Source organism: Biomphalaria glabrata, chromosome 6 (genome assembly GCF_947242115.1).
Source record: "Biomphalaria glabrata chromosome 6, xgBioGlab47.1, whole genome shotgun sequence".
In the NCBI taxonomy this organism is placed as follows: Eukaryota; Metazoa; Mollusca; class Gastropoda; family Planorbidae; genus Biomphalaria; species Biomphalaria glabrata.
Genome location: NC_074716.1, coordinates 40,001,513 through 40,145,691, shown reverse-complemented (window position 1 = coordinate 40,145,691; position 144,179 = coordinate 40,001,513). Strand labels below are relative to the sequence as shown.

At 37.4% G+C, this 144,179-nt stretch overlaps 3 protein-coding genes across 3 annotated transcripts; 2 read left to right on the top strand and 1 right to left on the bottom strand.

The window, feature by feature from the left end:
- Nucleotides 1-14,254: 14,254 nt before the first annotated feature.
- On the top strand, nt 14,255-19,237 carry LOC129926879 (uncharacterized). The gene has a single exon (XM_056033351.1). It carries the CDS (start codon nt 14,255-14,257, stop codon nt 19,235-19,237), a length of 4,983 nt encoding a protein of 1,660 aa, XP_055889326.1.
- Nucleotides 19,238-19,495: 258 nt separating this feature from the next.
- On the top strand, nt 19,496-20,788 carry LOC129926878 (ATP-dependent DNA helicase PIF1-like). The gene is made up of 2 exons (XM_056033350.1): nt 19,496-20,105; nt 20,745-20,788. The coding sequence occupies exons 1-2, from the start codon at nt 19,496-19,498 to the stop codon at nt 20,786-20,788; spliced, it is 654 nt and encodes a 217-aa protein (XP_055889325.1).
- A 48,932-nt stretch (nt 20,789-69,720) lies between these two features.
- LOC106056447 (nuclear receptor subfamily 2 group E member 1-like) lies at nt 69,721-143,454 on the bottom strand. Its single transcript, XM_013213193.2, has 10 exons — nt 142,765-143,454; nt 105,547-105,628; nt 101,754-101,772; nt 89,719-89,854; nt 78,541-78,649; nt 78,169-78,295; nt 77,073-77,304; nt 76,154-76,303; nt 74,630-74,756; nt 69,721-72,655 (listed from the first exon to the last, which is right to left on the bottom strand). Exons 1-10 carry the CDS (start codon nt 142,787-142,789, stop codon nt 72,514-72,516), a joined length of 1,149 nt encoding a protein of 382 aa, XP_013068647.2. The 5' UTR covers nt 142,790-143,454; the 3' UTR covers nt 69,721-72,513.
- Between the last annotated feature and the right edge of the window lie 725 nt (nt 143,455-144,179).

Below are 144,179 nucleotides of genomic sequence, written 5' to 3'. Positions count from 1 at the left end.
TGAAACACCTCTCCCCCCCCCCTACTTCTCTCCACTCCACAATCTTTCGTCGCACGGGTGTTAATTTGCGGCAACTTCTTAACTTTCGCATCGGCCCGTAACTCCAGGCGTTGCTGTCGCTGTGTTTGCACAGCCGGGCAAGTAAATAATCAAGTAAGGGGAAATGTCGTCATGGGAGAATCGTAGAGAGAGAGAGAGAGAGAGTCCATGGTAGAGAGATACAGTGTAAAAAAAGAGTATTGGAGCAGGGGTGGGCGAGTCCAAGAAACGGGTGAACAGGTAGGGTTACTGATGTATTGTATGATGAAGCATCTAGATTTATACAGGTGCGTGGCATATAACTTAGGAATCTCCAGGTTTTACCACAAGGAAATAAGCCCCTTCATCATCCTCTACGCATTTATTTGTGTGTGAGAAAGCGAGAGAGAGAGAAAAGAGAGAGACAGAAAGAGCGTGAGAAAGAGAAACAGATAGAGTGGCGTAAGAAAGTCAACATTCCTTTTCTCTGGTATTCAAATGTGCACAACTTCCTTAATTGGTATGAAGACAAATGTGTGAATGTCAGATGACAAGTCAAATGCACAAGTACTTCTAACTCAATACATGTGAATACGTGTTAAAAATAGGTGGTGAAATACAAATTGGATGATCAAGCTTTCGGAAAGTTGCTTTTTAGTTTAAAGATAAAGCTCACAAAATTTTCCTAACGTAAATCTCAAGCACCGAGAAACAATGTATTTTGACTAAAATGACAGACAAGATCTCGAATTAGGAACTGTGGTAAAGAACAAAGCAGCAGCCAATTGAAGATATCTTTCAGCGACGCTGGCGCTAGATAGGCAAACCTGAATCCAACATCACAAGACAAATCCTCAATTGGAACCCCCCAAAGGTAGAAGAAGAGAGGTTAGCCCAGAAATTTATGGCGCTGAGATTTGGAAGCAGATGAGCAGTACATGGGGACAGTTGTAGAAACACGCCTAGGGCCGAGAATCCTGGAGATACCTAGCCGGTGGCCCATGCTCCTGACGGGACCCCAGGCAAAGATGATGATGATGATTATCATGTTAAAAAGGAGCTCTAGTCTGACCAGGTGAGTATATTTTCTATCGAATGAGATCAGCAGATTACCCTGAACTTTAATTTAACCAAAAGTTGCTCACTCTGTGTATCTCTATTTCTTTCAACAGTCTTTATTGAATTCATGCGCAAATTCTCACTGACTGCAATATATAGACCAAATTTAATTTTATTTTGGAAAACTCGCTAATAATTGTTTTCCCAAAGTACCTAACCTAACCCTATATTAGGTCAAATTTCAACGAAAATCGTGAGAGCCCTTTTCGAGATCCGTAACCACATATGACGAATTTGCAAGCTAATAAGAGCAATTATGTCAATATAATTTTTAAAAACTCAAAAAAAAAAATCTTTTATTTAAAAAAATGACGAAATCCTGTTGAAGTTTTAAATGACGTGTAGATCTGAAGATGGTAGAAACAAGGACAATGTTGATGTTGAATGTTATGTTAATAAGAATACAGTACATCACTGGGTTTGTATGAAATTGATTTTATTTAGCTGTCACATAGTTAGAGATCGCATATTTAGAAACCACATATTTAAAGGTCACATATTTAGAGGTCACATATTTAGAGGTCGTATTCGTATACACTAATTGTCAATTTATAACCTACTCTAAGATTCGCTTCCTGCATTTCGACTACATTTTTTTTTCTTTTCAGAGTGCCACCAGGACGCAACTTTGTGAGTATTTGGGCCAAGTGGTGTTTGTAGAGATGGAAAGGTGGGGGGGGGGTCGGATGAAAAAACTAAAGCCTATGACCACTTAGCGTTGCGCCTGTAGACTATCTCAACGTGTTCTGCGTCTGCTTAGAATGTTTGGTTCGACACCATCTTTTTTATTGTACCTAAGGATTTAGGGCTGTTAACTCTAGTGTGGGAGGGGGGAGGGGAAGATGTTGGGGCGATTCAATAGGTTCCAACCTCCCAACCTTCTTTTAGTTCGTGGCTGAGAAAACGGTGGGGTGGGGGGAGAAAGGAGTTAACAACTTGGACACCTGCGCAAACAAGACCATTGACGACAAGATGAGGTAGACACCTTCGATGTCACGGGAAGAATAGTCAGGAGACTGTGCACAATGTCATCTTCATCATAATTCTCTCACTCAATCTCTCGTTCTCTCTCTCTCTCTCTTTGTCTCTCTCTGTTTCTCTCTCTGTCTCTTTTCTCTGTCTCTCTCTCGTTCTCTCTCTCGCTGTGTCTGTCTCTCTGCCTCTCTCTTTCTCTGTCTCTCCCTCTCTATGTCTTTCTCTCTCTCTTTGACTCTCCACCCTTTTCTCTTTTTTCTCCCCTCTCCCCTCTCTCTTTTATCTCTTTCGTTTCTCTCTCTCTCTCTCTCACTATCTTTCTTTCCTCTCAATTTTCCCAAGAACGTTTTGCATGAATGATTATTTCCCCAAAAGGTGTCAAGTAAGACGTAGGCGGATGTCAGAAAAAAAAATCCGAGAAGGTAGATCGCTGGCTATGTCCCGGGCACCTTTTTAATTGCATCGTCAGGGGGAGGAGGGTGCGGGCAGCCCTAATTGAAATTCGAGTTAGGAAATCAGACAAGACACGTTGGAGTGAAAACTCGGCAGTTTGATGTTTCTTTCAACAAGTCTGACTCTGGAGGCCACCGCGGGCTTCCAGCGGGTCACAAGAGGAAGCATTTCCCTCCAGAGAGTCTCGGTCAACAGAGAAACGAGGTGGGGGCTCGCCCTGAAGTGCTTGCTGAGCCAACATTTGCTGTCACTCCAATACACCGAAATCTGCCTTCATTATGAACGACACCCTACCAGCCCACCCAGCCAACCAAACTAAATCTTTCCTTAATACGTCGCCACCCCTCCCCCTTTTAAAACTTTAAACTTTTGGTCTTACTTTTCTATCTGTAAATGAAGAAGATCAGGACATAAATAATATATATATATATAAAAACAGCAACCCACACACGCTGACCCAGAAGTACTGAAAGTCAACCGGAGAAATTGACTTCAGAGAAAAAAAAATGCCGTGATAGAAGCTTTGTTTGAGTTAGATTTAACTAGGCTTACTTTCAACCAGACTTTCACTCTCTCTATATAAATATTATATTCTAGTGAAGAGTTTACATATAGCACCATAGTTTCAGATTAAAATTGACTCAGAAAAGAAGAAAGGAATGTCCTGAAGTAAAACATAAAACAAGAAATGTAGAAACAAGAGTTAACTCTTTCTCCTAACTGATGATACCAGCGTTGATTCCATCAGAATGTGGTAAATAATTACGGAGAGAAAGAGTTTAAAGTTCAATATTCGAATGATTTTAAGTTTAAGTCTTTTTTTTTTTAAAGTTAACCCTAACCCACTGACCGAGTCCGTTGATTTGTTGACTGGCTATGTATTGTTTATTTTGCCATGTACGAACTCCAATTTTTCCTTACTTATACTAATATATTGGAACACACCTCCTTTTTTTTTACTTTTAACAATAAAATATTTCAAAGTTAAAGCCTCCCCTCCCCCTTTTATATTCATTTGGACAGCTAATTTTAGTATATATTACGTGAAATTGAACCAGCCCGTAAATTCGAGTTTCACGTCTCTCCCCCTTCCTCCTAACTCTCCTACGTAACAAATAGGCTCTAGTATATCCTAGTATATTATTTTGGCCTTGGCGGTCCTGGGCTCTTTTATTCTTATTACATCCTGTAAATGCTTACAAAATACTTTAGACATACCTCGATCCTTAGTTTTATTATATTTTTTTTGCATTTATTTTCTTGCCCGCATTTCAACAACCCCCTTCCTTGGCATGTGTATTCTAATATAGGTTAGGGTTACATGAAACGGCCCTCTTTAAACCGCCCTCCCGAAACACACTCAATTCTGACCTGTTGAAGTCTATTTCACTTTTCTCTACCCCTTCCCACCCCCCACCCTTTTTATTTTGTTTCGTACTGTCCTTTAAACACTTGAATTGTAGTGTCTGTTCCATCTAATTGGCACGGCACGCTTTGTAACGCTACCCTTTCCCAAACACGTCGTTTTTAGCCGGAGAATTCGATGACTTTTTTTAAGTTTCATTGTCTACAATCATTCATTCTCTATGAGAACAGAATACCCTTCCTTTCTTTCAATATTATTTACTTTTGGACGCATTTTTAGGTGCATTTATATTAAAAATTGAAGAGAGTATCTATCTATCTATCTATCTATCTATCTATCTATCTATCTATCTATCTATCTATCTATCTATCTATCTATCTATCTATCTATCTATCTATCTATCTATCTATCTATCTATCTATCTATCTATCTATCTATACATATATATATATATATATATATGTCTGTTTATCTATCTTTCTATCTTTCTATCTATCTATCTATCTATCTATCTATCTATCTATCTATCTATCTATCTATCTATCTATCTAGCTAGCTAGCTAGCTAGCTAGCTAGCTAGCTCTTGTGTTTTATAGTGCACTGTGAGAAGACAAAGGATCGAATAGCAAGGCGTCAAGGGACTGTGCGAGATACATTTTGAGCATCAGTTCCTTTAAAGGTATTCACCAAACTTTATACATTAACCGGTACAAGTGGAGGAATTTGGATACGCCAACTGTCCACCAACTGTCGTAACAGCCCTACGACAAACTTCAAGGGACAGACGAAATGAGAGAAATTAACAAAAAGTCTTGAAGACAGACTTCCGACAGACTTCAACATGTTAACTTCTCTGCATATTTCGACTTTACTTGCGACAACGTCATGCGATGACGTAGATCTTTGTATCAGTCGAAATTCTCTGTTTGCACAAGCATGCGCTGTAATTATCTTTCAATACAATTAATTCACAAGTGCATTCTTTTGTAACTGCCATGAGTGGATTTCAGTGTGTGTGTGTGTGTGATTGTGTGAGAGTGTGTGGGGGGAGAGGGGGGATGCACAGAAAGTCATAATCACATGCGCGTGCGTGGTCACCACATGCAACCTCTTCCTCCTTCCTTTATTTACATAACCTTTCTTCTTTTACCTCTCACAAGTGTTTCTGTTCAGCTTAATTGATATCTTTACTTTAAGTCAATCATTTGAATAGAAACTTTAACCTGCGCAAAATTAAGCCCCCAAGTCTCGTCAGGGGCGTTACCTTGACGACAGTAAACAAACCCCCAACGCGGCTATAATTAAAATAAACTCGCAGTTACGCAGTTGCGCGCAATTATTTCGTGCTGGTTCCCTTACAATTTAAAAAAAAAATGTCGGTCAAAGTCGCCAGAAAATGTTCAGTTCCATCCCAGTGCTGAGAAGTTGACCTCAGAAAGACAATATCTGCCTCCTTTCAGCCTTGGCCCCTTGTCTCTTCTGTCAGGAGCACCCTGGCTTAGCTACACGCTTAGATTTAGACAATACCCGCTAGCCAGGCCGTTAATGACTTCGATCTTGTTTTTAAAAAAAAAAAGTCCGTGTCAGAGGGCCCAGCTCCCATGGGATGTTGCGCGATTGTTACCTCTATTTCACCTTTTCAGTTCGTGAGCTTCCGCGTCTTAAAAAGTACCATCGTTTCACGTCTTTTTTTTTTTTTTTTGAGGGGGGGGGGGAGGAAGGGGTAAAGTAACCGTTAAAGAGAGATAGAAAAAAGATGTATATAGAGTGAAGGGGCACGGATAGAGAGAGAGAGAGAGAGAAAGAGAGAGAGAGAAGGAAGAGAGAGATCAAGGGGGGGGGCGGAGGGTAGAGAGCGATCCCCGCGCCTTAGAGAATCGGTTCCGTTGAGATCTGCCTTTCCCGCACCGTTTCCTTTTGTCTGTCGTCTGCTTGCATTGATTGAGCCGATGGCTGCAGTTTCCGCCAGACTGTTGTACGTGGTATTGATTGTGTTCTGATGCCAGGTCGTTGTCTGAAAGTGTGAACACAATTTTTGACTACGTGTCAATAGATCACCACCAACCACGACGCCCATGTAGATTCACATGCCCAGTTACAAGGAAAACACAAAAAAAAAATGTAGTATTTTCTCTTTTTCTTTTTTAAAGATTGAAACAAGCAAAATACAAAAAATAATACTTTCTAAAAAATATAGTGTATATTAAGTGTATCAATTAGTTTGGATCAGTCATATAAATAAATTTGTAATAGATCTAGACTAATAATAAAAAAAATATGTGCGATTAGAAATATTTTTTTTACCAATTGTTTTTGTTTAGCGTAATCTCAAGCTTTTAGCGTTCTTAATAAGCTATAATTCAATCACTTGTCTGGACCAGGGGATAGGGGGAGGAAACACAAGGTATCTGGGTGATCGCTTTTTAAATGTGTTTATTTGTTTTTTGAAAAAAAGGGAACAACCTGAATTCACATTTTGGGCTAAAGCCTTTTCAGGCTTCTCGAGCTAACACGGTAACCACTCTGCTAGCTAAGAGTCTATGAAAATGGAAGATTTTATAATTATCTATTGTTTCTATTTCATGTTTGCGTTCACTCAGACGACAAGCTAAAATACCTTATACCACCACTTCAGTCTAGTATTATTTCTTTTCCTTATTTGAGATAGCAAACAAAATAATAAGTTACCAATAGTTAATTAACTAATTGTTTTTTTTTAATATTGATTCCTGTGTTGTCAGATAAAAGAAATAGATTTTGCACAATTTCAGCTCCTTCAGAGATTAGGTGACAGAGAAATAAAGTATATACTCTTTTGGCCAGACAGACAGACAGACAGACAGACAGATATACAGACAGAGCTAAGCTTTAAGTTATGTAACTACCAAGCACAATCGCAGTGTTAAGATTTGAGCTATATCAGAATTAAAGTCAGTCTTTGTTCTCTTTCCACAATGTTTTCAGTCAATTAAACCAAGAATCTTAAGCTATAATAAGTGATCTATCACATCGTATCATCAGTCTGGCTGTCTGGTCGTGTGGTATTCGCTTCAAGCGATCATAAGCAAGGGTTTTAAGTTCGAACCCTGCCGTCTTGCAAGAGGTTTTCGAATGAATGTTGGAAATTTAATAAGTAGAACAGTCACTTAACAAACCTGCGGTACTTTGGAGTTTAGATAAATTATTGTTACACTTATATCTAGTTCAATTATGGAGCTTTTAGTTTTCTTTACTATAATCGCTATTTATCAAAGACCAAAACTATATTTTCCCTGCTTTAAAATAAATATCATTTTAATGATTTAAGTTTTGAAAACAATGATAAAATCGTATTAATAAGACCTAGAATTATTTTTTTCCTCATTTAATTAAATTGCTATAAAATAGTAAAGGTTATTTTTTAGTAACTATTATTTTTCAACATTTCTCAAATAAAATTCAACGTACATTGTCCCAAATTACATACGAGTTTGTTCCACATCTTCTGTCAGATTTAGTTGAAATGTTGCACAATTATTCCTTTTACCTGCCGAAATATTAGTAAACAATTGTTAAGAGAGGAGATGAAATGTATTAGGCAGTAGAGAGCGGACGTGCGAAATGTTGGTAGGGTTGTCTCTGGATATACTGTGCTCATACTCGGATTCTATTTTTTTGTAACTTGCTTATGGTCAGAGGCATAAAGCTGAATATCATTATGTTTGATTATTCATGTTCAATATAGCTAGTCTTCTAGAATGCCATTTAGTATGCTACTTTTAAAAATAATGTCCTGTTCAATATAAGTAATCTGAAATTCACGTGAGTCTGGTGTGAAAGTATATTCTGGTTTTCTATACTTTATATTGTTTATTTGGTATAATGCTCAAATTGTAAGATAGATTTCCTTATGGATAATAAGAATTATTATTATTGTTAGAAACGAACGAGTATTCATTCTCTAAAACCGTTTGCATTAATGTGTTACAAATGTGGTAAATAATTACCTCCCATACTAAATAGCCTCCGGTGTTTGTTACTATTAATAGTGAATAGTTGTAAAAATGGTGTATTTTTTGTGAAAAAAAACAACTGCTAGCATAGTTGATTTTAAAAATTAAATATTTTGCTTTCAGAAAAGAAAAAAAGTGGCAGTTGCATCAGAACTTTGAAATGTCTAAAATATCATGATTTCGGATTTTCAATATCTTTTCTAGTTTGCTAGATCTAAACCGGACGGACGGACAGGCAGACCACATAAAACTAATAGCGTCTATTCCCCTTTCAGGAGGCCGCTAAAAATGAGAAATCCAAACAAATGCTTCACATTAATGTAATCTATTTTTAGACTACATTTCTAAATACCAGTGCTTACCATAATACAACTAGAGATCTATTTCACATGCGTCTCACTCATGCGCAATGCAACCTTTTCACCGGACAGAACAGAGACAATGCTCGGCTCGATGGATCGCCACTGGGCTGATTGATCCGTCATGGATAAAAGCGTCAGACGGTCGGCTTATGTCGTGACTTGTTGACTACTCCCCGAGATTCGCCCCGAAGGCTATCCCGGCACCGTACGGCTGATTCCGAAGAGCGCTGCCGGAAACGCCTTGCAGCTTCAGCTGGCTTTTATTATTACTTTAAATTATTATTTTTCATTTGTATTCTACATTGAAAAGAAGGTTTTTTGTTGAGGTTTTTTTTTTAAGTTAAAAAATTGGCGGTGGAGTCACCACAGAGCCTTGTTCCGGATCTACGATTTGCGAGGATATTTGCAGACATGGAAAAACAATTCCAAAAAATTGCTTGCGTCAATATCCAATAATTTTAGCGCATGGGGAGTAATGGTTCTTGGAAAGCCAACGTTCTGGCTGAGCCAGTTGAAATCAATCCTTAGGATTCATACTGTCACCGTTCAAATCCGGCATTTGTGATTGGAACAAATGGATGTAGCTTTGCAGCGGGTTGATAACTGGTCTCCCGTATTAATTCTGGTTATGGGACTTGATTGCTGACTAGTTAACGACTCAAACATTGTGCTGCAAAGTAAGAAAATGTATTTATTCAGTAGGCCAATGGTGGATTGATTTAAAAAACAAATGCTTTACTTTATGTTACAACAATGTCGGGTAACCATAGCAACCTGATGAATTTATGGACGCCGTAAAAAATCTTAGACTTCAAAGGGATTTGAACTCCAATCTCATTGGTTAGAAAGTTATGCGATGTCATTTAGTTATTACATTTTTTTTGCATGAATATACATAGACTCTGATTCAGTCATTTATTACCTATATATTTTGAGGTGTTTTCTTTTTTTTTTTTTTTTCACGTTTCGGCTTTTTTTCGCCCTAAATATTTTTGTCCGAACATTAGTGTGCTACTTTTCTTAATGCTTAAAGTACCATTTTTTTTTTAATTCATTTTTTTAGTTTGTCACTGTTCCTCAATGAAAGATCAAAGCACAAGAGCATAAACATTATGCATTTGATATCTATTTTATCTCAGCTAAATGTTTTGTGCAACATTTGATATGGTTGTAAACGTTAATTAAACAAAAGACCTGTACAGACTTGTATAAAATGTGTTTATTTCATTAGTGTACAGCGTTCCTTCAGTAATGAAGATCAAAAAGTCCTAGCAAAAATCTCCGGACGACAGCGGTTGTTAGTTGTCATGGTAGGAATTTGGGTGTATCGGAAAGCTCACAACCAGGCAACCCTTTCATAGTAAATGTGTGCGAAAGAGCGAGAGAGAGAGAGAGAGAGACAGACAGACAGACAGACAGAGAGGCAAAGAGAGACAGAGACAGAAAATGGGAGAGAGGACAATTTACAAGATTAAAAAAAAAAAAGAGATTACCCCCTTCAGACCTTGCGATGATGATACAAAGGCCATCTGTTTCTCCAGTCAACGGTTGACGAGAGTGTCATGTAGCAAGCACAATTACCATTCGCTTTACTTTCCCCAACCAATGCCACGCACCCATTAGAGTTGGATGGACCCATGGGCGTAAAATAAGTCACGAAATTCAAAATCCCAAATCTTCACCGAGATTCGAACCCGAAACCACTCGGTTCGGAAGCCAAGCGCTTTATGCATAAATATAAAACATTATCTCCAAGTATCGTATAAAACGAGAAGATGGCCAAGTAGTTCTCTCTGTACTAAATAACCTATTCTCAAGTGGCGACCTCTGCTGACAGAAACCATCAACAATTCGTGTTGATTTAGGCGAGATGTAGAAGTATGACACAGTAGAAGTTAAACATATAAGTCGCTTTAAAAAAAATGTGTTTGCCAGGATATGAGTTAGCTATGAAAGAATACATACAACGAATTTCGAAGTTGTGGCTTTACTTGAATGAACTCAATGCAGAGATTGCCATCGGAGTTGATTGTGTTGACATTGAAAAAATGTATAGCCCCTAAGGGAGATTTTTTTTCTTCTTCTCTGTGTAGAGTTAAGGTGTTCATATCTTGGTATAGATGTTGGTGCGTTCAAATCATTTGCCTATAGCCCCCACCCCCATTTCTTTTTTTTTCTCTCTTTTCTATCGTTCTGACAATAGGGCCGGTTTTAAAACTTGTGCGTGAAGAAGTTCCACGGCGAGGCCTCTCCCCCACATAACTCTTGTAGCGGCTCCGCTAAAGAATCGCAATCACTTTAAGGAGGGATAATAGAGGTTGGAGAGACTTCGCTCCAAAGGCAAACGCCGGGGGGCAACAATTTCCCAAAGGCGAAGGTGTCAAGATGCTGTAGGGGGAGGGGATTACCATGCTCGGGCTTTTCACATCAAGATTTTAAAAAAATATAGTTGAAAAAAAACAATGAAGTAAAAAAAAAAGAAAGAGGATCATGGCTGTGTTCTTGCACCTGCTGGCCTGACAGACATTCCTGTTCACTTCCCCCATCTCCGCCATCTTCTTATGCCTTCTTCACCTTTTTTCTTTCAAAAATACGGTCCGGGGAAACTGTTTTATTTACCTCCCCTGTTGAAGAGCACTTGGCCCGTGTCAGATGAGATTCATTCAGACGCTAGCAGTAAGTAGTCTTGAAGCTTCGGAGGGGCAATTGGTTGATTCAGGGTATCCTCTCCACAAAACAGCCCCCTTTTTTCTTATTCCCCCTCCCCTTTCCCTTCCAGAGCGATTATTTATTTTTTTTTTTTTACATTTTTGAAGGGGTGAGGGGCAGGGATGGTCTCTTCCATTTTGCCTTTTCTATTGGCTCTTCGTGGACGTAACAAAGTCTGAGTCTATACAAAATTAAATATTCTTTTTCCTTTTTTTTAAGAGCGGGTGTCTGTGTAAAACGATGAAGGGACATCAGTCAATGAAGATGTGCGTCGTTAGCGGCCCTTTTACACTCGACTAAATTGAATTTGATTGTGAACAAGTCGTAAAGGTGCAAATTCTATTCAGACACGACTGAATCAATGTTTACATTCGGGCAAGAAGCTATTGAGAAGAACGGGGCAGAGTCGAACAGCTGACCCCCCCTCCCCACCGCCCCCCCCCTCCACCACACGCAGCTCTACCCTTCTCCCACACCAGCAAGCCAACAGCTTGAGCCAGCTTTGTCAAGCAGTCAATTTTTTTTTAAATATATCCAGTTAAAAAAAAATAGTTCGTTCCAAAAATGTGAAATACTTTTCCTTTTTTTACCGACACCATTTTCTTAAAAGAACAAGATATTTTGTTAACTATAGTAATTGAAATAGTGTAATCTTGACATCTATTCATTTTAACGATATGTAGGCAGTTGTTGTTGAAATTCGAACTTTATACCTTTTTTTTTTTCCCCCGGCTCTTCTTTTTGGAGTCTTCCAGTCAATGAACGAAATTCAATCAACGCAAATTTCGAAAGACTTTTATTGGGAGCTGTCACCACCGGCTGTATTGAACACGTGCAATGGTGTCGAGGCTATTTCAGAACTGCCGCTAGTGTGACACTGAGATGTCATGGGGCGGCGAGATCAAATTAGACAAAAGTGTTGCGCGTCAAACGAACAGTTCATTATTACAGAGGGAGGTATCATCGTTTCGCTGCGGCTAGAGAGTTGATAATTTGACTACTTCCTCCCCCCCCCCCTTCCCATAAAAATTAAAAGATGAACATAAAATATTTCTCAGCTAAATAAAGTGTCGCTTTTGGAACAAATAAACTTCCATATCTAGACTTAATACGTCATATTGTGGCTGGTGGTTTTCAGTTTTAAAGTAAGAGGAGATCATTTTGGTGAAGTCAAGAAACAAGTATTTGTTTTCGAGGTACTTGCAAGACCAACAAAACTTCTTCCTGCCCAATTTGACGTTAAAGGGTTCATTTAACTAGTCTTATATCCGAGATGATTTGCGCAGTAGTTTCCGGATCGGGCAGATCTCCACAAAGAGGTCTTAGGCCACTGCAACCTATTTGGCCGCAGTGGGCCCCGCACTTTCACAGGCTCGCACTAATTCTGGGTGTACATTATTAAATTAAACTAGCATAACGGGAAATCTCCTGAAATTATTAAAATCTATTGAAAAACTAGACTAAATATGGATGACATTTGACCAACGGTAGAGACTAACTATGGAAGACATTTGTCCAACGGTAGTGACTAAATATGGATGAAATTTGACCCAAGGGTAATATTAGATCCAGGGCTAATGTGGGTGACATTTAATGAACAAATAACTTAGGTGACGATTCAAATTCTAGGCTTTCAGTTGAAAAGCAAAGCCTTTCACACTATAACACAAGAGATATTTAAATGTATTTTAAGGTAAGCTAAAATAAGATTTAATTGGTCCAAACAAATGGAAATTCAGTTTGACTTCAATTGTTAGTTACACTATAGCTTCTATAACAATAACAATGACGCAAATATAAACAAGTAAAACACACACATGCACACACACACACATGCAAACACATATGCACATAGACACACATCCTATACTCTTAAGCGAGCAATTCTTGTATGTATGTATGTATGTATGTATATATATTTATATTTATATATATATATAAATTTTATTTCGAAAACGGCTCTAACGATTTTCTTTAAAATTTCAAGGTATGTGCATAATAGTGAGAAAAAAATTCTCAACTCATTGGCCACATCGGGAAAACTCAAGGTCGACCGTTATATCGGTTTGAAAATGCCTCATTATCGAAAAATTAATTTTGGCTAGAATGTTTTATGAATGAAAATTTTCTATATGACGTCAATGGGAAAAAAACTTGACACCGCTTACGTCACTAGGCTCACAGCAGAAAAGAAAAAAAAACTTTACACCTCCTACGTCACTGGCTTACAGCCGTTCACTAAAGCATTTCTTTGCTACAAGTTTTATCGCGTTTCAATGAATAAAAAGACACAACATTTTGCGCACCGTAGTTGAAGGTTTAGAACAGTGTTTGCGTTCATTTTTAACTGAACATCAATTGATCAAGCACGTGGTTATCTGAAGACGCCCAAGTGTTTACAAGTGTTTCTACAAATTAAACATTTCATCCCTGTTAAATAAGGTAAGTGAAAAGAAGAATTTGATTTATGTGCATAACTTTAATTAGCTAGAATGTAGGCCGAAAGGAATAGATATGGTCCTTATGGATTTTGATTCTGGAATCTACGTCTAAATCTAGATCTTGATTCAAGACAGCTAGATTCCCAGGGGATGCAACTGCTATGTTGCTCGCCATTATTCTTGCACAATAGATGGAGGTTTACGACGTAGGCTAATAAGATTTCTAGAGGATGGTGACTTATCCCTAAGCAGCAACATGATACTTTTCTTTTGTTTGTTGGGAATGGTTATAAAACATCTCATCTAGCTATTGGCCACAAAACAGCTCATCTAGCTATTGGCCACAAAACAGCTCATCTAGCTATTGGCCACAAAACAGCTCATCTAGCTATTGGCCACAAAACAGCTCATCTAGCTATTGGCCACAAAACAGATCATCCAGCTATTGGCCACAAAACAACAAATCTAGATCTAGCTATTGGCCACTAAACAGTTAAATCCAATGAGTCAATACAATCCATCTATGGGGTAGAAATGTTCACATGCAATTGTGGAGTGGAATTGGTGTGAACGTCCATTTCATTTGCCATAGCTCTAATGTTTTTTTTTTAATATAATGCACACATTTTAATACTATTATTACTAATACTATTATTTATGTAAGCATTATTATTTATTATTTTATTAATTGTTATTATGAAGTTAATATTTATTGATATAACGTTATTATTCGGAATTTTAATATTCAGTAGTGTAATATAGTATACCAATTATATTTTTACAAAAAAAACACCAATTTAATCCATTGCTATTAGGAAGATGCCGCGGCCAAGAAAACGTCAGTTATTCAACTTCAACCAAGAATCTAGAGAAGGAAACAACAACGCTGATCCAGCTAAAGTCCCTCGCCTTTCTTTGGTTTTACATGAACGGGATTCAACTTCAATAAATTGCCAGTCTTCATTGAATCACCAGCCTTCAACTACAATAAATTGCCAGTCTTCATTGAATCATCAGCCTTCAACTTCAATAAATTGCCAGTCTCCAGTGAATCACCAGCCCTCATTTTCAATAAATTGCCAGTCTCCAGTGAATCACCAGTCTTCAACTTCAATAAATTGCCAGTCTTCAGTGAATCATCAGTCTTCAACTTCAATAAATTGCCAGTCTCCAGTGAATAACCAGTCTTCAACTTCAATGAATTGCCAGTCTCCAGTGAATCATCAGTCTTCAACTTTAATAAATTGCCAGTCTTCATTAAATCACCAGCCTTCAACTTCAATGAATTGCCAGTCTCCAGTGAATCACCAGTCTTCAACTTTAATAAATTGCCAGTCTTCATTAAATCACCAGTCTTCAACTTCAATAAATTGCCAGTCTCCAGTGAATCACCAGCCTTCAAATACGACAAATCTCAGAGAAGCTTCAACTAGAGCAAATGCAGTTATTAGAAATATCGTCAAACTAGAAAATTCTGAGAAGCGTTTAAGGAAACTTGAGGATCTGCGACTTCGAGCTTCACGACGACTTAAAGTGGAAACTTGCACACAGTATTCTCAGAGACTTGAAGATCTGCGGCAGAGAGCTTCACATCGACTTCAAGCGGAAACTTGCACACAGTATTCTCAGAGACTTGAGGATCTGCGACAGAGAGCTTCACAGCGACTTCAAGCGGAAACTTGCACACAATATTCTCAGCGACTTGAGGATTTGCGACAGAGAGCTTCACAGCGACTTCAAGCGGAAACATGCGCACAATATTCTCAGCGTCTTGAGGATCTGCGACAGACAGCTTCACAGCGACTTCAAGCAGAAACATGCGCACAATATTCTCAGCGACTTGACGACATGCGACAACGAACTTCAAGACGATATGTAAATGAAACTCCCATAGAATATTCTAAGCGACTTGACGACTTGCGACGAAGAGCTTCACAGCGACTGGAAACTGAGTCTCCAACAGAATATTCCAAACGACTTTATGACATGCAAAATCGTGCTTTACAACGAACAAATAATGAAACGCCTACTCAACGAAATGAGAGACTTGAAGAAATGCGACAGCAAGCAGCCATAAGATTATCTGAAGAAACCCACGAACAACGCATCGAGAGACTTGAAGAAATGAGACAAGGGGCAGCCATAAGATTATCTAAAGAAACCCACGAACAACGAAATGAGAGACTTGAAGAAATGCGACAGCAAGCAGCCATAAGATTATCTGAAGAAACCCACGAACAACGCATCGAGAGACTTGAAGAAATGAGACAAGGGGCAGCCATAAGATTATCTGAAGAAACCGACGAACAACGCAATGAGAGACTTGAAGAAATGAGACAGCGGGCAACACTAAGGTTATCTGCAGAAACGAAGATAAAAGAGGACCAACGTTTGGAGGAACAAAGACGGCGTGACGCAAGACGAAGAGCAGCCTTGGAGAAAACTAAAGTACAAACGTACAAGAGCGCAGTGAACTCAAGTGTTAACTATAGATCATTGGGCCCCTTTACAATTACATGCATACATTGCCAGGCGATACATTTTCCAGAGGAAAGAGTTGGCAACAAAGTTAACAGAGACTCCTTCGGGGACTGCTGTTTACATGGTCGAATTTCCCTGGAAGCTCCTATCTTTCCAAATGAATTAATTATTTTGTTTTTAGGTCAGCACCCTTTGGCACAGGAATTTCATAAGAAGATACGAAATTTAAATGCATTGGCATCATTTAATGTGGATGACGACAGGACAATTAATAGCCACGGCATTTATAGTTTCATCGCAGCAGGGATGATTTATCATAAAATAAATTTGGCTGTTCATCCAACACAAAATCCAAATGGTGACTACGAAAGACCACAATATGGTCAGCTCTACTTTCTGGATCCCGACGATGCTGTGAATGAAAGAATTCATCATCCATACAATAGTGACATCAACCAAGACTTAATGAATAGATTGGAGAAAATCATACGCGCCGTCAATTGTTTCGCTCAGGCATTTAAAATGATGAGAGAAGTGGAGACAGAAACTAGACAACTTGCATCAGCAAACGGAATAGCACCTCCACATGTTCGACTTTTGTTTACTAATCCTGATGGTTTTGATATCAGGCGCTACAATGTCCCCTCATCCAATGAAGTATGTGCTGTGCTGACACTGAATGCTGATCAAAGCATTCCAGCTAATGAAATGGTTGTACATCAGCGAGGCAAAGAAATAGTTACTTTAAAGAACACAGACAAACGAACAGAGCCCTTCACATATCCATTATTTTATCCTAAAGGCACCTTTGGATATTCTGTGGATCTAAAGCTACAACAGCCTTATCCCAGTCGGCAGCATCTAACAAGACTGGAAATGGCACAATACCGTATTGCTTATCGCAAAGGACTCACCAAAAATCTCCCACTTGAAAAAGATCGAAGCGATCTTGATCTACGTGAAACACAATTCAACGCACTACATTTTGGTGGCCGACTGTTTCAGCAGTATCTGGTTGACACATTTATTAGAGTCGAACGCGATCGCATCCAGTGGATCAAGTCCAACCAAAAGAAGATTCTGGCTGAAAAATACATAGGAGTGTCTAACTTTCTTAAAGAACTGGCTGAAAAGAAAGATGCTGTTGTTGGTGAAACCATCATTTTACCATCCTCCTTCCCAGGCTCAACACGATACTATGCTGAACAATTTGAAGACGCCATGGCTATAGTACGACGCTTCGGTTCACCAGACTTCTTTATGACCATGACATGTAATCCGGAATGGCCTGAAATAAAAGAAGCTGCCCGTATTGTTACCGAGGAAGGGTTTGTTATTCAGCAGCGAGCTCAAGATCGTCCTGATCTCGTTGCGAGAGTAGCAAAGCTGAAGTTTGAAACCATTATTGAGGAATTGTACAAGAAACAAATCTTTGGGAAAGTAGCAGCCTATGTTTATACTATTGAATTTCAAAAGCGTGGTCTCCCTCACATGCATCTTTTACTAATTATGAGATCGGAAGACAAAGTGCACAATCCTGATGAGCTAGATGATTTAATTTCTGCTGAGATCCCAGACAACACAGATCCTGAGTTGCGAGAACTGGTATTGAAATGGATGATCCATAATCCTTGCGGTGAACATGACTTATATGCGTCATGCATGAAAAACCACAATGGAAAAATTCACTGCCGTTTCGATTTCCCCAAACCTTTTCAAGAAACAACATCACTGGTTGACGACGAAAAACCAAAATTAAGACGTCGGTATGATTCCAGACTGGACCAGCAGAGCCCTGAATTTTCTCACGAACTAGCTGTCTACCGAAAAGACAAGTCTGGTAGAAGAATAACCAGAGACAACCGCCACGTGGCTCCTTACAATGCATATTTGCTGAAACTTTTCAATTGCCACATAAACGTTGAATTTGTTGGAAGCATTAGAGCAGTGAAATATTTATACAAATATATTTACAAAAGACATGACTGCGCCTATATTAAAATTGTGGAGGAGCAAAAAAGAATAAATTATAATGAACCAGACACATACATTGAAGGGCGGTGCATCACACCACCGGAGGCTTGCTGGCGTTTATCTGGAAATGAACTCCAAAAGAAGAGCCATGTAGTGCAACGTCTTGACATTCATCTTCCTGGTCACTACCGAATGTCAGACATTGTGAATGTGCAAGAAGATCTGGCGGATACTGGCATTAAGGGATCCACATTGGAGTCTTATTTCAAAACCAATGCTACCAAGAAGCAAAAAGAAGAAGCTAACCGCCTTGCTGGAAAAGATGAAGAAATTATTTACCATTTTTATTGGCAGATGCCCGAGCATTTTAAATGGATAGGAAGGCAAAGTGAATGGGTTGAGAGGCTTCGACAAATCAATGTTATTGGTCGTATCCACAGCGTTAATTTTGTTGCCCAGCCAGAGTTATACCATCTCAGGATGCTTTTGTACCACGTCAATGACGCTACAAGTTTTGACGAACTTCTTAAATTTAATGGTATCAGGCATGCCACGTTCAAGCAAGCGTGTCTGGCTCGAGGGCTTGCCTATGATGACCAACAGTGGATCGATGGTCTGCAGGAATCGGCTATGTCAAAAACGCCTAGAGCCATGAGAACACTATTTACACAGATTTTAATATTTGGATCTCCAGAAAATCCAAAAAGACTTTGGGAAATGTTCAAAGCAGATCTGGCTGAAGATTTTCTTCTAGAAATAGGACACACAGGTGGCCGAGTGGAAGACGCGATAAATCATACCTATCGAATTATCGCCTCCAAATTAAATACCGAAGCCACAGAAGGCAGAGATTTTCAGTACTGGGTCAACACCTTTGGCATGGACAACATTGACTTTGTCAATAACCATTTAAATGTGGATATGCTTAACAACGACAGCTCAATACTGGAAGGGGAACGGTTGTATGGACTCCTGAAAGGGAAACAGCTTGACATAGTGAATACCATTCTCGATGCTGTCACAAGTCATAACTCTGGACCAAGATGTTTTTTTATTGATGGACCTGGAGGTACTGGAAAAACGTTTGTGTACAAGACTATTTATCACATTCTTCGGGGTCGAAATTTCAATGTGAAATGTATGGCATTTACAGGAATAGCATCAATTCTTTTGCCTAATGGACGCACCTCACACAAAACATTTGGCCTCAGTGTGCCCCTTACACCTGAATCAGTTTCAAACATAAAGCTAGGATCAATGAAAGCTGCTCAGTTAGCGGAAGTTGATGTATTTTTAATGGATGAGGCCCCAATGCTGCCAAAATACGGACTTTCTACCATAGACTAGCTACTAAGAGCAATCGGCAATGCAAAAGAGCCTTTTGGAGGAAAAACAATAGTTTTGGGGGGCGACTTCCGGCAATGTCTTCCAATTCAGCCACGAGCTAACAGAAGTGAGCTTTTAGACGTATCCCTTAAAAAGAGTGACTTATGGAGACATTTTAAAATATCTCGATTAACCAGAAATATGAGAGTTGATGAAGAAGAGACGGATTTTGCCGAGTTTCTTTAAAGGATTGGAGACGGTGAAGTACCATTGAATGATATGGGTGAAATAGCTCTGCCACAAGATGTCATCTCAAAAACCAACATTATTGACGAAGTTTATGGGGATTGTTTGGCAGATAAAAGTTACGAAAACATGAAAGACAGGGCAATTTTGGCTCCCCTAAACAAAGATGTCAATTTAATCAATTGTGAGCTTATAGACAGATTACCTGGAGAGGAAAAAGTCTATTTTAGCTTTGATTCAATCAAGGATATGTCAGAAGGTACACTTCAATTTACCACAGAATTTTTAAATTCCATAGACATCGCTGATCTGCCTCCACACAAACTAAAACTAAAAAAAAACACAATTATCATGCTACTTAGGAACTTGGATGTTTCAGAAGGACTCTGTAATGGGACGAGGCTCATTGTCACTGAACTGTGTAACAACATAATTATTGCTAAGATTCTAACTGGCGAACATTTTGGAAAGGCAGTTCATATTCCCAGAATCACTCTAGATTCCAGTAAGGGGAAACTTGGATGCACAATGCAGCGCCATCAATTTCCTGTGACCCCTGCTTTCGCCATGACAGTCCACAAATCACAAGGTCAAACATTCCAGTTTGTTGGAGTTGATCTCAGAGTCCCAGTCTTTATGCATGGTATGCTGTATGTGGCCTTTTCAAGAGTGAAACGACAAAGTTGTTTAAAAGTCCTTCTTCCCCGAGACAACGCAAATTACACCCGGAACGTTGTGTGGAAGGAAGTGTTGAACTGAGATAAAGGAGGTTAGTATTAGGAGAGACAAATGTTAGCTACTTTACTAGGATCTAGATATATAGGTATTGTGTTATAATTATTTATAAATAACACTTTCCAATAGGTATCAAGAATAAGGCTTATAACATTTTTCTTTGAAAAACGTGGATGGGAAATAGGGATTGTATTAGCTGTAAAACGTCCATATTCTCAACTTGAGATCAACTCATTCTAATGCTGAAATATAATATGCAATTCAATGCTACGGTGGTATGGGTAAAGTCATCCCAACAGTTTGTGCACTCTGTTTGATAATAAACTTCGCTATGAATAGGCTGAACATCACAGAGTTCAAACTTTGAGTTCTAAAATTTGTTAACCATTAAAATACAACTATTTGTTAGTCGAACATCAGAATGATATATAACTTCGACCTTTTATTTTATGTCGGCAAATCAATTAAAATACAAATATAATTATTGTTTGAAATTTTATTATAAGAAAAACACAAATTAAGATTAATTTGGATATTCCTATTACAGCCTGTTTGTACCGGAGAATTGATGTACTGGATAGCAACTGGTAGTGGGAAGCAGAGATGTGAGTCCTCATTAGACATTGCTATGCTAGCACCGTGGACTCTCTATGACCAGCGTTTATCTGACTCAAGGAAGATTTGATAATGTACCTAAGGCGTGTCTAACTTCAAGATCCACTTACCTAATTGTTTATGTTTTATCTCTTTGGATATGACATACTTTTATTATAAAACAATAATAATCCACTCTAGCCACTCTAGCCCTACAATTTATGTCTGGGAGAAGTAGAGTTCTTTAGTGCTTGGATATGTTTACCAAAGAACAGTTTTATTAGATCAGATAAAAAACAAAAATATGTGTTACATTTCTACAAAATCGATGCATTGAAACAAATGGAGATCATAGAGATCAAAAGTGATCTAATGATAGTGAACATTTGGTGAAACTTCTCAAAATGTATTTTGTTCATGAATCAAATCTTTTTTGCACCAACATTATATTTTTGTATCAATTTATTTTGTTCTCTAGGAAACTCTTGGGTATTGTAGTATTTGTTTAATACTGCAGTTAAATATCCATTTTTTTTTCTAATACCATTAAATTTAAGTAACTGAGTGTTATGTACAATTAATAAATTTAGATAACCAAATATCATGCATGATCATTACATTCAAGTATCCAAGTTGTATGTATGGTCATTACATTTATGTAACCATGAAGTATGTATGGTCATTACAAGTATTATCTATTATCATTACATTGAAGTAACCAAGTATTATGTATTGTCATTACATTTAGGTAAAAATGGTTTATGTATGATTATTACATTTATTATATGTTCTTTTTAATAATGCTATGTATCTCTTTGTGCCATTAGTTCTTTTGCCTTCTTAGCCACAAAAAAATGTTATTTATGATATTTGTTTGAAAGGCATTGATCATACATTGATTGATTTTTATTAAGTAAGGGGAATGAGATAAAAGTCAAGCAATCCAGTAGATTGCTAGCATTTCTAAGTAAAGTAAAGAATTTTTTTTTAAATATAGATAAACAAAATTCTTTAGCTGTGCAAGTTCAGTTCTTTTTCTAGGCTTATATTCACTATTACTAAAGGGCTAAATTCTAAACATTGTATAAAGTAGTCAAATGTGTGAGTAATATCATTAGGACTTTTACACTAATGTTTAATGTAATTGTACTTTATAAATTGATGACTACATAGCTCACATTATATCTTGTTAGTGTGTCTGTCTCACAATGAGATGAATGTGTGTAAGCAAGTTTCTATACAAGTTTATGTCTTGAAGTGAAAGTAAAATGGTTGAAATAAAAATATTCTATTAATATTTATATTCAATATATTAAACGTTCCTCAATGAATTAAAATCATTTAAGCTTTTATACTATACAATTGCTCTTTTTTTTTTATTTTGGTTACATCTAATGTTATTTTTTTTAAATTCTTCTTTAGTAACTAAAGGTTTTCACATTATAACTGCCATTTGTTGTTTGTTTTTGGTTACACCTAATGCCATTTGAGAAAGATTGTCTTTTAATATTATTCAACAAATAATGGTGACCAAAAAGCTTCTTTTAATTGAAGTTAGAATTATTTAATTTCATTTTCCTTTTATTGCCATCAAAATGTAATTCCTAATTAAAAGAAAATCAACTTGTATAATCTTTAAATAAATATATAGCATCTGCTAACCTTGCAATTATGAGCACATGGTCCTGCTCTTCGATTGCCCACTAAATACTTTACGACAGTGTATTATATTTTAAAAAATCCATTGTATGTAGTCATGTTTTTTTCAACCAAATTTCAGTAAGTAATAAATTAAATGCATTATAGAACCGAGCTAGGATCGGTCATCCCGGTACTGCATACATAAACAGCGCTGGATGATTGGGGCTCCTGTTTACTTCTCGGCAACGAAGAATGACCTTAAAACAGCCAGACTGAAAGTGGACTCAAGTTTTTAAATCTTTCTGATGGGGCCATAATGGACAGCAGCCAGTCACATCGTCCAGTAGAGTATAGATTTTTTTTTTTTAATTTTAGAATGGGACGCTGACGTAAAAAAAAAGGGGAAGGGGGGGGACTGGTTCAGGCTCCAGGTTTTTGTGAAAATCAACAACAACATTCACCAGCTCTGCTCTAATCTTTCAAAGCAGCAATAAAGTCGAACTGCTGTCCAACACAACATTCAAGAATGCAGTTATGATTGATGATTTTAAGGGTTAATTGCGGCTTTGACTTCCCCCCTCCTGCCTACGTCTTTTCTTCCTTCCCCCCCCCACCCCCCCCCCCCCCCCCAAAAATCAAAGTAATAAAAACAACGGGGAACAATCCTGAGCGGCTTTGAAACTCTGCGTTCTTCAAATTGTCTAGACCTTACCAGGACACTCATGGCTCTCAATAAAAACACCTTGTTGGCGTTTTGTTAGCAGACGTCAGGTGTTCACAGGTTTGATCACATGCATGAAAGTAAATCTCCATACGCCCTACCTACCAGAGATGAAACTTGGCCTGTTTTCACCTCACAATCAATAACTCTTAAACTCTGTCCCTTCGTGTTACATACCACTGTAACAGCATGGATAAGATAAGATAAGATAGATAGATAGATAGATAGATAGATAGATAGATAGATAGATAGATAGATAGATAGATAGATAGATAGATAGATAGATAGATAGATAGATAGATAGATAGACAGATGGATGGATGGATAGATAGATAGATGGATGGATGGATGGATAGATACATAGATACATAGATAGATAATGGATCCCCCACTTACATTAATTAAAACATTTTACAGGTACACATAATTTAAAACATGGAAAGGTTATTCATTTTGAACTCTGATAGATTTTCATACCACAGGCCCCGCGCCTGAGAGGTGGGGGGACTGCGATCGTGGATTTCCTTGTCACCTTCTGCTTCACAATCCAAATCAGTTCTCAGTAACTAGGACTTGGGACTCAATAGTTTACAAGCCTTACCGGCATCTCTATACCGATTAACATGCTAATTCTTAACATGATATTTTTTTTATTTCAAATGCCGTTCTATTTCGGTAAAGACAGCATCTTATGACCTGTCCATTCTACGAGGCTATCATTGTTTAACAATTCACATTGGCATTATTTTTTTAAAAAGTAGCCGGAAGCGACCAATTAACATAATTTATTTTGTAAAAATGCGACATCGAATCAGATTTGAATAGGAAAACGCGTAGTGATCAAGTTTGAACCGGTTGCAGGGCTATAGTTATTTCTACATGAAGGAGTCATAGGTCATCTATATTGTAGTAACATCAATGCAACTTTTGAAAATTGTATTTTTTTTTATTGTTATAAACCTGGTGGTGGCACAGATGGGGGTAGTGGTGTGAGTGTAGTCAGCCGACGCAAATCGACCCAGGCCAGCGCTAGACGAGCGGTCAACCGTGACGAGTTACGACGGTCAGACGAGACGAGTGTCAACATGACGGTTCGGGAAGGATCGACGTCGTGAACAGAGCTCAGGAGCGTCACGAGAGTTGTAGTCGTCTGACCACCTAGAAACGTCGAGCGGCGTTCTGTCCGGTTCGAGAAGGCCAGTAGGGACCCTATATACGCGGGCACGTTGCCCTGCCTCATCGTGGCGCCCGCGTGGAAACGGCCATTTGAGGAAGTGGCTAGGCTAAATGGGTAGCAACACAGGACTCCCGTGGGGATGCCCAGGGGTAGACGAGAGTCCACTCATTGCACGGGCGGGGTTGTAACAAAGTCCCCACAAACATGTCACCAATCCATGCGCTGTTCCTCAAAGGGACCGTTACAAATGGCGGATCCCGCACAGTTAGCTTGGTACATTGAAGGAAAATGGCAGAAGTCCCCGGTGCATTCTCGGCCTTCGGCCGTGTCTCTAGCCCACGTGTCGGAGGTCAAACGCATCGGTCAACAGCAATGCCTTACATAGGCATTGTCTAGGGTCTCTCCCAAACAGAACTGTGTGTTCACACAGGTTTTTTTTTTTTACTGTTTGGCGTCCAAACAGGTTTTTTTTCAAACTTAGAGCTTGAAGAGCCTTCGGCTCAGCTCTTAGACATCAACAAGGGACCCTATATAAGAGCGGAGTTGTCGCAGTCAAGACGGTCGAGAAAAGGGGCTCAATACAGCGAGGTTCACGACAGAAGGTCCACTACAGCCCGGTTCAATACAGTCCGGTCGACTGTAGCACAGTTCAGCGGTGTGGTTCTGTACGGAGCATTACGACGCTTCAGTGCGGAGTACTGTCAAATAAAGTTGAGACGAACGGCGTCTTGATCTTGGTCTGCGATCGAGTCCGACACAACGAGCCTAGTGTGTGAAGTCAGTCCTGAAATGTTGAACCCAGTGCAAGCCCGGAACGAGACGGAGAGGCCAGTGCAAGAGTTGATACGGCGGAACGGTGTTATCGGAGAGATATTTGTACAGTGTACGTGTTGCCGATTGTACAGTATTGGCTGTTATTTATTCAACTATTAAAGTGTTACGTTACTTTGGAGTCCTGAGTTGTCAAGCTCTTTAAGTTGGTGATGTATGGTGCAGTTTGCAGAGAGCCTGGATAGTGAGATTCGTAACAATATGAATATCAATAAAGAAATATAGATCTAGTGGGTTCTTGACTTTCGTGGGGGATACGTTCTGAGACATGAAAATTTCAGCGGTGTTTCATTTTATATACGTACACTGTTATTGGATAGGAACAGTATCACAAGACATCCCCTAACACTTTCATCTCCCATTCTCTCGATAACCTTTACATGCCATCTGTTTCTGACGTCACAAAACTGTGACGGGGCAACGAGCTATTGGTCTACACTGGTTGCGACGTCGCAGGCCAGTGTTGGGGCCCCTATAACGATTGGTTACTATTGCACCAATTATAGTTATATGAAGATATGGTTCAATGAGACCCTGTGACCTAGCTGATGTTATTAAATGATTATCTAAGTTAGTTAATTAGTCTTCTAAAGGGCCATATCCTCATTCTAGACTTCAAGGAAGAAACGTAACCATGTTGTTCATTGCTATAGTGTATTATGTGTCAAGTGTTACATCCCTTGAAGTGTAGATGATACTGCTTACTATTTTGGTTCTAAATTCTATTCGACTTATGTACATACTAAATGCTGTCTTTCTCTTTTAAAATGAAAGTATTGGCTTTTTATATTTAAAAAAAAGTAAGTAGCCTTTACAACAGAAAATATTGTACCTAATAATAAGAATATTGTGGATAACATTCTTTAAAAAAGATTAAAAACGTTTTCATAAATGTGATAAAAAATACACCGAAAATATTTTTTTTTAAATTATTTTATTATAGAATGACTCCCTCCCCCTGTTGTTAGTTTCTTCTTCTATTGTTAATGAATAATTGTAAAAATGGAGTATTTTTATTTTAAAAAATGATTTCCTTGTTAATTTTACAAATTAAAATTTTCGCTTTTAGAAAAGATAAAAAAGTAGCCGTTGCCTCAGAACTTTGCAATATCTAAAATATCATGATATCTCATTTTGAATATCTTTTTTAGTTTTTGAGATCTAAACGGGAAGAGCGATGGACGGACGGACCAAGCAAATAGAAGAGAAACTATTTCCCTTTCGGGGGCTGCTATAAAAGGATTTGCTTTATGGATTTGCTTACTTTCAATCAACTTTTCTTTTTTTACAGGAACAAACTTTCAGCACTATAGAATGTCTAGATCCCTGAACACCTACACGCTCTTAACTCAGGACCTACGCCCTTGAATACATCTCTAGGTTAAAGGTAATAATATTTGCATTACTTTTTCTTTATTCTTCCAAAGTTTCATTGTTTAAGAATTGTTTGTTTCAGAAAATTTTGTTTCACCAGACTGTTGTTGTTGTTTTTGATCAAATCAAAGCGGGAAAATGAAAGAAGCATTTCCCCAATATTATTTTTGCTTTTGTTCAGAAATGATGAAGAGAACTACGAAAAGGAAACAGGTCAAAACAAAAGAACAGCAGACGATCAAATAAATAGGGAAAGAACCTATCTTTTGATAGTTACAGCTTGCTAAGACAACTTCTAACCAAAGTAAACATAGAAGCATTAGGCCAGGACTTTGACATTTCTCTTGGATCAAACATCAAAACCAATTTCTTTTGATTTGCTCTTTCTCTTTGTCTAATATTTATTGTTCATTTCTGTCGTCTAGTTCAGTGCAATTTTGGACAATTACTGCTTAGGAGATTGGGGAAGCGGGAGTCATTATAAGTGTGGTGAGGAAGTAAATGTGGTCTTACTTAAGTTCTGTCTTTCAACAAAGAATGATGGACAATCTTCAATCATTTGTTGACAACATGAAAACAACCCAAAACCATTACAATCACATTCTTTGTAAACTTCAATATATATATTTTTTTTTGGTCTTCATTCCATTATGCATTTCTATGGATAATTTTTTAAAACAATTGTATCGTAGAATAGCGGATTGGATATACGCTCACTTTCTCAAAAGTGATAGCAAAGGACAAGTTCATTGGTGTATATACTTGGTTTTGTACTCTATTCTGTTGACCTTATCAGTCACTAGAGTGATTGTAAAGGGAAAAGATCGTCTTTCGAGACATGAAATGCCACAGATATTTCTACATTAGCTATGGTTTGTTTTTTAAATTACGGAAAATAAACAACAACTAAATATTCATGTGTTGTAACAATTTTAAAATGCTCATATTAATTGAATAATATTAACACGAGCCTGTGAGCTATAAAGTGTGTGTGTGTGCGTGTGTGCGTGTTTCTGAAGTAATCATAAGTACTACTAGACCTATAATTTGGTTGTGTACGCTGAATAGATTCTGATGTAACTACGTGTGTCATGCTGAGGTTATTCAGGAATGCGGGGTGGGGGGTAAAAGCTGTCATTGAAAGAGCTCCTATCCCAGGAGGATGATAGACGGTCGAGACAGATCATGGGTTGTGCCCCAACGGTCCATCAGACTAAGGGATAGGTGATAGGGAAGAGGGTAACACAAACAAGAAAATATTTTAAAAGTACTTCAAAATAAAAGTTTATATAAAGTCAACTTGTATACATTTAGTTTGCATCAGTCGTGTAATTAAACTGGTAACAACTAATCTAGACTAACTATAAACAAGATTACAAAGAGGTGGCCCCCGTCGGAGTCGGATCCCTGTCGGATCCGCCTTTTCGCAAGGAATATTCAAGACGGGATTTAATTTTGATGGTCAAAAGAAATAATGTTTCAAAGATTCATTTGCCGTTGTAAGAATTTTTTTTCTGTTTTACTTGTTTCGGATGCTCCTTCTAAGTTAAAAATAATTAACTTCTCGCTGGACGACGGAGGATGGCAGCGAACAGGGTATGAACCCTACCTGGTCATGCAGTTTGCGCGCTGTACTGTCGTTAGGATTTATCGATGGTCCCTGGTTCAAACCCTGCCCACTTCCATCCCCCGTCGTCCTGAAGGAGGTTTGGACTAGGAAGTAAACTATTTTCAACTCTGAAGGAACATCCTAAACATGTAAAACAAACAAACAACCCGGGACCGTCGAGATAATCAGTTCAGAACGCTTACCGCACGACCAGGCATTGCTCTTAACTTAATAACTAAACTGGTTACAAACTAATAGCCTATTATTGGTACAGAGATATATTACACATTACGGCATGGCATCTATCGGATATGTGCAATATGTCAGATGAGCGATTTTAGATAATCTTTCAGCATTGATTTGTAATTGAACAAAAACAGAAGAAAAGAACAGATATATCGTGTTTGTACTTCGATGTCTCAGCATAGTTAGGCAACAGAGCTATTGGCATTTTCATTTAAACGGAACTAAAATAAAGAAGTAGATCTACATAAACTAAACTTCTGATTTAGCACTCTTAAAATCTATATCTACTAGATCTAGATCTATGGGCGTAGCCAGAATTTTTTTTCGGGGGGGGGGGATTTTGTTCTCCCCCTCCCCACCCCCCCCCCCCACGAAAAAAAATGTGTATGTATGTATGTGTGTGTGTGTGTGTACATAATCTTTATTACATTATGACCCTTCATTCATTCGGAACACGTTTATTGTGCCCTAGAATAGGTTCTTCCTGTAGTTAGTGGAAAAATTGTTGACTCCCAGCCATTGCTAGCAAGGGGGTCTGGGGGAGCGCTAGGAGCTCCCTTCAGAGCGGGGCGGAGCCCCGACGCCAAGATCACTATTTCTGGTATTGAATGCCAACAAAATGTATATTCTGAGGTATCAACAGTGCATTTTCCTGCTATTAAAAAGTCTTATTTCAAAACCTAGTGTGCTATTCTTACTGACTTAGACCCTCCCGCACCGTTCTGCGCATTTGCCACAAAAATCTGTCACTGGTAATGTCTGAAGCCTCTTCCCACCTGCTCTGAGGACCTCCATGAATGTGTGGCGCCAAGTTGTACTAGGATGTCATCCCAACTCTTATTGTGCGTAATTCATTTTGTCGGAGAACATGTCCCGCAAACCTCATGCGACGCTCTGTCACAATCTTACTAAGGGGTCGACTTCTAGTTCGGCATAGGATTTCCTTGATTTAGACCCGAACTTTATAACTGATTCCTAAAATCTGTCTTAGCCATCTTTGTTGAGCCACATTTAGTGTTTTTCAATTTCGGCAGATGACTATTCACTGCACTTTATTAATGGAGCCCCGACATTGGTAGAAATGTGTAACCTTTCTTGAATACGCTTTTGGAATTAGGTGACTGTAGTTTGCTTTAGATTTTATATCAAAAAGAAAAGTTTTATCCTCAAAATCATCTGTTAGGGGTTTTAAACTAAAAAATCTCATGAATTTTTTTTTTTTTTTTTTTATTATTCAAAACCCAATTTAGCTACGGTCATGGAATTTGGTAACTAGTTTGCTTTAGAATAATATTGAAGATAAAGGTTTCCCACCTCAAAACGCTCTGTGGGGGGATTTTAAACTCAAAACCATCTGGAGGAGAGGAGTTTAAACTCAAAACCCAACATTGGCTTGGCTACGCTCAAATAATGTTAGTGTGTAATTTGCTTTTTGTATATTGAAGAGGTATTTTTTTTAGCATCAAACCCTTCTGAAGGAGGATTTAAACTCAAAACCCCTTAGGCAACGCTCATAGCATTTTGAGTGCCTAATTTCCTTTTTTTTTTCATTAAAGATTTTTTTTTAGCTTTAAATCCCGCTGTCGGGGGATTTAAACTCAAAACCCCTTTGGCTACGCTCATAGATTTTAGAGTGTGTAAATTGCTTTTTTATTTAAGATGTATTTTTTAGCTTCAAACTCCACTGGAGTCAAAACCCATTTAGCTACGCTCATAACATTTTGAGTGCATAATTTGCTTTTTTTTCATATTGAAGAAGGGGTTTATCGTAAATTTTGGAGGGGGTTTTAAAATCAAAATTTTCCTTAACTGTGCTCTTGGAATTTGGGGATTGTCGTTTGCATTTTTTGTTTTGTTTTATAGAAGAGGGGGGATTTAACTGCAAAAATCCCTGGTAGGGGGTTTAAACTCAAAACCCCCTGTTAGAGGGTTTTAAACTCAAAACCCCCTGGTATGGGTTTTAAACTCAAAACCCCTTTGGCTACGTTCATAACATTTTGAGTGCATAATTTGCTTTTTTTATATTGAAGAGGGGGTTTATCATAAATTTTGGAGGGGTTTAAAAATCAAAATCTTCCTTAACTGTGCTCTTGGAATTAGGGGATTGTCGTTTGCATTTTTTTGTTTTGTTTTATAGAAGAGGGGGATTTAACTGCAAAAACCCCTGGTAGGGGGTTTGAAACTGAAAACCTCCTGTTAGGGGGTTTTAAAATCAAAACCCCCTTTGCTGCGCTGGGGCAAGTGATGGTTTAGTATTAAAATCTCACCTAAAATAAACAAAATCAAAGCAAAAAATCAGTAACTAAAGTCCGTCTCCCCCCCCCCCGGGGGGGATTTCATTTCGGGGGGGGGGGGGGGGGAGGGGGGGTCCGGCTACGCCCATGTGTCTTGATCTATAGTAAAAATTTGGAATAATTTATATGTAATTTAGATAAGATTTATGAAAAAAAAAATCCTAGATAATCTATTAATAGACTGAATGCAACATTAAATTTAAAGATAGTAGATTAATTTTAGTATATTAGAACATTGTAATATTGATCTAGAAGTTCGGAAATCAAAATCTACACTTTAAGTCTAGAAATTGAAATTCTATATCTTGATTTATTTTATATCAGTCTAAACTAGATCTAGAAATTCTAGATATAGACTCTAAGTGATTTTAATTAGAATGTAAATCCAGATCTAGTAAAAAATTTAGATATACTGTAAAAAAAATCTAGATTTAGTTTTAAAAATCTAGATTAGATCTAAATCTAGCTATTATGCCTTTTTAAAATACGAGCCAGATTTTGGAAAGAAAATTAAAGGTTAAATCAAATTTGTTGTTGTATTTTTTTTATATAAACATAACGGACAGACCGACCAACAGACAAAACGCACAAAAATAAGAGGCTTTTATCCTGATGGAGGCACTAAGCAAAAAATAAATAAAATCTGATTATTTTAAAAAATTAAGGAATTAGTTTTGCAATGCACCATGCCTCAACGTTACGCTACTGCACGAAAGTCGCTGCATTCTTAGCTGTTTTTAAACAAACAGAAATGTTTTCTTTTAATTTTAACAGCTAGTTGACCAGAAAAGAAACATCTTTAACTAATATTTACATTTGTTGTGAACATTTCTTGTACATTCCATTGTAGACTCCCCCATTGTGATACACAACATTCACAGATTGTTATCCTCCTTTGTAATTCTTTTAGAATTGATGTATTTCTTAGAAAACATTGCTTGCATAATTAATTTTATAAACTAAACGGTTTGCTTTTAGAAAACCAAAAGTAGCCGTTGCACCTAAACTTTTCAAGCCGCATCGCATGGTGACATTTTTTTTTCCTCTTCTAGTTTTCGAGATCTGAGTGTGACAGACCGACAGGCGGACATTTAGCACAATCCTAATAGCGGCTTTTGCCCTTTCGGGGGCCGCTAAGAAAACACTAAAAATTTAAAAAAGGGGTGAAAAACTTGAATTCGAACTCATGGTTCAAGCCTTCTCAGGTTTGTGAGCCAGCAAGGGAACAACTCTGCTAGTGCAAAGCTTTTATGAACATGGAAGTTTGTAAAGTTATCTATTAGTTTCTAGTATTTCTATAGTCTCGACCTACTATTCATGTTGTGTTCGCTAAGACTCAGACGACGACCTATAAAGGGGACTAATTCGGCTTATGCCACCACTTCAGCCAATTACAATTTCTTGGTCTTGTTCGAGATACCAAACACAATAATTTATTACCAATAGATAATTAGCTAACAGACTAATTTTTTAAAATTGATTCTTGTGTTGTCAGGTAAAAGAAATAATTATGCAAAATTTCAACTTGATCCAAGATTAGGTGTGGGAGAAATAACGATTTCAAACTTTTGACCAGACAGACAGACTGACAGAATGAGTTGATAAAAAGGCCCGTTGACTATCATACGCTCTATCGAAGGGAGCTAGGGTTTGAAAAACCGTCTTGAGCTGTGTTGTGTTTGCTGAGCAACTAAAGGCAGCACGGAAACCTTCTCCCTAATACCCCTTCACCCTACACGTCCACAACAGAGATTGGACCATAGCTAACTTCAAATGCGATAAATAAAAAACAACATTATTTAACTTAGACACAGCTACTCAGGAGGACAAAACAAACCCACAAACTAGGAACACCAAATCTCTCAGATCGATCAAGTTATAAAGCCATCCCATCCTTCAGAAAGTACAACTTTGTAAAGTTTGTGAATGACACATGTTGTTTATATCCTTCAACAAATCTAAACGCTAATGATGCAAACACCCCAAATGAGGCTAGTGACAATGGCGCTGATGTATAGCTTGACAGCACACAGCCACTTGAAGAGAACATCTAGAACTTACTTTTTGGCACGTTTACATTTGATCCTGGTGCAACAACTCTCCAATATTACACCATTTCCTTTTCAAAGCTTTATGTTTGCGATGAATAGACACCATCAGTTGTGTTTTTTGTTCTAGTGTTGTTTTTGTTTTTGTCGTTTTGTTTTGTTTCGAGTGCTACTAATTGTTCCAGCGACTCGTGAATAACATTGATCAATGGACAATTACCTGAATCCACGTGTTACTAAGTAGGACAGGAAATGGAAGGACTTTGCTGAGCGTAAAGCCAGCGACATCTTGTCGTCTGTGTTACACTGCTGGCAGCTTAGAAGCTTTTGGGGAACAAATTTGCTTCAGTTTGAGCTTTACCATGAATCCAGTGGCGTTACTAGGGTCGTCGTCACCTGGTACGGAAAATTCAGGGTGTCAACGCTCCCCAATCCCCGAAAAAAATTCTTAATAAAAAGTATCGTTAATTGTTTGTTGTTGTTGTTGTTGTTGTTGTAGTTGAACCCTATTCTTTGAGCTAAAATTATTGATTGTTATAATGAAAAATGATTTTCCATTCTTTTTAAAAAAATATGTTTGTTTTTAGATTATATCAATAGTTAATCAAAAAATTTATATTACAGAAATTAGAAACATTGAATTGAACATATTTTCTTAAAAGTTATTAATGAGCTCCTCGTGGAAAGGGTTTGGCATTAAAATAATGTATCTTGACTGCTCGCTCCTGAAGACGCAGATCAGGCACTGGAAAGATTGTCGTCCCTCGAAATTTCATCCGGCCTTAGATAGCTTCCATCGCGAATTACTCTAATTAAATGCAAGCGAACAATGTGTCACGATTTCGCAAGATCTCTACTACAAACTAAGCTGCTGTGTTAGAAATGACGATGAAATAACGGAGCTCTTCAACATCGAAACGGATTTGAGACAGAGGTGAATCCTATCCCCATTTCTCTTTCTGCTAGCCATCCACATTGTCATTAAAAAAAAAAACTGAATCAAGTTGCATTCGTTATCCCATGGCATAAACAAGCCTGAACTAGACTCTCATTGTACAGCCACGTACTCTTCGAGACGTAAAGTTCTCCTTTCAGAACTTGCGGTCCATGGGACAGATGATGTAAAGGTAATTTATTTCCAAGGTTAACGAGGGTGTCACATGACCATCACAAGCAACTGTTTTACTTTCTCTAATTAATGCCAGGTACCCATTGACTCCCTAAAGGTTGAAAAATGGCTAAACGTGAGTCAGCTGTGATTGTTGGAGAAGGATCCTTGGAATAACTTACCGACACAATATTACCAGTAGAGAAGTTCATTCTGACAAGGTAATTCGCACCTTGAAGGAAGTGGTGACGAAACTTCGTATAAAATTCGAGGGACATATCACTAGACAAAACAAAATACTTTTACTAAAAGCCATTCTTATCATGAAAGACTAAACAAGGAACGCGAAAACAAGGCCATCCACATCTAAAATTGCGTCGTATCTTTTTAGAGGACAAAAATCCGTAGGCACCATCTGATAAGAGATTGTGAAAGTTGCTTTGACCTATCTCTGTGGAGATAGCTTGCGTCCTTTGCGTGGAACGGCCCGCGAGTGCCTATGGCTAAGCGTTTCTCACATTTTACGTTGGCCACCCAGTTGGTTAGACAATAGGTTTGGGAAGCGACGCAAGATCTCCCATAGTTGTCCTCCGCGAAGCTCCAGGCGCCAAGCGTTTTTTCTGTATTTTTGAGCGCCAGAAAATCTCCGGACGTCTACAACGCATTATTTTTCTCATAATAGGAAGAAGTCAAATAGAATGAGGAAGTGTTTGGACGAGTTGATGATGCGAACTGTGAGACACGTAGCAGTGAGTGCATGTCAGTTTGTCATGAGTTTGATCGTGTCGTATTCAGCAGGTCGTCTTGGAGCGGGCCTGTTCAGTTCGAGTAAAGTACGTCAGTAGAACATTAGTCCGGTCTAACATTAGTAAAATGTGGCAGACTCTAGAATTGGGTTGGAGAAGACACAACGAAATGAACTTCTTCCAAAGAATTTTGTTGAATCCATTTTGTTACTCACGTATATCACGACAAAAAGACACCGTAAAATATTAAAACTTAAAACATGAAACGACGTCACTTAGATTGTGTAAAGGCTACTCAACTACGGAGTAACTTCAATGCAAATACAGCCAATTTTAGAAGTTTGAGAGCCTTTGTCCCCACCCCTTTTACCTTTTTTACAATACCTCTATTCAAATTACTTCATACCCGGGCCCATGACCAATAAAGGCCAGCTATGGCACTATAACAAAATTGAATTTTTCACTGCAGAAACGCATTCTCCTAACATCTACAGCTCATTATTCAGACTATTAAAATAGTCAGGTCATATTTAGTAAATAATCTAAACAATCGAGGCACAGTAGCGTAAGTATATCTCTAGTAATATTATCTTCATGTTAAGTGAGACCTTTTGTCTGTTTTGGTCCGAATTGGACAATCAAAAACACTCTAAAATATCAAGTTTTCAAGAACCTTTAGCATAATGTTTTACTTGAAAAATATTCTGATTTCAATTTATAAGTCATTACTATATTGTAATTACAAACGATTTGTTCCTTGAAACTACCCACTATGATAATAAAATCTCATACTAACTTTCAATTTCTACACTCTGAATAAGGAAAAAAATATTTGGGTTAAGAGCTCATCTCAATTGTTACTCTTATACTTAAAAATTTCTTATGCATTCTAAATTTTCCGAAACTTTCATTCTTAAAATAATTATGATAAATGTATTTGTAATTACATAGACATTGAAGACATATTTGACTATTCTGTTTTAAAACGTTATGTGTTCGTCGGAAAAGGGGAGTGCGCGAGAGCGCGGAAAGATTAATCATGTCAGAGTTCTCTCTCCCTTTTATAATTATTTCTAATTATTGCTTTTTTGGCTAGGGAGTGGGGCGATTGTGGGTGAGAATGTAATGTATAGCAAATGTAAAGTATATAAGTGACAGATTGTTTTTAGCGGCCCCCGTAAGGGGAAAAAGCCGCTATTAGGTTTGTGCAAAATGTCCGTCTGTCCGTCTGTCCGTCTGTCTGTCTGTCCGTCTGTCCGTCTGTCACACTCAGATCTCGAAAACTAGAAGAGATATGAAAAATATTATTTCATCATTAAATCCGGCTTGAAAAGTTTAGGTGCAACGGCTACTTTTGGTTTTCTAAAAGCAAACCGTTTAATTTATAAAATTAATTATGCAAGCGATTTTTTCATAAAAATACACCAATTCTAAAACAATTACGTAAATGTAAGGGAGGCAATGTTACAATATGCTAACAAAGATGGACAATTTTTGTGTATTTTCAGTATCACTAAGTCAAATATATTTTTAAAATGTACAGGAAATGTTTACAACAAATACAAATAATAGTTAAAGACGTTTTTTCTGGTCAACTAGCTGCTAAAATTAAAAGAAAACATTTCTGTTTGTTTATAAAGGCTAATAACGCACTTTGTATGTAAATATCACGCACATTTTTTTAAATGGACTCTTTATGCAGCGATTTTCGTGCAGTAGCGTAACGTCGCAACATGATCAGGTGCTAAACCAATTCCTTAAACTTTTTTTAAAAATCAGATTTTATTTATTTTTTGTTTAGTGCCCCCATCCGAATAAAAGAAGCTTATTTTTGTGCGTTTTCTCTGTTGGTCGGTCTGTCCGTCACGATTAGATTTAAAAAACTAGAACTCTAAAAGCTATTGAAAATCTGATTTACCCTTTAATGTTCCTCCCATAACATCTCAATAGTTTTAAGTATCTAAAATTGATTGTTCCGGATTTTTTTGTGCAAAACTAATCAACGCCAACAAATGTTTGTTTGCTCTTCTAACTTATATTACATTCAATTTCCATGCTTAAACGTTGCAAAAACACATTATCAATAATATGTTGTTCCGTTTTTTATGTAAATAGCATATTAATGCTAAATCATAATCTCTATACTGACTTATATTTCATTAAGTGTAAAAATGTTCCGGATATTGTTTTATAAAACATGAATTATGCCTAATGATTGTTTGAAATCGCATAAGGCTTTTAAAAAAAGTAATTTACTAGAATTGATTACTGAAAATTACTTTTTAGACATTTAATTTTCTTGTAAAACATAACATAGAAGTTTTGTAATCGATAAAGAAAGTTCCGGATTTTGTTTCTTACAAATCGTCGCCAGAAATTTCCGAATTTATTTAAAAATCTACTAACGCCAAATAATTGTTTGAACTCCCTCTTCTAATTAATAAACAAATAATCTTCTCATTTACGAAATAATGTTTTTACGGATTTTTATGAAAAATATTTTAACTCACTACTCTCTTACAGTACATTTAACTTTCTACCTAAAACATTAAAAAATCTAATTATCGTTAATATTATGTTCCGATTTTTAAGGAAAACAGAATCCAAACACCAAAGTAAGGTATGAAAATCTCTCCACGTGGCTGTAGTACATCTAATTTTTATACGAGACCATCCAAAAAATTTAATTAACGGTATTACATTTATCTGAAATTCTCTTTTTCTTTTACTATTTATACAAACATCCGGAACAATCTATTATATAAACTTTTCAATTGTGTTCATACCTAAAAATTATTGCGATGTTTTGAAACGTAAAATAAAGGTTAATCAATTTTTAATAACTTTTAGTTGTTTTTTTTTATATCAAGATAATGGACAGACCGACTGACAGACAAAACGCAAAAACAATGTGGCTTTGATCCTTTTTAAATAATATCTATTAGAACTCAGTGCACTAATGTCTATGAACCCTCGTTAAATATCTCGTGTAAATAAAGACATTTTTTTTTATGGTACCGGTACTAGCCTATTGTGAGGTAATGGAATTTTTTTTCATTGACGTCATATGAATGGACTCTTTAAATGTAATGTTAAAAGAACGCACTCGGTGCACCAATGTCTATTAACCCTCGAAAAAATTGCTTGTATTAATGAAAACATATTTTAGTCTAACTAAGCCGTGTGACGTAGTGTTTTTTTTCCTTTGACGTCACATGGAATGAATTCTTTAAATGAAATGCTAAAAGAACGCACTCGGTGCACCAATGTCTATGAACACTCGAGAAATGGCTCGTGTTGATAAAGGTGATTTTTAGTCTAGCTAGGCCTTGTGACGTAGTGTTTTTTTTTCCTTTGACGTCATATGGAATGAATTCTTTAAATGAAATGCTAAAAGAACGCACTCGGTGCACCAATGTCTATGAACACTCGATAAAAGGCTCGTAATGATGAAGGCGATTTTTAGTCTAGCTAGGCCGTGTGACGTATTTTTTTTTCCCTCTGACGTTATATGGAATTAATTCTTCAAATGAAATGAAAAAAGAACTCGGTATAGTAATGTTTATTAAGCCTCGTTATGTGACTCGCGTTTAAAAAAGGAATGATATCTTGATTTAGATCTAATCTAGATTTTTTAAACTAGATCTAGATTTTTATTACAGTATATCTAGATCTGGATTTATATTCTAATTAAAATTATTTTAGAGTCTAGATCTAGAATTTCTAGATCTAGTTTAGACTAAAATAGACTAGATTAAGATGTAGAATTTCAATTTAAAAACTTAAAGTGTAAAAAAAAAGTGTAGATTTTCATTTCCAAACGTTTTGATCAATATTGTAATGTTTTAATATACTAAAACTAATCTACTATTTTTTTATTAAATTTAAATTTAAATTTACGGCAAATGAATCTTTGAAACATTATTACTTTTGACCATCGGATGGCTGCCTGGTCGTGCGGTTTGCGCGCTGGACTGTCGTTCAGATTTATGGATGGCCCAGGGTTCAAACCCTGCCCGCTCCCATCCCCCGTCGTCCTGCGGGAGGTTTGGACTAGGAAGTAATTATCTTCAACTCTGAAGGAACATCCGAAACGTGTAAAACATTTTACATCAAAATTAAATCACCTCTTGAATATTATTTGCGAATATGCAGATCCGACAGGGATCCGACTTCGACGGGGGCCGCCTCTGAGTTTGTGTAACACAAACTCTCTTTGTAATCTTGTTTTTTTTTTTTTTTCAGGTAAAAAAAAAATTTTGTAATTTCTTAACCAAATGAAAAAGTGTTGGCCTGTCCGATATTTATATTTTACTTTTTAATTCTAATTTTTTAAGCAAACTATGGTGGTGAATTTTGTCAAAAGCTTTGGAAAAATCTCGTAAGATAGCATATGGTGTGGTAGAGTATGGTGGGACATAATGTACAAATGGGTTCACATATCAATAAGTAGCCTATATTATATAGATATTCAACTAATTTCGTTCACATTCACTGATTGACCAAAAAGAACATGGCGACGCGGTGTACTAGATAAAGCCGAGAAGACAGGAAAGAGCTGGGAAACCATTAAAAAACTAGCAAGAGACCGTAGAGAGTGGGCGTGTTTTTAATGAGACCCTATGTTCCATGAGGAATGTGTTTTTACTGAGACCCTATGTTCCATGAGGAATGTGTTTTTACTGAGACCCTATGTTCCATGAGGATCGTGTTTTACTGAGACCCTATGTTCCATGAGGAATGTGTTTTTACTGAGACCCTATGTTCCATGAGGAATGTGTTTTTACTGAGACCCTATGTTCCATGAGGAATGTGTTTTTACTGAGACCCTATCTACCATGAGGAATGTGTTTTTACTGAGACCCTATGTTCCATGAGGAATGTGTTTTTACTGAGACCCTATGTTCCATAAGAAATGTGTTTTTACTGAGACCCTATGTTCCATGAGGAATGTGTTTTTACTGAGACCCTATGTTCCATGAGGAATGTGTTTTTACTGAGACCCTATGTTCCATAAGGAATGTGTTTTTACTAAGACCCTATGTTCCATGATGAATGTGTTTTTACTGAGACCCTATGTTCCATGAGGAATGTGTTTTTACTGAGACCCTATGTTCCATAAGAAATGTGTTTTTACTGAGACCCTATGTTCCATAAGGAATGTGTTTTTACTGAGACCCTATGTTCCATGAAAAATGTGTTTTTACTGAGACCCTATGTTCCATAAGGAATGTGTTTTTACTGAGACCCTATGTTCCATGAGGAATGTGTTTTTACTGAGACCCTATGTTCCATGAGGAATGTGTTTTTACTGAGACCCTATGTTCCATGAGGAATGTGTTTTTACTGAGACCCTATGTTCCATGAGGAATGTGTTTTTACTGAGACCCTATGTTCCATGAGGAATGTGTTTTTACTGAGACCCTATGTTCCATAAGGAATGTGTTTTTACTGAGACCCTATGTTCCATGATGAATGTGTTTTTACTAAGACCCTATGTTCCATGATGAATGTGTTTTTACTGAGACCCTATGTTCCATGAGGAATGTGTTTTTACTGAGACCCTATGTTCCATAAGAAATGTGTTTTTACTGAGACCCTATGTTCCATAAGGAATGTGTTTTTACTGAGACCCTATGTTCCATGAAAAATGTGTTTTTACTGAGACCCTATGTTCCATAAGGAATGTGTTTTTACTGAGACCCTATGTTCCATGAGGAATGTGTTTTTACTGAGACCCTATGTTCCATGAGGAATGTGTTTTTACTGAGACCCTATGTTCCATGAGGAATGTGTTTTTACTGAGACCCTATGTTCCATGAGGAATGTGTTTTTACTGAGACCCTATGTTCTATGAGGAATGTGTTTTTACTGAGACCCTATGTTCCATGAGGAATGTGTTTTTACTGAGACCCTATGTTCCATGAGGAATGTGTTTTTACTGAGACCCTATGTTCCATGAGGAATGTGTTTTTACTGAGACCCTATGTTCCATGAGGAATGTGTTTTTACTGAGACCCTATGTTCCATGAGGAATGTGTTTTTACTGAGACCCTATGTTCCATGAGGAATGTGTTTTTACTGAGACCCTATGTTCCATGAGGAATGTGTTTTTACTGAGACCCTATGTTCCATAAGGAATGTGTTTTTACTGAGACCCTATGTTCCATGATGAATGTGTTTTTACTGAGACCCTATGTTCCATGAGGAATGTGTTTTTACTGAGACCCTATGTTCCATAAGGAATGTGTTTTTACTGAGACCCTATGTTCCATAAGGAATGTGTTTTTACTGAGACACTATGTTCCATGAGGAATGTGTTTTTACTGAGACCCTATGTTCCATAAGGAATGTGTTTTTACTGAGACCCTATGTTCCATGAGGAATGTGTTTTTACTGAGACCCTATGTTCCATGAGGAATGTGTTTTTACTGAGACCCTATGTTCCATGAGGAATGTGTTTTTACTGAGACCCTATGTTCCATGAGGAATGTGTTTTTACTGAGACCCTATGTTCCATGATGAATGTGTTTTTACTGAGACCCTATGTTCCATGAGGAATGTGTTTTTACTGAGACCCTATGCTCCATAAGGAATGTGTTTTTACTGAGACCCTATGTTCCATAAGGAATGTGTTTTTACTGAGACCCTATGTTCCATGAGGAATGTGTTTTTACTGAGACCCTATGTTCCATAAGGAATGTGTTTTTACTGAGACCCTATGTTCCATGAGGAATGTGTTTTTACTGAGACCCTATGTTCCATGAGGAATGTGTTTTTACTGAGACCCTATGTTCCATAAGGAATGTGTTTTTACTGAGACCCTATGTTCCATGAGGAATGTGTTTTTACTGAGACCCTATGTTCCATGAGGAATGTGTTTTTACTGAGACCCTATGTTCCATGAGGAATGTGTTTTTACTGAGACCTTATGTTCCATAAGGAATGTGTTTTTACTGAGACCCTATGTTCCATGAGGAATGTGTTTTTACTGAGACCCTATGTTCTATGAGGAATGTGTTTTTACTGAGACCCTATGTTCCATGAGGAATGTGTTTTTCTTGAGACCCTATGTTCCATGAGGAATGTGTTTTTACTGAGACCCTATGTTCTATGAGGAATGTGTTTTTACTGAGACCCTATGTTCCATGAGGAATGTGTTTTTACTGAGACCCTATGTTCTATGAGGAATGTGTTTTTACTGAGACCCATGTTCCATGAGGAATGTGTTTTTACTGAGACCCCATGTTCCATGAGGAATGTGTTTTTACTGAGACCCTATGTTCCATGAGGAATGTGTTTTTACTGAGACCCTATGTTCCATGAGGAATGTGTTTTTACTGAGACCCCATGTTCCATGAGGAATGTGTTTTTACTGAGACCCTATGTTCCATGAGGAATGTGTTTTTACTGAGACCCTATGTTCCATGAGGAATGTGTTTTTACTGAGACCCCATGTTCCATGAGGAATGTGTTTTTACTGAGACCCTATGTTCCATGAGGAATGTGTTTTTACTGAGACCCTATGTTCCATGAGGAATGTGTTTTTACTGAGACCCTATGTTCCATGAGGAATGTGTTTTTACGGAGACCCTATGTTCCATAAGGAATGTGTTTTTACTGAGACCCTATGTTCCATGAGGAATGTGTTTTTACTGAGACCCTATGTTCCATAAGGAATGTGTTTTTACTGAGACCCTATGTTCCATGAGGAATGTGTTTTTACTGAGACCCTATGTTCCATGAGGAATGTGTTTTTACTGAGACCCTATGTTCCATGAGGAATGTGTTTTTACTGAGACCCTATGTTCCATGAGGAATGTGTTTTTACTGAGACCCTATGTTCCATGAGGAATGTGTTTTTACTGAGACCCTATGTTCCATGAGGAATGTGTTTTTACTGAGGCCCTATGTTCCATGAGGAATGTGTTTTTACTGAGACCCTATGTTCCATGAGGAATGTGTTTTTACTGAGACCCTATGTTCCATGAGGAATGTGTTTTTACTGAGACCCTATGTTCCATGAGGAATGTGTTTTTACTGAGACCCTATGTTCCATGAGGAATGTGTTTTTACTGAGACCCCATGTTCCATGAGGAATGTGTTTTTACTGAGACCCTATGTTCCATGAGGAATGTGTTTTTACTGAGACCCTATGTTCCATGAGGAATGTGTTTTTACTGAGACCCCATGTTCCATGAGGAATGTGTTTTTACTGAGACCCTATGTTCCATGAGGAATGTGTTTTTACTGAGACCCTATGTTCCATGAGGAATGTGTTTTTACTGAGACCCTATGTTCCATGAGGAATGTGTTTTTACTGAGACCCTATGTTCCATAAGGAATGTGTTTTTACTGAGACCCTATGTTCCATGATGAATGTGTTTTTACTGAGACCCTATGTTCCATGAGGAATGTGTTTTTACTGAGACCCTATGTTCCATGAGGAATGTGTTTTTACTGAGACCCTATGTTCCATGAGGAATGTGTTTTTACTGAGACCCTATGTTCCATGAGGAATGTGTTTTTACTGAGACCCTATGTTCCATGAGGAATGTGTTTTTACTGAGGCCCTATGTTCCATGAGGAATGTGTTTTTACTGAGACCCTATGTTCCATGAGGAATGTGTTTTTACTGAGACCCTATGTTCCATGAGGAATGTGTTTTTACTGAGACCCCATGTTCCATGAGGAATGTGTTTTTACTGAGACCCTATGTTCCATAAGGAATGTGTTTTTACTGAGACCCTATGTTCCATGATGAATGTGTTTTTACTGAGACCCTATGTTCCATGAGGAATGTGTGTTTACTGAGACCCTATGTTCCATAAGGAATGTGTTTTTACTGAGACCCTATGTTCCATAAGGAATGTGTTTTTACTGAGACACTATGTTCCATGAGGAATGTGTTTTTACTGAGACCCTATGTTCCATAAGGAATGTGTTTTTACTGAGACCCTATGTTCCATGAGGAATGTGTTTTTACTGAGACCCTATGTTCCATGAGGAATGTGTTTTTACTGAGACCCTATGTTCCATGAGGAATGTGTTTTTACTGAGACCCTATGTTCCATGAGGAATGTGTTTTTACTGAGACCCTATGTTCCATGAGGAATGTGTTTTTACTGAGACCCTATGTTCCATGAGGAATGTGTTTTTACTGAGACCCTATGTTCCATGATGAATGTGTTTTTACTGAGACCTTATGTTCCATGAGGAATGTGTTTTTACTGAGACCCTATGCTCCATAAGGAATGTGTTTTTACTGAGACCCTATGTTCCATAAGGAATGTGTTTTTACTGAGACCCTATGTTCCATGAGGAATGTGTTTTTACTGAGACCCTATGTTCCATAAGGAATGTGTTTTTACTGAGACCCTATGTTCCATGAGGAATGTGTTTTTACTGAGACCCTATGTTCCATGAGGAATGTGTTTTTACTGAGACCCTATGTTCCATAAGGAATGTGTTTTTACTGAGACCCTATGTTCCATGAGGAATGTGTTTTTACTGAGACCCTATGTTCCATGAGGAATGTGTTTTTACTGAGACCCTATGTTCCATGAGGAATGTGTTTTTACTGAGACCTTATGTTCCATAAGGAATGTGTTTTTACTGAGACCCTATGTTCCATGAGGAATGTGTTTTTACTGAGACCCTATGTTCTATGAGGAATGTGTTTTTACTGAGACCCTATGTTCCATGAGGAATGTGTTTTTACTGAGACCCTATGTTCCATGAGGAATGTGTTTTTACTGAGACCCTATGTTCCATGAGGAATGTGTTTTTACTGAGACCCTATGTTCCATGAGGAATGTGTTTTTACTGAGACCCTATGTTCTATGAGGAATGTGTTTTTACTGAGACCCATGTTCCATGAGGAATGTGTTTTTACTGAGACCCCATGTTCCATGAGGAATGTGTTTTTACTGAGACCCTATGTTCCATGAGGAATGTGTTTTTACTGAGACCCTATGTTCCATGAGGAATGTGTTTTTACTGAGACCCCATGTTCCATGAGGAATGTGTTTTTACTGAGACCCTATGTTCCATGAGGAATGTGTTTTTACTGAGACCCTATTTTCCATGAGGAATGTGTTTTTACTGAGACCCTATGTTCCATGAGGAATGTGTTTTTACGGAGACCCTATGTTCCATAAGGAATGTGTTTTTACTGAGACCCTATGTTCTATGAGGAATGTGTTTTTACTGAGACCCTATGTTCCATAAGGAATGTGTTTTTACTGAGACCCTATGTTCCATGAGGAATGTGTTTTTACTGAGACCCTATGTTCCATGAGGAATGTGTTTTTACTGAGACCCTATGTTCCATGAGGAATGTGTTTTTACTGAGACCCTATGTTCCATGAGGAATGTGTTTTTACTGAGACCCTATGTTCCATGAGGAATGTGTTTTTACTGAGACCCTATGTTCCATGAGGAATGTGTTTTTACTGAGACCCTATGTTCCATGAGGAATGTGTTTTTACTGAGACCCTATGTTCCATGAGGAATGTGTTTTTACTGAGACCCTATGTTCCATGAGGAATGTGTTTTTACTGAGGCCCTATGTTCCATGAGGAATGTGTTTTTACTGAGACCCTATGTTCCATGAGGAATGTGTTTTTACTGAGACCCTATGTTCCATGATGAATGTGTTTTTACTGAGACCCTATGTTCCATGAGGAATGTGTTTTTACTGAGACCCTATGCTCCATAAGGAATGTGTTTTTACTGAGACCCTATGTTCCATAAGGAATGTGTTTTTACTGAGACCCTATGTTCCATGAGGAATGTGTTTTTACTGAGACCCTATGTTCCATAAGGAATGTGTTTTTACTGAGACCCTATGTTCCATGAGGAATGTGTTTTTACTGAGACCCTATGTTCCATGAGGAATGTGTTTTTACTGAGACCCTATGTTCCATAAGGAATGTGTTTTTACTGAGACCCTATGTTCCATGAGGAATGTGTTTTTACTGAGACCCTATGTTCCATGAGGAATGTGTTTTTACTGAGACCCTATGTTCCATGAGGAATGTGTTTTTACTGAGACCTTATGTTCCATAAGGAATGTGTTTTTACTGAGACCCTATGTTCCATGAGGAATGTGTTTTTACTGAGACCCTATGTTCTATGAGGAATGTGTTTTTACTGAGACCCTATGTTCCATGAGGAATGTGTTTTTACTGAGACCCTATGTTCCATGAGGAATGTGTTTTTACTGAGACCCTATGTTCCATGAGGAATGTGTTTTTACTGAGACCCTATGTTCCATGAGGAATGTGTTTTTACTGAGACCCTATGTTCTATGAGGAATGTGTTTTTACTGAGACCCATGTTCCATGAGGAATGTGTTTTTACTGAGACCCCATGTTCCATGAGGAATGTGTTTTTACTGAGACCCTATGTTCCATGAGGAATGTGTTTTTACTGAGACCCTATGTTCCATGAGGAATGTGTTTTTACTGAGACCCCATGTTCCATGAGGAATGTGTTTTTACTGAGACCCTATGTTCCATGAGGAATGTGTTTTTACTGAGACCCTATGTTCCATGAGGAATGTGTTTTTACTGAGACCCTATGTTCCATGAGGAATGTGTTTTTACGGAGACCCTATGTTCCATAAGGAATGTGTTTTTACTGAGACCCTATGTTCTATGAGGAATGTGTTTTTACTGAGACCCTATGTTCCATGAGGAATGTGTTTTTACTGAGACCCTATGTTCTATGAGGAATGTGTTTTTACTGAGACCCTATGTTCCATAAGGAATGTGTTTTTACTGAGACCCTATGTTCCATGAGGAATGTGTTTTTACTGAGACCCTATGTTCCATGAGGAATGTGTTTTTACTGAGACCCTATGTTCCATGAGGAATGTGTTTTTACTGAGACCCTATGTTCTATGAGGAATGTGTTTTTACTGAGACCCTATGTTCCATGAGGAATGTGTTTTTACTGAGACCCTATGTTCCATGAGGAATGTGTTTTTACTGAGACCCTATGTTCCATGAGGAATGTGTTTTTACTGAGACCCTATGTTCCATGAGGAATACGAAGGAAAGATGAAAATGATGGAAAAAAATAATTCTAATGGTAAGAACTTTTGAAAAAAAAACAACTGTGTTTCAAAATTTTTTAGCTTTAACTGAGACACCAACAATTAATGTCTCGTTTCCTGTTAAGTCACAATGTTTGTGTACTTCATTTTACCGAGTGTGTTAGGGTGGGGGTGGGGAGGGGTGTTAAAAAATACCGGCTACTGGAAAATATGATAAAACTGATCATTAGGTTAACAACACAATCCTCTTGTTAAAGGATGACCATTGCAATTTCATTTCTTTATCTTTTCATTGTTATTGTAACTAGGCAATTAAACAGATTAGTTCAAGTTGAAATCGTTAGATTTTATTTATTTTTTATTTTTGCTTAATGGTTGTTTTGTAGCGGTCCCCTAAGGGTTGCAATTATATGTATGCTGTCTGTCGGTTTCTTGGTCGGACATTTTACCTTTACCTTAACCTGTCTCTATGTCTGTTGAGCCGTTGGAGCACTGCACATTATGTGTCGAGTCTTTCTCCATTCCTCTCTGTCTTTTGTCTTGGATAGAACATCTTGCAATGACAAGCCCGTCCATTCTTTATTGTTGTCATCCTATCGCTTTTCCTATCGGCCTTTCTTCTTTTCCCTGATACTCTCTGGTACTCAATCCTGCTATAAGGCTTTTTTTTCAAGCCCTTATGACCTTATGGTATGGCCATAGAGTTTTAGTTTGCATTTTTAGCGGCCGCGAAAGGGAATATGACGCTATTAGTTTTGTTTGGTCCGTCCGTCTGTCCGTCCGTCCGTCCACACCGTTTAGATCTAGTAAACTAGAAAAGATATTCAAAATCCGACATCATAATATTTTAAACCATTCAAAGTTCTAATGCAACGGCTACTATTTAATTTCTAAAATCAACTATGTAAGCGTTTTTTTTTCATAAAAAAAATACACCTTTTTCGCAGCTATTCACTATTAATAGTAACAAACACAGGAGACTATTTACTAAGGAAAATGACTATTTACCATATTTTTAACACATTTATGCAAATGGTTTTAGATTTTTTAAATATTTTTTTTTCACAAAATTATATTACTAATTTCAGTCCAACAAACTACCTACATTTACACACAAAAAAAAGGTTTACTTGTATTTTTAAATAGAAAAAATATATTTAATATGCATACAAGTGGAATATAATTTTAAAAATTAATAATCAGCGTTGAATATTAATGCAAAGACCACCACAAGTATTTCGGGTTATAGTAATACATGTATATAGTTTTTGTTATTAACTAGTTCCACAGCATGGAACCAAACTTTAGATCTGAACGAATCGAGCCGAACCGAAATAGAACAGAAATCTGACGGAACCGAGACCGAACTTTAAAAATTGGGTTCGATTACCATCTATAGTACTGTTATGGATAGTACACGAGATACAAAAATAAAGAACTGCTTTTAAAAAAAAACTTGTAATAAAAATAGTTTAAGTACATCTGCATAAAATCGGTATACGTTGAAAGCCAAAAGTGTACATGTACTATTTTTAATAAAAAACTAAAAAAATATCAGTTCTTTGTAGCTCCAGAATTTAGTACAACTAAACCGACATTGGCGTCACTAGGGACGGTGTCACCAGGTGCGGTTAGCTCCATTTCCCAATAAAAACTATCGCTAGTTTTTCATTTTTGTTCAATCATAATACATTGAGCTAATCACATTCATTCATCTATTGCAGTGTTTCCCAAAGTGGGTACGCGTACCCCCAGGGGTGTGGGAAGAGTTTGTAGGGGGGTACACGTTGCAAATTATTATCTATGCTGAGTTTTGTTTTAAATACCCATTTAGTTTATAAAGTAGTGTAACATATCATAAGTTTTAAATCATTTTTATTATTTATTTCAAGTTTTTATAAACTCAAATACGGTGTTATTTGTATGTTTTAAGAAGAAGTACTACAAATATCAGGTAATGGATTGGGATGCTACAACTTCCGTCGACACGCCCACTTTTTAAATGTAAAAACATAGTGTAAAAAACTATGTTTCCCTATTTTTAGAATGCATTTGATGTGTCTCTAAAGCATGCAAAAAATAAGTCAAAAGTTTGGGAAACAATGTATATACAATGTAGAAAGTGTGTCTACTCTATTTCAAACTGTCGTTGTTTATGTCATTTTATTTATAGTAATTATATATATTGATAATGGCGAATATAGAAACAGACTTAACATCAACTAACATACTTTCTGTAGTCGACTTCAAAGGTTTATGTTTTACAACAACTTTTTTACATTCTAACAGTGTTTCTCAAACTCGTACTTGTGACGCGCAATTAGCCCCCCCCCCCCCAAAAAAAAAAAGCAACGTATGTTAGTTGTCCTCTTGCCAGCTATTGGGTATGGGAAGCGCTGAAAGCTTCTCAAGCCGGCGCCAAAAGATTTTTCTTGTATTCTGAGTTCCAGAAATGCATTTTCAGAGCTTATAACTCCAAATCTACAACCATATATCTCAATAATGCATTTCTCCCTTTTTCATAAAAAAGAAATAAACAATTACCACTAAATAATAAATTTATTGGTAAATACTGATAAGGATTCATTATTTGTCAGATATAACAAATAATTGTGCAATGTTTCAATTTGATCCGAGAAGGGGAAGTGGGAGAAATAGAGTGTGCAAAAATTGTACCAGACAGACAAAAAGACAGACAGAGTGAGTTCATATAAACTTTTTAATAAAGAAAACATCAGAAGCAACTACTCTGGACAGGTCAGGATGACGTGAAAGAAATTCGAGACGTCAAATGTTGCCCAAAACAATTGCCCTTTTTTTGGAGGGGGGTGGGGGAGGTCGGGGGAGAGACCTTGTGTCTCGACCCTAAGGACTTTGTTTCCTTAACGCCTGGAATGGTAATTATTCAACACTATTAGCTAGCCCCGTGCTGTCAATGGTTGGAATAACATATCCTTCCACAACGCTTGTCACAAAGTCGACCTGCTCCTATGGGGGCCTCCACCCGATGACAACCAAATAGAAAAATTTAGGGGGAGACAAGCCAGGAGAGGAAAGAAAAAAAAGGTAGTCTGAAATATTATATGGCGACTTAGCGGGGTGACGCGGGTTTTACAATGCTTCTTTTGTGTCTAGCGAACTCTGATCAGCGGGATACCTAAACGCCGGTTTAAAAAGAAATACCCGGATTTCAAATTAGCCCTCGCCGTGGTCTTTTTATGGAGTATTGTTTCACAAGCTTTTCAGGGTTTAGGGTGTTATTTTGTGCTATATTGTTTGTCCTTTAGGTTCGATCATCTTTATTTAAATATCTGTCCGTGAGCTAATTTCCTTTTGTTTTCACTTTTACAATGAAAAGTAAGTTATCAAAGAGTAAACTCTAAAAACAAACTCCGGACATCATTCTATATTTCCTACGAACCTTATATGTCTCTCTCTCTCTCTCCCAGTCTGTTTATATATATACACATGTACACTAGCAGTACCCACCGGATACGCTCGTCGATTTGTTCCCAGGCTCTATATTGTTTATTATGACCGAAACAACGCCTTCTTTTTTTTTTTCAATATTCGGGCCTCATTTTAACGATCAACCTAACATACTTTTTTTAGCCCGTGAATTAATGTAACAGTTACAATGAAATTTCACGGCCGCTCTCTTTTTTTTCTTTCTTTCTCTCTCTTTCTTTCTCTCTCTCTTTCTCTCTCTTTCTTTCTCTCTTTCTTTCTCTCTTTCTTTCTATCTTTCTCTCTTTTTCTTTCTCTTTCTTTCTCTCTCTCTTTCTCTCTCTTTCTTTCTCTCTTTCTTTCTATCTTTCTCTCTTTTTCTTTCTCTCTCTTTCTCTCTTTCTTTCTCTCACTTTCTTTCTCTCTCTTTCTTTCTCTCTCTTTCTTTCTCTCTAGAACCACCCATTTTGGTTGTTGTTGTTTTTTACCTCCGCACTATAATCTATCCCACATGATATGATCGTGATATTTAAAAAAAAATTGCTTCATCTGTAGACTGCGGCCATTTGGGGAAATCCGGAAAATAAAAGACAAAGGTTTGATAGGGCTTGTGGTTTTTCACTAATGTCGGTCATCGTGCTGCGAATCTGTCAAAAAGCGTTCTTAGTGAGCACCTAGGAGATAAAAGGAATGTGGGAAAGACATTTGATGCGGATACTTTAAAAGATCTTGTGATCAACGAGTCAGTGGTATTTTACAGCACAACGACCAACCGCCATTACTTTTCACCAACTAATGTCAGGGTGGACTCAGAGGCGCCCAAATATCCCAAAGTTAAAAATCCCAGCCTTGACCAGGATTCGAACCCGGGACCTCGGTAATGAAGCCAAGCGCTTTACCGCTCAGCTACCGCGCCGCCTTCGCTCAGATGGCACTGTGTTCAATCATAGACGTCTGCTGTCGCATACAAAAACAAACAAAAAATGGTAATAACAGAGTTTTTTTTCTATGTCGATGATTTGTACGACTAGATCACAATGAACATGATCTCCAGCTCGAGGGGAAAGAATTTGCGTACGTTGCCGCATCTTTTGGTTTTGCCATTAACCTCGGAAAAACAGAAGTCATGTTTCAAGTCAGCCCATAAAACTACTCAGCACATCCCCTTAACTCCCTTAACGTGGTAGACCACTTCAGAAAAATATTCCCCTATCAAGGAAGCATAGTCTGAAATAATGCATCATAATGCACCCAATGTCCTGGACAGACGTATATGGCAAAAAGAATATCTAAATCGACCACTGGCGGAAAATGGTCTGCACTGGGAGTGACATAATATGTAGGTTGCAGCTGGGTCTACGTATCCATGGGAAATACTGCACTTCACAATCTTCGTACTTGAAGACAAGCCTTATTATTATATCATTTATAAATCTTCTAGAAAAAGTCTTTTCTTCTTTGCCTGAAGTAGATCATTTTTGTAGAATGCAGCATCAAACAAAGTGGAGAAGATCTTTCCTTTAACTTTTAGACTCAAGAGTATACTTTCAAAAAAAGGTGGATTAGTTCCATCCTTTTGCTGATAGAAAGGGCTTGGTGACATGAGTGGTATAGTGATTGGCTTCCGAACCGTGAGGCTCCGTGTTAGAAGCTCGTTGAAGATTGGGATTTTACCCTTACCCAACTCTAAAGAGTACCTGACATTGATTGAGGAAAGTAAAAGTGGTTGGTCGTTGTGCTAGCCACATAACACCATTGTTAAAAGTCAGCCATATAAATAGTTGAACTTTACATCATCTGCCCTATAGATCTCAATGTCTGAAAGGGGTACTTTACTATTAACATATAGAGTCCGAGTGAAATAAAAAAAAATATATGTTAGTTCTTTCCTTTTCAATGCACTATTTTTCATGAATTAAACTTAAACATGATATATATTATGTTTACACAAAAAAAAATGTCCGAATCAAATCATCATCCAATTTCTCAAGATAAAGACTAATCAAGCTATTTAAATGCTAATATTTAAGTTTGCGATTATTTAACGTCAGATGCATGGAGTAGCGCGAGCGCTCACAAAAAAAAGGAATCACTTCCTGTGGCGTTGTGTTTTGAAAGATTAGTTGTTGTGATTATGGCTGCAGTCTTTTTGTTGTTGTTCTGTTGTTCTCATTGTCTTGTCTGCTCCCTGCGTCACTGTTGGGCTCACAGGTAAATCTTCATTTATTGTGTGCAGACAAAACATGGTTTTGTTTTCTACTGGATTCTTCTTTTACAAGCTCCATATGAGGAGACGGGTGACTACGATGACTCTCCTGTATCGGGAAAACGGGACTCTTGCCTTGGGCGACGACCTGGTCAATTAAGTAAAAAAATGGATTTAATCATAAAAGTTTCAGCACCCTGGCGCCTGAGATCAAATCTCATGAAGCTGTTTTGAATAAAGTGTTGTTGTTTTTTAATGGTGTGACTTAATTAAAAAACTCAACGATGATTTTTGTAACTCTGAAAGTTTTGAAACTGATAGTAGATGAATACGTTCACTTTACGTATAATTGGTATTTGAGAAAAAAATCAAGGAATTAACACGCGAGAACTGTGACAATCACACTATCAAAATATAATGGGAAAAATTGCTTTTTTTTGTTTACAATAGCTCTATTCAATTCATAACTTCGTGGAAACAAAAATTTAAAACCTGGTCGGAAACGTTTGGGTGGGTGGACGCGTCTCTCCAAAAATGTCCTTTACCATTTTTCCAATAAATCTGACAGTTGCTGTTTATCGTTGGGAAAGGATTGACTAGTTCGTGGACCACACTGTGAACATTCTAGTTTTGTCAGTGATAATTTTTCAAAGTATAAAAAAAAAAAAAAAATTTGGCTAGAGAACGAGTAAATATTTCTTTTGAACGGACTAGACGTCTTTGGAGATTTTCCTCATGTAGGCATTTAAGACTTAAATAAATTTATGTTTAGGAATACTTTGCGCAGCGTCTTCTTCAAATTTCTTCATTGTTTTTAATGTAATTTTCATGATCTATTTAAAGAAAAACTATCGCTCTATAATTTGTATAAAGGAGGTATTGTCTTTTCTTTGAAAGGATTTTGAAAGTGTGTTGTTTTTTTTGATTCCTAAAAATATATGAATTGATAAATAGTTAACCGCGAGCTTGTTTTACATGTCAAGTGGGTCGATTTTAGTAGCACATCATATAACACTGAATGAACATAAGATACTATTAAAGGCTACTGATCAACACGAACTGACTATTCCATAATGCCAAATGTTTGTATACGTAACACTAGAAGAATTAGTTTTTAAGAACACATTTGAACTCTTTCGAAAGACCTTATTCAGACAAAGCACCGAATAGCGACTAGTACATATGTTAAAATATTTTTGTTACAATGTGTTCTTGTATTGCATTTATATAAAAAATCTGAGCATTTTACACACACATACATACATACACATGCATACACACATTTACATACACACACATATACATACATACTTTGTTGTTAATAAATTTTTTAAATTGCTTTTGAATGGCCATTTTTTTTAATGCTTATAGCTTGCACAGTACGCTAAGGCCCAATTTTTGTCGTGGACATGTGAGGGAAGTTGGTATCTGGAAGAACGTTTCCGTAGGTGCGCTGGGTGAGTGGTAAAGCGCTTGGTTTTTAAAAAACTTTCTGGATCTTGGTTAAGTGTAGCTGCTATAGCTATGTCAGACGCATCTGTCTTCACTGTTAGAGGGCGATTGTTATCTATGGTGTAAACAGCGGATTCCTCGAGCTCGTCCTTTAGGTTCTGGAATGCTTGTTTGACCTCCTTAGGGTTAGAAAATCGTTTGTTTCGAGTTAAGAAGCTGATTTTGTCTGAGAAGTTAGGAATCCATAGAGAATAATAAGCCAGCAGGCCCACTATTCGTTTCTGTTCGACGGAGCATTTAATTCCCGCAAGGCTGTGAATCTTTCAGGTCAGGCTTGAGCTGACCTTTAGATATTTCGCATCCCAGCAGACTGACACTATGTGTTCCGATCTCTTTTTTAGCTTCGATGAAGGTAATACCATACTTCTGAGCTACTTTGAAGAATCTCTGCAGGTTTCTATCATGAGATTTGGATTCATGTCCACAAAGCGTACTTACTCACAGAGGTGGTCTCTTTCCACTAAAAGGAATCTGTAGATTCTCGTGTAGGCTTATAAAATCCAAGCCCAGAATTACATCTGAACACAATCCATCTAAACGTGACAGTTTCATATTTTCATATGTTTCATCTTTGATTTGAATGGTAGCAAAGATATAGCCTTCAGTAACTCGAGACAAGTGAGTAGAAGCCATAAATATTCTGTCCACGGAGGTTTTTTATCGGCCATTTTTGGCTTCTGGCAACTCGTGCTGATACATAACTCTCACAACTTCCAGTGTCTATCAGGGCTTTAAGAAGAATCAAGGAGGTTGATTTTCCTAGTCCTAAAGAGTCCAACGTAGCGATGGCTAATGCTGTAGATTTTCTTGACTTGCAAGATCTCTGAAAATGTCCCTTCTTGCCACACAGATTACATGTTGCTGCACGTGCGGGGCACTCATTACGAGGATGACTTCCTCTGCCGCAGAAGTAACACTTGCTAGATATAGTGTTAACCTTTTGTTTTCATTGAGTCGAATTGATCGAGGCTCGTAGATCAGGCAACTGGGGAGCGACAGAATCAGCATTTGGCTTCCTCAAATGCATCCTTCAACTTTAAATCGGTTTTCTCTAGGAGACGTTTTCTAATGCTGTTGGAGGCAATTCCTGTGATGAATGCATCGCGTATGGACTCGTCACGATGCTGCTCAGCTGTCACGGCTTTGAAGTTGCAATTCTTGGATAGACTGCGGAGTTTCTGAAGAAAGGCGTCAATACTCAGACCCTGTTCCTGTTTACATGCGGGTAATTTGTGCCTTGAGAATACTTCATTTCTTTGGCTGCACTTAGTTGTAGTTTAGTGACTGAATTGCCTCTTCATATGTTTCCTTGTCACTAATCATCTGGTACACCGATGGTGAAATGTAGTTAATTAGTAGCTTCTTGATATCTACATTTTCTATAGCACCTACAGACAAAAAGATTTTTTTAAAGTTTCGTACCAGTGCAGCCACTTTTCTTGTGCTTGAGGTGCGGTAGGTTCCACATCAAACCTAACCGGTTGAAGCAGTCTATCCATGTTTACATAGATTCAGTGAAATTAATTGTACTTAATAACAAACCATGTTACATTCAAAGCTTTATTTCACTGAATGACAAACAACTACACATATAGTAGAGATCAGAACACGAAATATGGTCAGTACACAGGCTAACAAATGTAGACAAACACTAAGGGGCGACAATTAAATAAGCAAATTCACGACAGGCATCTCAGAGGCAATCCAGCTCAATTTGATTGTCAAAAGAGCTGAGCCGAAGGCTCTTCGAGCTCTAGGTTTGTAATCCTGCTTGAACAACCTTTCTGTCTGGAAGAGATTCAAGTCAATGCCAATACAAATCATTGCTATTTCCGATATATCTGGCACTCCGGGGGCATGAACTAGAATGCAGTCCCAGCTGCGATGATGTGATAAGTCAAAAGCTTGCTGTCAGAGTCACTCAAATTTATCACAGCATTAATCATTATTTACTATTATTTATTTATTTTATTTTAGTTATTTCCTATCCCCAATTTCTTCACCCGCCCCACCTTTTCCTCGTCTCACTAGGCTGAGTCCTGACTTGGCGTCCTTTCATTTATCTGCCCTTGATCGGGGAAAGGTAAACACACAATCTCTTTGGTCTTACCCGCCGGATGTCTGACAGCCGCAGTTGACACCACCTTGGGTGGAATGCAACCAATCTTTCTCCCCCCCTCCCACGTCTCTCTTTGATCTAGGAGATTAATCGGATCAACGCGCCTCGTGACTCTCCAAGGTGCGACTTTTGTCGGACTTCACCCACGTGTAAGATAATTCTTAGCCTAGGACATTTCCTGTTTCCGCCCGTTTATCCCAGGCCTTTATAAGGTAAATTAAATCAAGCCAGACCCGCTCATTTTCTCATTCGAGCTGAGCAATCGAGTCTGGACTACTTTATTTATTCTTACTCTTAGAGGAATACCTGGTGACTCCCTCATGTGTATGCCTATTGGTTTGGAGCACTTACTCTATTACCTGCTATTTATCGGATCACTCCCCTGCCTATTTATTTGGCATTATCTGCCTATTTGCTGTTCAGTGCCAACACGACACGACTCAACTAGTTATCAGATAACTACGCTATTTGCTGTTGAGTATTTTCTACTGTCTACGTGGATCTACTCAACTCTATTACTTGGCGCTATCGGCTCTACTTGCCCGCCTATTCGACAGCCCACCTGTCAACTCATTAGTTGCGACGTCCCTATAGACCCAGAGTCTCTGCGAGACGTCATAGCTACACCAAACCCTCTGCAACTCTCTGGACTTATCCTGTTAACTACGCTGCCCACAGCAGATCAGCTCTGCTCGCAGTACACTTGTGCCCATTGTAGCCGGCCACCCGCCCTACTGTACCCACTACAGATATCAGAACTTTGGATTGAGACTCCACACGAACTATATCACCGGCGTCCCTCTACCTGCTAGAGCGCCACCTCTAGCTGCAGAACCTCAAGCCAGGACACAGCCAGCTGCGACCCGAACAGGACAACCAGCTAAGTTCAGAAGACTAAGTGACATACTCTCTTATTAAGTGCAAGAGTGATGATTAAATATATTATTGATTAGAGATAGATACAAACCCTCCCCCTTTTTATTTTTCTATGTAAATATTTATGTGAATAAATATTCTTCATTTTTACCTTTGTATCTATCTTTCATTGCTTGTCTCGTTGCGTGTCTGCTCCCGATTTATGTGCTGACGGGTTGGTGTGTGACAGCTCTCAAAAATAATCATCCCCTAGACACTAAACGCGCCAAACACACGTCACTTTCCCCAACCTGTCACAGATGGGCAGGACACGTTTATAGAATGGAATGCATCCCTAAACGACTCCTGTATGGCCAAGTAAAAGAAGGAAAGCGCTCACAAGGCGGACAAAGAAAACGCCTTAGGGATACCCTCAAAGCTTCTCTGAAAGTCAGAAGCACATGACAGAGCATCATGGCGTCACGCATAAATTGCTGAGGAAAAGAGAACAGCGCTGGCAGAAGAAAAGCGCCAAAGAAGAAAAGCAAGGCCAATGACACTAGTTCCAGCTGGAATAACCTGCCCAGTGTGCAGCCGAACATTCCGGGCTCACATCACTGGCGGATCCGGGGGGGGGGCGGTAGGACAATCGCCCCCCTCCATACCCGGCCGAAGGGACGAATGTTAGTATAGAGTTCACAAAGATTGTATACGAATTTATTACTTATGTTATATAATATATAATAATTATTTGTATTTCAACCTATTTTAGATTAGTTCGCCTCCCCTAGTATGTTGGCCGATTTAGTGGGGTCGGGAGGGGCGATGTCATCATTACCGCCCCCCCCTCCCACCTATAAACTTTCGAGTGGGGGGTGGTTCAAATTATTTGTAGAAATCACAGCTTGCTAACAGAATATATTAAATATCTATATGATTAAAACTTGTTATTGATGTTTTAACCGATCTTTATATTATGTCGTTCCTCTGTTGGCCGATTGGGTGGGGTAGGGGGGGCGAAAACCTCTACTGCCCTTCCCACCTAAACCCTTTTAGTGGGAGGGGGGGCGGTTCTACTTTTAGGGGAAATCATAGTTTGTGAACAAAATTAGATCAATTAAAATAAATTTTTTTTTTATGTCACTCCCCTTCTGGTATCGCGGCCGATTCGGTGGGGTAAGTGGGGAAGTGATTACATCTACTGTCCTCCCCACTCTAGCCCTCTGAGTGGGGGGGCGGTCCTATTTTTATAGAGAAATCATAGTTTGTGAACAAAATTAGTTGAATATCTATATAATATAAGCTATGTATTGATTAGTGAACCCATTTGTTTATTATGTCGCATCACACTCGATTCTCAAATTTTATCATTAGTAAATATAAAATAATAAAAAAAGGGTTGTACCAAGTGGGAGGGGCGATACATGCAATCGCCTTCCACCCATCACGAATGCTTTATCTTTTTGTATTATAGTTTAAGAAATTACAAAATTAAAAAAAAAATTGTCACTAATATAATCTATATATGCTATAATTTAATTCTTATATCAAGTCGCCCCACCCTATTCTCTATTGCCAAATGCAATCATTAGCAGAAATTTTAAAAAGGAGCGAAGATTAATCGTTTTCACTCTACCGCCCCTCCCTTTACAGGACGAAAACATGCTGTTTTATAACAGAATAGTCAAATATGGCGACAGAGTTTAGGTAATTTCACATAATTTTTTAAAGAAAGACTTTGCTTTTGAAAATTTAGAATTTATACGAAATTTTTCAGTAGAAAAGTAACGATTGAGATGAGTTCTGAACCCAAATATTCTTTTCCTAGTCGCCTTTTCCCAACCTTTACTCAATATGCTTATTTTTCTAGTTAAATAAATTTGGAAATATAGCTCATAATTTATGCTTCAATCCTAAAAATGCAAACAAATTTAGAGTAGAATCTAATTGGTCCACTTAATTTCTCCTCCCACTTCCAAAACTTTTCGTTAGAGCTTTGAATTATAGTTCTGTAACCAAACAAAGTTACAACTAAGCCTATTGAACAAATGAGCTTTTTAAAAATATAATATTTTTCGAATATTTTTTTTTCGGCGGCGATCTTTACAGCCTTAATCTAAATATGTGGGGTATCTTCAAATCGTTTTATTTGCAATGTAGTAAGGGCCTATCTAATTCATTTTAGAATATTTTTTAAGTAAAACATTTTTGAAAAGGTCATTTTTTAAAATGATGAATAATGAGCTGTACATGTCTGAAGAATGCGTTTCTGCCGTGAAGAATGCAAGAAAACGCTTTGTGCGTCGGGGCTTCACCCCGAACCTCACTAATGAATAATGAGCTGTACATGTCAAAGGAATGCGTTTCTACAGTGAAGAATGCAACAAACAAAAAACGCTTTTGGCGTCAGGGCTTTGCCCCGAACCCCACTAAGGAGACTTACAGCATTCCCCCAGACCCCCAAGCTATCAAGAGAAATGGCTCAACATGACTGTTTTCTTTTCTTCGCACAAAGTTGAGAAACACTGCTTTATATTGTTACGAATCTCCCTATGCCGGGCACTCTGCAAACTGCACCATACACCACCAACTTAAAGAACTTGACAACTCAGGGCTCCAAAGTAACATAACACTTTTTAATAGTTGAATAAATAACCACCAATACTGTACAATTGGCAACACGTACACTGTACAAATATCTCTCCGATAACACCGTACCGCCGTATCAACTCTTGCACTGGCCTCTCCGTCTCGTTCCGGGCTTGCACTGGGTTCAACAGTTCAGGACTGACTTCACACACTAGGCTCGTTGTGTCGGACTCGATCGCAGACCAAGATCAAGACGCAAGTCGTCTCAACTGTACTTGACAGTACTCCGCACTGAACCGTCGTAATGCTCCGTACAGAACCACACCGTTGAACTGTGCTGTAGTCGACCGTGTTCTGAGCCCTGTCGTAAACCTTCTCTCGTGAACCGTCTTGACTGCGACACCTCCGCTCTTTATATAGGGTCGCAAATGGCCTTCTAGAACCGGGCGGAACATTGCTCGACGTTTCTAGCTTCGTCACTCCTGAGCTCTGTTCACGACGCCGATCCTTCCCGAACCGTCATGTTGACACTCGTTTCGGCTGACCGTCGTAACTCGTCTAGCGCTGGACTGGGGCGATTTGCGTCGGTTGACTTCACTCACACCACTACCCCCATCTGTGCCACCACCAGGTTTATAACAATATATATATATGTGTGTGTGTGTGTGTGTGTGCAGTACGCACGTTTATGCATAGGGTTAGGGTTTACTGGGCGTTAGGGTTAGGGTTTGGGTTAGAGAGAGAGAGAGAGAGAAACACAGACAGACAAGGACAAGATCTGATTTTCGAAAGTGCTTTTAGTTTTTTTCTGAGATTTTAAGGTGAAGGAGGCCCAGACTCACAGCCCAAAACCAATAGCGGCCTTTACCCATGGGGGCAGGTTAGATAATTTCTGCTCAACAAAGCGTTAACAAACAAAGAAATGTTCATCTTATGGACAAAGTTATCAGATCTGTTTGTAAAGTCGTAATTACATTCAACCCGAATGATGTCCCTTATTTCTTTGTAGACTAATCCTAAAACTATTTCCTATCCTATAAGAGTATACTAAATTATCAAAAATTATGTTGCAAACATGCTGATTGCAATTATAAAATAAATACTCACTAAAACTACTAAAACTATTTTTCATCCTTGCTACTTCATGCGTCGGTTATAATACAATGACATTTTTCTGTAACCCATAAGTCTTGTGAAAAGTATTGACAGCTTACCAATGATATTATCGGCGAGTAATGACTGTCTTATATATCTCTACCTGGACTATGTTTTTTTGACATTATCTTAATTTAATACAATAGTAGCTCAAATTGTAAGTGAATTTATATCAATAAAAAATGTATATCTTTATATAATAATAATAATAATATTTATTGTCCTTAAGGATCTTACAATTTGTGCATTACACCAAACAAAAAAATATAACTATAACAAGGTTACAAAGACAGTTTGTGTGGAAACAAACTCGAAATCGGCCCCCGAAGTGGTTCATCCAGGCAGGTAAAAAGGCAGGCATCAATATTTTCAGAAAGAACATCAGAATTAAATTCTATCAAAGACAAATGACAGAGAAGACCAAAGGATAGATGAAAGTGAATGTGAAATTAAATGCGAACCTGGCCTAACTGATGTCTTATAATGAATATTGAATTGAATTGATCTAATTGTTTTGTAAAGGGTCAATCTCTTATTTAAATCCTCAAAGAAAGAAAAAAAAACATTTTCTTAAAAAAAAAAATTCCTTTAGTTAAGTGTCTTTTGCATGCAATGTAGCGCTGCATTTCTCGAGATAATATTGTTGTAACTCTAGTGGCGGACTGAAAGGGCTAATGTGTGTGCGGCCTACTGATACACACGTCTCAGGCCAATCACACAGGTCAACGGGTCAACGGCTGTGGATAGACAAGGGACAGTACTGCTAGTTCACGCTAATATGACCAGTATTATGGTCATGTGACCGAAAGCCTTCACGGTCGAGAGACTATGTGTAAGAAAGGACAGATGAGTCCAAGACAGCAAGGCCGCAAGGACAGTGCAGCGTGGTACAAAGGAGTCCTCGAGAATGTAGCTGTAGGAGCTAGAGAGACTTGTAGAGTTTAGTAGGCAGTCCTGTTGTGTAGAAAAGCATTTGAAGTTAGTGTAGCCGATTGTGTTTATTGGCTGTTATTGCTGTATTTGTAATTAAATCGCCGCATTGTTTATTGAAGCTCTAGTTGTCAAGTTCTTGTATTAGATGTGCTGTGTTGTGTTTAGCAGTGTTTACAGTATGCCCGATTGACAAGATCGTAACAATATGAAAACCTTCTCATTAATTGTTGTTTTAAATTATGTCCAACTTATATGCATATTAAATAGCTTTTTTTCTCTTTAAAAAAAGTAAACATTAGTTTTGGGTAAACTTTGTAGTTAGTAGGACAGAACTTACATAACGTACAATTTTTTTTTAAAAATATTTTTTAACAAAAAGTCTAAAACCATTTGCATAAATATGTAAAAAATATGGCAAGATGATATTTTCACTACTAAAGAGTCTGGCGCATATGTTACTATTAATAGTGAATAGTTGTAAAAGTGGTGTATTATTAAAAACTGCTTGCATAAGTGATTTTGAAAATTAGAATTTTCGCTTTTAAAAAAGAAAAAAGTAGCCGTTGCATCAGAAGTTTGAATGGACTAAAATATTACGATATCAGATTTTCACTATCTTTTCTAGTTTACGAGATCTAAACGGGACGGACATTTCACACTAAACTAATAGCGTCTTTTTCCCTTTCGGGGGCCGCTAAAAACAAAATGTACATTCACACCAGACTCACTCATAATTTATGTGAAAAGTTTATCTCAGATTGTTTCTATTTAATGATTTGATTGCCAGGGGAACAAAAGAGTGCTTGTGTCTGTTTTTTTTTTTTTTTTTGTTTTTTTTTTGCTATCGGTGTCTTGTATTTCTTTTGTGATGGTAAAATAACAAAATCTTGACCAAAAGGGTGATGTGTGTTATATTGTTGTAACTGTAGTAGCTATAGGGTCAATTGTATGTGCGAAAAGCTGACATATGCGACACAGGCCACTGATGCCAGCGTGCTGCTAGAGGTCAACTGCGTCAAGGAATATAAAAAGATCTACAGGGCAGTGTGCTGGTATGAACTCGCCCCGGTGTTATAGTTACTGGTTCCTGTAGAAATATCGGATATTTTCTGTGAGTTTGCGAGACGTTCTTCATGGATCATGTATTAGGAGACAGTTTAGAGTAGGGACGATTCGGTTATGAAAAGTTCAGCACAGAAACACTAGATCTATTACAAATTTAAATACATACACATGTAACACTGGGTGTGGGCTGGCCGCAAGACATCTTCTTTAACCGTTCATTAGCCACCCCATGGAGGGCACTGGCCTGCTCTATCACATCTCTCTATTCTGATCTATCCTGGGCTTTACGTCTCAATGCTCGGACTTTAAGCTGTTGTTGATCTGCCTCTACATTTATCAAGCCACCTTACTCGTGGGCCGCCTTTTGGGTGCCTGCTTTTGACGGTAATCTGTTCCTTTTTATTTCCGTCACTATGGAGGGGTCTTCATAAAGTTGGTATATTTCTTGGTTGGTGCGAATCCTCCATCCGGTTTCCTCGTGTATGGTAACATACATTTTTCTGAGGATTTTTCTCTCCCAAGTGTTTAGCAGATTTTCTGTGTTTTTGGTCAGCATCTAGGTTTCGCTTGCATATATATCTAGAGGTCTGATGATGGTTTTGTAAATGGTTTTCTTTGTTTTCTTAAATATAAGTTTGCACCATAAATTCCTGTAGACTTTTACCTCTTCTTCGGCCAGTAAAGGCTTCATCTTCACGTTTAACCTTTACAGGTAGTGTCTATTTATCGGTTTACCAACACAATTTGTAGGTTTATTTCTTATATACTTATTTTTAGTCTATGATCTTAATATTAAAATGACAAACCTTGGACCCGTAGATGATCCATACTTGTAACATTTGAAAACATTTAAGTGTGAAGAACTGTTTGATAATGCAAGGCATGAATGAGCACCCCTCCCCCAATAAAAAAAAACTGAGTGTATTTACCGTACTTCCTGTAAAAAAAACAACATAAATGATTCTTTTGACATTGGAGAATTTTGTGTTTTTATTTTTGTTCTTTCATAGATTTCCGTAAGCGCTGGCCTCAGTTGCAACTAGACTTTCCCATTATCCCAAAAGTTGCCCGGGCGAGGTTTTCCAAAATAATCAGTTCTTAGAGAACTACTGTAAAGTGCCGAGACAGGAGGAGGCCAGTGGACAACAATGGCTTGCTGTCATACCACAGAGATTCAGCAACATCCAATGGAAATCGTAGCCTGAAGCATTGGGCTAGCATGCACACACACAAACACACATACACTTCGAGTTAAATCCCTCATATTTCCAGTGCATCCTTTGCAATCAACAACACTTTGGTGTACATCCGTTTACCCACACACTCACTGCTACATAAACATGTGTATACAAACAGCACAGAAACTATGTACACTTTTTTTTAAGGACACTTCTCAGGGCAGAAAAAGACACTATTGTGTCTGTGCTGTCTGAACCTCTACCTATAAAAGCCGAAAAAAGAAAAACTTTCCATAACGTTCCAAACAATGTCCAAGCGCTGGTGGTGGTGGTGTTTTTTTTTTTTTTGTTTACAAAGCTTAAATCAACTCACTTGGTCTGTAAGTCTGTCTGTCTGGTACAAGTTTTGTACGCGATATTTTTTTCAGCACCCATTTCCGGAACAGGTTGAAACATTACACAATTATTTATAGTAACTTACAAAGCTTGAATCAATACAAAACACTAATCAAGCAGTTGATTACTTATCGGTAATTATTAATCATCGGTAATAGATAATTTTGTATTAGATAGAAAAGGGAGCTTATTCCTGCAATTTTGAGATATATAACAGTGAATCTGTATTTTTTCCTCTTAAATAAGCTTTGTTTTTTTAAAAAAGATTGGATTTGTATTTTCTTGTATTTGTATTTTAAATTGTAGAGCCCGGAGATAATGCTCAAGCTGTTTATACGTTAGGTCAATCAGAAAATCGGAAGGTCCTTGAATAGGTTTTTTTCTTGAACAAAGGATTTGGTCGTTGACAAAGAGAAAGTTTGCAGGAAGAGTCAAGAATAAACGAATCGTCTCGAAATGTCTCTGTGGTGATTATAAAAGGAATACGATAAAAGAGCTCACGGTCATTGTTCGTGTTGCTCATTAGTTAATTGATTTTTAGTTTTATTAGTTTTTGTTGTTGTTTTTTTTCACTGTGCTTTGTTTCAAATAGATACCTTGTGTCAGTCCAACTATTTTAGTGTACTAATATGATTTATGCAAGTGATTCATGTTTGATTTGAACTTTTGTTTATCGCTGGGACATTTCTTTAATGGATTGAATATGAAGATACTAAATTCTTACTACTATATTACTATATATAGGCACTCCTGAACCAGCTAATGTTACGTTACTTTGACAAAAATAAAAATCTATTTGATAGCGTGAACAACACAACTGTAAAATAAAAGCCGTGACATCGACATTCGTTCATCGCAGTATCGTGGTCGATGTAGCCCACTTTTGTCATCCCAAAGGATGAGTACCGTTCGAAGTAAGCTGTAGCTGGACATATCCAATGCTTTTCACCTTCACTTATCCATTGAACCGTTGGGGCACCACACAAGATCTGTAGACCGTCTTTCTCCATTCCTCTCTGTCTTTTGCGTTGTATAGAATCTCTTTCACTGACAGGCCAGTCGTTTTTTTTTCATGTTCTCTTCCCATCGCTTTCAATGTCTGCTTCTTCTTCGATTTCCTGGTACTGTTCCCTGATGGAAGGTTTTTGCTAGCCCTGAGGAACTTGTAATATGGTCATAGAGTTTTAGTTTGTGTTTCATCACTGTAATTACCGAATGTGAATGTGATATTAAGTTTTCTTTAGCATCTCAATACAATTGCTAGGAGCCTCCTCTCTAGTTCTGTAGTCAGCGTCCAAGATTCTCAAGTATTTAAGAATGTGGTCATGACCAGGCCTAGCATCAGTCTGACTAGTGTCGTGGGCTTCGCTATGCTTAACATTTGTTTCCTTTTGCCTGCTTCGAGTGTTTCTTCAGAATCGAAAATTATTACATTCTAGCATTACACCTTCCACAGGATGGCGGCGGGAAGGATTGGAACCAGGGTCCATCGAGACGACAGTCCAGAGCGCATATTACACGACTAGGCAGCAGATCAGTCGTATTTTTAACAAAAAAGTAAAGTTTCCCTTTCAGACTTTGTGGTTTATAGGGCAGATAATGTAAAGATCATCTGTTTCTGTCGCCTACGGTTTACGATGGTGTCATGTGGCCAGCACAACAACCAACAGCTTTTGCTTTTCAGTAACTAACGTCTGGTACCCATTAGAGATGGGTGGACTCATAGGCGCCCGAAGATCCCGAAATTAAAAATCACAGTCTTTACCAGGATTCGAACCCAAGACCCCCGGTTAGGAAGGCAAGCGCTTACCGTTCCGCCACAGCGCCTCCAATCAATCGTATTAAAGTAGAGGAAACAGCTTTTTATGCTTTATCGACAAAAACATTTATTTCTGAAGTACAAATTCTGAGGAGGATAACGATGACCTCTTATTTGTACACAGCTGCTGTCACAGGTTGGGCATCTATAATCACCAGGCGCTGTTGCACTTTCACCCTTCTTTCTATTTCTGGTGTGTAAGACATCTGTAATCCAATTCTTTAATGCTTGCTCTTCATGTGGATCCATTCAGTGCAACTTTTCCCCAATCGTTAGTGTCAACTTCATGTCGCGTTTGTATAAATCAGTATACATTAAAAGTGGACGACCAGCGGCTCTCCTGCCTTAATGTTATTGTAAATAATATTGAATGATTTATAGGTATTAAATTAAACCATTTTATAGCTTATAACAGATTTCCCGCGGCCTTCTGATTTACCAGGAGCTCCTGAAAATCTCCTGAAATTGCAAAATATACGAAAAAGTCCTGGAAATATACGGAAATTATTAAATTCTTTTGAAAACTCATACAAATCTCCTGAAATACATAGACAAAAATTGTCATTTTGGGGTGTTATTCAATATGGAAAACGTCAATCATAGGCGCGATAAAAAAACTGGCATTATGCAATACCCGTAATTATGGAATCTAGTGAAAGAAGCTTCTCGCGCCTCAAACTAATGAAGAATTACTGGAGGTCAACAATTCTCGAAGATAGATTGAAACATTAGGCAATTCTTGCTATTATGCTACATGCAAGGCCCATAAAGTAATTCTGTACGTTGTAAATAATGAATAAAATGCAAAAACGAATTTATTTTCTAATACAAAACTCTTAATTTTCATTCATTTTCTAAATCCCTACCCAAACTTGGCCCCGCGAAATCCGTTTCGCATTGGGCCCCACAATGGTTAAGTCCGGCCCTGCTATTTAGTGACAGGTGAATACATAGTAGATTACTTGTTCTCTTTCCAAAACTTCTTGGTCACAATGGTTAAGTCCGGCCATGATATTTAGTGACGGGTGAATACTACTTGTTCTCCTCCCACCCCCCTCTTTTTTTTTTTTTTCGCCTCTAAAATTACGTGGGGTAACTCTAGTCTGTCCGACTTGCAGAAATAAAAGAGTGATCTTTCCATTACTTGGTGCCCAAACTCTTGAGCCATGAAGAGAATTATATATAGAGATGAACGACGCATACGTGAGAATGACCGTAACGCATGACTGCATAAGATACGTGCCCCACACTGCATAGTGTAGTCAAGTTTTATTTGCAGGTACTTAGATTAAAACTAGCCGAAGTAGCCTATTTCGTTCTTGTACCTATATTTGATAAATGGTATACGTTGATTTATGACAATAGCTGCATATCTCTTGTGATTTCCCTGAGTGGATTAGGAAGTGTATATTTGCAGTTTGTTAATCTAAGGTTGATATGATCCTGTGTATTTTGTAGTTTGGCCTTGTAGTTTATGTATTTCTGAATATATTTGAGAGTTTATTATCAGTCAAGATTTAGTATTTATAGAATTATACCTTTCGTAATCAGACCATTGCTACTTTGGTTTTAATTGACATTTCTCTTTTGTCTTGTTTTTTTTTTCCTCGAAAAGATATGATTCAAGGCTTTTGAAAGAAGAATTATACTGTTCTTATCTAGTTGAAGGAAATCTTAATGAACAAATATAAATAAGAGATACTTAGGTTTCTACCTCAAGTGATCAGTTCTATAAAAGAATTTACTTTGTCTATGCATAAATTGATTGTCTTATCAATGGGCTATCTTGTTGAAGCATAATATATGTACCTGATATATATATATATATATATATATATATATATATATATATATATATATGTATATATCGTTCTCAATTTGATCCATATTGACCAAATTGAAGTTGCGAATAAAAGTCATTAGAATATACTTAGGTCGGTGCTGCTCACATACCTAAATATTATATTACTTTGTGTGATGCTATCATCTAGTAAATCTAATTCAATTATAGAGTCTTATTAAAAACTGTATTAATCCATTTAAATTTTTAAAAAATTATATTAAATGTAATTATTTTTTATTAATATAATTATTAAATTTCAAGATTCCAACTCAACTGGTCGTCATCTATATCACTGGCGGATCCTGGGGGGCAATAGGGTGGATCGCCCCCCCCTCCCACTCGGCCGACCCCACCCCTAATTCTTTACTTATGTTAATAATATATATAAATTATTTATATTTTAACCTATTTTTGAATTGTATCTCTTCCCCTAATTTCCTAGTATGTTGGCCTATTTGGAGGGGGGGAGGAAATTGCATCGATTTCGCCCCCCCCTACCCTTGACTTTTGAGTGGGGAGGGGTTGTCTAATTTCTTTGTAGAAATCACAGTTTGCTAACATAATTAGTTTCGTATCTGTATGATAAAAGCTACATTTTGATATTTTAACCAATCTTAATATTTTGTCGTTACCCTTTTGATATGTTGTCCGATTTAATGGGTGGGGGGGGGCAATAGCATCAATCCCCGACCCTTATCTTTCTAGTGGGGGGGGGGAGGTCCTGTTTTTTTATGTTATAAAAGCTACTTATTGATATATATTGTAACCAATATTTATATTATATCGTTCCCCCTTCTGGTAGTTTGGCCGCCTTTGTGGTGGTGAGGAGCGGGGGAGTGGCGACTGCATCTACTCTAGACATTTGGGTGTTAAGGGGGGGGGGTCCAATTTTAAGCAGAAATCATGGCAGGGGCAGATTGGGTGTCGTGAAAAAAAAAACTCTCACTAACATAAGTTATCTCTGCTATAAATTAGATTCTTACATCGAGTCGAAGAAAACATGACGTTTCAAAAGAGAATAGTCAATATATGGGAGGCGCGGTGGCTGAGCGGTAAAGCACTTGGCTTCCAAAAAGGGGACCGGGATTCGAATCCTGGTGAAGACTGGGATTTCTTTCACAAACATTTTGTAATTTCATAACTTAAAGTACAAAAGAAAATGTATTGGTTTGCCCGGTAGGAAGGAGGTGAATACATCTATCGCCCTTACCACCTAGTACAACCCTCTTTCATTTTATATTTACTAATGATTTACTTTAAGATTAGAGTGTGGTGTGACACAATATATAAATGGGCTCAAATTTTTTAAAATATAAATTAGTAGCTTATATAATAAAGATACTCAATTAATTTTGTTCACACATTATAATTCAGGGGCGGACTGGCTATGTAGGCAATCGGGCCGGTACACAAAATGCACTGGTAGGGCCACGAAAGGGTCGCATGAATGTCATTATGGCACACATCATATTGTTATTTTATTTCGGGATCTTCGGGTGCCTCTAAGTCCACCCAGCTCTAACCTAGCGTTATGCTGGCCACATGACACCTTCGTTAAGCCACAAAAACAGATGACAGAAAGGGGAACTTTACTAAATTTGACCTGTCTTTTTAATTGGAGGGATAATAAGCTGTAGATTTCAGGAGAATGCGTTTCTGGGAGTAAAGAATGCAATAAAAAAGAACGCTTGGTGTCGGGGCTCCGCCACGAATCCCACTGGGAAAGGAAGGGCCACAAATGTGACACAGGGTTAGGGTTTACTGATCGTTAGGGTTAGGGTTTGGAAATAAAATCTCCCCCCCCCCCCAACCCCTCAAAACTTCTGGATCCGCTAGCGCCCTGACTATACATATACTACACATCTTCTACCATTTTAAAATAACCATCCGTCATCGAGCCCTCGCTCCATTAACATTGACACCAATGATCTTAAGAAGAAGAGAAGAGAACATGGCGAGCCTTTACAATTGTATTTACTTACTGTTCATTAATCAAGACATACATTTACAATTCCTTTATTTCGTTTCTATCTGTCAACACAGACATTCTAGTTATATTTTCTCTCTTATGCACACACACAAGCACCCAGTAATACAACGTAAAAATGCTCACATAAAAGAATGTTTACAGCCCACAGAGCAGGCCAGAATTGCATATACAGCAAAGTGGCGTATTGGATATGTTCTCTGTTTAACTCAAATCCCATGCATCGTCATAAAAAATGTCATGAATGGAACAACAAAATTTCACAAAAAGTAGAACCTAATCGGTTTTTGTAAAGATCACAGCTGACAAAGTAAAGTGTTGTATCCCATTCGTACTAAATAAACAATGGACTAAACATACAAGTTTAGATCATATTTATATACACAAAATATTGCTCATAGGCCATTCGTAAGCCAACACAGAAGCCAACATCTGGTATTATTTTTTTTTGTTTTATACACAATTTAAAGCTAGAACATAAATGTGCATTTCATCCAAGTCAACTTTCAACAATCCTTAGCTGTGGTTTAATCTTTATCAAACGTGTTTAAATCTATCGGATATTTTCAAACATGGCGGAAAAACTAAAGGAAGTGTTGGGAAGTCTATGTTGTAAAAGGATACGATGATTTTTGAGCACTTGTTAGCACTGCAGAATCCAATGTTCTAAGCTCTTCCGTTTACAGCACAAATTAATTTTAATATAAAGAAAGCATTAGACTTTTATTCTACGACTTAAAAACTTATTTAAAAACAAATAAACTAACTAGAAGTAATAGAGGAGATTTGATTCAAAGTTGTACACTAGTATACGTAGACATTGTTCAAATATAACTCAATTCTTTTTTATTTAATTGACAATTATGACGTTTAATTCATCGTCCTTGGCATTGTTTAGTTTGGTTTGAGACTCTAGACAGAATAAATCAATATTAGATGTAGATTTTGGCTGATAAAAGTTGTAACAAAGCGATTGGTTTAAAATCTTACTCTCAAAACAATTTTTTTTGTCTTAAAATATCAAATGGAAAGAAAATTATTCATGGAGTTAAACGTTTTCATTCGTCTTCCAGGATTGAAAGATGGCGTCATGAGATCGTGTCATTACAATTAAGCATGCTCATGTTTTATGTCGAGAAAAAGTTTGATAAACACAGGATATCATTTCAGTTTATAAATGTATTTATAGACTAGTCCAGCTAATATATAAAATGTTTCGAGCTAACAATTTTTGCTTTCGTGTTTTAGCATTGAAATGATACATCCAATATTTACATTTAAAAATGGAACAATTAATAAATAAAACTTGTTATATTTATGTATGTATCAGTCATGATTCTAACCAGTATTTCTTGATCTATAAAATCTATACAAGCACAGCATGATAAAAACTTGCTATATTGTATTGACTATTTTGTTTTTACTTTTTTTTTCTTCTTACTTATAGAAGGAGGCGCGGTGGCTGAAAAGTAAAAGGCTTGGCTTTCGAACCGAGGAGTCCCGTGTTCGAATTATGGTGAAGAATGGGATTTTTTATTTCAGGATCCTAGGGCGCCCCTGAGTCTACCCAGCTTTAATGGGCACCTGACATTAGTTGGGGAAAAGTAAAGGCGGTTGGTTACTTGTGCTGGCCACATGACACCCTCGTTAACCTTGGACCTTTATATCATCTGCCCTATAGATTGCAAGGTCTAAAAGAAAACTTGACTGTTCTTTAGAAACTAGCTGTGCTGCTTCCGGTTGTTCAGTTCTACACCAGAGACTTGTACATATAGATTTAACATGGAAATGTTTTCTGAATATTGATTCAACTAGACTCGAAAATGGTTCGATCTATTCAGCTCAGGAATGTACAAAGAAGTGTCTTGCATGAAGCGACACTATACATGCCGTTATGAAATAATAACATTATTAAATGATATGACACGGGGGTGGGGGTGGGGGTAAGAAAAAAAAGGGTAGGGGGGGGGTAAAAATTCTTCTCAGAAGAATCAAATAAGTTACAAGAATAAAGTCATTCTGTATATATATACATCCAGGATTTTTGTGACATGAAGACCAGATTAACAATACGGTCAGTCAGACGCTTCAATTCCTTTATTCCCCGTGTTAAGATATGTAGATAAATTATTTAAAAAAAAAACACTTATCGCTGGTCTATGTACTTCGGTGCGAGGCGCTAAACACACTGTCTGCTTCGGTGTGCGTCCCACTAATGAAAAGTTCAAATCTATCCAGAAATCTTAATTTAGTTTTTTCTACTTCTAATACTGCTTCAGTAACTGGCCCGAAGCGTCATATACATACTGTGTATCAATTTATACCGGTCATTAGTTCAACACATAACCTTTGAAAGGATTTGTTTGTTTTTGCTTGAAATGAGGCAAAATCACATTTTTGTAATATTTCTCCGTGCAGCGCCTGTGTACTTCAATTTTGTTTTCACATTGAACATTTCAACAAATGCTATTCAAATCATTTCGAGTACTCACTATTTCCATCACTCTCTAGTTCCAGCACTTACTAGTTAAGTTTTCTAGCATTGAAAATCATCATACAAAACTGAACATGATATTTGTTCGCCAATGTGTCTACGAAAGAGAAACAAATGACTCGTGATGGTTGTGTGTTCTGTGCTGTCACGACATCGATGTCACATCCCATCATTCCAAAAGGACTGACAAACACCATTTCTTTTTCCCACTGATTATCCAGAGTGAAAGAGTTAACAATTTGAAACTTTCAATAAAATGTCACTGTCTTCAGAAATCACTGGATTTGAACATGTCCACTAGAAGTCTCTCAATGGGAATATTCCCGATCGTTTTTCGGAAGAAAAGTTCCTCGATGGTGCAACCACTCACAACACGGAGGGATGGTAGAAGAAGCAGCAGTTTCCCAAACCTGTGAAATAAAGTAAAAAGAACAAAATTAATTTATGTTGAGCTTTCTAAAACTGTAAAGCAGTAAATATTACTCCTGGGCGAATGTAAATCTGAACACAGGAATCTGCAGCTAAAAAGGAAAGGTTCAGACTCGTCAATAGGGCAGTAACCATATTCTGTTTTAAGATTTTTGGGGTCGAGGCGTGCATAACTAAGTATTTATAACCACTTGGGGTCGAGGGGTGTATAACTAAGTATTGATATTCACTTGGGGTCAAGGGGTGTATAACTAAGTATTTATAACCACTCGGGGTCAAGGGGTGTATAACTAAGTATTTATAACCACTTGGGGTCGAGGGGTGTATAACAAAGTATTTATAACCACTTGGGGTCAAGGGGTGTATAACTAAGTATTTATAACCACTTGGTGTCAAGGGGTGTATAACTAAGTATTTATAACCACTTGGGGTCAAGGGGTGTATAACTAAGTATTTAAAACCACTTGGGGTCAAGGGGTGTATAACTAAGTATTTATATTCACTTGGGGTCAAGGGGTGTATAACTAAGTATTTATATTCACTTGGTGTCAAGGGGTGTATAACTAAGTATTTATAACCACTTGGGGTCAAGGGGTGTATAACTAAGTATTTTTAACCACTTGGGGTCGAGGGGTGTATAACTAAGTATTTATAACCACTTGGGGTCAAGGGGTGTATAACTAAGTATTTATAACCACTTGGGGTCAAGGGGTGTATAAATAGGTATTTATAACCACTTGGGGGTCGATGGGTGTATAACAAAGTATTGATAACCACTTTTGGTCGAGAGGTGTATAAGTAGGTATTTATAACCACTTGGGGTCAAGGGGTGTATAACAAAGTATTTATATTCACTTGGGGTCGAGAGGTGTATAAGTAGGTATTTAAAACCACTTGGGGGTCGATGGGTGTATAACAAAGTATTAATAACCACTTTTGGTCGAGAGGTGTATAACTAGGTATTTATAACCACTTGGCAATAAAGGGTCCTTGAGTTGGAAACTCAAGCGCTGAGTTGTGTTTGCTGATGGCCTAAAGGCAGCACGCAAACCTTCTCTCACTGGCTTACAAAAGAGACTGGACTAAAGAGCAGTAGGCATACTATAGCATGAAAGATGCGCTAGACAAATGAAATTAAATAATTGTCACGTGACATTGCTATTGCATAAAATGTATTTTTAGATTGAATATTTTCCAGCGCAAGGTCATAGTTGTATGTTGTTGACAAGTACTGACAATTTTTATTTGAAACGATGACATTTTTTTTTTCGTAAGCTCTAAAAATAGATTGTTGCTAGAAGGGGACAAGAAGAAGTATTTCAAGACATTCACATTCAGTCTCGAGAGAGGGAGAGATGAGACTAGAGTACATGTATTTAAATTCAATTGTATTGTACATTTATGTAGTGTGTATATTATTAAACTGATTCCTAGTTCCAGAATAAAAACTTTGTATTTATTTAAACATTTCAGTGTTGAGTTTATACTTTAAAGCAATATATCTGGCATCATGATATTGCTTGAGAAGACATTAAATAGTAGGCGTACTACATCGTCATTTATAAAATTGGAAACGCATTGTCTTTTCAACACAATCACATAGTAACATCGTAACAATCAGCCTCTATGTACCTTATCAACTGGCACTCAAACATAACGTCAAAAGTAATAATATACAAATATTAACCAATACATGTAACTTGTAAAAATACAAATCTTTTATATAATAGTTGGCCACATTTGTGAATTCAATTATTAAATATAAACATATTTAACAACCAAATACAAGAACAGAGACATAAACATAAACTATTTTGTTTATTAAAGTTTCATTCATGGTTAGCCCCTGAACTGAGCGTATTTGAAACTTGTCCTGGTGAACATAACACCCGCAGTTGTAATTGTTCACTATGGGATTGTTATCAAGTAAAAACAAAATTACTTCGAGCTGTTACCTGAAAGGCTGAGTGGGGTAGGCTGTTCTGATGTATTGATTCAGCGTGAGCTGGGCCTGGTCCTGCAGACTGGCCACGGAGTGAAAGTCGCGTAACGTTTTCATCTCTGGCGAATTGTTGGCAAATACTGTGGGGAGTAAATGATAGAGAAAATGCATTAATAATAAAGGTTGTGAGTCTATGTGACTGTGTGCCATTGTATATGCCGACAGATGAATGAGTCTTTATATATTTGTGTTAGCGAGAATTAAAGGTGTATTCAATTTTTAGAAAGTCTTTAGATAGCTAGATACACAGACAGAGAAATAGATAGATAGATAGATAGATAGATAGATAGATAGATAGATAGATAGATAGATAGATAGATAGATAGATAGATAGATAGATAGATAGATAGATAGATAGATAGATAGATAGATAGATAGATAGATAGATAGATAGATAGATAGATAGACAGACAGACAGATACATACGTACATACATATATATACATACATACATACATACACACATACATATACACATACATACATGCATACATTCTTCTTCTTCTTCTAGCCAGCTTTATTGCTGCTGAGATGTGAACTCTTTTGCAGACTGTGCCAAGGAAAAGAAGTGTGCTATTTTCTTCAGTTGTTCAGCACATGCATACATACCTACATACATACATACATACATACATACATACATACATGCATAGATAGATAGATAGATAGATAGATAGATAGATAGATAGATAGATAGATAGATAGATAGATAGATAGATAGATAGATAGATAGATAGATAGATAGATAGATAGATAGATAGATAGATAGATAGATAGATTCTCTTAAGAATTTGAGCCTTGTCTGCACCGGTATACTAGATTCACTTTATTACTCAACCACTAAAACGCAATGCATCCAACATGCAGACAATTATTAGTACAACAAGAACAACGTAAAGAAATACTTTAAAAAAACAAAACAATACTTTCTTTTATACAACATACGATTTTTGTTTCATAATCACTCAGGAATGTTATATTTGTTTAAAAAAAAATAATAATATAATATCTACATGTAGAAATACCTGCAGACGTAGAATCCGTTCAAGATAAATATTTTCTAGTACTCTAGTCAAATTTAAATGCATTTCTTAGATACTTTGAAAAACTATAAAAGCTAAACCAGAGTTTTCCCAGTGTAACCAAGAAGGTAGTAAGTATTTTCCCAACAATACACATTAACTATCAAATTTCTAGAAAAAATAAAATTAGAAGAGCCGTTTTCGAGATCCTTGTCCACCCAGGTCTTTGAGTACTGAGCCCACCTACCCAGAAGGTTTTAGTTTTCACGAAGGTACGAGCTAAATTGTATTTTTTGTTTAAATGTCATTTCGCACCAGAATCAAGATTGCTAATATTTCTTTTTCAATTCGAATGTATTTTTGCGTAATCTCGAAATGAGCAATTCATTCGAGAGAATTGTGTTCCTAGATTTCAAAGTTTGAAGTGTTGAAATTTGAAATTCTAAACAAATTACCTGTTTTAAAGAGCACGATGCCTTTGAGACAGATGTACTCCGTTGGGTCAACCTGGAGGGCCTTGAACTTGGCAATCGTCTCTTGCAGTGCCCTCAACTCACTCATCATTGTCACAACCTTGTCAGCAGGACTGTGCTCACCCGTGATGCCTGCCATCAACAAAGGATGTTTAAAGGTGAAGTCTACATTAAAACTGTCACACCGTGATTCAGTAGAAATGAAATGTTTTCTTGTATTTTTTTCAATGAGTTACCTGTTTCACACGTTTGTTTATCACCCTCTCCCTCCCCAACCCGTTGTTTTTTTTTCACCACCAGTTCAGAGAATTTCTAACCCGACTAATAATAATAACACTGTGTTTATTTTATATAAGAAAGCTTATATGAACTCTGTCTGGTAAAATATGTGAACACCTTATTTCTCCCACACCCATTCTCGGATAAAGTTGAAACTTTGCACATTTATTCATTGGCAAAGACAAAAAGCGAATCATTATAAAAAAAATAATTAAAAGTTAACCAATTAGTCAATTTATTACTCGTTATTATATATTTTGTTTCATACCAAAAAGTGAAATAAATCCTTCAGTATTCACAGATATGATTACATATGTCGGGTTTTGTCCCCTTAAGTAAATGTACATGCTATTTCACCCACACCCATTCTCGGATTAAGGTAAAACTTTAAACATTATTTATTGTACCTGACAAAACATAAATCAATATAAAAAAAGAACAAATTAGTCAGTTAATTATTTGTAATTAATTATTATGTTCGGTATAGAAAAATGGACATAACTTCTACATTCTTCAGTGATATAGTTGTAAGTGCGGAGCTCTTCCCCATAGAAAAGCTTTGTTGTTGTTTTTTTAAAGTATTTTGTTTACATTTTGCTCGTTTGTCCCTAATTGTACTGACCTGCTGCAGCGAGTAGAGGTCCCCCTTCCAAAGGTATCTGGAACTGGGCAGCCCCGAGGACAAAAAGCTCCCGCCAACTCTCCTCCAGTAGAAGCACCTGGTCCCTGAAAGGCAGCGTGACGAAGGCCGGCACCGTTTTGGTCCACTTCACGCTCATAAACAGCAGCCTCGCGGCGGCCTCGCAAAGTGCTTCCGGGTTGCTGGCGTAACTCTGAATCAGCTCGTGAGGATACTGTAAATCATCAAAAATTTGCTATATTGTAAATGATTTTTAAATAATAATACATCAATATTCAGAATGCTGACAATAATTCTTTCTTGAACAGAGTAGGCACAGAGTAGACATTGATAGGAAAGAGAATAGAGTAAGGATTTCAAACATTCTCAACAGGACTCAATATAAGTTTGTTTTGTTGTTTTCTGTGCGAGTAAATCCACTTGTTTTTTTTTATTTATGTACAATATTACCCAAGTGTAAAGAGCTAACTGTTCAATATTCTTCTATTACGTGTATAACAGGAGCAGTTAGCCTTTCAAAAATTGTTATCTATTATATTTAAAGCTCCAGAGTCATGGATGGATGAATGAATGGATTGATGGATGGATAGATGGATGGATAGATGGATGGATAGATGGATGGATAGAAAGAAGAATGAAATAATAAATGAATTTTGATGGATGAATGGATGGATAGATAGATAGATAGATAGATAGATAGATAGATAGATAGATAGATAGATAGATAGATAGATAGATAGATAGATAGATAGATAGATAGATATTTTTTATAACTTATAAATTACAAAACTTCCTACAGCTGTTCTCTGTTTTAAAAGTTCCTCATCTACCATTTTGTTTCAAACAACATTTGGATGAAGCTCTTCACTTGTCCATTGTTTGGCCTGTAATCCACCAAACCACACGACAACCAGTCAATTAGAGCCAAGATAATGCAATGTCATATCAGATATATTATATTGCACTCAAACCTTGGATTCATCGTGTTTGGAAACCTACTGGGCGATATCTGCGACAGGTATTAAGGAACTTGCTGGGAGAAACAATGGCCGTGTTAATGAGGAAAAATAAACATTACCTTTGGGAGGGGCTGCATCAAGAGCCCCGCTGGTGGCGTGGCGATGGTCGGGGGCGGCTCCACGGCCGATACAGTGACTCCATCCCCGACAGCTTCATACGTGATGAGAGAAGGGAAGAATGGAGACCTGCGAAGAACACGTGACACCAATGAAACACGTGACACCATAGCAACAGCTACACTCATTATGGTGGGAAACGCATCAAACACATAAACTAATTAAAATAACAAAACAGGCACACACACACACACACACTCACAAAATCGATGGTCACTAACAACGATTGGGGTCAGCATGCAGGCAACAATGACTTCGTATATAAAATTACTATCTCAGCAGTGGCAGATGAAAGATGCCTCTTCTAGTTTTACCTGAAGGAACCGGCGTTTAAAACTCCGCCATATTCCGATGACTCTTTGAGATACATGGCGACTTGTCGTCTGATTGTGGAATTTCGTGGACCTCTCTCATGTTGGACAGCTGTACACAATACAAAATATAGTTTACATAGATAAGTGTTGTTGCTTGTTATTGTTTCGTTATTGAAAATATCTTTGTAAAGTAATATAAACGTTAATCAAACCAAAGTTGTTGTTGTTTTAATATACAAAACATCCATAGTTTCATACTGTAGTTAAACACAGTTATCTGCTCTTTGTGTACAATTGTTTCTTAAAGAAAATTTGGGTTTTTAATATAATACAAGATGGGTGTCTCTTCAACCAAGACTATACTTTGAGAGACAGCGAGTAATTTATATGCAGTAGTATGGTGGTGCAATAATGGAAACTAAAAAAATTAGCTTAAAAAAATAGTGAAGAAAGATTGGTGAGTGTTTATGACTGCTGCTATTTTCAGGATAAAAATTACTAGATCTAAAAAGTACTAGGTGAAAAATCTTTGAAATCTGATTATGTAGTGATAAAAACAAATATATGCTTTGTTTAAATTACAGAAGTTATCAATACTTTCGCTTTATGAACACCGGATATATTTACAAAGAGAGCTATTTATAAACATTCCGGAGAAGCGCATTAATGACAATATTGTTCAATCTTCGAGACTTTAGGAGCGTAATGGAACTATTTAGTTTTATATCATAAAACTTATTAATTGGCTATAAAGACACAAAACTTTTTAAACCTCTTGCAAACCAATAACTCATATTACATAAAGTGTTCCCCTTCAGACCTTGTGATATACATATTATATTATATATGTAAAGCTCATCTGTTTGTGTGGCTCACGGCTATACTGCCAGCACAACGACCAACCACCCTTACTTTTAACTTATGTCAGGTACCCATTAGAGCTGGCTAGACTCGAAGGCGCCCCAAAAGTTACCGAAATTAAAAATCCCAGTCTTCACTAGGATTTGAACCCGGGACGCCCGGTTCGGAAGCCAATCGCTTTACCACTCAGACACCGCGGTTCCTCATATTTCATAATGATTTCCCCAAATGGCCCAATCTTATTGTAACTATCTTTGTCTTAAGGCTTACGTAAAAATACGGGAATAGGGAATATTATTCTGTTTGTGGGTGCGTGACTGTGAGCGTGTGCGTGTGTGTGTGAGTTTGTGTGTGAGTGTTTGATTGTAAAAGAGACAGACTTTAGCTTCATGTCATCCTCAATCGCTGTAACTTGACCCAACTTCTGAAAAGAAGTGCCAAAGTTACAATTTTTGAGATTTTAATTAAGAGAAAAAAAAACGGAGATAGAAAGAAAAAGGACTCCCCCCTCCCCCCCAACGCATTCTCATATTTAAACAAAAAATTGGTATAGTGAAGAAAAAAATACAGCTTTCGAAGGGAAAAATTATACGCCACATGGAAAACAAAAAGAGACGCCCTTCGCCCATTCATTGAACCCGCCCCAACCTCTCATATTCTAAAAAGGTTCCTCCATATGGCTCTGACCCCCCCCCCTCCCGCCCCCTCTCACTTCGTACTTCTCAATCACACATTATAACACTATTTAAACCACACTGATGGGAGGAAGTACAATGACCAAGAGGAGAGAAGTCCCCCTCTTGTCTTCATCGGTAACTCTTCATCCGAGACGAGGCGTAAACGAGGGTGGGGAAAAAAGGGCGCCCTCTCCTTTTGGTTGTAAGCTGAGAGTGAGCAAAGCTTGGAACAAATAGAGACGTGTTCAGGAACGGGGGGAGAGGGGGACATTTCACGGTCGTCAGGATAGAAAAGCTTTTTGGTAATTGGTTAATACTTTCGACCTCGCACCCAGGGACCGTGTCGCGTTTCGTTCCTCCCGTCCCGCTCCAACTCTTCTCATGTTTTCAGTTTGGATATTTTGTATCCAGCACAAAAAACTGAGCAAACGTTCAGATTGGTTCTATGTCTCCTCCCCTCCACCTCTTTCTGTCCCCGTGTACATCTTTAGGAGAGGCGCTGAGGCAGCACAGCTCCCCGGTTGTCGTTGGCGGCTCACGTCGTGGTGGCTACAATAGGGTGCCATAATGGAAAAGACAGGGATGGAATTGGGGCTAGCCTTATGCCATGTCCCATGGGGCGCTGATTCGCATTGTACTTTACCCGACTTTTTTGTGCAGCTCTACTTTTTTTTTTTTGAAACTTAAATCTTATTTCCAAATGCCTCTTTCTTGCTGAGTGTATCTTATGAAAGTGGATTGAAGGATAGGTTGAAAAAAAAAAATGGAGGATAGGCTAGAGTTGGGGTGGGGGGGTGGGGGAGGAAGTGAGGAGGAAAGGCGTGAAGAAAGCGCCCGGGTGTCAAAGGGGGGGGGATACGGTCACCCTGGGACAATATCCTTAGTCTTTTTTTTTTTTGTCTTTTCATCGGGGGTATCTTTCATTTTGGTTCGTGTTTGCACTTAGCGTGCTGCTATTAGAGGCTAATCAAATAGACTGAGTGTCACTTATCAGCCGTGAGTGTCTTTGTATGTTTTTTTTTTATTTTCTCCCCCCCTCTCTTTCTCTCTCGGTCTTCTTCTTCTTGGCACATGCGCAGAACAGGACAGAAAGAAACTACTTTGTCATTAATGATCTTATCTTTATTGTATTACAGTGTATGTGTTTGAATGGGGGGGGGGGAGCTCAGACGTTTGTTTGATGTGTGAAGAATCAAAGCTACATTTGTGTGATGCATGTCTGAGCTCTGTCACTTGTATGACACATGACCTTATTCTATCAGTCATGTGCCGTCGTCCTATCAGTCATATGAAGTTATACCATCACTTATCATTTCCTTTGTCTCAAAGGAAGTTTAAAATTATCTTTACTGTATTGCGATTGCTTCCCTTTCACTTCAAAAAGCGTCTGAAGTTCCCCTTTCAGACCTTGTGGTCTATAGGGCAGATGATGTAAAGGGCATCTGTTTCTGTCGCCTACAGTTGACGAGGGTGTCATGTGGCCAGCACAACGACCTTTACTTTTTCCCAAATAATAACCCTGAACTCAGGGGCGATCGAAGATACCGAAATAAAAAAATCCCAGTCTTCGAACCCCGGACCCCAGTTCGGAAGTAAAGCGCTTTACCGCTCAGCCACCGCGTCTGTCCAAGTTTAACTTGTGAACAGAGTCTTCTAAAATAGGTGGTAAAATAGTAACTGAGATCATGCCGACAAGAGAGAAGTCATTTCCCGCAAGAGCACTCGTCCCCTGAGTGAAATGGTAACCAAACGTCCAATGAGAATCGCGGGACATATCCAATGACGTTTACCAAAGAAAGACATAAGACCTGAAATCTTTGGGCACCTTTGGGAAGAGGCTGTAGAATTTGAACTATGACCGATCTTTGTGTAGCGATTCTGCCTATGCGCTGAACGGCGCGGGAAACCTAAATAAGTTTTTCAATTGTTATTGCACGCAGATGGGAAATAAATTGACCGCTGTGTTGATTTGATCTGTTGGCAGCTCGTTGGTGGTTATGTCGCTTTGCTCTGTTACTAACTCGTTGGTGGCTATGTCGCTTTGCTCTGTTGGCAGCTCGTTGGTGGCTATGTCGCTTTGCTCTGTTGGCAGCTCGTTGGTGGCTATGTCGCTTTGCTCTGTTGGCAGCTCGTTGGTGGCTATGTCGCTTTGCTCTAATGGCAGCTCGTTGGTGGCTATGTCGCTTTGCTCTAATGGCAGCTCGTTGGTGGCTATGTCGCTTTGCTCTGTTACGAACTCGTTGTTAGCTATGATGATTTCCCGGATGAACTAATTTATACCAAAAATTTGGGAGGAATGTATAGTTGAAATATTTATAGAATCAATGCAGCTAGAAATGCTCTCAGTATTAAAAAGTGTTGATATTGTGAACACTATTTGTTATAGTGACACGTTTGATAATAGCGTATCTATTAGACCACACTGACATTCTTTTAATTATACATCGCGGATTTGAGAGCCGAATGCTATTCGCACTTCGCAGTTATCTACCCATCGTTCGCATTATGATTTTTAAGATACGGTCGACATTTTTTTTTTAAAGAAACGAAATATAATAATATAGAAGAAAACGATAAGGACAAATGTGATTCAATGTAATGGAGCCTAAAGAATATCATAACCAAAAAAAATAATAACTAGGAAGAATGGAAGAGATTTTGAAATACTTTAAATGAAGCAATGTCAGAGCTCCTAATGGAAGGAGCACAGTTGCCAACTAAAAATCTGAAGAATAGTAGTTTATGTTTGAATTCTTCTGTATTACCGCTAGTTAGTTGCCCAATTCAATAAATTTTTAGTTGCACGAACCTCTAATACTTCCTCCTCCTTATTGACAGTCTTCTGTCTACAAATGGTAGAGTTAAAAACTATGTTATTCAACTTATTCTACAGGGCACACAAATTCTCTTATACATTTTACAAAAAGACATAGGTTATCAGCACTTGCTTAATTTTTTACATCAGGTACACAGAAATGAGATATATTCATAGTTACCCCCACCCCAATAATAACAATAATGATAATAATAAAGGCACTACAATAAATTTTTTTTGACTCATGGCGTAGGGACAGACACACAACCAGAGAGTGAATACTCGTTAGTCTCTTACATAATAATAGAATTTGAAAACTACTAGACTTCCTTATATGAACTGATTCACAAGTTCAATTTAAATCCAATAATTTCAATTTATAATTCAGTGACCCAATCGTCCACATCCCCTTAGATTTCCTATTTTCTATTTCATCTTCTTCTCTGATGTCTTAAGAAATGCTAAAATAAAATCAATAGTTTGTCCTAGTAGTTAGAGTTATTACAACTTGTGTGCTAGAGTTTCAACAGTTGTGTTACTGTTAAACTTGGATTGAATAAAAAGGGCGACAACTGTTTCCTTGTTAAGCTCATAATTATTTGAAGATTACCCTCCAGGCAAAGAGATTTCCAAAAGCCGGCTTTGGGTAAGAAATCCGATGAAAAATCAGTCGTACAAAACATCATTTAGAAGAGATCTATTTTGAGATTATTTCAGTCAATACAACTTTGAGCGGACAATTAACCACAAACTATTTAGGGCGGTTCAAATTGACAACATCTTGAGTCTAATTGGATTCACTCTTGAGGACGTTCATATAGATTCCGGTTAGCTTCTGTTTAATTGTGGCTCTACGAATTATCAGTCATCTGTCTAATATATAGGTAATGGGTTTACATAGACAATGTGCATACTACGTCAGTGCCTCTTTGTGGGCTCTGACCAAACTTACGACACGAAATTAATCTCCGCGAAAAGCAATTAAGTCTATTGGAACCGAGCCTATGAGGCTTCAATGTGACCCGTGGCCTCAAGTTTCCATGTGGGAGTAGGAGTTGGGAGGCTGATGTCACCACGTCAGGGGCAGAATAAAGCGCCACCGTAATTTGGGCAGCACGGCACTTTCATGTGGTTTTAGGATCTTTTATTCCAAATCGTGTGAAGATAGAAAATCTTTACGACGCCGATTGTGCCCTTATTTCTGAAATACAGTTTTGTGTTGAAAGGGCCGCATTCCTTATTGTGTAATATTTATTCTGTGGTGATGTACTTAAGAAACTTGCAGCTGTAATTAATAACATTTTAAATTAAATAGATTACTCAACATCATCTACCAACCACCAAAAGTCCCATCATACAAAGGAGATAATTACGTCCTAGGTCTAATCTAAGTAAATAAATATGTTATTTAAGATGTTGAGAAAAATATGCAGCTTTTAAACGGACTTTAATTCTGTATTAAGATTATTTTTTCTTTACCACATAGATCTATATGTTGCGGCTAAATTTAAAATACATTGTGTTTTTATTAATTGCACGTCATTTTCGTGTAGGTATCGCGAGGTATAATCCAATTTAAACGTTATTTCTATTCCATTTGCTACATGTAGGTATCGCGAGGTATAATCCAATTTAAATGTTATTTCTGTTCCATTTGCTACATGTAGGTATCGCGAGGTATAATCCAATTTAAACGTTATTTCTATACGTTGCTTTGTTACCAGACAATGTCAAATTTGGGGGAGGACATGCGGGGATATAGCCATGAGGACCCCACAAGAGACTGGCCCCTTAGAACTAGAAAGAATGTCAAGATTGTATTCGTGCGATTTAGTCTAAAGGCAGACCTGGGCCTACATGGATAGACGATATTGAGATACATCCACGCAGGATTCAATTAATGGCAGTGCTAACAATGTGGCCACCTAAGATCTCAACCTTAAGGGGAGCCTCTACAAACTCAAAGTGCACATTTATTTTTAATTATGAATATTAAATATAAAAAAGAAAAATTAAATTAAATGTACATGTTCTCTACTTTTTCTTCCTTTAAAAGTAATATAGATTTTTTTTTAAACTAGATATTCTTAATATTATTGTGTGCAATTTTATACCAGTAATCGAAAGAGGCTTGGCATGACACCCTGCTCGTTAACCGTTGGCAAAATAAACACGTGACCTTAACATCATCTGCCCCATACATCGAAAGGTCTAAAATGAAAACTTTACTTAAATCGAAAGAGCAGAGGAGCCTCGCCCCCCCCCCCTTTCCCAAAAATAAAATACTGCTCAGGGCCTCGACTCAATTAAATCCGGCCCTGTTGGTAGAGGTGAGTTCTGCTAGGTTACTTATACATATTAGAAAGAGAATACACGTTACGTAAAACCAAGACATGTTTCAAAGATATTCCTACCTAAAGTGATAACTTCTAAACATAATTCATCTTTTCTCCATATTCTAAGAGCAGTTTTACATTCAAACACAAATGACGAATTTTGATTCTGATTTTCTTTACTCTTTGCTTTACTCTTTACTCTTTACTCCCATTACAGGATGGATGAGGCGAAACATCAAAGGCGAATGACATCAAAGATTGTTAGATAACAATTTGAGAATAAAACACTCCAATGTTTATGTCTAAATGAATTCACCAAGATTAGAAATCTGGTCACATGACAGACTGAAGTCTCGATTGTTCCAGCTTACCGCAATCTTTTTTTGTCATATGGGATGCAATCAATTAAACTCGTGTTAATTCAAGGGCAATATTTTTTTTTTATCGAGACCCTCATAGGTAAAAGCCAAAATATTACTTTTTGCTTTATGTCTGTCAAAATGTCAGTCAGACGAACAGTCTGTTTTGTAAACAATACTTCACCTTCGCCTTTTTTTAGAATAGCTAAATTAAATTATTTTCGAGACCCCCATAGGTAAAAGGCAAAATATTTTTTTGCTTTATGTCGAAATGTCCGTTAGACGAACAGTCTGTTTGTTTTGTAAACAATACCTCACCTTCGCCTTTTTTTTTAGAATAGTTAAATTTTGTTCTTCTGGGCGGAAATTTTTTGGTTTTGAAAATTAAATACATCGTTAGGCTTTCTTTTTAGAAAGCTTGTATCAACTCACTCTGATCGTCTGGTACAAATTTTGAAAAAAGCTACTTCTGCCACTTTTCATTCTAGGATCAAGTTGAAACTGTGTACAATTATTCCTATAGCTCTTTTCAAAGTCCAGACCAAGTATCACTGTTTTTTTCTTTCTTTATTTGGTTAAAATGTCTTCCTATGTCAGAGATGACTAAAACTTTGGAAACTAAATGGAGGAGGGGGGGGGGGTAAAGGTGTACTCCAGGTCTTGAGTAGCCTCGTGGCTGTCACAGATTAGCCAGATTTCTTTTCAACTCTCATGTTGTGTTGGTCTGGCTACAGGAGATAAATGCAAGCCAAAGTTGAAAGTCGATCTAGAGCTTAGATCATGAAACACAGACAAAGGTGATTTTCTTTTTTCTTTCTCTCTCTCTCTTTTCTTATCCGACAAACCTTTACTTAGGATTTAAGTCAATCATATTTGAAGTTATAGTTGTTTTTTTGTTTAAATATAAATATTATCTTATCTTGAACAAATTGAGTCCCTTTACCTTTATTTTTTTTTCCTAAACTCGCCCTTGTAGTGTCTTTATCAATTCTGATTCTCTCTTTCCCAGTTCTGTCCCCTTTAAAGTTAGCGTAATACCAGATTAAAAAGTATGTTTATAGAGATTGGAGAATGCCTGCTGACTAACATGCATATGTCAGTGAGAATGGCGTCTTGTTGACTGTTTAAGATCTTGTTAGGTCTATTCTATGTCTACCTAGAATCTGTTACAAGAAATACGTCACAATAATAGATCACTATTAACCTGAACACCTATATCTAATCATTGCATTTGTATTGATTTTTTTTTGCTCCTTCAATAGGATACATGCTTATAGTCAATGGGGTAGGGGAGTCGACGAAGTCAATACATTTTGAGGAGCCAGTGCCTGTTAAGCCGAATAAATGATATGGGGCATAAACTAAGCAGAGAACCCAGTCTTGTATGTTTTCTCCTTTCTCTGTCTGCCTCTTCTATTTTTCCTGGTACTGTTCACTGAAGAAAGGTGAAGCCCCTAGGACATTGTGATGTGGCCACTGTCTGTCTATCTTTCTTTCACTGTATTTTATTTCTGTATCTTTTTCTTTCATCTCGATCTCTTTCTCTTTGACTTCTTTTTTAAAAAATAATTCTTTCTTCCATTCTTTCTCCTTCTCTTTCTCTTCTTCTTTCGTTTTATTTCTTTATCGTTTTCTTTTGAAATCTCTCTTTATTTCTTTATCTCTTTCTTTCTCTCTCTTTCTCTCTTTCTCTCTCTTTCTCTCTCTCTCTCTCTTTCTCTCTCTCTGTCTCTCTCTATCTCTCTCTCTCTGTCTCTCTCTTTCTCTGTCTGTCTCTCTCTTCTTTTTTTTTCCATTTTTGCTTCTTCCTCTCTCTTTCTCCTCTGTTTTATTTATTGCAAGGATAATAAGATCTACTGTGCACACACACACACACACACACAGATACTCCCACACATTCCGTACACTGTCACACCTAAACAAATACTAACTAAAAAATTAACTGTTCGCTATCTCGTTACTCAATATTGTACTTCAGCTTATAATTTATAGAGCTGGTTCTTAAATCTCTCATGGACAATGTGAAACAGAAATCCGTCGGTTGTAGAGATAGAAGAAACAATACAAAAAAACAGGGGGAAGGGGAAGAAGAAAAATTAAGAAATATGAAATATGATAAAACGGTGTGCCATATGTTCCACGACACTCTCCTCTCTATCGCGGAGTTTTGAGTTGTGAGCGGCCGTTTGAAACGTGTTGACGTTGGTCAACTGGACGTCACGTGACAAAGATAGTTTTTTTGTTGTTGATTCAAGCGTATGCTATTCTATTTTGAAATTGGGAAGTAATGTAAAGATTGCTTAACAGATACGCCCGTAACATTTGGAGTTTACGGCTGGAGAGGGTAAGGGAAGGAGATATAGGAGCCAGTTTTTACAATTATTTTAAAGTTACAAATCACTTTTAACATGATTTATTTAGCAGTTGTTGTTTTTTCTAAATAGTTTCAACGTGGCAACAAACAAATGTAGAAATGTGATCACGATTAAAAAACCTGGTCACAAAATTTTTTTTTCAACACATTATATTTATACGATAATGGAAACGCAAAGAGAAAATAACATAACCTACAGTAGCTGAATCTCCTGGTACCGTTTCAGTTTTACTTCGAGTTGATGAAGGCCATTAGTCTCTTTTTAAAAGTGACCCATGACACTGCTACCAAGAGAGGACCATTACTTGATTACTATCAAGCCTAGACCTCCATACCAAGATCTTCTACAGACCTCCATGCCAAGACGTTAGTGCCAAGGCCTTCTTAAAGGCCACAATGCAAAGATCTTCTACAGACCACCTTGCGAAAATCTCGTACAGACCACCATGCCAAGAACACTGTACCAAGACCTTTTTAAAGACCACAATGCCAAGACCACTGTGTCAAGACCTTCTTAAAGACCACAATGCCTAGATCTTCTACAGACCACTTTGCGAAAATCTCGTACAGACCACCATGCCAAGAACACTGTACCAAGACCTTTTTAAAGACCACAATGCCAAGACCACTGTGTCAAGACCTTCTTAAAGACCACAATGCCTAGATCTTCTACAGACCACCATGCCAAAATCTTCTATAGACCACCATGCCAAGAACACTGTGCCAAGACCTTTTTAAAGACCACAATGCCAAGACCACTGTGTCAAGACCTTCTTAAAGACCACAATGCCTAGATCTTCTACAGACCACCATGCCAAAATCTTCTATAGACCACCATGACAAGAACACTGTGCCAAGACCTTCTTAAAGACAACCATGCCATGACCTTCTGAAAGACCACCATGCCAAGATCTGCCAAGATCTTCTTAAAGACCGCCATGCCAACACCACTCTGCCAAGATCTTCTTAAAGACCGCCATGCCAACACCACTGTGCCAAGATCTTCTTAAAGACCGCCATGCCAACACCACTGTGCCAAGACCTTCTTAAAGACCACAATGCCAAGATCTTCTACAGACCACTTTGCCAAGACCACTGAACCGAGACTTTCTTAAAGATCATTATGCCAAGACCATCTGAAAGAACTTAGAACTTACAAATAATGTAGAATTTCGATTTCAAACAATTAATTGACTAATTGGTAAATTGTTTAGTTGATTCATGTTTTGTGAACTGTGCACAATAAATACAGTAAATAATTGTTTAAAGTTTCAGATTGATCCGAAATTGGGTGTGGGAAAAATAACGTGTACAAACTTTTGACCAGACATGCAGAGTGAGACAGACAGAGTGAGACAGACAGAGTGAGTTGATAGAAGCTTTGTAAAAAGAAAAACAACTGAGAATGATGAGCGCAAAGATATTCCTACAATTAAATTGTGTCTACATATTGTACTTTCTCCTAAATTTTAATAGCAGGAATTGTAAAATAAAACAATGCTGGAAACAGTGGCGTAGCTAGGGATTTGTGGGCCGCGGGGGGGGGAGGCTTTACCTCCTTAGGAGCCCCTGCATTTTGACATTCGACATTATGACATGACATAATGGCGACTTATTTAATATAAAAACTAATTTCGGACACTCATTTAGGGGCCCGTGTGGGTTTTCAGATTTGGACACTCCACCCCCCCCCCCCCCTTTTCGCCCACTCTAGCTAAGCCACTGGCTGGAAAGCACACAATTTCAAGAGACTTACCATCTTTGTTCATTCCGGCTTCTACACACTTCTTTAAACGACATGCTCTGCATTGATTCCTGTGCGTCTTATCTACAGGACATGACCCTTGACCTCGAGATTTACATATATACTGACGATTTCGTCGAATTGACCTCTAAAAAACAAAAAGAAAAAAAAATTAAAACAAACAGTGCACCAGGCAATATACGGGCGTTCTAAAAATCCCGAAATTCAAAATCGCAGTCTTCGTTAGGATTCGAACTTGAGACCATTTAGCTTGCAAGACAAGCGCTTTACCTCTCGGCAACCACACCCCTTCAACAGTAAATATTGGATTCTATAATGGATTACGAAAAAATTCACACAAAACTAGAACAAACATTTGATGATATCTGACGTGATATGTGTGTCTATTTGTGATAGCCGTGACCACGTCGTCTACCATTTTTAGCCCTGCAAACTGTGCATGTAACAATTTGATCTTCCTTCATGTTTCATCAGCTTTGGTTACGTAAGCTACACACACACAAGTGAATAATTTTAATGTGTGTCAATGGGTCGCATCAGCGCGAAAAATCGCCTCGTCAAATGAAATTGCTCCTCTGCGACTTGAAATGAAAAGTGAGAGTAGGTTTCTTTCTAAACTCAAGGGAAGACCTCGCTTGATACATTTTCATACACAAAGAGAGAAGGGACGTTTCTTCGCCATCCACCGCTAAACAGCACTTGGCCAGACTCGAACTTCTAAAAATAACAACTTTCCATGTGAATCCGCCCCTGGGATCCTAGATCTTCCTCCCCCCCCCTTTCCGCCTCCCAAGAGTTACATTCTTCAGATGACTTTCACACTTCCCATCCACTGGCTATTTGACTGCAGCCACAGCAGCGACAACATGCAAGCACAACAAACACGGGGAACAAGAGACGGAGATTTGCAGGACAGCGATGTCTTGTTTGGTCAAGATTTAGCAGTCAAGGTAGCCTTTCGCTACATAGCAAGTGCAGCAAAGTGGACAGGGAAAAGGAAAGAGACATTTTGTAGAAACTTGTTTGAATTTTTTGAAAATTTTGTTTAAAAAAACATTCGTTTTGTTGCTCAATACTAGAGACTTGACAGAAATACATAATACTTGACTTGACTTGACAGATACATAATACTTGACGTGGTATGGTAAAGAACTTGAACACTATTAACGAATAGGGTAATGTAGGGCCCAAACCCCCCGCCCCTCTCTAATCAATTTAGCTTACAAAAAAAAAAAAAGATAATTAATATAATTGTATTTTGAAGCTTCTATTACTACTGCGGATGATCTGAGGACAATCAACACTAAAGGAATGGTTTGCCAGAATCAGCCAGGGAAAACAACGACTTGGCAGAGCTTAAGTCTGTGATTGGCATGCATGACACTTGAAAGGCGTTGGACGTAATTAACTTCTGTTTTGAGGTAACGTCTGTAATATATAAGATAAGAAGAAAATAATCTTATCTTATCTTATATAATACAGACGTTACTTCAAAAAAGAAGATGATTACGTCCTACGCGTCATGCATTCAGTCATGCATATTAACCAATGACTTAAATTCTGCCAAGTCACTGGTTTTCCTGGCTAGCTCTGGCAACCCATACCATGCTCTAATAGCACTAGGGAAAGAGTACTTGTATAAATGTGTCCAAGCATATGGGATGAGGAATGTGCTTTTCTAAAATAAGATAAAGTTATCAAAGTTTAAATTCATATGATCCGAAGTTTCGCTTTTTTTGTCGGATTCAAATCTAGTAAATAATGCTCGCTAAAAAAAAGGTTGCTTAAAATACTATTTCTAGCTGATGCAAATGTTTATTATGACATATTATGGATAGCATCCCATATCAACAATTCGCCAATGTGCCGATCGAGAGACAATGTCGTATAGATCATTCAATATCTTATCTTATAGATTGCAGACGTTACTTTAGAGAGAAGATAATTTCGTTCTACGCATTTCATGTGTCAATCAATGCATGTTAATCTGTGACTTAAATTCTGCTAAGTCGTTGGTTTTCCTGGCTGATTCTGCCTGTAAAATTATTACTAATAAAAGATTTTTAAATACATGTATTCTAACAATACACTGACATTGAAATATTGCTACAACAGCCATAAACATTCTATTAAAGCACAATTTCAATAAACAAACCTCAGGCGCCACTCTGACTTACATCTAACCTAATTTCATTTCAGCCTTGGCCATTGTAAATCTTCTGCCTTTGAGGCCTTGGACTCTTAATTTCTATTTAATTGTATTGTGTTGTTTTTTTATTACAGAGTTTTTATAAACTCTGTCTGTCTGTCTGGGTTGAATCTTGTACACTTTCCATTCTCGGATCAAGTTGAAAATGTGGACGATTTTTTCATTGTCGGAGATATTGAATAAATAATTTAAAAAAAAATAACCCATCAGTTAATTAGCTTGTGGTAATTAATTAATTGTGTCTTATCTAGAAAAGGGAGATAAATCTTGCACTTATTGAGAGCAGTGGTTGTACGGTTCTTTCCCTTATTTAATCTTTGTTATTAAAAAAGTATTTTCATAATTTTTTTGTTTTAGCTGTATGCTTATATTTACAGATTATCTTTTCAATCTATATCTTTTTTAAATCTCAATTCTGCAAGTAAAGCTTTAAAGCGTATATTTATTATTTTGTGTGCGAGTGTGTGTTTTTTAGTTTAAGGCCAGCTTTAAAATATCTTTTACAATTAAATTATATATACGTATTGACTCGTTGGTGCTCTATTACCAGAAATGTGTCTTTATAGACATATGCACTGATTAAACGATAAATGATATTATATCTGCATCAAAAATTATTGATAGAATAACTCAGCCCCACCCCACCCCCACACCTTAAAAAAAATTGTCATGTTAGCTTCTAGTCACGTGATAAGGTCCTATTGGGATCATAAAAAAGTTGGACGAGAGATTAAAGAGAACAAAACGAGCACAACTAAACTAAAAGGTGCTGGTTCTCTCGCTTCCCATCATGCGCTGTGCACATCTAAATATTATGTTTCAAACCAGACCCCGAGTTATGTCGTGCCGGCTTTGATCTGTGAGGGGGACTGTGAGCCACAGACGGGTGCTACGGCGGAGCCTTGCTGAAGCAAACTTTCTAATCGGGACGACTTTTGTTTAGGTAAACACTGGGATTAAGTGCTTACGACTGGAGGATCTTCGTTAAGCCTCTTCACCCCCCCTACCCCCCTTCTCCCCCAAACAACTTCTCTGTTCCCAAACTTCTCCTTCCGTTCCCTGCGGCTCCCTTTGCAGAGCCCCCTCCCCCCCTCCCCCATCCTCTCTTGTCAGTTGACTGGTACACTGTCATTGTTATCTAGGGGACAGTTTCATTGTCTGGGATGTAGATTAACATCAAATGAAGTTTGCCAGGCTAAATGTCTTCGTTCAAGCTGATTTAGATATAGAAATACATTATAGATATAGATATTATATAGATATCATGTACATATTATATAGACGGTTCCGACCACAGCCAATGCCCAGGCAACCATCTCAATTCCATTAGATGACCCTTCGCGACTGAAGGAGGCCATTTTATATAGATATAGATATTATATAGATATAGATATTTATTAGAGATAGATATTTATTAGATATAGATATTTATTAGATATAGATATTTATTAGATATAGATATTTATTAGATATAGATATTTATTAGATATAGATATTTATTAGATATAGATATTTATTAGATATAGATATTTTAGATATAGATATTTATTAGATATAGATATTTATTAGATATAGATATCGACAGTGATTTTTTTGTAAAAAACAAAATAGGTGCCGGTACTCAGTGATTAGGTGCCGGTACTCAGTAGTTAATTGCCTAACTTTTAAGTACTAAAAATTAATAATATACGTTAGAATACAAGAAATGTAATATTTTTTTTTCAAAAAGGTGCCGGTACACCGTACCGGTGCATACCGTCACAAAAAAAAAAGCCCTGGATATATATAAATTTTTGTCAATAGTATTATTTTTTCAACATATTATAATCTGTTTGGTTGGTCAAATGTGAATGTAATTATGAGTGTAGCAAACTAGTTTAATTGATTGTGTACAATAACTTCATTTATTTTACTATAAGCTGTTAATTAGAGCATTGAATGCTACGAGTATATTTTTTGAACACATTGCCAGAATTGTAATCCACAGCACAACTTGTGAATATAAAAAACAATCTGAAAAGACAAAGGCATAGCCCCCAGCATTAAAGTCAGACTGATGCGCTCCTTGGTCAAGGTATGTATGTTGAAGTATTCCTGTATGTTGAAGTATTCCTGTATGTTGAAGTATTCCTGTATGTGGAAGTATTCCTGTATGTTGAAGTATTCCTGTATGTTGAAGTATTCCTGTATGTGAGGTATTCCTGTATATTGAAGTATTCCTGTATGTGAAGTATTCTTGTATGTTGAAGTATTCCTGTATGTTGAAGTATTCCTGTATGTTGAAGTATTCCTGTATGTTGAAGTATTCCTGTATGTTGAAGTATTCCTGTATGTTGAAGTATTCCTGTATGTGAGGTATTCCTGTATGTTGAAGTATTCCTGTATGTGAAGTATTCTTGTATGTTGAAGTATTCCTGTATGTGAAGTATTCTTGTATGTTGAAGTATTCCTGTATGTTGAAGTATTCCTGTATGTGAAGTATTCTTGTATGTTGAAGTATCAGACGCAAACTACAGAAAAAGAGAGGAGGATCCTAGCCAAGGAATTGAGATAGTTAGAAGGATCCTAGGGATCACCTACAAAGAAAGCAACACAAATGAGAATATTCGAAAAAGGATCCCGATGGCTATGGAGCCCCACGAGGACCTACTTACCACTGCAAAAAAAAATATGACCAGATCACGAGGTCAGTGTTTGAAAAGACCTTCCTAAATGGCCCAGTACCAGTCCAAACAAAAAGAAGAGAGAATGGAATGGGAATACAATATTTTGAATGGACGGATATGTCATTGATGGGGAAGAGTAAATCTCTTGGGCCACTTTGTTACCAATAAAAATACAAATTAGAAAATATTCTTAAATAACAAACATAAAGAGTTATTAAATGAAAAACTCGCGGGTGTTCATTCTGTGACACTGCAGGGTTGAGCTTCGTTAGAGAGAAAATAATTTTATAGTATTCTCGTTAACAGTGTTACTGAGAAAATCCCCTGTGATGTGGCAAGCAGATGTGCGCAGCAGTACCGCCCTCTCAGCAAGGAGAATCTTCTTAGGGATGTTAAAGGCCTTAACGATGTCTGTGAGGTCAGTTATACATTATCCTTTTCAGTTGATATCACAACGGGTATATTGCTATTTTAGACAACTTCCATAAACGCTTAATCTCCAACTTAGGTTCCTATAATTTCTTTGTTTTTCCATTTTGGGTTTATTTATATTATGGGATAGTAGTACGGCCATATTTGTGATGGTAGTGGTTTTTTTTTTTCGTGTTTGTTTTTTTTTTTTTTTTTTTTTGGCACTAAACAGCAGATGAGGACGATTAAAGTCCACCGCATTGTCAGTCAAAATAGTCCTATCCCAGTATATATAGTAATCGGATGAATAGAGAACCTCTTGTGGCGAGTATCTGCTTATTATTATTATTATTATTATTATAAAAGAACGAGTATTCATTCTCTGGCGCTGCCAGGGTCGAGTTTCGTTAAAGGGAAACAAAATTCATCGTAGTCCCTTTATCAGTTTCCACTGAGGAATTTTCTGGTGATGTGGCAGGTCTGCAGAAGTACCGCCCTCTGACAGGCAACGAGAATGTTCCTAGGAATGACAAGGGTCTTGAAGGTATCTGTGAGGTCAGTTGTTATTATTCCGTCGGTTGATATGACAATGGGGTATATTGTTCTTTTAGATAATTGCCATAAACGCTTAATCTCCAAGCCAAGGTTCCCATATTTTCGTTGTTTTTCCAGCTCAGTTTTTTTTTAAATAATGAGATAGTTATACGGCGATGTCAATTATTATTATTATTATTATTATGTTAGAAATGAACGAGTAGTCATTCTCTGGCACTGCCAGGGTCGAGTTTCGCTAAAGAGAAACAAAATTCATCGTAGTCCCTTTAACAGTTTCCACTGAGGAATTTTCTGGTGATGTGGCAGGTCTGCAGCAGTACCGCCCTCTGACAGGCAACGAAGATGTTCCTAGGAATGTTAAGGGCCTTGAAGGTGTCTGTGAGGTCAGTTGTTATTATCCCCTCGGTTGATATAACAATGGGGTATATTGTTATTTTGGACAATTTCCATAGACGCTTAATCTCCAAGCCTCGGTTCCCATATTTTCTTTGTTTTTCTATCTCAGTTTTTCTTAAATTATGAGACAGTGGTACGGCGATATCGATAATGGTAGCGGTTTTTTCTTTTTTATCGATGAACAGCAGATCCGGGCGATTGAAATCTACCGTTTTGTCGGTCAGAATAGGCCTGTCCCAGTACAGCAGATGTTCAGTAGACTCGAGAACCTCTTGCGGAGAGTATTTATAATAAGGGGGAGTGTCCTTACCGATCAATTTGTACGTCAAAGCCAGGTGTTGGTGTATTAACTTTGCAACTTGGTTATGGCGACCTAGGTAGGCTGATTCTGATAGGGCTGGACATCCTGCCATAATGTGTTCAATCGACTCGCCCACATTTCCACATTTTCGGCATTTGTCGACAACATTGAGTTTCAGGATATGCTTCTCGTAATTTTTTGTCCTGATTACTCTGTCCTGTATTGCTGTTACAAAGCCTTCTGTTTCAGGGTAGAGATGACCTGCTTTGAGCCATGTTAAGGAAGCAGCCTTGTCGATGTTGTCCCCATGTAATGAAGCCGGAAATTTTCCGTGGAGTGTTTTTTCTTCCCATTGGCGAATCTCATGCCCTGCGTCGTCCAAACCGATATTGACATCAGCATTGTGTAGGTTCAGAGGGGTTGCATCGGAGTCGTATTTCCGTAGGAAGGAAACTAATTTGTTGCTGGAGGCGAGCAGTTTTGATCGTATTTTTAAAACTTGCATCTTACACAATTTGAAGATGTTCTGCAATCCACGACCCCCATCCTTCCTGGGCAGGTATAACCTTATGGTGGAGGACTTGGGGTGTAGGCATCGAAACTTGGTTAGTAATTTTCTAGTGAGTCTGTCAATGTCATGTAGGTCGGTGTCAGTCCATTTGATCACACCGAACGTGTAAAGGAGCACAGGGACGGCCCAGCTGTTTATTGCAGTGATGAGATTACTGCCAGACAGTTTGGTGTTGAGGATTTTATTAACTCTTTGCCTATATTTGCCAAGAAAGTCCTCTTTTAATTTCTTATGGTTTATCTTGGCATTCTGGTTTATTCCAAGATATTTATAAATAGAGGCGGAGTTCAATTCCTCGATGCCTTCAAATTCAATGTTGGTGTTCGTTGCCTTGCCCTTTTTAATGCTTATGATGCCACACTTATCCAGGCCAAAAGACATACAGATATCGTCACTAAAGCATTATTATTATTATTATTATTATTATTATTATGTTAGAAACGAACGAGTATTCATTCACTGTAGTCCCTTTATCAGTGTCCACTCAGGAATTATTATAATTATTATTACTTAGTTTATAGATTTAGATGTCGATATATGACTGAACTACTTTGCAATCATTACCCATAACCCATATTTTTAATTTTCTTCCACATCTCTCTCTCCACCTCCTGAATGCGACACCCACTCAAAACACAAACTAATCCTTCAGAATCACTCAGCTTCCGGTTTATTCAAAGGCCCATCTTACGTCAGTTTTTATAAGACGTTTGAGGTATTTTTTTTTTAAATAGAAAATTCTTCATTTCATTCAAAGCATTCGCAGGACAGAGTTAAGAGTTGTCAAACAATATGCTTATAGAGTTTTATTTCTCTGCTTTCAATGATATTATATAGATCACAACATATACGCTTTCTGTTCTATGAATCTCCTTAGATGACAACACATTTTCTTTCACATTTTTTACGCAAGTATAAAGTAAAAGAAATTTAAAAGAAAAGCACTGGGACCAGGTCAAAAAAATATACACTGGCAAAGTCCGTGTTTTGTGTGTGTGTGTGTGTGTGTGTGTTTGTGTCTTTTTTTAACATATTTTTTTAATTATTTATTGCTGAAAACAAATTTAGACATCTACGAATTATTGCAGTCTGTGTTTTGTTTTTTAAATAAGTATTAACCATTTTGAGTTACTACCTAGTACTCTCCCCATGTCTCTCATTCTCATGCTGGAAAATTATTACAATTATTTTTTTTTTAACAACGCTTATATGAACACAGTCTGTCTGTCTGTCTGTCTGGTAAAAGAAGTATACACGTTATGTTTAGCAATGAATTGTACAGATGAACGTATCTTATTGTGTTTTTAATTGGCATTTTATCTCTTTCAGTCTTCACTCACTCTCCCATACTCTCTCTCCCTCTCTCTTTCTCTCTCTCTCTCTTTCTTTCTATATCTCTCTTTCTCTCTCTCGCTCTCTATCTCTCTCTTTCTCTCTCTCGCTCTCTATCGCGCTCTCTCTCTTTCTTTCTATATCTCTCTCTCTCGCTCTCTTTCTATCTCTCTATCGCTCGCTCTCTCTCTCTCTCTCTCTAGCTGTTTTTACTAATAGATTGAAAGCATCGTCTCTCTCCCTCTCTCTCGCTCTCTATCTCTCTCTCTCTCTCGCTCTCTTTCTATCCATCGCGCTCTTTCTCTCTCTCTGGCTGTTTTTACTAATAGATTGAAAGCATCGTCTCTCTCCCTCTCTCTCTGGCTGTTTTTACTAATAGATTGAAAGCATCGTCTCTCTCCCTCTCTCTCGCTTTCTATCTCTCGCTCTCTCTGTCTCTTTCTCTCTCTCTCTCTCTACCTCTCTCTCTCCTTCATTTTTTTTTTACATTCTAAACAAAACTGCTGTATGCAGAAAAAAAAAGGGAGGTAGTCTTATAATCCGTTTTATGAACTCTCTCTCTCTCTCTCTCTCTCTCCCTTGTTACTCTCTTCACATTGACGCCACGAGTGGTATGTTTCTAAAACCATATCAAAATTAATTTTAGTTTCCATGTGAGCTAAAACAATGGCCCAAATAACTGGCTTGGGTGGAAACAGAACACAAGAAAGTAGCACAAAGCGAATCATTTCAACTTCGGTATTTGTCCATTAGGCAAAGGGCTTAGCAGTCCTCGGCAGGTAGATTAACATGATTTGGTATCCATGATAACTTCAAAAGCATTCCCAGGTCGAGCCACTCGCTGGCCAAAGCTGACTTCGTCACTTCTACCTCCGTCCAAAAGTACAGAGCCGCCTCTGGTAATGTTTGGCTTTCCCGGCTCTGTCCGGTGTGACCAGTTTTAAGGGCCACTTTGTCGTCACAAGATGGCGAGCAAGTTAATTGGGAGTGAGCAGTGTGTGAGATTATTACGAGGTCCGCACGAGAGATAACTCTATTTGGTCTGGGTTGTAGGATAAAGGATTCATCGGTTTGAAACACGACGCTGGGATTGCAATAAAGACTGCACATGCGCTGTCGGTATAACTGTTTTAAATAAACACAATATATTTAGTTCTATTTCCGCCCAACTCTATTTTTGTAACTCTATAGACTAGTTTGTCACCGCTGTCATCCTCTGATTCGGACATAACTCTATGAAAGGCATATTCCTCGTCCCATATGCTAGGACAAATTTGTACAAATGCTCCTTCTTCCCTAGTGCTATTAGAGCATGGAATGGGTTGCCTGAGCCATCCAAGAAAACCAGTGACTTGGCAGAATTTAGGTCATTGTTTAATATGCATGACTAAATGCAGGATGTAATCATCCTCTTTTTTGAAGTAGCGACTGTATTTTTAAGATAAGATAAAATAGATCCCCAAAGAAATTCTGTCATAAACACTGAGACAAACCTTATTCTCTATTCATGACAAATGCCTCTCTCACTCACTCTCTCTCTCTCTCTCTCTCTTTCTCTCTCACACACACACACACTTCCGGTCTTTCTAAAATTCATTACTACAAGACCATATAAATACATTTTAGATCAAAATATTCACACACACTGTTACCAAAAAAAAAACACAACAAATTTGACTAATAAAAAATGAACTATAATTAATGAGCCAATGCAAAATGATATATAGTCCCTAACTTAAAGGTTTAAGGGGTAGATTAGCGTATGCTCTCATGCTTATGTGTGGTCAGACGCCAATGTACAAGTTGGTACAACGGCCCTTCTTTCGCCAATTAATATTGAATATTCATTCTTCTGGTGGATCCAATAATTTGAAACCAAAAGTTCTTGCACAATAAAAATGTACTTTATTTTATTTTACGCCTTTTTAACGTTAGAAGGAAAGCTTATCTAATTAATGTTTTAATTATTTTTAAACTTAACAAAATAAATGTTATTTCAACAGTTTGAGAGTATGTAACTTAGTATATATTGTTCTTTTTCGTCACTCGACCAATAAATGAAAACCAAAAATATGAATTCTGCACTTTAACGGTAAAATCAACATTAACAAGGGGGCTGATTAAACCACTTCGAAAGTCAACCTCCTTCAACAAAAGAACTTCCCTAAGCTAAATTTAGATTTTAATAACATTAAATATGGCGACGCCAATGTCTGACCTTATTGACTTTCAATGTAAGTACCATTTGATGGTACATTTACCCCCCTCCCCCCCCCCCCACACACACACACTAAACATGATGATGCCATTAAAGTTAGAGTCCCAGCACTTGTCAATGGAGCTGTTACCTTGGCTTTAGGAAGAAAAGTGTATAAACATGTCCAATAGCGTTGGAATAAGACAAAAGGCTCTGTACTTGACGATCAAAACCTGGCCGTATGGCACTGGACGAATAGCTCAAGCCTTTCACTTTTATAAATAGTTTCTTCTTCTTCTCTGATGAGAGTGTTGCCATGTTAGTAGGTTTTGAGATCTGCCAAAACTTGAAAGTTCATGTTTTTGTCTTTGACTTGTCCATGTTTTTATTTGATGCTTGTTGACCTTTGCTGCCACTGATGACTTAATGGTACTCTTTTACTAATGGCTGTTTTTACTGGCTGATTGATAGCATCGTCTCTCTCTCTCTCTCTCTCTTTCTCTCTAGCTCTTCATCTTTCTCTTTTTTCCCCTTCTCTTACCCTCGCTACTTCTCTCTCTCTCTCTCCCTCCATCCCCCCGTCTCTCTCTGTGTCAAAAATAACTATCGCAAATATTCTCACGTTACGAGCTATCCTCCTTCTATGAATGAACCCTCCCAGTAAGCGCCCCCTTCTCCCATAGTTACAATAATGCCACACAGCTCGAAAAAAAAAGCGAAAAGCTCCACAAGTAACTGGTTCTATTTGCGTTCCATTTGTCCGGTTGTCCGGCCGACTTTGTCCACCTATTGTTACACTTGTGTCGAGTAGTTCAAACCAGTTGTCGACTTGTCCAGCTAGTACATGAACCTGATTCTCCCCCCCCCCCCAACATCGCAGCCGCCTACTCCCCGATCACGGTTTTTTGGTTAACTTTTCAGCGCGTTTTGTTCTTTCCCGAAGAAGGCGATCCTTAAACTAACAAGGGTGGGGAAATCATTCTCTTTCTTTTCAATTTGGCTGCGGGGTGACGGCGGACACAAGAGCGTAGACATGACACCGGTCATCGAGGGAACAAAAAGTCTTGACACCGTAGTAATTGGAAGGGCGACCGGGAGTCAAAACCGCAATCATCTGCCGATTTTTATTTTCTCGCTTCGAGAGTAGCCTTTTCTTGACAACTCCGAATGGGCGGATAACTTCTCCCTTGTATCCAAATCAAACCACCATTGTCCGAGGGGATTTTTTTTAAGGAGTTCTCCGATGATACGGAGGGTACTTCAGTTTGGGGAGTGGGGGAGTTATGGGATAGGCCAGCGCCAGAAGGGGGCGGAAGTGGACGGACAAAGTTAACTAGATTAACAAGCAACCGAAACCAAGTCAAACACACAGGCACAAGTCAACATACCTTGAAAAATCCTGCGCACCTGGAATAGAAAAGAGACACAGTTAGATTTCGATCAAATTATACTAAGATAAGAAATTATACTAAAATAAGAGATATTAAGATAAGATAGAAATGTTAAAATGATTCCAAATTATAGAAGTCTTCGTATTGAAAATGATTCTGCATTTTGTTCGCTAAGAAAAAGGGACATAATCGACAAATAATCTAATAAAAGGAATAATTATTTACGTAAATATTCTGTTTTTCCTGCGGGCTGCGTCGTGGGTGGGCGGTTTACAATCAGCTGCAAGATGTGAACCATTTTAATCTGAGAGATTTTCTCAGCTTAATTAAGTCTTTTTCTTCTTAGGGCCATCAATCTCGTGGGTTTCCTTTCACCTCAATTATACGGTGATGTAAGCACCGAGAGGTGACTCACTAGGATCGAAGTAGTGCTACTATATTGTCGTGTTATGTCGTAAGTCAACCATTTTTTTTAAAACCATGAAGTCATGTTACAAATGAAATTCTCCAGGGCTGGGGAACACTGATTTCTGTAGTGTACATCCCTTTCAATATCAGAAAACCATTAGCTATTATGGTGTATATCTGAACAATTTCAATCTTAAATATGGTTTTTAATTTTTGAGTACTTCTAAACGTTTTTCATTTATTTTATTATGCCTCTCACGATAATGTGTGTTATTCTAAAGACACTTCGATACCTGCATATTTTACGTTACACTGAGAGGTTAAAAAGACTAATTAATAGTGCCAACGAAACGATTCTCATAGATAAATTCGCGACATTGTCCTTCAATAAAGTTATTTGGTAATGGCGCCTTTAAGAAAAAAAGTATAGAAAATAACTCGCCAAGCTTCTTGTAGATCAAGCTTAGTTCTGCTGAAGTGCTTCTTTGTCTAAACAGACATTGTGTCATTGAACAGATCTTTAAACTAGTCTGCCCTACGACTACGTTTATACATATAAATATAATAAGTGTCATTAACATTGACACTTGCCTCTCCATTAAAACCATTCAAAGCTAAAGACACGCTCCCGAGCTTGAAGCAGACGTGGACAATTCTTAAATTAAGCGATGAAGCCGGACTCTCTATTCAACGAGAGCTTGCCATATTCACTTTTGTAATGGCTTTCAAAATCTTCACTTAACAAAACATCTACGAAAATTCCCGCCAAAAAAGCTTGGACACTTTAAAAACACTGATGATTTTCAATGCCGGAACGAAACGTTTTATCTTCTCTCTTGGTTAATTCTTTAACCTTGCTGCAACTTGTGAATTGTCTCCCGCTGCTGGTTAAGTATGTCGCCTGCTGCGTAACATCCTGGTTAGTTGCAGGTATTGACGTCATTCAAACCATACTCTAGAAACTAAAAACTTAAATGGAAGAAATAGCATGCCGTGATTCTTTCCCTTTGTTTTAAGTAGAGAGTAATTGTTTTCCCCCGCCACGTAACGGCGATGCTTTCTGTAACAATTTTACGACTTAAGAGTGAAGTCATTGTTTTGCGACTGGTTAATGTGAGAGTATTCCAGACTTGAAACACACGTCAGTGACGTCAGATTGATTGGTGATTTTTTTTTCTGTTAATAATTAATTCGTTTCTTTACACTTCTAATAAATTTATTTTCGAATTGTATGTATTGTATATGTATTGTATTGTATATGTATATGTATATGTATATGTATTGTATTGTATTGTATTGTATTGTATTGTATATGTATATGTATATGTATATGTATTGTATTGTATTGTATTGTATATGTATTGCATTGTATTGTATTGTATTGTATTGTATTGTATTGTATATGTATTGAATTGTATTGTATTGTATTGTATTGTATTGTACTGTATTGTATTGTATTGTATTGTATTGTATTGTATTGTATTGTATTGTATTGTATATGTATTGAATTGTATTGTATTGTATTGTATTGTATATGTATATGTATATGTATATGTATTGTATTGTATTGTATTGTATATGTATTGCATTGTATTGTATTGTATTGTATTGTATTGTATTGTATATGTATTGAATTGTATTGTATTGTATTGTATTGTATTGTACTGTATTGTATTGTATTGTATTGTATTGTATTGTATTGTATTGTATTGTATTGTATATGTATTGAATTGTATTGTATTGTATTGTATTGTATTGTATTGTATTGTATATGTATTGTGTTGTATATGTATTGTATTGTATATGTATATGTATATGTATTGTATTGTATATGTATTGTATTGTATATGTATATGTATATGTATATGTATATGTATATGTATATGTATATGTATATGTATATGTATATGTATATGTATATGTATATGTATATGTATATGTATATGTATATGTATATGTATATGTATATGTATATGTATATGTATATGTATATGTATATGTATATGTATATGTATATGTATATGTATATGTATATGTATATGTATATGTATATGTATATGTATATGTATATGTATATGTATATGTATATGTATTGTATTGTATTGCTAGAACAAAATAAAAAAAATAAAAACCTGAAGAATGTAACATGGTGAACGACACACGTGAAGCGTCAGGTTTAATGCAAATGATAATAAAACATGACATATGGCATAAAAGCAGCAGAAGAGTTCAGAAGTTATGGAGCTATTAACCTAACAAATCCTAACAAATCAACAACTGTTAGTGGACTTTGCTATTACAAGTTACAAGTTATAGTATTTATCAAATAGCCAACAGCGTCATTAGACATCATTTTTTTTAAAGAATACGCTAAAAGAGTTTGTATTTTTTTGTTTTATTTACAATATCACCTCTGTCTGTCTGTCTTGTCTGGTAAAAATTGTTTGAATGTTATTTCTTCCAAACCCATTCTCGGATCAAGTTGAAACTTCGCACAATTATTCATTAAGATAAAAAAAGACATGAATCAATACAAAAAAAAGTAACCAATTAGACAATTAATTACTGGTAATTCATTATTTTGTTTAATAGCAACAAGGGAAAATAATACTTAAATATTAACAGCTATGGCTAAATTTGTTGGGTTTAGTCCCCTTAAATAACTGTTAACGCTATTTCTCCGTCATGCCTTCTCCGATCAAGTTGATACATTAAGCAATTATTTTTTTTTACCTAACAAAATACGAATCGATAATCAACAATACTCAGTTAGTCAATTAATTATTGGTAATTAATTATTTTGTACATTAGTGGTAGATATTGTTTTAAGGACGGAGTGCTTCCCCTTTAGATAAGCATTGGGTGTTATTTTTTTAAGGATTTTTTTATTATATTTTGCTTGTTTATTTATTAGCTTGTTTAAGCTGGCGATGGCGTCATGGCCCAAACGTTCTAATACTGATACAGTAGGATGTTTCTCTATATGTGTTTTGTATTTCAATACAGTAAAGTGACAGTAAAGTTCATCAGACCATTGGACCTATAGGACAGATGATGTGAATATCATCTGTTGCACTAGCCAAACGTTAACGTAGGTGTCACGTGACCAGCACAACGAACAACCGCCTTTACTTTCTCCCAAATAATGGAAGGTTTCAATTACAGTTGGGTGCATCCTAAAAATCCCCAAATTCAAAATCCCATTCGCCATCGAGAATCGAACCCGATACCCCTTTGTTCGGAAGACAAGCGCTTTACCACTCAGCCCCCCAATGTTTTTCTTCATGGAATAAGTATATCTTTGGAATGACATCGAATATTTGTGTCGACGTTTTGGACGTTCGGTAGGAAGGAAGAGAAAACACAAAATGGGTTGACTTACCCGTCACAGGCGTAGATGCCGTAATGCTTTCCAGACGAATGATCTTGACACACCTTGCACGGAATGTCCACTAAGATCCTACCTGTAAGACACACACACACAAAATAGGAATAAAACCTTAGACGGATGTAAGATGTAAAGAAACTTCCAATATTGTTGAATTGATATTGTAACTTTTACCGTGATTTCTGAATTTATCTCTATAGTTTTTTATGGAAATTATTGCTCTTACACTTGTGTGCATTTAACCCCTAATTGAGTAAAAAAAAATGTTTTTTTTTCTTTTTCTGTTAAGCCATTACATTTAAAAAAAAAAATTGAAATTCCTAAACTCTTGAGGCCTCTCTCTCTCTCTCTCTCTCTACAGCTACTGTCATACCATCTCAATACACACGACGGACCTAAACATTGACTTTTATTCTCACACTCCCTAGTATTACACACACACACACACAAAACGAAGAAGAAAAAAAAACTGATCCACCACAAAGGACTATAAAAAAAAATTCAATAACAAACACTTAATTTGCGATTATTTTTGAATCTCGGAGATAAACGTTGTCGCGAAGAGGGGATTCCAGGCCTGAGTCTGCTGGCCCTTAGAGCAAAGAGATAAGTACGTACAATCAAAAGTTGCAGCTTCGATACGAAACGAAAAAAAAAAAAAAAGGCTTCTGATATTATATCATCAAAGTGAATATGGGGGCCTGTTGTCATTCCAGACAGCGCTTTTGATCTGGCTTCAACTTCTTTTTTTTTTAATAGATTTTTTTTCTTTTTTGATTTTTTGGACATTTTGAAGCGACTACACTTGTCGTCTGCTAACTTTCGCCTATCGTCTGCTGACTTTAGCCTATCTACTTGTCTTTCAAAGATAGAAACTGTCGGGTTATTTATTTCAAAATTTATTTTATTTTGTTCTTTCATGTTACAGAATTGTACCTTGATAGAGAAGTGGACCAAAATGAGAATTATTTTTTTTTTATAAAAGAAAAACTTCCGACTGCTGGAAGAGTGCTCTGTGTGTGTGTGTGTGTGTGTGTGTGCGTGTGTGTGTGTGCTATACTTCTCTACACACTTACCAATCGTCTCTCAACATCGACATATACACACACTTTCACACCAATAAACACTATCGACTATCTTTTCAATGAGCTACTTTTAGTTTCTGCAACGATTAACATAGCCCGGATGTTGCAATGAAAATAAGTAACTACCTATTAAAGAGAAGCTGTGGCTGAGTGGTAAAGCGATTGGCTTCTGAACCAAACGGTCCTGGATTTGAATCCTGGTGAATACTGAGTTTTTTTAATTTTGGGATCTTAAGGGCGCATCTGAGTACCTGACAATAGTCGGGGAAAAGTAAAGGCGGTTGGTCGTTGTGCTGGCCGAGCGACACCCTTGTTAACAGTGGGTCACAGAAGCAAATAAAGTGGCAAAGGCGAGTAACAGGCGCCTAAACCAGTAAGTTTCGGGAAGAAGGGACTCGTTAGCCTTGACTAATTAGAATCTTTGCTGCCTTGTAATTATATCCAAACACAAGAAAGGTTTCGGGAGTCAATCCTGAGGACCAATCAGGAGCAGGCAAGCATTCGACAGCTCGCAGCACACAGTGCTGGAACCTGGCAGAGCTTGCGATGCGGCTATATCTCCAAACTGTATTAGCACTTACTGTTCCTTTGGAAAGATAAGCTGTGTGAAGAGGGAAGGGGGGAGGGAGCTGCTGCGTGGATGACATCCTACAACCATAGCTAATGCCCATGCGTTTATCTTATTTCCATACATAGTCTTTTGGCGAATGAAGTAGGCCATTATCATCTCACACAATCGTCATAGTTAAAAAAAAAAAAGTCAAAAACTTAAAAATGAAAAAAATATTTAAAAATCTTTTTTTTTAATATTCTCATTATCTTTCCGAACTTAAATTTTGCACTTGAATTTGTTCTGCCTGGTGACACATTTTATAAAATTTTAGAGAGATCCCTTCATATTTATTAGTTGTTCGTTTTGTGAATAGAATTTAAAAAAAAAGGTCATTTTTATTTTCAATTCATTTAGGTTACTTATGGATTAGATCTATATATTTATTAAGTCTTAAGAGCACCGCGAATGTCGTTGGTTCGATCCCCAACCTGACCTTCATATGAAAAGTGAAATTTAGAACAAAGTGCCTGTTTGTTTGCTATTTATGAATTATTTATATGATTTACAATTGGTTAAAAAAGATGGTAACTAAAATATGAATGTTTAGTATATTTTATTATTTTAGCATACGGTAGGAACTCAGTCTAGAGCAAACTCTGTCACATGTCATTTTTTTTACAATTTTTAAATAGCATACACGTTGAAACCTAGCGCAGGCTTTCTAAACCGAAATAAATTATTTGTAAACCACATTTTCCCCTGATAGCAAACAGCGCCGAAATCGGCGCCAAGAGACAAGCCTTGTTTGAAATTCTTATCGCGCTGTGATAAAAGTTGAGCAATACACGAGCAATCCAACTGACCTATCGTCTGCTGCATGATCGAGCCACTGTTGAAACAGACGTCTGCTAATTCAAAGTGATGGCCCTGGCGTTATATTCGTAGTACAAGCCAGGTTATTGATGAGGCCACAAATAAAAGGAGTTTTGGCCCTTTCATATTTGAAAGGAATACTAATCGATGAAGGTGTGATTTCCCGCGCTTTCTGCCTCCATCAATGTCGCATTAGTCTTTCAGTTGCGCTGTGAAGTTTATCATCTCTACTAATACCGTTTCGAGATATCACATGTCTAGGCAAATATCTGACGTGACAAGCTAAAGCAGTCTCAGATGCAAAACAATCCAACCAAACCATCATCGATTCTTGCGAGTAAAATGTCTGCATGAAAAGGACATTTATAACTTACCCAAGCAGAAATCTCTAGAAAAAAGAGTTACCAGGGGCGTTAACCCAATTAAATTTTTAATTGCGTAATATCTTGAGGTAAATGAGTAAGAGTTAGAGAATATAGAAATATATTGTGATTTAGTTCCTTCCCTTAATTTAAAACTTGAAAAAAAATATTATTATAATTTTCTTGTCGCTGCTCTGAGAAAAGGAAACTCATCCCCCCCCCAGAGTGGGGGCGTAAAAAAAGGGCAATTAAAACAATACATTAATTACCATATATTTCTGTCGCTACGTTCATTAATTTCATTCACATTATATGCATGTTCTATTTATTTTACTTACTGGTAACTTTTGTTATGCTAATATGGATTGCGTATACTATTGGAGGTGGGGCGCGGGTTTGGGCGCCGACAGGATTAATTTCATAGTCTTGCGATCATAAGGCAATCCACTTTTAATTTGTAGCGATGTGGGGGCATTTGAAGAGAGCTGTCAAAATTAGTTTAACAATGATATGCAGTTGAATGGAAGGTGTTTCTGAACGAAGATCTCAACATAACAATACTGTACAAAGATAAACAAACGCCCTTACAAACCTCATAATGGAACTCCGACACTGGGGGATAAAATAGACTTTATAAGCTAAATGTGTACACACTATTAATGAAAAACAAATGGGTGGTGGGGGGGGGGGGGCGGGAGGGGATATTGACATGCTACGGACGAACTAAAATAACACAATGCATAAATACAATAGACGATTAATCAAAACATTTTGCTTTGGGCTCTGAAGATTAAGTCTCTGGACTTAAGTCCAGCCAAAAAAAAATGTGAAGCGATCCTGGTGACTGGGGAATGATGGCTGAGTCAAGTCTAGAATTTATCTTTTAATTTTTTATTTTCTTTTAAGTTGATAAAAAAAAAAAAAAGAAATGTCTCTTTTGACACTTTGTTCTTTGTGGCTCTGGCGTCGCTCTAATACCTGCATACATAATAAGCATGGGGGGTTTGTTTTAAAACAAATGTTTATTATTTCTTTTATACACAGGGTGAACGTGATTTTTTTTTTTGAATTAGAGGCTTAGTTAGCTTTTCAGCTAAATAAATCAATCTCTGGTGTTGATTGCTTTTATTTTTATCATGAGTCTCAGTAGAATCTACTGTGGTCAATTTGGGAGCGGCAGACTTTGCCCCAGCTGCTGCATGCGAGAATCGACTCTGCTTTTGGTGTGCCAGATAGGTCAGCTTTCTTCTCTCGATTATGACTGACAACGACCCAGAGCAGTGAAAGACGTAGCAGGGCCGGCCTTAGGTATGGGCAAACTAGGCAGCTGCATAATGTCCTTCAATTGGTTGTGGAGGGGGGGCATCGCACACTTTTATAATACTATCACCCAACAGTGGCTGAGCGGTTAAGGTGCTTGAGGTCCCGGGTTCGAATCCTGGTGAAGACTGTGATTTTTTATTTCTTTAGTCCCCCCTTGGCAATAAAAGTGGTTGTGCTGGCCACATGACACCCTCGTTAAACAGATGACCTTTCTATCATGGCAAGGGGGGGGGGAAGGAAAACTAAAATTCACCCCCATAGGGCAGAAGACCCTTCCTAATTACAGCTGTCGAGCATGAGGCAAATGCTATTTGCAATAAGCTGAAGGAGAACATTGTTCGTAGTATAGTATTAGTTTCTTATTGACACATTGGAATCGTCTCTTCGTCTCGTATCCTTTTGAATTCTATAAAGAATTCTGGTCTCAGAATCATCCACACTGCCTCATAGACAAGGCCAAAAGGGAAAGGGAGGGGGCGACATATAGTCAACCAGTATTTTAGGATCTCGTAAAAAGACCTTTTTTAAAGAGGGGGAGGGTGGCGTTGATTAAAAAAGACAACTGTTGAACACAAATACAATCGAGGCTCTATGAGGGAGCCGAAAAAAAACAAAACCCTGAAAATCACAAACCTGTCTTGTTGTACAATTCATTACCAAGCAATTCAAGTTTTAGCCCAACAGATATCTGCAGATCTCGACAGGAATGCGTTATTGATTACATCGTTGCCAAAGTACGTAAAGCAATTAACTTCATTAAGAGAATGGACGTTCATGTTAACTTTTGGAGCTTCCAAATGATAACCAAAAAAATAAATAAATATGGCAGCACTGTCTGTTCCAGACCATCGATACATTCTTCCCACAGGAGGCTACAACATGACGCAATCACGCTAAACAGAGCCCCCCCCCCCCCCCGATACTAATGTTTTTATGGCGAGAACTCGCAATTTCGTGTCTGAATGTTGAGAATTATATGACAGAACTGATTGGAATCAAGAAGATAGAGCAGCAGACTCTGGCATGTGTTTACCGATGTTTTACAGACGGTAATCCCGAAGTCGAATTCCGGCCTGCTAAATATAGAATCTATATAAATATTTGGAGAGCGCATATTGGGGTAGGTCGATTGACCTTCTATATTATCTTCTGTAATGGTCTGTTGGGTGTTTTAATTATCAGAAAATGGCTATTAGTAATGAAAACAATTTTTTTTTATTTTCAATCTTTTTTTTTTTTGCGACCACATAGAGCCGCCTTTGTAGTGTTTCACTGTTGTCTCTTTTAATCAACACCCCCTCTCCCCCCTCTTTAAAAAAAGGGCTTTTTGAAATTCAAAAACCAGCTTGTAGATCAAGATAGCTCTTCAACTATCTTTAGGCCTACTCTTTCTGTTCTCTTGATACTTCCCACCAAATATTATCTTTCAACGGCTGAAACAACAATGCCAAAAGAAACAGGCCACAAAGGGACAGGCCACAGAGAGACAAGCCACAAAGAGACATAAACATTCTTTGATGTTTTGCCACCAATGTCCCAGTTTCTGTTCTACTGTTCATCTGACAAGCAATGACTAATTACCTTCGATGTTGATTTTTTGTTTTTTTAAATATATTTTTTCATTTCTTTGAACTCCCAATGTAATCATCTACTTATTAAACTCGACCTCTGCACGACTGAGAGATCCAGCTCTGAAATGGATGTCCAGATGATGAATACTTGCCTAGCTGTAGGATTTCAGTTGGCCACATATTTTCAGTTTTTGAAAGGATAAGAACACTGAATATTTTTATTACACCGGCTGACGAGATCTGTAACTTAGGAGAAAGATCTTCACAGGCGGATACTCAAATGTGTCTTGATATCAAGATACAGACATTGGTCTCGATAAGATACTTTGTTTGTTGCCAAATGTTTGACGGATGTTCCTTCAGAGTTGAAGATAATTTACTTCGTAGTCCAAACCTCCCGTAGGACGACGGGGGATGGGAGCTGGTAGGGTTTGAACCCGGGACCATCGATAAATCCGAATGACAGTCCAGCGCGCAAACCGTACGACAAGGCGGATACTCAAATTTGTGTTGATATCAAGATACAGAATTTGGTCATGATAATAAGATACTCTAATTTAGTAAGATATTCACATTTGTCTTAATATCAGTATACGGAAATTTGTCAGGATAATAAGATACTCTAATATGCCTTAATAGGTTGATACCTCAAATTTCTCTTGAAAAGAAGATACCCAAATTAGTCTCTAAATGAGAATACTCAATTTTTTGTTAATGTTGAAATACTCAAATTTATCTGCATAGGAGGAAGCTTCAATTTGACATAAATTTGGGATCGCCTATAAAGATTCGAAAAACCAATGTGTTAATCACACATGTCTCCACACACGAGAAATATTTTTTAAAAATATATTTCTGGTGATATTTTTTTTTTTTTTTTTTTTTTGGGGGGGGGGGGGGGGGAGTTAACTCACGCAAAAGGAATCCGAAAATGTGACTTAATGTAAAGACTCAACAAAACAACCAGAAAATAAAAGTCTATAACATAGCTTTATTCATTTTTCTTAGAATTGTTGTTCTATATTCCACATTCTAAAACCGTCAGAAGACCTTCTAGGCCTATGCGTTTGATCACTCATGAAGTGTCTAGCACAGAACGACAAGCCAACAGCCGGGCCACAATAGCCCCAAATCTGTACGAGGCTGCAATTAAAAGACGCTTCTCTGTCCTGATGTCAGAATGTGTTTTCCTAGCACCGCGCATACAGTTGCAGGCTAGTAGCTGCTGTGGACACGCAGAGAGAGCTGGTGAAGAGGGGTGTACTTTTGTAGGCTTTGTCTTGGGCCACCAGCTTCAAGCCTTGCGCGCCTCCTGTAGGGTCGTAGCAGATATGCCATGCATCGACAAAATGTTTCTATAAGTTAAATGTTGTAGTAACAGGGTAGTTTCATTGAGACGATTATTTTTTTAATGCGTCAATTTCTAAGTTTAAACAAGCAACAAAGAGGTTTGTGACAATTTCATCCCTTTATGATGCTAATCATTACTCTTAAGAAGGATTACTTTATTCATAATAACTAATGAATGATAGATTTTTAAAAAAATGGAACTTTTTTTTTTATTTCGCCCTAATCCCCTCTCTCTCTCGAAAAAATCCTGGTTGCGCCCATGTATAAATGATATAGATCCACACATGTAAATACAGTAGTCTGTCAGTAGTAGTAGTAGAAATAGACAGTAGCAGTCAGTTGTGTGGGAAGGGAAGAAAGAAAGGCATATGTGTGAATTTTACCGTAATCGCTTTTTTAAAAGCATTTATATATATATATATATTTAAAAAGCGATTACGGTAAAATTCACACAGATATTCCTTTCTTTTTTCCCTACCCACAACCTGAATTTCAACTCATGACTCAAAGCTCCTCAAACCGACATACTAACCACTCTGCTAGTAAAGTGCTAATGAGAATAGAAGTTTTTATCTATTATTTGTTTCAAACTTAATTTAAACTAATATCACCAATTCAGTCAAGTACACTTTCTTTCCCTTGTTCGAAAAACCAATCAAAATAATTAATTAATAATAGTTAAATAATTAATTGTTTTTTTTTTAAATTGATTTCTGTTTTGTCAGGTAAAAGAAATAATTGTGAAAAATTTCAGCATGGTCCGAAATTGGGTGTTGGAGAAATAAATGTGTATAAACTTTGACCAGGCAGACAGCGTTAGTTAATAAAAGATTTGTAAAACGACAATAGTCTAGACTTATTTGTAGGAGACTACATCAATGTTCCTGAACGTCTATTTGTGTATGTAACTCTTGGATGAACAGATGTAGGGATACTTGCTGACGCGTGTTCAAGATATAAATCTCAAGAACATATTTATTTTCAAATGATTATGTTTATACAAATTATAATCGTCAGAGTTTTCCCTGTATAGCCAATAAGCTTTTTTTCCCCCAAAGATATTTCGACCCATTGTCCACCAACATTGACCTTTTTCTGATTGATGTACCAAATAAAAAACGCATTGTGCGCTTGTGTTGTGTTGCGTTGTGTATGTGTGTGTGTTACTTGACGGCAGGATATTAAAATTTTGTATTTAACAACAGAAAAGTTTCAGATAAAAGTGAATGGATGAAAAGACATTATAAAGTAAGAAAAGAATAAAAACAACACAAAAAAAAAACAAAAAAAAATGCGTATTTCATGTGAGATTCTAGCGCAGTTCTTACAATGTATTCGGTACCATCACTGTTTATGACCTATTCCAGCCTGACGTTGAACAGAACAATGTGTATGGATTATGAACCAATTTTTGTGACCTCCATTAAACTTGTTGTCTTCTCGAACGCCAAAAGCAAACGAAAAGCAAAGCCGCAAGCTCCCAGCCTACAACCTGATTCTTTGATATTCAAGTTTTGTCCTGACCATGTGTAAGCAGACTTAATGCTTCCCCTTGCTTCGTAGCCCTACGTCAGTTCTATTAGCGATGATCGGCTGTTAATTTAGTTCTAAAAGACTCTGGTTTGGTTTATTGTTTGGATTGCTTTCCAGAGGTGCTTCGAGGAAGTGACGTGAAAGAGAAGAAAGAAAGAGTCGGGGTGGGGGGAGGAGAGAAGCGTTGCAAAAGGAGGGATGGAGGGAAGAGAAGTGTTTGAGGGAAAGGCGGAGGGGTAGGGCGATATAATTGGTCTAATGAACAAGTAGGGTTTTTTTTTATTGGGGGGGGGGAGATGGGGGATTAACTCATATTCTAAGTGCAACGTGTACAGAAAGGAAAGAGTTGGGTAAATAATCGTACAGATACAACATCGGGGGTTCAACTTGATGAGGGCGTACTCATTGAGCCACATCAATTATGAGAAGGAAAGAGCTGAAGCGGAAGGAGCTTGGTTGGGGGGGGGGGGGAAAGCAGCATCAAATACCTCTAACTGTGAGCATCATTTAAGTCTAGTCATTAGAAGTAGATTTTAAAATAGAAAAATAAACACCCAGCGGCCAGAACGTAACCAGTTTGTTTACTTCCGCGAACTTTACGCATTCTCTACCCCCCCACCCGATCCCCACCCGACGCCGGCGTAAGTTTACTTTTTACCCTTACTCTTATTGATGCTTGCGTGTGTGTGTAAATGTGTTTGGGTGCCTGAGTGTTTCTGCCTGCCCACCCGGTTACACGCCACCCGCTAGCTTGGGTGTCATTATTATTGTCACCGCGAACGACCATTCGAGTCAGCGCTCTGTGGACGAAATGTTACAAGGCGAAACAACAATAAGCAATAATGACTAACTTTGCATCAGGTGGGGTATTAGGGAATGAATGACGCCTGGGAACAGAGGCGTAGTGAGGGAGGAGGAAGGGAACGTTGCTCTGTTGGGGGGGGGGGGCGCCACACGCAGCCTGTATTTCTATGTGATGTTTGATGTTCATGGAAAAGGGGAGGGGGGACGCCAATAAAATACCTTGCTCGGGCGCACGTTTTGCCCACTACGCCTCTGCCTGGGAGAAACAGAAAGAGGAGAAATAGAAAGAGAGAAGCCAGAGAGAGAGAGAGATGTATAGCCTGCATTTCTAGAGAGCCAGCAATGGACAACAAGAGGCAAGGTGGGGGCGCTTTCAGCCAAAGCTGTGGGCGTGTGCTGGAGTTGCCCTGCGCAGCGTGCAGGGCTTTTATGAAAATTAAAGATAGAGGCAGGTCCTAAGGGTCACGTGATTTCAAGCATGGGAACTCACTTGGTCGCGGCTAAGTACACGACGACATGGTGCTAAAAGTGAGACCGTGAATGAAGCACCTAAAACTCGTTCTGAGCGTTGGGGGAGTAAATGTGGATAAATAGATCCCCCCCCCTTTTTTTTTCTCCTTATCGTGGTCAATAAACACCCCCCCCCCAGCCCCGCTCTCTCCATCTCTCTGTGGTTGGGTCGGTAAAGTTTAACTACTCACCATGCAAGAGTGTAGAGTAGAAGGGGGGGGGGGAGGCGCGTGTTTGCAGAGCGCCTTGGTGCTTTACCAACGAGTCGAAACACCATAGGGGCTTTTAGCGAAACTTGACTGAAAGAAGACGCCGTGTTGACTTAGCCTCAGTCAGGTAGTCATTATGATGCCCTTGTCAGGTAGTCAATATGTTACCGATGTAAGGCAATTACGGACAAGTTTTAAATTTCAAGTGAAAATTTAAATGTTACTGAAATTTTGTAGCGACAATTTTAACCAAGAAAAAAAAAACAACAACTAGAAAACTTTTAAAAATTGTAAATGATCCATCTACTAAAACAGAAGGATTCTTATTTCATGTTGAAGTGCATACGAAATGAACATTATTTTACTTCATATTCAGGAATGTTTATCTTTAGATAAAATTTTTTTTTTTTTACATTTTTGGAGAGTTTCACGATAAACTAAACAATGTCAAGGACACTAAAGTTAAACTCACTGTTGCCAAATCTAAAATGTATAAACATCTCTAATAAGGAATTATTTTCATTTTTTCTGACAGTTATTTAAGCTGTAAAAAAAAAAATAGCGAACATTTTATATTTTATTTTCGCCTCTTTTTTTTTCTTTTTGTTTTACAAAGCTTGTATAACTCACTCTGTATGTCTGTCTGCCTGTCTGTCTGCCTGTCTGTCTGCCTGTCTGTCTGGTAAAACGTTTGAACATGTTTTTTTTCTCCCATTTCCCATTCTCGGATCAAGTTAAAACTTTGCAGGATTATTCATTAAACCCAACAAGACATAATTCAAAAACAAATTAACCAATTATTTTATTTATTGTTGGTGATCAATTATTTTGTTTGATAACAAATAAGGGGTATAAATGCTACTTAATGAGAGATGTGAATGTATGTATGGATTTAATCCATTTATTATTTTTTGGCACGTTTTTTACTCCCACTTCCCATTCTCGGATCTAATTGAAATTTTGTATAATTATTCATCGTCAATGACCCGGGACCCGTCGATTCGGAAGCCAAGCTCTTTACCATTCAGCCATCAGTGAGCAATGTATAGATCTAGGACACTAGTGTAGTTGCAGTTGAGCTTATTTCGCAATTCAGACCAAGCTGTCCATGAATCAAATGACGTATAAATCATCTCTTTTTTGAATATTTCCGACGCATGACGAGGATGTGATGAGGCCAGCACAACGATCGCCTTCACTTGCTTTCCCTAACTGATGTAATTCCCTCTAGAAATTAAAAATACAAGCCTCCGTCGGGATTCGATCTCGAGACCCGTTACGCACTCGGCCGCCACGCCAGACATACTCTGCTTAAACCTGAGCTAGGGACGGATGACTATTGCTCACCAAAAGTGCTATCTTTGAGAATGAGTTGTTTTCCCCTCCTCTTAGGCTTGCAGAAGGTGGGAGCGGCACAACACGAACCAATTCGGTCTACTGAACGTCATTCACTGTCTTTTGTTCTCCTCCTGGGGGGGGGGGCGTGCTGTAGTGCAGCGTCAATGGGGCGTGGTAAGTCTTAGCGTCAAACTTTTTACGACTTCGTCAAGCAAGAAAACGAATCTGTCCCCCCCCCCCCCGTGACATCACATGTGTTTACTTCACTGAATGGCCCATGCTTCTCTCTTTGTGTGCTCAACCTCGGCATGTAACATGTAACAGGCTGCAAGGGGGAGGTAACATTGAATTCAATACTACTAATCTACAGAATTATCGCGTTTAATTGACCAAGGTTGATAATCCTGTACAGTCAAGGTTCTGATGATAAATGAATTATTCACAATACTACAGGCGTCTAAAAAAAATGAATACATTTATTTACAGTACAGATTCATTGAGGCATTTCAGTAAAAGCACATCACAACCAATAAAAAGTCTGTTGCTACATTTGTTTTACTTCTAATTTAATTTATTGTACTACTACCATGATCGCATAATGACTAAAGACATAGTATTGTTTATTGGAAACACTTATTATGAGTTGCACAGTAGCCAGCATATATTCTATAATATATTATATGTATATGTAAAAACATCTACTGGCTTTTTAATTTTTTTTTTTATTTTTTAAGAAGACAAGAAAAAAACTCCACTTTTGTGAGTGGCCCCACTGTAATCATTGTCATTAAACCCAGATCCTGATTATAGATACTGAACATTACATGACGTGATACATGACGTGATACACATCTTTTTGATGTGAACGGAAATAACCTTGTCTCCTATATGACAAAAACATTAAGTCTAACTAGACAACAACTGTACCTAAATTCTTCCAGTTACACATAGCATACATAATTATATATAAATATCATATCGTGTCCCTGTTTTGTCGCATTAAGCCAGAGTCTCATTTACACTCACCTTTCTTTCTCTCTCTCTCTCTCTCTCTCTCTCTCTCTCTCTCTCGATATATATGTATATCGTATCTATGTATATATTCAGACACCCTATATGAAAGTCACATTTGTCTTACGCCGAGTCAAGATCAACATGACCTGAGAGCGTCCCTGTGAGCATGTTGAGAAATAAACTCCTAGTGTAAATATCACAAGTTGTAAAATTGCGCCCAGATTAAGTCGTCGCACGTGTTTACCACATAAACACATAATAAGCCCAACAGCCTGGCACGATGGACGCAGTTACGCCTCGTTTAAGACAACAGACAAAAACAACGCTCCAATTTTATTTTTTTTGTTCTCTTTTGTTGTTTAGGCCCAATGACGCACGCTGCGTTACTAAGACAACGAAAGAAAGACGAATGGTTTAAGGTTAATAATAAAAACCACAAATTGAGTTTCCTGCAGGTCATAGAACATACTATAGAAAGTCAAACGCTACAATCAATAAAGCTAAGGGTAATTTAAAAATCAAACGTTTGAAACTTCATATAGATGCAAAATACTCTCTTCCAGTTTAAGGTCTCTGTAATTTGAAAAAAAAAAAAGTATAGAGAGTAAACTATTGCACTCATTTTTTACGATTGAATTGTCAGGTGCAGGCATCCCATTTAGTTGTAGACATCATGACAGTAGCTGTTTAACTTTAAGTATGCGGCTATGCCAATCCTTGAGGTCTAGACCAAATAAATAACTTAATCATTTCCGGTGTTTAGTTTATTTGTAGTATTGATCCCGTCAAAATCGGAGCTAAAAAAAATCTGTGTTGGGAGAGAAGTGTCTGAAATGATGTAAGAGCTAAAGATTACAAAAAGCAAAAAAGTCTGGAATGATTTCAGGTGAAAAGTATGGGTTGATGTCAGAGCTAACGAATTGTTTTGATGTCAGAGTTAAGTAATCCAGGTTGATGTCACAGCTAAAAAAGCTTGAGGTCAGAGCTGAAAATTCTAAATTGATGCCAGGTCTAAACAGTTTGGTAAGGTGTCAGAGCTAAAGAGATTAGTCTGATGTCAGAGCTTAAGAAATTGGTCTGATGTCAGAGCTAAAAAGCCTTGGTTAATGTCGGAGCTAAAAAGCCTTGGTTAATGTCAGAGCTAAAAAGCCTTGGTTAATGTCGGAGCTAAAAAGCCTTGGTTAATGTCAGAGCTAAAAAGCCTTGGTTAATGTCAGAGATACAAAGCTTTGGTTAATGTCAGAGCTAAAAAGCCTTGGTTAATGTCAGAGCTAAAAAAGCTTTGGTTAATGTCAGAGCTAAAAAAGCCTTGGTAAATGTCACAGCTTAAGATACTTCATTAAAGTCAAACTGAAATGAACTAGTGTAAGTGAAGACTCAATCGTCTGGGCTGAATATTTAGACTAAAGAATAAAAACATCGTCTTTTGGGGTCGACGTCAAAAGTTTTTTGTTGTTTTATTAGTAGTCTTTTTCAAAGCTCTGTTCCATGGATCTTTAAATATTTACTCATGAGCTTCTGAAAACAATCCATGATCAGCGTTGCTGGGTATTGTTTAAGTCAGTGATCCCCAAACTAAGGCCTGCGAGACACATCCGGCGAAGAAATAATCCAGCCCCTCTAAACTTTTACCCAGAGTGCATTACTAAGCCGCAGAGAATCGGTTCAACCGGTCGAGACATTTTTTTTTTACGATGATGAGGCCAGCACTTGTATGGGGAAATTCCAATGATCCCAAGTGAAAAACGTTGGTCACCGCTGGTCTAGCTCGTTCTGGTTGATGTAGCAAAGTCATGCAAGATGTACAGCTGACTTCAGTCAGTTGATTGAGTAAGGTGGAATCACTTTTTATGTCAAGTGAATGAATACTTGATAGAGATGGTTCTTCAGTAGGAGGCAGGCAAGGGCGGTAAGTCTCGCAAGACGACATATAGACAAAGACATGCAGTCTTATTTTAAACCTTCATTAATTGTATTACTCCATAATTTATTTGGACATTATGATGATGATTGCGCCTGTCCAACCAGTCCAAATGGGTACGCGACTTTTTTGGCACGACGGTCGTTTCGGCGAAGCCGTTTTGACGCGACGGTCATTTTGGCACAGCCGTTTCTGCGTGACGGTCGTTTTGGGGCGATTGCCGTTTGGGCACATTTTGAGGTTTGGGCACATTTTGAGGTTTGGGCACATTTTGAGGAACATCTGAAACACGTAAAAGTATTTCCACCATATAAGGTCACTACCTGAGACCATGCTATTGCTCTGCCTACCTAACCCCATGTATTATAGGCCAGGTGTGTGAAATACACAGGATGACGTTCCTCCGTTTTCTCTTTCCAGTTTCATGTACTTTAGATGAAATAAATCCTTTTCGTTTTAAAAAAAAATTACATCAATTTTTATTCATTGATTCGTTTTGTTTTTTTTTGGACAATATTCAAACACACAATCACACAATATAATGCTAGCGACATTACAAAAATGACTACAAATGTGTATATGTGGCTAAGTTATTTTGCGCCAAAATGTCCCGCGCCAAAACGGCATAGTTTTAAAAAGAAACTGCTCAAATAAGTCCCTGCTTCACAGCGTCTTCCTAAACTAAAAGTGGAGGCGCGGTGGCTGAGCAGTAAAGCGCTTGACTTCCAAACCGAGGTCCAGGGTTCGTATCCTGGCGAAGACTGTGATTTTTTATTTCGCGATCTTTGGCCGCCATTGAGTCCACCCAGCTCTATTGGATACCTGACATGAGTTAGGGAAAAGTAAAGGCGGTTGGTCTTTGTGCTAGCCACATGACACCCTTATTAACCGTGGGCCACAGAAACAGATGACCTTTACACCATCGAAAGGTCTGAAAGGGAAACTTTACTTTTCTTCCTAAACTAAAAGTTTCGCTCCGAATGCATATTTGGTCCAGTTGGAGAAGTGGCAGCTATGGATTAGAGAAAGAAGATTAGCCCCATGTAGTGTTGCAACCTGCAACTTTGAGAACACAAAAAAATTTAAAAAAACTATAGATCTGTCATTATTTGTTTGTAAACAGCTTCCAATTCCTTGACTGTAGCTGACAAGTGTTCATTGTTAATGTACATTAATATTAGGTTGAATATATTTTTTTTCTCTATTCCCCTCCCTCCTGTTGATCACCCTCAACTTGAGTTAGGGTCTAAAAGGCACAAATCTTCTCGTGCAAAAGCCTTGGACAGAAACCCTGCTGTTGTGGCTAAGCCCACGTATGCTACCATACAGGTCAAGATTTGATCAGTACGCTTACTTCTGTAAACAAAGAGAAGGACCATCACATGTTGGTAGATTCTGAATCTGTATGGCGGCTTATATTGATTGGTTAGATTGCAAGCCTCCAAAGAAAAGGCTTAGAATGAATAGGATATAAATAAAAAGCAGAAGTGTCGTATTACATAATCTCTAACCAAAGTTGGTCTCTCCAGTTACCTCTCCTGTGAAGATTATCTTTCCGAAACAGTGGCTAATCGATTTGTCCCTTTTATGGTATTTTAGATTGCTGGATCATATTTAAGTCTCTGTTACCACATATGTTCCGTTTGATTTTTATAAAAGAAAATAGCAAAACAAATACTGGAATTCAGTTTTCCTTCAAAACAGAACTCTTTACCAAGAGGCCCGAACAAGACACTGGCCCCAAAACACCCGAAACAGAAAGAAAACTATTTAGAGAGCTTCCTGATTTGGAAACCACTGCGCAGTTCATCTTATATATTGGTCTAGTCATCTGAACGCCCAAACATAAAAATGAGAACGAGAAAGAAGAAGATACTTCAGTTTCATGCCACTTCTATTTTGTTTTCTTTACACGAAATCAAGGTGATCTAAGGCAACCAGGGAGTTAACAATCGTGTACAGTAGCTGCCCCTTCTTGATTCATCTTTGGTTAGACACCCATGTATATATAGGTCAACTTTAGTTAAGCACACCAATCCAAATCTCACAGTGACTCAGATCTCGACTTTCCGATAGACAGCAAAGCGCTGAACCACTCGACCACCAAGTTCTTAGCATTGCGACTAATATTTACCTGAAATTGTAACGAGGACCTTAATAATTGTATGAGAATGTGGCTAGGGCCCCCAAGATTTATCTGACATTGTGACTAAGGTCCTAAGAACTACTTAACAGTGTGCCTAAAGCCATAATGTTTACCTGACAATGTTTTAGCAACAAGAGGTTTTTATGGTTTCAGGTAAATAAAATGCATCTTATTTATTTTATTTAGTTTATTTCTCGTAATTCAGTGCCGCAGCAAATATTTCAAACTGTTTATAGTGGAGTTTGTGTTGACTGATGTAATGCATGTACAACGATGCTATTGTTAGAAAAATGGATTGCGTGTGCCTTGTACAAAGAGGGAGAAGGCTAATGAAAGACAAGACGTGTGAATACTGAATGAATAACCAGTTTTCGATGATCAGGGGAGATAATTTAAACATTTTTGTCATTCAATAAGAGAAGGTATTGAAAACACTTAGATATATGTTTATAACAACAGTTTATTATGTTCATATAAAAGAAAATGTCAAAGTTTTATTCTTATTCAAGAAAATAGTGAGGCTTGCAAGGTGTGTTCGGCGTGGCTATCTCAGCACACTGTTTAATATTAAAAACATGTAGTAGAAATAACCGTTGCTATTAGGACCTAGCTACTTCAATATTTAGCGGTGTCCAAATTGTATGGAAATACTCATTCACTTTCAAACACAATAGATCTACATGTGTGGGTTATGTCGCTATTAACAGTGGTGTAGCCATCTCACCAGGTGCCAGAACCTTGAATAGGCCGATTCCAAATCAAACACTGTGCAAATATAGAAATAGAAGACTCCCTTATGGGGCGGGAAAGAGAGAGAGAGAGAGAGAGACACTTCAGTATGTTATTTGTTTCATATTACTTCAATTATGTAGATTGCTGAGTGCAAGGAAATTTTCTATTTCATTTTTAGGTTGATTTAACTTTTATGCAAAATAAATGAACTTCCACAACTTTGTTTCTAAAGAAACCCTTTTCAATATACGGTCTCTTTATCTGAGTCCACCCGTCATAGAAGGCCTAAACACTGACCTACGACGTCACAACCTGTGGGAAGTGAAGACAAATAGCTCGTTGCCACGTCCAACAGATCTGTACTGCCCACAGGTTATGACGTTGCAGGTCAGTGTTCAGGCCTTCTCAAACGATTGGTCTTTCTTTATCGCGTTTGAATATTTATTGCAGTATCTGTGTTCATTTTAAATAGAAATACTATTTATTATAACAGATCACAAAGGCATTAAGTGGCGGAATTTCAGAGGTGCCAAGGCACTGTGCCTAAGTGGGGAGCTCTGAGATACGAGATTCTTTTGTCATCGTCAGCCCATCGACCACGCCTTCTAATATACCTTACTAATACGCTGCTATACGGTAGGATGGATTTATTTGAAAAATACTTTCCTAAACAAAGACTTTTTACCTTATTTCGTTGAAGCTTTTCCACCATCTATAGAAAGTACCATGAAAACTCTCAGCCTGCTATTGCAGATAAGAATTAGAGCTAAGCCTACACTCGCCTAAGACTCCGCTTACCTCATACTGAAAAGGAGTATATATAAATATATACACAGTGCTTTATTGTGACGGTACACACCGGTACGTCGTACCGGCACCTTTTTCAATTTGGGGAAAATAATATTACTTTTCTTGTATTTTAACGTGTATTATTAATTTATTAGTAGTTAAAAATTAGACAATCCATCATTGAGTACCGCATCTATTTAAAAGCACTGTATCTATCAATATGTAAAATGCGCCTCCGTAACATTCAGAAGTTTAAAACGCAGTATTATTCATTATTTAACATACACTAATAAAGACTCAACTAAAAGTGGTGTTGAGAGGTGGGGCGCCGTGTGTGTGCTTATGTGTGTGGGGGCTGGGGTGGGGGCTGAAATTGGGACAATAAAGAATTTTCCAATGGGATTATACGCTTCTGACGGCAAGCAGACTAAACGAGAATAGACCAGTGTAATGCTAATAAGGAACCTGACAACACAAATGCATCTGTTGCTTTTCTATAAGCCCGCTCGAAGCCTCCTAAAACAATAGAATGTACTTTTTGGTGTCTAGACAAAAAAAAGTTTAAATATAAAACAAGGGACATAACAAAAATAATTTGTTTACAGAAACTAAATTGTTCAAGATATTGTCAAAGCCACAGCCTCTCTGACTTCCCTAAAGCCAATCTACGATAAACTATTGAACTTGTAATGAAAATACTATGAGGGTAATTAGCTAGTCCCTATGACACATTGAATACATGTGTTTCCATAGAATTATCTTTAGACGTCATGGTCTGAAGTTAAAAACAAAAGTATATAGAATGGGATGGAATGGAAATAACAAGATCTAATGCAATACAAAGAGACAGCTGTTCACTTCATTGAAACATGAATGAAACAAAGAGAACAGCAACATTTAGTCATGACTTGCGAATGACTGAAGGAAACTTCGGCAGGATAGACTGAAGGAAACTCCGGCCGGATAGTGTTGACAGCACAGCGCCCATGTGAATAGAGGCCCGTAGTTTTTTTTTTTTTCCATCATACTCTTTGGCGGTGGGTTTAGGAATATATTTTCAATATATTATTGTTTTAATTGTTATTGTGCCGTTATTTTGTCCATAACGTTATACAAATAAATGGGCTGTCGTTTACCACAGTTGTACGTTGTTCTGATGTCAGAAAATTGTATTATTTTTTAGAATGTTATTTAGAATGATAATTGTGCGAAAGTAAGTTGAGCTTGTCCGTGTAGATTCTCCGTTACTTGTCAATATTGACTGTTTAGTAGACCAGAAGTTTAGTTCATTTCATTGCATATCTAAATATACCTATTCATGTATACTCAATGTATAGTATTGGTTGATAACATTAAGGCTCGCCCTATAGTCCGAGGCACTGCAAGGGTTAATGAGGAGTGCAGTATTGGTTGATAAAGTTTTAGTAAAAGAGAAGTGTAATTAACACGAAGTGAGATTAAACTGCTGCTAGAACCAGTGGCGTAGCTAGGGTGGGGGGAGGAGGGGGGAGAATTAAATATTACGCAAAATGCTGGGGCCCCCAGACAGGTCAACCTCCCCGGGCCCCCAAACGATGAAAAATTCATAGCTACGCCCCTGGCTAGAACCAGAACTGTATACTGTGTGTCTTGTGGACGCCAACGATACCGTCAAAGTTTGGGTATTTTAACTAGAATTGGGTTTAAATTTTCTTTGTATAAATGTTAATATTTTTTAAAAGACCGTATTTAATGTCTTGGACTATCTATATACCGTGTATTCTTCAAGAAGATTTTTTTTTTATTGGACATTCAATATTAAATGTAAAAACCAAAACAAAAGCGACTCAAGGAGGACAACATTTTTCTTTGTTTTAGTGATTTTACAAAACAGAAGAGCGTGGCGGTCCAAAGAACAAGTGTTAATTGAGTTAAAGATTTTAAGTTCATCCTCCAGTATGTGCATTAATTCCTAGCGGGTGTGAGTGGGTTGTACATTTCTACTCGACCGACCACTATGGACCACTATGGACCACCGATCTCATAAGAGACCTTACCAACAATTACTTAATATTATATGAAAGGGCTTTCCCTTCTCTGTGCCACCAATAGCTCCCATTCGATTACTTCCCCCCCCCCCGTTCCGACCCCCCCCCCTCCCACCCTTGACGTCGCCATGCAAGTTAAAACAAAAAGAAATCGATATTTTATTCTTTTCTAAGAGACCTGGTCACGTGGGGGTCCCAGCAGCCCTCACAGTGGAAGTGGAAGGAGAGGTGGGGGGGGGGGCACTCTGCTGGGAGCCAAACGTGGATAGGAGATGAGGGTGTGGTGGTGGTGGGGGGTCGGCAACAGCTGTAAGGGCAGTAACTCTACTGACGACGGCATTATGTATGAAGTTTAACTTTTTTTTCTAACATCAAACCAGATCGTGTTAAAAAAACGATACCCGTTTATTTATTAACTCCCTGACACAAATGTCTGGAGAAAAACAAAGCTTTTGTGCATTTATTTTTCTTTTTGTGATATTTTTGTTTTGTACTTTGGTTAGATTACAATGTAACAGAGTTCAATATTGCGTGCAAGATCAAGTTGTCAATGACTCTAGGGCGGTATTCACATCTACATTTACATTAGCTGTGAAAGTTAAAAAAATATATATTTGCACAAGTTTCACATACAAGGCTTAAAGTTGACGTTCAGTCTTACGAGACACTGTTTAAGACACTTCCAAATCAGACCTTCTCACACTGACTCACACTCTCATCGTCCCTAGTTTTACATGTTCCTCGTGCATTTCTCCTTGTGTTCCCTGTTTCCATAAGTGTTCTCTTGTAGTCTTCAAAGTTATTGGATACATAGGTCTTTACGTGACTCGGCTAGGGAAGGAGAGAGAGACAGAGAAAACAGAATGAAGGGGCGAGAGGGAGTGAAAGAGGAAGATTGAGGTAGAGGGGAAAGTGAGGGGGGTGAAAGAGGAATGGAAGTGAGAGAAGGAGAGAGAAAAATAAAATCAGCTACTACGTTTTTGTTCATGGTTCACAAAATTCCTTTTATTTTTTTAATTTTATTTTTTGGCTTGTAATTCGATATGAACTATCACGTTGTACATGTACACGCAATCTACAATTGAAAAATAAAATTTGGTGTTTATTTACTAATTGACATGCCAAATGTGGCCACTCCGTAACAATTGATTGCGTTAAATTCATCCATGTTTGTTTTTTTTTTAAACAATTTCGTTGCTTGGTATACCCTGATGTGTTAACAAAGCAACATGCCTTCGTGACAGCCCTTACTTTATCTCGCGGCGAATGCAGCCACAATTGTGGCAATGGTGATAATCTTATCGGAGTAACTTATTGCTGGCTACGGTTGTAGGTTGTAAATTTTTTTACTAAATATCTACGAGAAGAAAGAGGAAATCTATAACAAAGTTACTTAAAGTTACATAAATTTTGAAAACATTGACCAAAAAGAAAAAGAAAAGCGCATGTCGATAAGAATCCGATGATAAAGAAAATATATATCTTATATGTGGCTTTACTTAGCCAGTGCTTAAAGTTCAACGCTCTTCATTCAAATCACGAATGTATCCTGAGGAGTTTTTATTTTTTATTTTTAACCTGCTTTAGTTAGAGTCTTGAGCTTGAATCACGTGGCAGGAGTTTGAACCGGTCAACATCACTTTGGCATTTCGCGTCTCGAAAGATGATCTTTTTCCTTCGCAACTTCTCACAGGGCTAAAGTGGCCAATTCTTGATAAACAGCTGCTGTCACAGGTTGGGCATATGTCATCACCAGGCGCTGTTGCACTTTCACCCTTCTTTCTACTTCTGGTGTGTATGCCATCTGCAATTCAGGACCCTTCCTTTATGCTTGCTCTCCATGTGGATCTATCCAGTGCCACTTTTCCAAACTGTTGAATCACTTGGCATTCTATCATGGTGTGTTTAGAGCCAGAATCCCGAATTTTGCTGAGTTGCGTTTGCTGAGCGCTTAAAGGCGGCACGAAAACTTGTTCCCAGAATTTCCCCCCCCCCCCCATTCTTTTAAAGAAGTCCATAAAAGAGATCTGAACCATAGTGGACTAAACATACTAATCCATGAAGGATGGGCTAGTGGAGTTTTTTATAAATGGCGGGAAAACTATAAATAGCAAGCTTTTTGGTGTATTCGGTTTACAAAATTAAAAAACAGTTAAGAAGCTAAGTTTAAAAAAAATATTGAAATGGCAAAAATGTAAAAAAAAAATGCAGAATCTAAATTTTTAATCTTTTCCATTTTTAACATTTATTTAGTTGACAATTGTGATGTTAAATTAAAGATTTTCCTAAAAAAAAGGAAGCGAATCTATAAATAGCAAGTGTTTTAGTGTCTCCGGAGTACAGAATACGGAAGTGTTGACAAACTAGACATTTCAAAAACCAGATCATAATTTTCAGCACTTTTTTCAGCACTGCAGAATAAAATTTGAAATTCAATGTAAGCAAACAGCAGATTACTTTGTATAATAGTGAATAACATTTAGTATAATAATAATTTTATTTAAAAAGCGCTGTTAACAAACAAAATGTAGGCTCAAGGCGCTAGCCCTAACATTACAATCACAAACACGACAGCTAAAACGACAATTAATCTAAAAAAGTTTTAAACAGATAGTATGAAAATCTATGATATGAAAAAGAAAACTATTATGGCTGGTACAATTTACTTAGACTAAAATATTACTGCCCAAACACTTTCCATAATTACAGAATTCATAAAGTAAAAAAAAGAAATTAAAAAAAAAAGCGCTGCTAGTACATAAATTGTTGTCTCAAGGCGCTGTAATAACATCACAAAAATGACAGTAGAAATAAAAAACTAATCTAAAAAAGTAGAGTTTTATATTTTATGTTTGTATTTGTGAGTGAATGACATTTTAACCGAATAGAACAATAAAACGATCGAGACCTACTGACGTCAAACGTGAAGTCAGTGAGTCGTATTTATTAGACTATATCGCCGCGTACTTGAACAGACTACTCATGTAGCCAGGAGTCCTAGGTCTATCCAAAGAGCGCCCAGATCGATAGCCTGCATCTGTTTCTTGGCTCGTGTTCACTTCATGTTGGACGATAGTACCTTGACCTGTCCCCACTCCCTGCTTGTATACATATTTTTTTCTTGCTAAATTTTATACGTAACATTAAATGAATTGTGTACAATACTTAAAAACAAATGTGTATTACCGGTACTTATAAAAATCTCTATTTTCAGCATATTTTCATTCACTACAAATAGATCTAGATCTACCGATGAGGTCGAAGTGTAATGTTGGTTAAAAGTGGCAGACTGTTATATCAATTTCTTAAAATAGGAATTTTCATTTTTTTTCCACAAATACTGATAAATATAGCTAGTGTCGATAGTGAATGATTATTTAGATAACAATGCCAATAATAGTTACACTCTATTGCCACATCAGAAGGTCCTTAAGGCTCGCAAGGACCTTCCTTCAGGGAACAGTAACAGGAAAAAGAAGAAGAGGCAGAGAAAGCGATTGGAAGACAACATAGGAGAATGGACAGGTCTGTCGTTGAATGGAATTCTTTCGAAGGCAAAAGTCAGAGAGGAATGGAGAAAAACGATCAACTAATCTTGTGTGGTGCCCCAACGGTTCAACAGATTAAAGGCTAGGTGAATTTAAGATGGAGGTGGATGCTTAAACAACAGCCAACCGCATTTACCTATTTAAGTTCAGGTATTTATTTTAAAATGTATGGACTCATGAACATTCAGTCCAGACTAAAAGATGTTACATATCTATAAAATAATCTATGTCGATGCCAACCATAAATAAATACGTATTTTAATAAAACAACGTAACTTGCGTTTTGGGGCTTTACAAGCACTAAGCCTACCAGACTCTTCGTGGTCTCTTAACAGTCTAAGATGTCCTCTCAACTAGTGCAGGGTCTATCCATTCCTTGGTGTCATTTTCCTATCCCCCACCTTGACTCTCTTTCTCTTGCCTGTTACTGTACCTTGTAGGAAGGTCTTGATCCGTATATATCCGTTTTTTGTTGTTGTTTTTTTTGGAAAGGTCTGTGAGGTCTAGTAAACTCTTTTATCCTTTCGGGTACTTTCTTTTTGGTGACGCGATCGCTTTAGTCTGAATACTTCTAAAAATATCAAACTTACTTATTTATATAGACAAACATATTTACTGTAACGAACTGCTCAACTTAATATAAATTGAATTGCATGAAGAGAACGATTCTCTAGAGCTATGTTTGCATATGACATTTCATGTGGAACATAATTGACGCTTACAGTAACAATAATATTAACATCATCACCAGAACATGCCCGCTTATTAATTAAATAATTACAAGATTAGCTAACAACGAAGGATCCTCGCCGCCCATTGGCGACCGGTGGGGGCTTTGCAAGCAGATATTTGATCAGAATACCCAAATCCAAAATGTCCACACTGGCTCAGAGAAAAGGGTCAAATCTTTAGAAACAATCTCCTTTAAGGAGATAACTCTAATCATCAATATCTTCATTTAATCAAAATATTTGCGTTGGACATGAAAACAAAAAAAATGGTCCCTCTAGTCTGCTCGATGTCCCCCAAAGAAAAAAAAAATCACAGGGAAATTTAAGCGTAAGGAGGTCTGTCTTGTTAAAGACTTTTGTCGTGAGTTGCAGGGAATCGATCCGGCGCCCTGCTCCTTATCCCTATCATCCCTTTTCCTATACTAACCTTCTCTTTTTAAAACCCTCTTGCTATTTATTTACAGTGTGTCACAGAAGCCATTAAGACGTATCGCAGAGGCAAACATGTGACGCAAGTAGACCTCCGTACTGCCTCCACTGATGGAGGCCCCATAAAGCTAAGTACTTTAAGATGATATGTCAACAGCGCCGGCCGGCCCGGGTCGAACTTGGACCCATCCCCGTGACGGGTGTTTCTGGGGGGAGGGGGGTGGGGGGGTGAGAAATGAGGAGGAGGCTTGTTGTCGAAGATTTGGGGGGGGGGGGCGGTGACGATGGCGATGACGAAAGAAATTACAAATATCAATAACAAACCGAAACAAAAAAATACATTGATTAGACCTAGTGAGTTATAGAAGATTTAAACTGAATTTTTGGTCCGTTTGTTAGTAGCACCCCATTCCCAATCGCTCCGATAAGATGTTTTTATTAGTAGCCATAGACTGACTAACTATTATATAATGCAAACTATTCTTTTGATACATCTTACATTTTTGTTATTCAAGTCTTAAACCTCACTAGATGAAAGGAGTTTATTTTTAAGAAATTTTACGATTGAGATTATTATGGCATTATCTTATTACTAATTTGATTATATTTTTATGTATCGATGATTATTGTTGATTTGTCTCGTTCATCAATAAAAAGTAGATCTCATTATTATTATTATGATTATTATTATTTTATTTTTTAATAATTATTATTACACTTATATAAGACGTTCACAATATTTTAATTGCAAAAAAAAAAGATATCTATTTCATAGAACTCACGAATTCTATTTTCTGAAAAAAAAAAAACAACTCTTTATCTTCTTAAAGCTGTAATGCCTTTCCAGCTCTTGATGTGTTTACTGACTATAAGCCTATTTCATGTTACAACATACATCTTAGTCACCAGTCAGGGGAATCGCTCATATAAATCTCAACTACAAATACAACTTATGGCTGCGCCCTTGAATGTAAATACACTAATCCTTCTCGGTATGTTCATCTGGTATAGATCTGCATAACCATCGAACACAAATGTATCAATCAATCATGCGTCTCGGTCAGCTGACCCCCATGAAAACGGGGTTGAACATTCTGAAATCAGTGACGGTCTCAAGTTCAACATTCTCATCGCCTCCACCACCATGAACACCCCCCTCCCTCCCTCACCCATCTCCCCATGCTCTTTGTTTGAACATAATCTTACGAATCAGAAAGGCTGACGGGACTGTACGAGGCTAATTCGCTAAGTCAAACAAGATGCCAGCGTTACAGTGGAAGCACTTTTTTAAAGTATTAGCCTTAGAAATATAAGAATATACAAAATGTAAGGAGAAATACCTTTAAATACATAAGCTTATTAAATCCCTCAGAGGCCCAGATGTTTTCATTTCTCAAATGTATTTACATTTGTACAGAACGATGCAGACAATAGGAGGGACTGGGGAAGAACTCTCCTGAAGAAAGAAGCCAAAAAGATTTTCGATTTGCTTCGTAAGGTTAGCGCTATTAAGTATGAAGAGATTATAACCCCCCCCCCTTTTTCGCCCCCCCCCCCTCTCTCTTTCTCTTTCTCTCTCTCTCTCTCTCTTTCTCTCTCTCTCTCTCTCTCTATCTCTCTCTCTCTCTTGTCAAACTTATCTCGAAATCAGCTTTTCACTTTAGAGTAGGAGATGATATATAATAAAATACAAATCATGCCTTAAGTGACAAAGCTGGGAGAGAAATTCGAGTGAATGTTGCCGCGTTGTCAATCCGATTAGCAGGTGTTATATCAATTAAAATTCTTGTCCAGAAACTATTGCCTCGGCTCAAAGGAACAGTATATAGAAAGAGAAACGAGTCCCGATTACTTGACGTTACCCAGCACTGGCCAGTGAAACTTAAAGCAAATTAGCCAGGTATTCTAGTCAGAAAACTTTCCGTGATTGACCCAAGACTTCAGGATGGAGATAAAGAGAAGTATTTAAGCTCTTTTCACACTGGCCGGTGAGGTTGTGGCTTAAGGGTAAAGTCTGCACTCGTAAAGTTAATGCCATTTACTGTTGTGGATGCCTCTGTCTAATAAGCTATTTCCCTTTAGTTCGACAACATTCTAATAATTATATTATTTTTATAATAATAATAATTATAATAATACCTTTATTCTCCATGAGGAAATGGGGATTACCATTAGAGCACTATGCATAACAAAACATTACAAGGTCAGTAATGATTTAAAGACACCAGATACAAAACTAAATTCTTGTAAATGTCGCCCAACAGAAACTTCCAAACCTATATGGGTTCACATAATGTAGTTACCAAGTCAGCCAAATGATACGAACATTTTCGCTATAAACAATAATAAAACAAACTCTATAGTCGGATAGAAAAACTATTAAAAAACTATTTTTAAAAAATCTCTTGGTCAAGAAATATTTATTGAGGGACTTCGTTGATGGCTTTCAAAAGTATGCACTAACTTTTGCCACTGAAACGAATGATCTAAGATTGTGGCAACCCACTTGTCTATGTATTTCAATATCGGCAACTAGAATTTACATATGATGGGCGTCTGTATGAGGTCCCAAATTTTCTGAGCGCATTTGACTTTGTAATCTATAAAACAACTCCTTATCTTAAATCCTTGTTAAAATTAAAAAAAGGTATTCGTTATATAGACGTACATTCAAAATAAGGACGGAACCATGAAAAGCAGACTTACTGAAACTCTTGGCAGACTTACTGAAACTCTTGGCAGACTTACTGAAACTCTTCGCAGACTTACTGCAGACTTACTGAAACTCTTGGCAGACTTACTGCAGACTTACTGAAACTCTTGGCAGACTTACTGCAGACTTACTGAAACTCTTGGCAGACTTACTGCAGACTTACTGAAACTCTTGGCAGACTTACTGAAACTCTTGGAAGACTTACTGAAACTCTTGGCAGACTTACTGAAACTCTTGGCAGACTTACTGCAGACTTACAGAAACTCTTGGCAGACTTACTGAAACTCTTGGTAGCTATTTGTAAACTTAACGTATGAGTAACACCAATTCTGAATCGTATTCATTATAACAGACACAGAGACTCGTCGACAGCAGTGATAAAGATATAATATCGCGGTGTTAGAGAGTTTGCAATGTTGTACTTGTAGAATGAGATTATGGAGCATACGTTTTAGTTGGGTTTATTTTGGTACGACAAAATTAATGACGTAATTATTTAGTGACGTGGAGTACACGATAAATGTGATAATAAGAAATGGAGTTGAGATTGATGAAAAGTAATTAGTTACTGCTCACGTTATAGTTACAGCTATCAGAACTAATATGGGGCGCGGTTGCTGAGCGGTAAAGCGCTTGAGTTCCGAACCAGGGGTCCATGGTTCGATTTCTGGTGAAGACTCGGATTTAATTTCGGGATCTCTGGAGGCCTCTGTGTCCACCCAGCTCTAATGACATTAGTTGAGGAAAAGTAAAGGCGCTTGGTCGTTATGCTGGCCACATGACACCCTCGTTAACAGTGGGTCATAGAAACAGATGACCTTTATATCATCTGCCCCCTTAGATCGCAAGGTCTCAAAGGGAAACTATTAGAACTAAGGTGTTTATTATTATTGGACAAAGACTAAAAAAAAAAACTTTCTCTAAATTTATGTAGAATGTTTAACTTAAAAACAAATTGTAAACTCCAATTATTACTATACATTGGAGTAATATTATTATCACGTCAGGATATATTATATATATTAAACAATTACTATGACTAAGATAAGTGTTTCAATAGTTGCTTTTGTATTATCTACCAAGTATCTGATAGAATCCACTATATCATTCCTTTTTAGTTTACTTGAGATCTTTAACAAATTACATATTTAAATCAACAAAAGCTGTTATTCAAGACACAAAACAATTCTATAAAAGATGATACGATTATCCTAATACATCCCTCACCTGGAGCAAAGTTGATCTCGTATAATCTAGAAGGATTCTAGACCATTTACCGGGGAGCACCTTGATCTCAAGCAAATTAGAATGGATTCTAGATTTATATGACGTTATTATAGGTTGTTTTTTTTTCAGTTCTCTTTTTTTTTCTCTAAAGGTTCTACTAGTCATGTAAGAGTCTTTCACAGTGTATGTGAGGCGGGGCCTTAAAAGTGTTATAACAAGGTATAGCCTACATTACATGCAAACATTTATATTCTGTGTGAGCGTTTCTGTGTGTGTGAGCGTCTGCGTGTGTGAGCGTCTGTGTGTGTGTGTGCTGCATCCATCGAAAATTCGTCTGTTAAAACTTGCAAATAAGTCAATTTCTTTTTTAAAAATGCATCAATTTTTGTTTCTGGAAAATTTCTGGAAAAAACTTATATATTTAAAAAATGTGCAGTATAAAGTATATAAGCTTTACAGAACAAATGTTCTTTACAGTATATTGTATATAAACTGTACAGAAGAACAAAGATTCTTTATTGTATAATGTATATACCTTCTATATAGAAAGCAATTCACGCCCAGGTCAAAGCTTCGGTTTAGATAGACAAGTGTAGGCATCATTAAGCCAAACAGCCATGTTGAAAGCGGTCCTCCGTGATCGCGGGCCCTGCTCTTCGCGGACCTTACGCAGATCGCGGTGTTTGTCCACAGATAACTTTCAAACAGCCTCTCCCCCCGCCCCCTCCCGCAGCACAGAAGCCACCAGAGTAGCAAAGTTATTATCTTCGATTGACTATATACAACTGTCATCCCTGGCTCGGGTTGATACACTTGCCGCCCCTTTGATCTTCGTGGTAGACAGACAGTGTAGTTTCTCTCTACATGTTCAGGTTTATTATTTGCTAACCAATCATGGAATCAGCAACTGCAGGGCTAGATACTAAACAGAGTTAATTGCACGGTATTAACACACACAAAAAAAGTGCATGGTTTAAATCCTGGCTCTTTTCTTTTAAAAGAGCGCTTTATAACTAGGGCAAAGATAAATTACTGCTTCCCTGAAATAAGTTTGCAATCATTCTCTTTATTGCCGTGTAAACTGGTCGTGTATTTTGAGAGAACGAAAGCTTGCAGTGTGCCGAATAGAATAAATACAAAGATTTTCATAATTAATTGATTTTCTACATCGATAGTTCAACTTTGTGTTTTCTCAGTACACGAAGAACGCTCATCACATTTCGTGGGGGGGGGGGGGGGAGGGAGGGAGGGGTAGTGGTAGATAAAGAACAGGTCAGTGCAACAGAAAAAAATATGATTGAATACATTGATTTATCACTTGAATGAAAAAACTTTAGTCAAGTTGTGGACTTTGTGTATATTTTACCCAATGATATCATTATCTAAGTTTAAATCGTATACTTTAATATTGCTGTCGTAGTGGCTGTAGTGGTAGGTAAGCGGAGACACCTAGACTTCTTACTTTAACACATTAAAGGAGAAAGTCACGCATTTTATTTGCTGCTTTGTTTTACTAAGTTCGGATATTCCTTCAGAATCTAAGATTGTTTCATTGTAGATCAAACCTCTAGCAGGACGGGGGCGATGGCGGCGGGTAGGTTTCGAACTCAAGACTATCGAGACGCAGGTCTAGAAAGAACACTACACGACCAGGCATCCAACGCGTATCTTAAGAGACTATAATTTTTTGTTTCCTGACCGGAGAATTCAGTTCAAACCCGGTGTCAGGAGTGGAAGCGATGTTGTTGCTGCTGTTGTGTATAAGATTATACATGTAGAATGAAATCGAAGATATTTTAATGAACAGATATATATATATATATATATATATATATATATCAGTCGGTAAATATAAAAGTAAATGTACAGTTTCTCTTTCAGACTTTTCGATCTATAGATAATTATAAAGTAGACAGATATGTCACGTCAGATATTTACATATCTTGTTAGGACTAATGATAAATAAAACCGTCTGCACCAGAAAACATGAAGGAGAAAAATAAAACAAAATAATTTAGCCTTCACTATTTCCAGCAAGCGATTTCATTATTGTTTCACAGTAGAAGCATATAGAAACAAAATATCAGAGAATAGGGACATTTGACTGCCTGGTCGTGTGGTTAGCGTTTTGAACTATCGGTACGAAGGTCCCCAGTTCGAGCCCCTTTCGCTACCCTCCCCTGTCGTCTTACAAGAGATTTGTAATCTTCTTTGTAATCTTCTTCTATATATATATATATATATATATATATATATATATATATATATATATATATATATATATATATATATATATATCTTCGTCACTCAAGAGTTTGGACGAGAAGAAGAAGTAAAGGAAAGATCACTCTTTTATTTCTGCGGATAGAGTTATCCCACGAACTTTACGAGTCATGCGTGTAGCGAAGTCATAAAGTATATCACGAAAATGTTATTTCTTACATAGATCACGCTCAATAGCAAGAATTAACAAATGTTTCAATCTATCTACGATAATTGTTAAACTAAAGTAATTCTTCATTAGTTTGAGACGCGAGAAGCTTCTTTCACCAGATTCCAAAATTTTGTCGCACGTAGGATTGGCATTTTCCTTATTGGATGACACCCCAAAATGACAATTTTGGTCTATTTATTTCAGAAGATGAGTTTTCTAAAGATTTTAATTATTTCCGGATATTTTCAGGACTTTTTCGTATATTTTGCAATTTCAGGAGATTTCCAGGAGCTCCTGGTAAATCGACAGGAGGCCGCGGGAAATCTGTTATAAGTTATACAATGGTTTAATTTAATAATTTATACACCTAGAATTAGCGCGGGTCCTATGAAAGTGCGGGGCCCACTGCGGTCGCATAAGTGCGGAGCCCACTGCGGTCACCTACGGCCGGCCCTGCAAAATAGCGGCGTATACTACGCCGCCGGTCGACTAGTAAACTTTAACTCCCTTAGAACGAACCGAAATGTGTAAAACAAACATATATAGTTTTGTGGTATGCGAATAAATCACTGAAAAAAAAAACAATTTTAAATATTTGTTTTTGTCAAATTAGAACAAAAAAAAGAGATACAAGTTGTGGTACATATATACAACTATTAATATACAGATCTATATCACAAACACATTTGTAATTAAATTTCATTCCAGTATTTTTTGGTAGATTTAGTTCTAACACTGTTAAAGAAAAGAAATACGGACTGTTTTATTAGTGTCCCACAAAACTCGGCCAATGTTTCATTACTACAGACCCCATGCCGATAAAACCTAATATAGACCACCAAATGTCAGCGGGCAGGGGTGTCTTTTAAAATCCTTTCTTGACTTTTACAGTGTTTCGAGTCTATCTGAGATTAGTTTGGAATCCACTTTATTGATCCCAGCGATTGAGAACTACCACCTAAGTCTGTCTTAGACTTTATAGAATACTGATTCCATTGTGATTTGAGCTCGTCTTTTAGTTTGTATTGTACATTGAATTTATTCATAAGTGTAAATACCTGTTTCGTAAATTATTGGTTTTGTTAAAATATTTCTTAGAAGCCTTATTATCACGACGGCATACTCACTATGCAACGTAAATTATTGTTATAGTTTTACCAATTAGTAAACAAAATAAAGTGAAGCGGAGCAACCTTCATAAGTAGACTTATGAGTAGATAGTCTCAAAATCACTAAAACGCAGTTAAGTCAAAAGCGATTATCTTCAATTATACGACACGGTGATTTAAGGCTAGGTATAAAAATGTCTCTTGAGAGACGTGGCTTACAATTGCAAGAAGAACACACACACACACACACACACACACACACACACACACATGGGGCTCATAGATCACGTGATCGATTCATAGAGGGAAGAAATAAAAAAAATTATCTTGATTTATATAGGCCTCGATTGATTCACAGCAAATTGATTGAGTAAATAGTTAAGGGGCGAACGTGGACAAGAGGGTGCTGGGGAGACAGTGCAGAAAGAGGCGGGGACAGATACTGGACGTTAAACAATAAATATTTATTTATCATAAATCTATGTGTTTGTAATTGATAATATCACCAGAAAAAAGACTTTATCTTATATCTGATCTGATCTGATTTAGCTATCAATTAATCAATCAATCTATCTAGTTTATCTATCTATCTATCTATCTATCTATCTATCTATCTATCTATCTATCTATCTATCTATCTATCTATCTATCTATCTATCTATCTATCTTCCAAGAGTCCATTATTAACTACATTTATATCTTTTAGTCTTTCAAATTTTATTTTGTATTCTTACTGAAGATATTAAGTTAGTCAATATCGGACTACACAAGATGGTTTATGAAGCTCCAAAGGTTTCGTTTGTTTTTTATTACTTAAACGTTAGATTCAATGTCTACATTAATTTTTCTAAACCAGACCCATGTTGAAAATATTTCGTATTGAAGCAATTGTTGCAAAGAAATCTGGCCTGTATCTTGTTTACAATGTATAAATACTCCGGTAATAGTGTTAAGTTGTTTATTATATAACCCAATAAAAACTTGTTCACATAGTTATCGCAAGAACTATATAAATCTTACAATAGAAACAAAATGAATTGACCAAGAACACCCAATACAAGATTGTCTTGGATTCAATTAAGATGTGTCTTCTTTGCACTGAGAATAAATTTTAATCTAGCTATAACTGGCGTGACACCAAATCTGGACCACTATTTTTATTTCGGATTTACGAAACTCTAGAAATGGAGAAAACATTTTGATAAAGTACTGAGATGTTACAAGTTTCATTTTTTTTTTACTATTTAGGCTATCAGAGATTCAGCAGACGTCTGCAGCCAAGTAAGTAAGTAAGTAAGTGTGTGTGTGTGTGTGTGCGTGCGTGCGTGCGTGCGCGCTTGTGCGTCAGAACCCAAACTTCTACAAGACAAATAGGTTCAACACCAGAATTTGTGAACTATTGAAACTATAAAATGGTATAATACTAAAAGTTAGTGTAGTCTATTATTAATAAGCTTCTACGTGCAGCATTTGTGTTTTAGAGATTTATTATCCGTGAGGAACTTTGTTTTACAATTGTGCACTAGAAGTGGAGTGTCTGTACACACTCATCACCTTACACGTGTGTTTGTAATGTGTGTTGAAAATGTATTACTAAAGAGGGGAAGCTGCTGATAGACATAAGCCTCATATTAAATCGTTTGTAGAAATACGTTAGCTATATATCTGGTGATAGAATGAGCATATCGAGCATATCTGGTAATTAAAAACAAAACATCAGACTTTTGGAAGACCAGAAGTTGAACTTGTATGTAACATTCTTTGACTTCACATGTTTATCAAATAGTAAAATGTTGCTTGGATCTATAATGTCTCAGAAAAACAAAACTTTTTGTTTGTTCGGTAGTTTTATACACAACAATAGGAACAAGGAGATTAAGATCTCTGAAGGCGTAGTGGTCATAATTGTCTGTTACAGACAATGTTTCCATTATATGTGCTAAAATTCTAGTTCAAGTTGTTAAATTATATAGACTTTTAATTAATGTTTTAAAATGTGTGTATGGCTATTTGATTACAAAATAAAAAGAATAAAACACTGTTTACTTCAAATTAAAAACAGAATAGTTTGTTTTCAGAAGGTTTTAGATTTACTTCTTTTCTGAACACGAAACAAGTGATATAGTGAAATCGGACATTCAATAGTTTATTTCATTTTGGCAATCAAAATGTGAGAGACAGACAGATGGAAAGACAGTATGTACGAAACCGATAGAGGGCTTTTCCAAACGAGACCGCTTTTAGAACTACGGAATCAACTTTTAAAAACTATTCCGTTAAAGTAAACAGTAGTTTTTGTAATAATTGTGGCATGGACAGTCCTAAATGAGTTACAACTTGGTTACAAACAAATATGTAACTAGCTTGCGGTAATGAAGGAGATACAATGAGAAGATTAACAGACACGAAATTAGATATTGTTAAAATTATATTTTTTTTGCTCAATTCTTTTTTATTATTTGGCAACAGTAAAGTTCAATTTAGTGTCCTTGACATTGTTTAGTTTTTCGTGAAGATCTCCAGTCTTTTCACTATTCACAATTGTGGGCTTGAAATATGTGTAAAGATTTTGATATTTGATATTTGGAACATCGGTGCAGTTTAGGCCATGTCGTGCCCGATATATGTGTAAAGCGTTTAAGGTTATTCGAAAAGAATTTAGTTTTTTTAAACCCATAAATTTGTAAATACTATCAATAACTAATTGTATGTACATCTAGATCTCAATTACAAATACATTTGTTTGTGGAAACTTAAAAAAAACAAGCTTCATTTGCTTTTTATAGTTATTATCACTTTTTTTAAAATTTGTGTTAATAGTCAATTTTATGGGAATTAATTGATGAATTTAACTCAATCTTCTTGTTCTATTTTTTAAAGTAACGTCTGTGTTTTATAAGAAGAAGAAAAAAAAGCAGGAAAATATAATTAATTATAGTAATAGTTGTCGAGTTTAAATCAAAATATTCAGAGTCTAGAACATAGACTGAATATAAACTAGAGATAAATGGTTATAGAAAACTTGTGTCTAGTATTTCTCTATAATAAAAACTTTTGTTTTTTAGTTGTCTCTTGTTTGAATATCGCGAATTTGTAGTAACTTAGTACTGAAAGTGTTTGAAAGTAATAGACTAAAGTAATAAACGGGAACGTTCAAGGACACACGTTACAAAGTCTACTCGTAGTTTACACTTTCGGAAAGGATGGAGATGTCAAATAATGAACTGTGGAAGCCAAGTGGATAGAGCGTAGAACTCAAAACGCGAGTGTCGTGGAGTTTTTTAATGACAAATAAAATATGAATGTTCAGTTAGCTAAATTTATTTGAATATATAATGTTTAAAAAGTATTTTTCTATATTACTTGTTTTTAATTTAAAGTTAGTAATTATTAGAAATTTTTCGTTTGTTGTTAAATCAATTAAGTGGTTCTTAATTTTCAAGTTTTTTTTTCATTATTACTTATCAAACAAAACAACAAACAAAAACTGCGAACTTTTGGACGAGATTAATCTCAGACGTCATGATACAGAAACTAGAGCTTTGCATTCGGAGCCGAAATAAACATCCTACAAGAAATAACTATTGTTGAGCGTTGGGGCACCACACATGATCTGTCGACCGACTTTCTCCATTCCTCTAGATCTTTTGTCTTGGATAGAGTCTCCTGTTATTATTAGCCCGTCCATTCATTATTCTTAGATTCTGGTAATGAAATATTTTGTGATTTAAATTTAGTCTCCTATAAAGTAAAATGTACACTATATCCCGAGGAGAGTATCAGAGGAGCAAGACTCAGGGTGTATTTATGGTCGCAGAATACAAATCTGTTGTCAGAGATACACTGCATCGACTTGTCCAGTTGAATATTTCTTCTTCAACTTGAGGCTCTAATTTAAATACTTTAACCTTACATTTTGAAAGTCACTTTGTTACTCAAAAATAAAAGGAATTACCAACTAAGCAGTTTTTTCTTTTTGTTTTATTGCCAACTTAAAATAAAATCGTAGTAGTTACCTTGGCTGTGTAGTCTACTAGGTTGGACATTTACATAGTTACTTCGAGACATACAAAAGTAATAATAATAATAATAATGATACTTAAACGTATTTTTATTCAAATTGTATAGAAAATTTCTAACCAAAAATGTCTGCCGCCCACCTCATTATTTTCCTCTTTAATTAAACACTTTCACTTAAACACCGAGACCAGCTAGTAACTAACTGTAAAGTCTATTTTTTTAAAAGTATCATTCACTGTTTTAATCGCCGTATCTTATATCGCCTTTACGCTCCCTTCTTAACAGACTATTGACAAGTTCAATGTAGGTCTACTTAGTATGTAGGCTACATACTTTATCAGACAATTTATAATACTCTTATAGATAAGTCACATTGGGCATTCAAAAAAAAAAACAATTACAATTACTAAGCTGATTGAGCAAAGTGATTCTAATCTAATATAATATTATAATCTACACATTTATAAAGCAATTCCATTAGATGAACTATAGTCATGCTACTAGTGAAGAAGGTCAAATATACAAAATATTTACCAAATTTGAGATTTTCTCGCAAATTAAAGTTATTGTGTTAGTTTGTACATTTATCTTTGCTAGTAGTATCAACCTAGGACACGCTCCGGTGACACTTAAGTTAATTAAACGAATATTTGTCCAGTGATTAAAAAAATAAAATGTGTCCTATGCTCGCGTCATTTGTTGACGTCATGTTTCTAAGGCATTTGGGATTAGAGAGTTTTATCTTCGGAGTCTGACGGCGGAAACGGAAATTCACACCCAAGGTCAAGTCGCCGCCAACAAGTTTTACAACATCACTAAAAACAAGCGCAAACTTTATGTACATGTAGGCAATCTACTTACTGGAAGTCCCTGTAGGCCTGTTCATGGCGCAACCCACGGCGTCTTCCACTTTGGTAACAAAATAATTCCAGGCAATCGGGAACACCTTTTTTAAAAAAAAATAAATAAATTTTTTTTCGTCCACTTAGGTCCGTGAGGTCAAAATAGTTTTGGAAAAAGCACACAGACTAAACACATTTCGTAATTTCCCATTCAAAGTAAGAAATGTCCGCCTCCAAAACTTGGATAAATAAAACTATCTCCGTCTAAACTCCTCGGAAATCATAAGCTAATGGTGCAACACATTTCGGCTAACTCAAGTTGGTACTGACTTGTTCAAAGAAAGCGACAAATTTCCACAATTTTATGATTGAAAACTTATCTGAAGTGCTCAGCCTGAATTACATTGTAACTTGGGCACAAAGTCAGGAGAGTATCAGTAATACTTGAACTATCGCGGACACATTGTCCCTTTACGATAAGGTAGACAAGATCAATGCGAATGAACCCACTGCCTCGGGTTTATGACTTGCAGAGACAATAAAGACTGATGTGCGTCGGTGTGGCGGAGTCCTGTCTCTAACAGTCACACGGACTAGTTTGAGATCAGGAATTACTCATGGCGGTGTCGTCGTCAACAGAAGGGGGGTGGGTGGACGGGGGAGGATGCCAGAAGCCAGTGACAAACCGTGGATAGGTAAACCGTAGCCTCCTCCCTGCACCCTACCCACCTCGTGGTGCGAGAATGGTGGAGTCAGTGTCCCTCCTGGACTATGACAGAAGAATAAAAACAGGACCCCGGGGGGGAGGCCAGCAGCCGCGTCCAACAAATTCTCTGTCGCCTGGCCTTAAGTTGACCTCATCAAATCAGGCTGTCACTCACACGAAAGGGGCGGTGACAAGAAAGAGGCTTTTTTTTTTCTCTTACACCCCACTGATGGGACGCCCCGTCAGCTGTTCGACCCGAGACGGGGTCGTTTAGGCCACGCCCAGCGATTAGTTTTCCGCGTGTCGTTACTGGTTGACAGCCAATCGATTTTTTAGGTGCTTCTTCTTCCCCGGCGAGTCTCTCCCTTGACGAGTTTCTGTTCAACACTTTTATGTGTGTTCCCCACCAAACAGCCAGAACATCGCAATGTTTAGATGTAGTGCTAGTGTGGAGGATGATTTAAGGTCATTAAGAAGCTGGAGAAGAGGTCGTTTGCTCTTTAATTTAAATTACAGGCATGTGGTGTAGCGAAACAAAACAAAAATAAAAAAAAAAAGGAAACGGTATTTAAAAAGCAACATGTTTTTGTTTTAAAGTATAAATAAAACGATAATAGAAACGGAAATAACGTTTAAAGTTAAAGACCGCAGTGAAACTAAAACAAGATATATTTCTTTTTTCTTTAACTGTTATGTGTTTCATTTTTTTATATATTGTACCCTACTTA

Excerpts from the sequence above, each read along its gene's own strand:
- LOC129926879 (XM_056033351.1), top strand. The coding sequence starts at position 14,255 with ATGCCGCGGCCAAGAAAACGTCAGTTATTCAACTTCAACCAAGAATCT.
- LOC129926878 (XM_056033350.1), top strand. The coding sequence starts at position 19,496 with ATGGGTGAAATAGCTCTGCCACAAGATGTCATCTCAAAAACCAACATT. Across the intron at positions 20,106-20,744 it reads AGTCCCAGTCTTTATGCATG|CCTGTTTGTACCGGAGAATT; the intron begins GTATGCTGTATG and ends TTCCTATTACAG.
- LOC106056447 (XM_013213193.2), bottom strand. The coding sequence starts at position 142,789 with ATGAACAGGCCTACAGGGACTTCCA. Across the intron at positions 105,629-142,764 it reads CAGGCCTACAGGGACTTCCA|GTAGGATCTTAGTGGACATT; the intron begins GTAAGTAGATTG and ends TGTGTCTTACAG. Across the intron at positions 72,656-74,629 it reads TACCCCACTCAGCCTTTCAG|GTTTGGGAAACTGCTGCTTC; the intron begins GTAACAGCTCGA and ends TTTATTTCACAG.